General features: G+C 41.3%; 7 protein-coding genes across 7 annotated transcripts; 4 read left to right on the forward strand and 3 right to left on the reverse strand.

Moving 5' to 3' along the window:
- Positions 1-6,696: 6,696 nt before the first annotated feature.
- LOC119737830 lies at positions 6,697-13,519 on the forward strand. Its single transcript, XM_038212445.1, has 4 exons — positions 6,697-6,857; positions 7,626-7,719; positions 11,853-11,936; positions 12,669-13,519. Exons 1-4 carry the CDS (start codon positions 6,762-6,764, stop codon positions 12,884-12,886), a joined length of 492 nt encoding a protein of 163 aa, XP_038068373.1. The 5' UTR covers positions 6,697-6,761; the 3' UTR covers positions 12,887-13,519.
- Positions 13,520-19,726: 6,207 nt separating this feature from the next.
- LOC119737193 lies at positions 19,727-21,721 on the reverse strand. The gene is made up of 4 exons (XM_038211369.1): positions 21,621-21,721; positions 21,175-21,268; positions 20,508-20,591; positions 19,727-20,055 (listed from the first exon to the last, which is right to left on the reverse strand). Exons 1-4 carry the CDS (start codon positions 21,711-21,713, stop codon positions 19,838-19,840), a joined length of 489 nt encoding a protein of 162 aa, XP_038067297.1. The 5' UTR covers positions 21,714-21,721; the 3' UTR covers positions 19,727-19,837.
- A 2,029-nt stretch (positions 21,722-23,750) lies between these two features.
- LOC119737194 (collagen alpha-2(I) chain-like) lies at positions 23,751-28,924 on the reverse strand. The gene is made up of 7 exons (XM_038211372.1): positions 28,815-28,924; positions 28,028-28,081; positions 27,099-27,152; positions 26,638-26,745; positions 26,203-26,310; positions 25,713-25,796; positions 23,751-24,728 (listed from the first exon to the last, which is right to left on the reverse strand). Exons 1-7 carry the CDS (start codon positions 28,905-28,907, stop codon positions 24,696-24,698), a joined length of 534 nt encoding a protein of 177 aa, XP_038067300.1. The 5' UTR covers positions 28,908-28,924; the 3' UTR covers positions 23,751-24,695.
- A 5,050-nt stretch (positions 28,925-33,974) lies between these two features.
- On the reverse strand, positions 33,975-42,393 carry LOC119736886 (hyalin-like). The gene is made up of 9 exons (XM_038210902.1): positions 42,294-42,393; positions 41,827-41,933; positions 40,728-40,838; positions 40,170-40,400; positions 39,174-39,509; positions 37,972-38,205; positions 36,869-37,129; positions 36,050-36,198; positions 33,975-35,370 (listed from the first exon to the last, which is right to left on the reverse strand). Exons 2-9 carry the CDS (start codon positions 41,909-41,911, stop codon positions 35,356-35,358), a joined length of 1,422 nt encoding a protein of 473 aa, XP_038066830.1. The 5' UTR covers positions 41,912-41,933; positions 42,294-42,393; the 3' UTR covers positions 33,975-35,355.
- Positions 42,394-45,476: 3,083 nt separating this feature from the next.
- On the forward strand, positions 45,477-64,908 carry LOC119736613 (tyrosine-protein kinase receptor Tie-1-like). The gene is made up of 20 exons (XM_038210628.1): positions 45,477-45,783; positions 46,193-46,462; positions 46,723-46,857; positions 52,708-52,860; positions 55,453-55,581; positions 56,130-56,267; positions 56,912-57,076; positions 58,245-58,526; positions 59,228-59,283; positions 59,726-59,960; positions 60,524-60,702; positions 60,982-61,262; positions 62,495-62,607; positions 62,894-63,060; positions 63,375-63,488; positions 63,642-63,712; positions 63,836-63,876; positions 64,075-64,171; positions 64,429-64,534; positions 64,819-64,908. Exons 1-20 carry the CDS (start codon positions 45,477-45,479, stop codon positions 64,891-64,893), a joined length of 3,114 nt encoding a protein of 1,037 aa, XP_038066556.1. The 3' UTR covers positions 64,894-64,908.
- A 6,205-nt stretch (positions 64,909-71,113) lies between these two features.
- LOC119736614 (tyrosine-protein kinase receptor Tie-1-like) lies at positions 71,114-86,194 on the forward strand. The gene is made up of 13 exons (XM_038210629.1): positions 71,114-71,249; positions 76,244-76,408; positions 81,625-82,068; positions 82,893-83,056; positions 83,266-83,551; positions 83,752-83,862; positions 84,226-84,392; positions 84,740-84,853; positions 84,969-85,039; positions 85,150-85,190; positions 85,432-85,528; positions 85,811-85,916; positions 86,117-86,194. The coding sequence occupies exons 1-13, from the start codon at positions 71,114-71,116 to the stop codon at positions 86,189-86,191; spliced, it is 1,977 nt and encodes a 658-aa protein (XP_038066557.1). The 3' UTR covers positions 86,192-86,194.
- Positions 86,195-117,790: 31,596 nt separating this feature from the next.
- LOC119736615 (tyrosine-protein kinase receptor Tie-1-like) lies at positions 117,791-136,607 on the forward strand. Its single transcript, XM_038210630.1, has 18 exons — positions 117,791-118,102; positions 119,650-119,919; positions 120,506-120,640; positions 122,057-122,206; positions 122,742-122,879; positions 123,146-123,310; positions 125,222-125,491; positions 130,291-130,746; positions 132,900-133,078; positions 133,387-133,672; positions 133,847-133,957; positions 134,321-134,487; positions 135,147-135,260; positions 135,457-135,527; positions 135,639-135,679; positions 135,908-136,004; positions 136,284-136,389; positions 136,499-136,607. Exons 1-18 carry the CDS (start codon positions 117,802-117,804, stop codon positions 136,571-136,573), a joined length of 3,132 nt encoding a protein of 1,043 aa, XP_038066558.1. The 5' UTR covers positions 117,791-117,801; the 3' UTR covers positions 136,574-136,607.
- Positions 136,608-144,179: the final 7,572 nt, after the last annotated feature.

Below are 144,179 nucleotides of genomic sequence, written 5' to 3' on the forward strand. Positions count from 1 at the left end.
GAAGGAAAATAGTCTGGCTCCTTTTTGCACAAAAATATTACCAGTCAGTACCGTTATTGAATACAGGACCTGGGAACATGACTGAAATATGGCAGCAGCATAAAGGTATATCCGGGAAGGATGTGGTGGGCTGGTCGGAAAACCCGAGATCCTAGAAGATATAGGAAGTCTGCGATATAATAGTTTCATGAAGTTGAATTCTAAATTCGACTCCTGAATGTCTGGTCAACATTCCTGCTTACTATGACCTGTGATGATTTGATTACAACCATGCAAACTAGGGCAGACAGAGTAGCATCTGCTGGCCGCGCACTTTGTCATCGTAATGATGACTGTCATAAGTTACGACGGCAAGCGGCTTAGCGCATCCTTCGGGTATCGAAATATCATCAAAGGAGTTTTCGAAGCAAGTCGTGTATCTCCTCGATTCGTCGTAGTCCCAACTCGCTTCAGAGTCGACGGATTCGCACCATCGATACTTCCCATCACAGTCGTCTGGGAATTAGAGACAGAAAGAAAAAGGGAAGAAGACTCTAAGCCGACAATGATGCAGGGTGGCGGTTCGGTTTCTCATGCATCTTCTGATTTATAGTCCATATACTAATGCCTTGCTGCCGAAAACACAAACCATAAGCTTTACAAAAGTGGTTTCCTTCCAAAATCATGAAGATAAATTAAGAAGTGTAGCCCTCATTGGCCTTATTCGCGAGTCGGCCATGTTGAATTGAAAGTGAGGTAAAATCTTCATTTTTGGAACTTGCGAAGTGAAATGAAAGCAAGTACATAAATAATTGAAGTCTACTTAAATGAATAATTTAAAATCTGTTATTTAATATTCCCTAATGTTTTAAGACAGATTGTTTAAAAAAAAATGAAAGTAAAATAAGGCTGCATAAATGGTCTGGCGCCATCCCATTCAACAGATAACAATTTGTGAAATGCATTCAGGGAACACGACAAAAATGCCTAACTCGTGAATAAGGTCCATTGGGATTAAATCTGGGGTCAATAATTAATACTATCGGAAGTCGCGTTTATATCAACCAGTCCAGGCCTTTTGACAAGACGCAAGCGTGACTTTGGAATTCAAAATCGACTGCCGAAAGGTCAGGTGAATGATCGGACTATACACAGTGTAACTGGGTGATATGACGGCACAAAATTGAGACAAAATTCGAGGCTGCTCTTTTAACAAAGACACTCTCAGTCAGGCAGTGGCGTAGCCACCGGGGGGGGGGGGGCGACCGCCCCCCCCCATGAAACCTTGTGGCCCCCCCCCCCCCCCCCCCCCACTGAGATTTTGAGTTTCTAAAAAAAATTATCATTGATCTAAATCTAAATAGTTGCGAATGATCCACATGATGACCACTGAGAAACGACCCTTCGACCGGCGACCGCGGACCAGTAAGCTGACAACCGGCGTGACATAGCACATAATGATAATCTAAAATGCGTATTAACACCCACTGCACTGCTCGCTCACACCACGGAACACGTATTTTAGATAGGTGGTCCGTGGGTCACACAGTTTCAGTCAGCGATATCATAAAAGCTAAAATAATAATAATAGACCAATTAAAATTCCCTGAAATCAGTGGCGTAGCCACGGGGGGGGGGGGGGGGGGGGGGGGGGCTGGGGGGGGGGGGCCTGGGGGGGCTACAGCCCCCCCCCATGAAACTTTGTCGCCCCCCCCCCCCCGTCGCGCCCCCCCCCCCCCCCCCCACTGAGATTTTGAGTTTCTAAAAAAATTATCCTTGATCTACATGACGCCATGGGCGTCAATCCTGGGTGGACAGGGGGACTGTGGGGGGGGGGGGGGGGGGGTTGAAGGGTGGGGGACACAATATCAAATGTCCCCCCCCCCCCCAGATTTTTGAACTCGTGTCTCATTTACAGGGCCCTATTATGTACTACAATGTATCTTTTGCTTAGAAAATTTTGGTTAAAGTGGTCAGAAATTGCCTCAGATAGCACCATAGAGCATTTAGAATCCAAAATTTTTCGGGGCCCTTAAAGGGCCCCCGAACCCCACGTCTATAGCTCAGAATTCTGGTAGCAAATTCAATGACTCCAACCTCGAAAACAATGTTCCAAAAATTTCGTATGCCTTTAGCTGGGAAAACTTCGAAAATTATGTTTAAATTATTATCTTTTGTGCTAAGATAATTATTGGTTAAAGTGGTAAGAAATTGCCTCAGATCACACCACAGAGTATCGAGAATCCAAAACTTTTTTCGGGGCCCTTAAGCGGGCCCCGAACCCCACGCCTATAGCTCAGAATACCGATAGCTGATTCAATGACTCCAACCTCGAAAACGATGTTCAAATAATTATCTTTTGCTAAGAAAATATTAGTTAAAGCATGGAGGAAAGTGGTAAGAAATTGCTTCAGATCACACCACAGAACATCTAGAATCCATTTTTTTTCGGGGCCCTTAAGCGGGCCCCGAACCCCCACGCCGTAAGGGCTTCGCGCTTCGCGCTTCGCGCTTCGCGCTTCGCGCTTCGCGCTCGCATCAGTTCTGATCAAGGTATGTCCCCCCCCACTTTTGAGAAGCGATTGACGCCCCTACATGACGCCCCCCCATGAAATGTCCCCCCCCCCCCTGAAAAATTCCTGGCTACGCCACTGCAGTCAGGTCGTTACAGTTGAGGTTGCACAGGTCTTTTTTTGTGATCCATCCAAATACATCCTGCCACGCAGGCCTGTCTTTTAGCAAAGTCAATGTAAAGGAACCAATCTGCACTTACCCTGAAAAAATCTCCAGTCTCTGCTTTGTATCCCTTCTCGAACACCGACCTGGAGTTTGTAAGGGTTCTTCGTGTATTCGAAAGCTGCAAATGATAATCGCAGTATGTACATGCGTGAGCTTAACGTTAAACAATAATAATGCACAAGGGCGTTTTGAGAGCTTGTTGGCGGTTTATACATTTAGATCTTTCACGTATTAGCCATAGGCACATTTGACTTCATATTGTTCACACCACAATCGCTTATCCCTTTGAACCTAGGCGTCATTTTGTTACTTACTTGTCAAGCTGGAATATGATCATTCACCAGCTCAATAATTATTTAATCAATTTGATGGCCAATTTAAAATGGCAAAGACACAGCTTTAAACAAAAATGGTTATTGAAATGTGGTCATTCTTAAAGTAAATGGCAATGAAACAGCACGCTTGAACAATTACGGTTAGTAACATCGCCACCGTTGGTCACATCTTGATCACGGCAGTATAGCTTAGGTTAATTTCGTCTCAAAGCCTGTTACCGATCCAACAATTCACAGTATCAAACCCATGGACAGATTTCCCGTTGCCCTATCAGGTCTAATGCATACCATATTTGAGCATCAGTGTTACTTACCTGCTAAGGCCTTGTGACTATAGAGGGGCAGATTAAAATAGTGTTGACACAAATCCATAGCGTCGTTGCATGTCATGTTGATGAGACTGAATCCCTGATTTGAGGAGAGAAACAAAAGTATATGAGATGTAACTTTCTTCAAGTTATAGACCTATTTCAAGTTAAACTAGGTACCACTCTAGAATAGTTACCAGATTTGCACCAGATTGGTTACTGTTTTTAGCTTCCCAGTTACTCTCCACTCGACTGATCAGCATCAGACATGAAAACAGGATTCGGAGCATTTTGGCGACTGATCAGTAGATAACAAGTCTGGCCATATGAAAACTGAGCACCTAACACCGATGTGTACCGTATAAATGCTGGGCCAGCTTGAATTTTTTATAAAGAATTACTGGCATTAATTATTTGTGATTTAAGGGCTATATCAGCGTAGCTTGTCCGTGAATACCCTGTGTTAATCTGGAAGTTACTTGTACATTCTAATACAATAATTGAATGGAAATTGCATAATTCACTGCGATAATTATACAGAGTTATGAATTTGTTTCCTAGTCCATTGTACTTTATTGGGTTTTTTTAAAGCAAATTACCATAATCTTATTCAAAAGATTTAGTATTGCAATGATTTAGTGATTCATATCGTGGATAGCTAAACATACATGCCAATAAGAGTCTTTCGGTAAAGAAAACCCAAGGTCAGGAACATATATAAGTTACAGAATTTTAACACTGTTTTAAACTTCTGTCCATGCACGGATCACAAAAAAAGGTAAGTGTTCTTTCAGCAAAACGAAAACAATTCACACACATCCCTATGTGATTTTTTTCGTTTTGCTGATGAAAGAACATTTACCTTTTTGTGATCCTTGGAAATAACCTTAAAACGGTTTTTGTGTTCAACATTCCGTATATAACATGAAAGGTACACATACGTGTTTTGAATGATTCTTGTACTAAACGAAAGCTTATTGATTGGGCTTTGATATCCTACATTTAGAAAGTGCTACATGCAGAACTTAATTAAATAATTGGTCCTGCCATTTGTGTTTCATTTTTAATACTCACACTGTACTTGCACTGCGACAAAACAGTACGCGTGTAGGCACATTATTGTTTATGTCCCATTGGGAAATAGACCGCTCCCTCAGTCAAGCCACGCCCATGATGTTTTGCAGGCCCGGATTATCCAATAGACACAGAGTAGGCACTGTGTCTAGGGCCTACGAAAATATCCGGGGCCTACGAAAAATTCGGGAGCCTTAGAAAATACCGCAATGTGCCATAAAATTAATTATAGGCCTATATATACCCGCACCCACGCTTACACAGGCATAGAAGTGGGGTACTTCCTTTGTTCTCGTGTACTAAAATTTTGAAATGTCGCACACTAATTTCAAAATGCTCTTATTTTAACCAGAATTAATTTCCTGGGCTGAAATTCGGACTTAATATCCCTTTTCTAAAACTCTTCCATTAGCGACCAATCAACCCACCTTGGAAATTCCTAGTTTTTGAGTAAAATCCATATATCTATTTCGTGAAAAACTTGTGGGTACCAAAATGGTACCCCGCAAGTCGGTGGGCATTCCTTGTGGGGTACCTTCCATTGTTCCGGTACCCCATATAAGGCAGTGTTTATACGTTCACACACACCCACACCCACAGTTTTAAAAAACGATTTCACCAACTGGCGCGGCGCCGTAAAATGTACATCTCGTAAGCATACATGACCTACGTATACAATGTACGTGTAAAGTCTGTGCTTCTGAAGCACGGTGCCAACCATGGGCGTCGATTGGTGGGGGACGGAGGGGCATGTCGTCGTCTTCAAGCTATTTTCGTCCCCGAATAAAACATTGTAAACTTCATATTTTGATTCTATAGCTCAGAACAGCTGGTTTTAAGTACTCCAAACTCGAAAATGATGATGTTCTTTTGCTAAACAAAAGTTGGTTAAAGTGGTCATAATTGTCTCAGATGTCACCACAGAGTGTCTAGAATCCAAGGGTTTTTCAGGGCTCTTAAGCGGGCCCCCAACCCCACGCCGTTTAGGCTTCGCACTCGCATTAGTTCTGATCAAGAGACAGTGCCACCTCCACTTTTGAGAAGCAATTGACGCCCTTGGTGCCAACAGGCTTTTAGAGCTAGGACCCGGGTCCTGGCCTGATTTGTACAGTGCGTTGTACCTTGAATTTGGTGCCGGTGGCTAGAGCGGAGTAGGGCCTACGGAACACTGGTGCCTAGAGCCTACGAAACACCTAATCCGGGCCTGATGTTTTGACCAATCACGGTTCTGATTGCAGCACTCACTAATATAATAATAATATCCTACAGAAGTTTGCCCTACATGCACGCTTGTAAATGGTGTGCTAGTTCACTGACTTTGTCAGTAGGTTTATAAATCATTTTATTAATAATTATTACTCGGTCATATTTTTACGCCAGTGTGGAAATTGAAGACCGGGACATTTCAGACCGGGTAATTTCAAACACTGTAATATAATTTCGGGTAAGTAAATATTCTGAATCCTATAGAGAAAAAAAAACTGAAGTCACAATTTGTGCAGTACAGCTAGGTTATTCCACTGGAAACATGATGGACAATATGCATCTCACACGGAGATCGCGTGTGGGGCTATTGTGAAATGTAATCGGCAACTTTTTTTTCTGACATTAGGAAGGGCTGATGCCGCTTCACAGAATCTTGTGTAGGAAGTACGCATGGCATTATGGGTATCTCATCAGCAGCGCTGCATGCTACGTCACAGGTCACGCAAAATCTATCCCATGAGAGCTCGAAGAAATCAGCCCTTCCCAGCGTCCTGTTTGCAGGAGGGGGGGGGGGGGGGTACGAGCGAAGGCGCCCGACATCTGACAGCGCTTAATTGTATGACAAACTTTAATATGTAGGATATTCTGGTGTAGTATGTTTCTCGGTTCGAGTATATGCCCACCGCTGCACCTCTTGCACTTTGGGTGGCATGGGTGGCTAATTGTGCGATGTGGCCGGCAGCCATAGGCGCCTTTACGTGCCAGCGGCCCGACCACGTTGTAGCATACCAGCATAATTCAGCATACCAGCTGCGAGTAAGGATGATTAGCCTCCCAAATTATTATTATATTAACATAAAACAGTACATTGGAACTGAAGAACAAAGTACCTCGCATTTGAAGATGTTTTACCTTGAATGGCATTTAATTACTCGAAAGCTATTGCTTATTCGACAAATATAATAAAAGACGTTTACATTTGCATATTAATGCAAAAACAAAACCGACTCATAAATTATTGAGTTATTAATAAACAGCATATATACGGTACACATCGGTGCATGGTCCTCAGTTTTCACGTACAATTTGGCCAGAGCTGTTAAACTGATCAGTCGCCAAAATGCTCCGAATCCTGCTTGCATGTCTGATGCTTGTCGTCAGTAGAGTGGAGAGTAACTGGAATGCCGAAGAAAGCGATTCATCAAAAGCAAAAATGGTAACTACAGGGTGAGTCAAAAAAAGCGGAAACCAAACCCCCAAAACTATATTTCATATTTAAAAGAAAAATATGTAGCACCGAAAATAATACTGACTGGAAAGCCAATTTCATAAGCTACTTTTAGATGAAAAATGACTGAAATTGCTCAATCCGTTCAAAGAATATCACCATTTAAACACAATGACCCTTAAACCTTTTTCGTCAAAAAAAGCGATTTCTAGAATCGTCGTCCAAATTGTCTTCAAACATCACCAGCGATAAAACCTCAGTTGAAAAGTAAAAAAATATTACACAGAGTCTTTTTGAAGGCCCGTCTTTTAATAAAGTGGATTTTAAAAATAATATGTTTTGCCTAACAAGGGTCATTAATAAAGATATTGTGTACTACAGTTGTTGACAGTTGTTGAAACAAGTTTTCTTTGTTGTTCCAAATAGTCAGAATACACAATAAATTGCTCCTTTTTTTGGGACGAAACAGGTTTTAGGTTTATTGCGTTTAAATGGTGATATTATTTGAACGGATTAAATAATTTCAGTATTTTTTTCATCTAAAAGTAGCTTATGAAATTGGCTTTTCAGTCATTACTATTTTTGGTGCTTCATTTTTTTTTTTTTTTTAATATGAAACATATTTTGGGGGGTTTGGGTTCCTCTGTTTTTGACTCACCCTGTACATGTATTCTCCTGCCGCATATTGTCTAACGTATAAAGTCCCAACAAAAGAAAGTTACATTCCCTTTCTTTGATTTTCCCACCGCCAATCAGGGATTCAGTCGCATCAATATGACATGCAACGACGCTGAGGATGTGTGTCAACACTGTGTCATAATTCCCCTCTTTGGACAGGAATTCTTAACAGGTACGTAACTCATAGAGACGTTAATCCAGCCTCGGGCAACATAAATCTGTCCGTGTAACGGGTGAGTACAACAAAATGAAACCAAAATGGCAGAACCAATTTTTGAATGAAGTTCAAGTTGCCTGTAGCACATTCAAAATCTAGGATATGAAAACCCAATCAATAAGCTTTCATTTAAAAAAAGAATCATTGAAATCACTCGTGTAATTTTTCGAGGTTTTTTTTTCAAGAGTTTTGAATACAAACACCGTTTAAAAGTTCTGTCCATGGATCACAAAAAAAAGGTAACACCGGTGTTCTTTCAGCAAACGAACACAATTTTTACAGGGATGCATGTGAATTGTTTTGGTTTTGCTGGAAGAATGCTTAACTTTTTTGTGATCCGTGGACAGAACTTTAAAACGGTGTTTGTGTTCCGAATTCTGTAACGTGAAAAGTACATGAGATTTTAATTATTCTTGTACTAACAGAAAGTTTATTGATTGGGCTTTCATATCCTAGATTTTAAAAGTGCTACAAGCAAAACTGCATTAAAAAATTGGTCCTGCCATTTGGGTTTCGTTTTTTTTCTAGTCACCCTGTAGAGTGATTTTAAAAAAATGCACTAAAGGTAACAGGCCAGAACAAAGTATGCGCAAAGGTACTAAGCATGAACATGCAGTTGTGCGATAATGAAATAAACAATATTTTAGCTGGATTGAATTTTGTATTTTCGAGCAATTTTAAACATTAATTTCGAACGATTACAGTACAAGCTCTCAATATAACAAATTGATCATTCTTGCAATATTGTCCTCCGAAAGAAAGGAAATAAAATAAAACAAAAAGTTATGTGGCGATGGCCAAGTCTTCAGGAGTCGGACTTCCATATAGAACTCTTCCGGGACTCGGTACACCACACCTCCTTCCCTGTCCATCCATGTACCTCGAAAGTCAGGCACCATAAAGGGGGGAAACGAGGTGGCACCCTAAGCCTTGCTGCCGAGTCAGCAAAAGAACCCCGTACCTATACGCAGATGCCAACCTGGACTTCGCAGACAGTCCCAACTTGTGAGTCAGCTTACCGACCGACCGAGCTAACTGCAGTTGGTAAATGACGACGGGAAATTAACACTCTTAAATGACAGAACCGCGGGCATCGAAAACCAAAAAAATGACACCAAGCAGGTTCGAACCCCTAACCCTGGGTCCGTTGTCTGACAGCTTAACAACTAGGCTGTTTCAGTAAGTACTTTTCTCTTTGCGTATAAAAACATAATCGTTATTTCCGCAGTGGGAGGGTTACTTTGTGTTTCATAGCTGCACGAAAGATGCATCGGCATCGTGCTATATACATGAATGCTGTTACGTAACTCTTTTCTGCAATCATTCTTATGTACCGAGCAGTTGACTATTCAGTCACTACGAGCAATTAACCTTACCAAGCTCGTTCTTATTCTGTCTCATCAATTATTATTTCGCGTCGCGTGTCTTTTGGCTGGCACTGACATGTCACTATGATTGAGAGAAATTCTAGCAAGTTTCCCCAACCTAATTATATTTATATCAAACTACTAACCCGTTTACAAATTTTTACAAGGGATTTTTGGTAGTCTGATTCTATTTCAGTCCCTTAGCTAGCTTGGGAAACTTCATCTTTTCTTGTACTTACGCTTAGTCTAGGGAATGATGCCTTTATAATACAATGTCACATTAACGTCAGTCGGTGGCATGATTAATCGTGACCACGCGGGGGCAATGACGGCCAGTGGCGTATATCTGTGCTTGCGAGTGGTGGGGGGTGGGGGATGACCAAAATCATAACATTCGGGCTATTCACAACGCAATGCGCCACCAAATGTTTGCCATGGAGAGTCAGTTTTTGGAATTACGGTCGACAAAACAAAGCCGATTTGAATGAGTGTCATATAAGGCCAAAAAAGTATCCGGTTTCTGGTATAGAGCTTGCCCAAAAAGTGGTGCGGCGACGCGGCTTTTTTACCTGATTTTTTTTTGCTTCAAATGTCGGTTGATGACTGCAAAATGGTGCCCGACTAAACTTAGTGCAAATGGGAGTCCAGAGAGGCCACATTAAGCTTATTCTCTATCGTAACCCCATCTAAAAACACGTTAAAATTGTGCAGCAGCAGGATTCCAGTCAAACCAGTGAGTTTGGCGGTTTTGAGACATCATCTTTCATTGAAAAAAAAAGTTTTCATTTTGCCGACGCGCATGGCTACGGCGACGTGCGTGCATACCAGAAACTGGAGACCTTTTTTTGGCCTTAAGTTACTTAAGCTAAGTGGTTATAAATTCGGGTATAGCGTTCTGCCGCCTTACTAAAAACACCATATTGGTACATAAGAAAAAAAAGGCAAATTTATACTTGAATCATACGCTTACAAAACTACTGACCGGAAAAACTAATAATTTCAAATGTCCCGCGCTGCGAATTTGTCGACCATCTCCCACACCCACAATGCACTAGGAAAAACTAACTTTCCGTGGCAAACTCTTGGTGGCACATGAAACGCCCGAATTGCCCGGCCGTGAGCTTTCGAAAGGGGGGGGGGGCTGGACACCACATTATACTGGGATGCTCGTTATCAATTATGTATACTCGCGCTTACATTTTTGAAAGCTTTTTGTACTTTGTTTCTCCACTTTCCAGTACTATTGAATACATTTTAGTTGCTTGGACGTGCGGAAAATACCTCAAAATCCTCATTGTTTCCTCATCAGGAAAAAAGTGGGGAATGATTCAATAGCCCATCCCCGCGGTCAAAAAGTGTGGGGGTATCACCCCACCCACACCCCGGGAATTACGCCCCTGATGATGGCGCACTGAGCCAATTCAACGAGCCTGCCACTCGCATGGTCTTTTTTTCGTGTCCGGGTTGCCATACGCCCTTGACTCAAGTCTATGGTCATAAAAAGGCATTTGAGATGAAACAAAGCAAATCCATGAACCTTTGGCGACTGAACGATCTAAATTGGGATCGCATTGTGTGCTTAACAAGCGAGTATAATTTTTACTAACACCTGTGTTTTCGAGGGATGGTTTTCCATCTCGAGAAGATTCACAATCTTGTTAATGCGCGAACCGGAAAATGTCCCTGTCTCAAAAACTACATAATAAAAATATGTGGCTATAGATATTGGGAGTGGGGGTACAAAGACGGATCCAGAGCGCGCTTTTGTTGGGGGGGGGGGGGGCTGTATAATTCAAACAAGCCAGGCCAAACTGGTATTGGTCCTAGCTCTAAAAGCCTGTTGGCTCCAATTCTCGAGGGCGTCATATGTTTTTCAAAGTGGGGGTGGTACATAAAACATGTGTATCTTGATCGGTACTACCCTGCAAAAACTATGGTGTTAAATTTACACCATTAGTATCTATATAGGACCATCTGGTGTTAAATTTTACTGGTGTTGTCACATATAAATACCGAATGGTGTTAAATTAACACTACAGTTTTTGCTGAGTAATTGTTCGAGTGAGAAGCCTAAACGGCGCGGGGTTCGGGGCCCGCTTAAGGGCCCCTGAAAAAAATGGATTCTAGGCGCCCTGTGGTGCGATCCGAGGCAATTTCTGACGACTGCATTTTGGCACAAGATCATCATTTAAACATCTTTTTCGAGTTTGGAGTCATTAAATCAGCTGTTCCGAGCTATAGAATCAAATTTAGGTTACATATTTGTATTCAGGGACGCAAATCGTTGGGGAACGATATCAGTCACCCCGTTCCCCACCGATTGACGCCCATGGTTGGCACCGTGCTTCTGAACGACAGCCTTTACACGTACATTTTATACGTAGGGCCAACGCATACATGCTGTACAGCGTCAGTTGGTGAAATCGAAAATTCGAAGAGAGACCCTTAAACTTTCTTAAAACTTGTATCTGCGCGTGTGGGTGTGTGTGGGAAGGCCTATATGTTTTATGGCACACTGCGGTATTTTCGTAGGCCCTCCCCAAATTTTTCGTAGGCCCCCAAATTTTTCGTAGGCCCTATGCTATGCACAGTGCCTACTGTGCCTGTTAAGTAATCCGGGCCTGGTAACCAGGATATTATTGCCACCAACGTTTACAGAAGCCGTATTGCAAGATTTCTGTAAAATAAAGCCCATGTAAATATTGCGGTTGTTCTTTGCAGTTGTCGAATACACGAAGGACCCTTACCAACTCGAGGTCAGTGTCCAAGAAGGAAGACAATCCAGAGACTGGACCTTTTCTCAAGGTAAGTGCGCATTGGTTCCTTTACACTGGGTTTATTGGGGAATCGATGTGTTAGCAAGTTCGCGGCTACCGGAAGGACCCATTGCTTTGCAAACACAACAGCCTCGTTTTTATTTCAACTGGGCGGTATCCTTATACATGTATTACATTTTTTGGATTGCTTTTGGTCTGGTTCCTCCCCCTCAACCTTAATGCCTAGGGAGGCCCTGCCAGTAGAACTTAGACTTCCGACGACACCGCTCTTTGGATTGGGTCGTATAGTCCGACGCCTCATATAGGTCCGACGCCTCATAAGTCCGAAATTTCGGACTTGTGAGGCATAAATTCCGCTCATAGGTCCGACGCCTCATAAGTCCGACAATGGACAAACGCTGTTTCGGACTTATGAGGCGTCGGAGCTATGAGGCGTCAGACCTATGAGGCGGAATAAATAAATTGTTTGCCTCATAAGTCCGACGATTCATGAGTCCGAAATTTCGGACTTATGAGGCGTCGGACCTATGAGGCGTTGGACTTAGTATGTATGAGCGGACCCCTTTGCATCCAGGGGACACACAAACCCTTCCAGAATGACAAAGTTGCAATCCTCAGAAGAATTGGAATATGGACTACTTAGAAAATGAAACTGGAATCGCTCTAGGAAAAATCGCGCCCATGCATTATGGGCATACTATTGACATTAATTCGCTGGCTAATTGTTAACCAACTTCTTTCTTTTCTCTGTAATCTCCAGACGACCTAGCTGGAAAGTATCGGTGGTGCGAATCCGCCTACTCCGAAGCCAGTTGGGACTACGACCACTCATGGAGATACACCATTTGCTACGAAAACATCTTTGATGATATCTCCGTACCCGAAGATTGCGCCAAGCCTCTTGCCGTCGTAACGCATGAAAGTCACTATTACGACGACGAAGTACGCGGCCAGCAGATGCTGTTTTGCCTGCCGTAGTTTGCATGGTTGTAATCAATGATTAAGTCATCACAAGTCATAGCAAGCAATTGTGCGGTAGACAAAACATACTGGAGTCGAATTTATTAATTCAACTTGAAATTATTGCCGACTTCCGTGGGACCCTTTTTTGTTTTTGGGTTTCCCGGCTCACACAAATTCTACCATTGCCGATTGTCTGTTCACCTAACCCGAAGGCCACAACATAGGCGACACATATTATATATAAGCCTTGGCAAGGGCGGGGGCCCAAACAAAACAATTTTTTTAAAGTGGCGTCGCATCAAAGGCAGGCACTGCGTACACCACCATCTATTCCTCCTAAAGATTTAGTTAAAGTGGTTAGAAATAGCCTCAGATTACACCACAGAGCATCTAGAATCCAATTTTTTTCTTGGCCCTTAATAAGCGGGCCCCGAAACCCACGCCGCCTTTTTTTCGAGACACTTTTTGGAAGACCAACATTTGTTTGGCGCCCCCCCCCCCAAAAAAAAATTGTGTTCTGGATCCGCCCTTGAGCGTTGGTTGCTAAGATCAGCAAAAATCAGCCCCGTTCCCTATAAGGCCAAAAAAGTCTCCGGTTTCTTGTATGGAGCTTGCCCAAAAAGTGGTGCGGCGATGCGGCTTTTTTTCACCTATTTTTTTTCTGCTTCTAATGTCGGTTGATGCTGCAAAATGGTGCCCGACTAAACTTAGTGCAAATATATGGGAGTCCAGTCAGTCCACAGAGGCCACATAAAGCTTATTCTCTATCATAACCCCATCTAAAAAACACGTTAAAATTGTGCTGCAGCAGGATTCCAGTCAAACCAGTGAGTTTGGCGGTTTTGAGACATCATCATTTATCGAAGACGTTAACCTGGACTTTGCAGATAGTCGATTCCAAACTGGCCAAACTTATTTTCAACCCTTGAGTTTGATAAAGCATAGCGTTTGTTTCAAAGATCATTTTAAAATATTCCAAAAACTCACCTGCAATATACCTTTATTAATTTGTTTTCGACTGATAGGCTTTTTTTGTGGGACAAGCAGTATGTAGAGCTTACCGATCACGCTAAATTACTGTGGGTCAGATATTATCAAAAACTTCCGTTTACTAATAACCGAACAGGCTGTCTGCGACTTGTGATTTGACTTGTGATCGGCTTGTGACTGGATTACGACTCTGCTCGTTTGACATATTCGGCCCCATCAGGGTCATATTTGGCGAATTATAAAGGGGCCATACTTTTATTACTATTGCTTAAGTGGGATAGTTTGGGGAATTAAAGTGCAAATTATAGGCTACGTTATGAAACAATAATGTGATACCAATTTTCGTGCTGCATAGGTATGGGATATTTAACAAACGTTTGCTTTTTTGTCTTTTGTTTCATGTAGTTATTTCGATACTCATTTCCACTTAATGGAGATAATCCGCATATTGGATGGATTCAGAGATGTTCATTACAGCATATACACTGGCGCACTTAGGCGGCGGAAAAGGGGGGGTCATGGGGGCATTTGCCCCCCCCCCCCCGATTTTCCCAGGCCAACAAAAGTCTTACGGTTACAAATGTGCCCCCTCGAAATGAAAACAGAACTGCCCCTCAAACGCACAGGTATAAGCATATGATCGCGTTTCAAATGCATTTGTCTTCTCTCTTGTTATGCAAAACTTTCCCTCAAAACAGAAGTACCCCTCTCGCATTAACAAGATTGTGCACCTAGCTCTAGATGGAAAACTACCCCTCGAAAGCACAAATACCGCTCTCGGAATAATAAACTTGTGCCCCTCTCGAGAAGGAAAATGTACCATCAAAAACAATAGTGCTCCTGTCGCTATAACTTCTCGAGATGGAAAACTGCCATTCGAAAGCATAGTGCCCCGCTCGCGACATTAAAATTGTGGCCCCTCTCAAGATTGAAAACTGGCCCCTAAAAACAGTACTGCTCTTCACGTGAAGAAAATTGTCACTAAACTGGCCATCAAAAGCAGCAGTGCCCCTCTCGCGAAAAAAAATGATCTCATAATTAGGTAAATAAAAACACAAAGGAAAACAACAAAAATTAAACCAGCACATACCGATATATAGAATTAGAGTAGATAAGATACATATTGTGATTAATAATTTATACTTATTGGGTACTAATTTTAAAGCAACGTCCTTAAGAGAAATTTTTCAATTTTTTTCTTCTTTATTGAAGCATAATCACGATGGACGTCTTTCTTTCACATCGTCATTGGTGTTTCCCATCATGTTGCTTGGTTGTATTCTATTTAAAATATTAAATTTAATATTTAATTTCAAACTTATTCATCAAATTAAAACGAACTCACCATTTAAAATTAATAAACTTTTATTAATACATACAAATTATACTTTGGTGGAGGTCAAACTTGATGTGCACCAAAATGTTAAATAAATATTGGTGTTCTCTAACTCGTCCGTCAGAGTATCCATCATTTTGTCATTCTTAAAGTTTCAGTCACATAGAATGTGCCGCTATTTTTACATTCACATATAGTGTGTCTCTCGTTAATGTGGCCCCTGTTGAAGCGAAATGCATTTACCTGAATTGTGCTATACATTAAAATAATTAGGAACGTGAAGAACGTCCTAAAAATAACCCGTTTTACTGCATTATCTGACAGAACGGTTAATCATAGGAGAGTTTGTATGACAACCCAATGAATATTGAAAGTAAATTAGCAGCGACTACGGTTTAAATCATGATTGGTATGTGTGGGGACAGCTTCCTTCGGAAACCCCCATTTTTGTACCGCGCCAAATATGTGCATTTAACATGAGCAGACCTGGAATGTTCTCAAAGGGGTTCAGCTGCCGGTCTGCTTAAGGAAACACTAGTCTAAGAAAATCTAGAAAATATGTATAGTTTTTGTTTGTGGAGCAAACAGGATCGCGCACGGCAGCCTTGGTAATGGGAACCAACATGGCGCACAGCGAGATCGTACCCATGGGGAACGAAGTTGCCACAGACCTTGAGGCTCTAGGGGTGATGCCTGGTCCAGTCCTAACAAATTAATAGCTCGTTGTTGGATCCTATCAAGAAGATCCTGCAAAATGGTAATAACGTTTACCACTATATAACGTGAAGTTTGTGTGGTGATGATGAGCTTCGATTTTCACTGAATTCGAAGGCATCACAGCACTTATCAAAAAACACGATCAAGGCGCCTACACCAAGCACAGACAAATAGTTCGTGGTCTGAGTGAAAGAACTAGTGAAGTTAACGGGATTTCAACTCTCTTTTCAAGATGTCCAGGGATATTATTTAACGACAGACTAGTCACGACAAGGAGCCTTTATTCAAAAGCCTTTATACAAGCCTTTATACTGAACTGAAGGATACTGTACATTAAAATTCAATAATTAAAAATCAACTGCATAATCCACTTCGATGATTATGCAGATAAGTGCATAATTACATGAATTTGTTGCCTTACGAGGAGGCCCCGCAGTTAATTTAACACAAATTATCATACTTTTTCTCAATATACTTATTATTGAATAGTTAAGTGATCCATATTGTGTTTCGCTGACTACAGGTCAATAGGCCTGAGACCTAATGACGTCACGCTTTGTTTACATGTGCGCTTTCCTATGTGTCAGACGGTCCCTACTTTGTCTGGCGTCCCGACTTCGCTCCCATAGGAAATTAAGCGCATATGCAAACAAAGCCATAACGTCATTAGGACTTGGTCTATTAACCGATAGGTTTAGGTTAAGTCAGAGGTAACTGCTTGATAGTCGAATTCAATACGAAATCGTTTTTTAACATCACAAATACTAAATCTAAACGTCTTTTATTTGTCGAACAAGCAATGACTGTCTTGAGTACCACTTAAATGCATCGTGCAAGGTATAGAGGCATAAATATTCAAATGCCAAAGAGTAATTAGTGTTTATACCTGGAATGCACTTTTGATGTTAAGTTCATGAAGTGCAGCGATTTGAGGTATAACAAAACACAGTATGTCAGAACGTATACTTAAAGTTAGACAAAATGCCGCACGAGAGTAGTTACCATTTTTGCTTTCGATGGATCGCTGTTTTCAGCATTTCAGTTACTCTCCATTCAACTGATAAGCATCGGACATAAAAGCAGATTTCAGGGCATTGTGGCGACTGGTCAGTTTGCAGTATGTCTGGCTATGAAATTGAGCACGAACACCGATGTGTACCGTATAGTTAACGCGGTGCCACCTTGATTTTGGTAAGTGGTTTTAGGGCTTTATCGTTGGAATTCCTCGGTTTCCCTGTGTCAATCTGGAGGCTACTGGACATTCTAAAGTAATAATTAAAGGTCAATTGCATAATTTCACTACAATAATTATGCAGACTTGTTAATTTCATTTCCACACGAGTACTGTCAAGTTACCTAACTTTATTCAAAGGATTTATCATTGAAATGATTAAAGTGAACCATACTTGAACGAAAGGTTGGTCTTGAAGAGATCACTAATTTCATAGTAAGGTTACAATTGATTTGCAAGCCATATATAATACCAAAGGTTGGACTTTAAAACGCTGAGGGCTCGAAACAAATCACAACTCGCCTCATCTTCCATTTTACAATCAACAATAATAAATCTTCTAATAATTAACTCGAAGAAGTAAGTCCTTTGACCGCATACACTCTGGGTATTGAATGTTATATTCCACTGATGGTGTTCTTCCCTTTGAGCAAAGTGTACACAGGTGCTGAAGTATTATCCGGCAGCGGTTTGGATATAACATGGATATATTATACAAATATTGAATGCTTCGAGTGGTGTAGTAAAACTAGCCTCCCGAGGTGATCCATGGACCAGTCTATTTTCCCGAGGCGAAGCCGAGGGAAAATAGAATGCTCCATGGATCACCGAGGGAGACTAGTTTTACTTCACCACGAGATAAAGCATTCAATATTTGTTTTCTAACTCTTCACCCACAGATTCTGCTTGATTTTAATATTTTAAATTATTTTAATCTGAACACAGTTGAAATAAACTTCAATTTCAATACAAAATTGATGGAAAATGTATTTCTCTCTTAAAAGCTACCCCTTCAAGAAATGTTTGAACCCAAGTCTGCGGCGCGATCTCTTTGGAATAATACGCGCTACGCACAACGCGCAACACGCACACCAGCCTGCATTTTCACACAAAATCCGCGCCATGGAAATAGTACTTTGGTTGCTAATGGTATAGTATTTTGGTTGCTATGCGCATAGTACTTTTGGCCGTGCACAGAAAGATAGCAAAATTCGAAAGTAACATGTGACTCGCTCTCTGCCAATCAAGACGCAGAATCTATGGGTGAGGTGTTATAATAATAACTCCACGATATATATGTTTTTTAACGATGACTGAACGCTAACATTATAACATTACGCCAAAGAAAGAAACGGAAGACCAAACTTCCTTTAAAAATGAACACTACGTATAGGCTAACATGCATAATCGTTTAAAAAAACCGTGAAAAAACTCACAGTCAAATATGATTGGTGCAAATATCCAAACTTAACGGTGAGTGGGTAATTAAGGCATTAAATTGGATACAAAAGTGCATTCTAAGGATTCTATAAAAATTCTACTACATGAGCCAAGGCTATAGATTCATGAAAAGTATTTTGCAAATAAACAAACTTTTGGGCGAATATCCATTTTTCCGAATTGTATGCAAATAATAAGAAAAACCTGTTGGATTTCCAACGTATTACATTTTCCAATTTCAATATTTATATTCCAGCGCCTTGAGTACCTAATTGTTGGTGGATACGTGCGCTATATAAGACTCCGGTATTATTATATATATGTTCATGCTGTTTCCAGAAAACTAAGGGAGTTGCTGATGTCATGTCACACTCAACAATTGTTTAATTTCCTATTTCAATGTAGCTCGCTGAAGGTATGTTTGCAAAAAGTTTGGTCGTGGTCAGTCTCGGACTGGCCATGTTTATACTAGAATCAAAGAAACACTGAAACAAAAGCTAAGTAAGTGACCACAGCATACAACGATAAAATTCTGGCAACATGTTGTTGTTTAAGCAGCTGAAACACAAGCGTTTACCTAATATGGCGTCACTGCTTTACTAATGAATATCAGGATAAAATTTTAAAAAGAAATCTGAAACGCATCAGAATTGGTTTTCGGAAGATTAACAATGTATAGCTAAATTGAACGCTAAAAGGTGTATTTAGATGATTCCCTTTAGAAAAACATATTTTACATCGACCCTACTATGGTTTCTTTAATGAACCCAAACTATCCAACTGATGCAATTATAAGATGTGTGTGATATAATGTGTACGAAAACAGCTCCAATTGTCACGGTTTTGACATCCCCACTATAGCAACTGCTAAAACTATTGTTATGGAATGCCCAACTATGGCCACAAAGTACGTTTGCCCAACAATAGACCTTTCCTCTGCTATGTCACGGCTGTTCTTTATATTTTTCAAACCAGTGGCTAGTATAAGTATGGTTGGCAATCATTGCAAAACGAAATACCAGTTTACAAACATTTCATACAACTATTAAGAAGGCTGATTTATCAAACGACACAAACAAAAGCCACACACCTTCCCTTGAGCAACAAGACTTTGCAATTTTTGGCAAAGTTGTTGCCAACTAGGATGTGGATGCCCGTGAAAAAAAATGGTCTAAAAGCTTGTAAAATGAAAACCATTGTAACCCCTTGCGTACGGGAAGCGGTCATGGCCGCGGCCGCTAATCCTCATTACAATGCAGTTGCCAGCTGTGGTATGCCGTGGCACACGGCTAGTGGGTAGTTCCACAGCTGCTGCTTTTGTGCAGTCCCTCTACCACACAAAGGCTGTGCAGTCATGCGGGCCACTTGCTCTATGTGTGGAGGAATGCCCCCATTACTTAAGCATTGTGTCGCCACAGCTCGGCATGCCCAAACTGTACTACTGGGTTGTAACATTGATAGAGATTCAAAACTAGGTCAGGCAAAAGAGCACTTGCTCGCCGTGCAGTTCTTCATCGCTATAGTGGATGTCATACGTCAGTACTGCCAGAGGTTTCGCGCAGCCGGCAGGTACCGCAATACCAGAAAAGATGTTTTCGATGCAGTATGTGTATCCCCATGGTTTGTCGTATTCCCAACTGGCCTCGGAATCAAAGGAGTCGCACCACCGGTACTTTTCTTCCGGTTCGTCTGGGAATTCGAAAAATAAAACAAAATGATATATAGTAAAAGAAAGGAACCATTATAAACCACCAACCGTTTGTCCGTTGGCGCTGAATGTAATTTTTCGTATGTTGAGGGGCAGTTTGGCATGGGCGCCGCCAGACCAATGCACTCTGGGTGTGTGGCGGAAGGGGGGGGGGGCTGAGGATACTTTGAAAAAAAAAATATTGAACGACTGCAACAAGCATCATAAATTGGGTTGGTTCATTCGCATGAAGGGACTGGCGTAGACCTAGCCAATAAGGGCCCTATGGAACATTCCGTAATTCAGAAGTTAAAGCAAAGTGTACAAGTTAAGGAAGGTGAAGTCTGTACAAGAATCCATCTTTGGGCATGACAAGTGGATGATGAACGCGGAGAAAAGTCGTAAGGCCCTTGTAACGTGACACGGGGTTCATCAGGGGACTAGGCACACCCACCTTGCGAAAAGAACCAGTCCCTGCTTTGCCTCCCTTCACTCACTTTGGCCTCGAATTTGTATGGTTCCTTCGTATATTCCTGAACTGTAAACAAAAAATACTCAGCATTAGGCAAAAGAAAAAAATCGGTCTCTCGTCAGACCAAAGTTCCGGAATTGACGCGGCGACGCGGCTTTTTTTTTTTTTTTTTTTTTTTTGCTTTTTCTTCTTCTTCAAGCTTGGATTGTACAGACAAGGTGGGGTACTATTCTGCTTTTTTTGGTGTCCTCATGTACATTGGTGTCCTCCATAACTTGCCTTGGTGCTTTCGATCATTTGCCTTGGTGCAATTTCCCATTCCTTGGTGCTCTTTGGTAAAACAAAAAATGAGGAGGTGCGTCAATAGAGGGCGCTGTTGGAGTTACCGCGGAACATTTTGGAAAAAAGAAAGATTGACGCACATGATTAAAATCGACGCGCGCGCTGACTAGAGACCGACCTTCTTCTTTTTTTTTGCCTTACCTTACCTTAGAACAAAAATAACTGAAATAGGTATTAATAAAACAGTTTTAAGCCGATTTCTCCTTTTTTTTTCAAATTTTACACTTCCACCTTAGGGACTCGTTTCGCATCAGGGTGCCATGATGATGCCTACTTGTCATATATATGTAATGGTATACATATGTACCTGCTAGGAACACTTGTCCAAAGAGGCGCGTAACTAAGCAGTTCTGACACACGTCTCCAGCCTCGTTACATGTCATATTGATATAGCTGAATCCCTGCATGGTGGTGGAAAAGAACATTTGAAACTTCATCAATTCAACATAATCTGTTTGAGGACGAGCAAGATGGATCTCTTGTCATGCAACAGATTAACCCCAAAAGAAATCTCTTTTCACGACAACCACAGTTTATCTTACAAGTAACTTAATTGACACAGTGAACAGTAATTTTGTTGTGTCAACGTGGTCAAAATTCTTTTCTTTTTTTCCTTCTTTTGGTCGGTTTTTGTGGAACGTCTCAACCTCATCTGTTGCTGTTTTATCGCGGTGGCTTCATTTTTGGTGTCTTTTATCAGATAAAGCACGACTGAAGATAAACACAATACTAACTTGAGAATGGGATATTTACCATAACTCCATCTGAAGGGTCGCGGTTCTTGGTGCCCCATGTACCTTCTACGCGACTGACCAGCATCAAACACAGAATCAGGACTGGAAACATTATGACGACTGATTAGTAGCAGAGCCAGCTTTGACAATGTGCAATAACGCCAATGTCTATCGTTATATACAAGTGCGCCACTTTGATTTAAAACCGCGATGAATATCAATAGAGCCTGCCAATTTGGTACGGTTATAAATATTTTGCATAGTCTGGTATTTGATTGCTCTTACTAAATGGGTTTGATTAATTCATCTGGAGGTTTTGTACCTTTTTTATTGCGACAATTGAAAGGGCATCCATTGTAATGCAATTTTATTACCGTTCCCAGTTGCAATTGTATTTAATAGATTCAATACTTTAATTAGCGGCAGTTCCATAGAATTACGATAAACCACAGCAATAGGTTTGTACCCACCTTGCAATAAGCCAGATTGTCAAACGGTTTAGCTTCAGTCTAACACAAGGGACCTCGAAAACATGAAAACTTGAACATTAATCAAATCTGAACACTAAGACAATTGTATTACACCATTCCACCTGTTCAATGCTCTCTAAATGATTTCCATTCGAAAATTATGCTGTAAATGTTAGCAAACCACCATTTTTTTCTGTTAATATACTGCTACAGTTTGATTTAAACATGCAGGTAAATAAACAGTTACTTTTTGACATGAAATTGAACTGCGTTCAGTTCTGTTTTGTGTCATCAATATCATTCATCTTAATACAATAATACCGAGAAAGATTTTAAACAAGAAGTTTTTCAAGAAGCCCACATTTCCCTAAAAATGCCTTAAATCGTACATGTATTTGACCATGCCTAAATCTACCGATTAAACCCAATTAACTTTATGCATGTGCACCCCTCCCCTTGCTTTTCATGTTAAATTTGGGGCGGAAAACGTTTAGACCCAATTTTTCGGGAACAATATAAAATATTGTGCCCTGTATCTGGCTTTGAAATAGACTGCAAGTCCTGCAACACTAAAACCATGATATCATACGGACGTCTGGTGTGTGTGTGTGTGCACTTACATGTAAGTATGATGCTCGCGCAAGGCTTGACCACAATAATTATGGAACATTACCAATGGACGCGAGTACGGGGTATGCGCGTGCCTCAAAAAAAACCCAAAAAAAACAGGTGCCTAAAAAACAGGTTGCAGATTATTTCACGAGGACCAGCGATCTACATGTAAGATGCACATTGCCCATAATTGTTTCTCACGTTATAACTACAAAAAAATGGTTTTCTGCATATAGTGCAGATATGGCTCAATTAATTTGTTCAGTTAGATAAAATCATGATAATCTCATTTCAATAAACAAGACTGGAGTAAAAGAAAAAGCCCCAGGCATCACAATACGGAAAAAACTTCAATAGCTTCTTTCAGATTTTTTTAACAAAAATGAGAACCGTGCAAATTCAGTACGAAAATCTCCGCACTGCTGCTCAATCACTAATAATTGATGAAACACTGCAACAAAAGCTAGGAAGTGACCACAACAAACAACGCTGAAATTCTGACATTTTTGCTGTTTAAGCAGCTCAAACACAAGTTTTTACCTTATATGACGTCACTGCTTAACTCATGAATATAGAACTGGTCAGAAGGATAGCAATTGGTCAGAAATGGTTTTAATTAAGAAGATTAAACATGTAGGTAAATGGAACGATAAAAGGTGCATTTACAGGACTCTTATACATCGAACTACTATGGCTACTTCAACAAACCCAAACTATCAAACGTACACAATTACAAGATGTGTGTTATAATCTGGACGACAAGCGCTCCAATTTTCACGGCTTTTACATCCCCACTATAGCAACTGCCAAACATATAGGCCTAGTTGGGGTATGCCCAACTGCAGCTACACAGTGGGCCAGTAGCGCAGCCAAGGGGGGGGGGGGGGGGGGCTGGGGGGACTTGAGTAGTACATTAAGGGTGTAAGTGGCGCCACCAACGTCAAAATAGGCCGCCCTTAAACAAAAACACAATTTTTTTCTGCGGCCAAAAATTGTGGCCAATTTTTGTTTGAACAAAAATTCAACTTTCAACAAATTTGTAAGAAAAGTTTTTGGAGCCCCCCCCCAAAAAAAAAACCCAAATCCTGGGTGCGCCACTGCAGTGGGCGTGCCGTAGACCTTTCCTTTGCTTTGTCACGGCTGTTCTTTTTTTTTCTTCAAACCAGTGGCTAGTATAAATATGGTTGGCATTCATTGCAAAACGAAATACTAGTTTACAAACATTTCATACCCCTATAAAAGAGCTGAGTTTTCAAACGCCAAAACCAAAATAACAGAGACAAAACACATTCCTTTAATTAACTAGATTTGCAGGGGTTTTTTTTGGGGGGGGGGGTTGTTGCCAACTAGGATTGTTATTTATGCAAAAAATGGCTGCGCATGAAAAATAATGGTCAGAGTTTGTAAAGTGAAAACTATTGTTAATCATGCTCAACTGTGTTGCCTCAGTTCGGTATACCCAAACTGTAGTATGGGCCTTATACATGAGTTGGCCATTTTTGTCGAGTTCCCTCGACATTTCATTAATTGTTAATTGTTGAATGAGATGGCGCCAGACAATTTAATGTAGGCATAATGCAGCCTTATTTTGCTGACATGTTTTTTCTGGCTTTAAACATTAGGGAATGTTTAATTAAAGATTTTAAATGTCATTGAAGCAGAGTGGAATTAATTAGGAATTAACTTGCTTTCATTTCTCTACGCAAGTTCCAAACATTAAGACTTAAGCTCACTTTCAAGTCAATATGGCCGACACGTGCATAGGGCCCATACGGACTGCCCTAGTTTGGCAGTTGCTACTTTGTTGGGGTGTAACGTTGCTAAAGATTCAAAACTAGGGCAGGCAAAAGAGCACTTGCTCGCCATGCAGTTCTTCATCGCTATAGTGGATGTCATACGTCAGTACTGCGATTGGTTTTGCGCAGCCGGCAGGTACGGTAACACCAGAAAAGATGTTTTCGACGCAGTATGTGTATCCCCATGGCTTGTCGTTTTCCCTGCCAGGCTGGGAATTAAAGGAGTCGCACCACCTGTACTTGGCTCGTCTGGAAATTCGATAAATCAAACAAAATAATAATAAGGAAAGGGAGAATTAGAAACCATCAAACGTTTGTTGGTCACTGAATGTAGGGTGAGGGGCAGTGTGGCACAGGCCCAGACTGCTGGCGTTTGTTTTTATGGTGTAAATCGAGGACACACGCATGCAACATCACGGTGAGAGCTATTGCAAAAAAGTTGCAAACAAATGTAAAGGGAAGGGCAACAAAAGAAATCCTCGATTTACACCATAAACAAACGTGGGTGTGTTCTGGTTCGTGTGTGCGGAAGGGGGGGGGTGGTTGGGGCTTGAGGATACTTTATAATAAAAAGGGGTTGGAGGACCGCGTTCACCGATCACATTATTTTGAAAGACTGCAACTAGCATCATAAATTGTGCCGGTTCATTCGCATTAAGGTACTGGCGTATGCCTAGCCGATAGGGGTCCGCGCCCGATAGTCCGAAGGTTCGATAGTCCGAACACACACATTTCTCATATTAACCGGGGGTTCATTAGTTCGAAACTCGTAACGAATCTTCAACAAAATGTTTGCAACGTCATCGAGATATAACAGGAATGATGCTGCTTGCAAAGCGGTTTCTGTAGCACTTGACGAGATAGAAGATTCCATGATATTGTGTGTCAAGAAAGACCGAGAACTGTCTGTATAGACATGTCTTACTAACTTGACTTGCTTTTGGCTGTGAGACATGGACCTAGCTATACAGAAATCCTCCGTTCGTTGTTCACTGACTAAATATGTATGCATGAGTAATTTTACAAACTGACACGGTCACCAGCTTAAGAACATCCCAATACTCGGGGAATTCTGTAAGCTATAGCAAAGTGTACAAGTTTAATAGGGAAGGTGAAGTCTTTACAAATACAAGAATCCCTCTTTGCGAATGAAAAGTGGACGACAAAGGCGGAGAAAAGTCTAAAGACATGTTTACGGGAAACGGGATTCATCGGGGGACTAGGTATACCCACCTTGCGAAAAGAAAAAGTCCCAGTCTTGCCTCCCTGCACTTTCTCTGACCTCGGATTTGTATGGTTCCTTTGTATATTCTTGAACTGCAAAAAAATTACTGAACATTACCTTACTAGAACTAAAATAAAAGAAGTAGTTGATACAAGACTTGTTTTTCTAATTTTTGCCCTTTACCGTCGTATAAACACTGTAAACTCAGTGTGTTACCGCCAGAGTGAACGTTGGAAAAAAATCACTCAGGTGGGACTCGAATCCCCGACCTCCTGCTTTCTAGTGCAGACGTCTTACAACTCGACGACCGACAAGACAAATTTACAAGATACATGACTTTCTCTACACTCTGATTGTCTCAATTAGAATCCCCTTGCAATATATGACTTACACTAGTGGTTACATTTGTAGGCTGCACATATTTAGTGCTGAAAACTTTAAGAGACAAAACAAGGGAGTATAGTTTCCTTTTTGTCAAAGTTTGGGGGTAAATCTTACAGGCATTCCAGCGGTTCCAGCAGGTCCTGGAGGTCCTGGAGGTCCCTTGTCACCTTGAGATCCAGTGGAACCCTTGGCACCAGTGGCTCCATCAGAACCATCTCTTCCCTGTGTGACGTTAAAAAAAAATCACCATCTCAAGTGATTTCACTTTAAACCGTAAACTCTAAACTGTAAGATCTAAAAACAAAATTTTAACTGACTCAGTCAGTCAGTGACTCGGGGAGTCAGTCAGTCAATCAGTCGGGGAGTCAGTCATTGACTCAGGAAGGGGGGAGGGGGGGAGTCAAGTCAGTCAGTCAGGAGGGGAGGGAGTCAGTCAGTCCATCAGTCAGTTGGTCAGTCACTGGTTTAGTTAGAAGACTGGGTTTGCCCTTGGGTCCATGCAAACTGCACGATGTTAGGAAAGGAATATCAATACTGGAGGATACTCACATCAGATCCGGTTGGTCCGCGTGGTCCCTTAACACCCCGGGCTCCCTGACGTCCTACCGACCCGTCCTCGCCAGGAGATCCACGTCTACCTGGGGGTCCGTCGCTACCCTGTTCAGGAAAATTTCAAAAAGATAATAAAATGAATAAACCAATATCATAATTATACATGCTTGCCATTTTTAAAAATTTATGTGGCCATCCTGAATAATATTTTTTGTCACGAGGAGGCAACTCACGACTGCTCAAAGAACAACTGATAAACCTTTGAGCTGGCTTTGCAAAAAGAACAAATGGAACAAAGATTCAGAACAGAACATACACAAATAACAAGAAAAATTCGACCATAGAGCAAAACCAAGAAAGTTCACATCCCACGTGGAAGTACCCCTTGTTTAAATGCTCCACTCTTTAAACAAATATGTAACCGATAAGAAAAGTAGCAACTGGGATATAATACTTACAGGTCTGCCAGCAGGGCCAATGGGTCCAGGGGCTCCCATTGCTCCCCTGACACCCTGGGGGAGAGAGAAACCACAAGAAATTAATACCTTATGATATGAATTTCGTCAAGATAAAGAACCAAATTGGATAAGTTAAGATCATATGAAGAAATATGAGGTACAGACATGCAATTGAGGTATTGAGAAAAATAAAGGGGAAAGAAGTTATGCGCATCTTTTTCTTCATTTTTTTTCGAAAATGGAAATCAGCATTCTGGTAATTAAGCTTAAAATTCAGCTTCAACCCTGATTAATATGAAACATGTAAATATATACTTTAAGTTCTCTCACAAGTATTTCATGAGATTTTATTGGGGTGCTGTGGTCCAATGGTTACGGTGTTCGTTTCGTATGCCGTGGTACATGGGTTCGATTCCTGACCGTGTGAACATGGTGCTTGTGCTCTTGAGCAAGGCACTTTACCATTATTGCTTCGTCCTTTGGATGGGATGTAAAGCCGTAGGTCCCGTGTGTTGTGTAATGCACGTTAACGAACGCAGTAACACTTATTGATAAGAGAAGGGGTTTGCCCCGGTGTTTCTGGCAGTGGCTGCAATATGCGCCGCAGCACCTTGTAAATCCTTATAAAGGTGTTACATAATGGGTCTTATAGTTCTCATTATAAACTTGAGGGCCTCCATGGAAAGCAGTGCCTTGCACTGATTGGAGTTTACCCTCATTAAAGATGACGTTTAAAAAAAAAAAAAAAAAAAAAAGATCCTGGCCGGAAAACATACTGTGAAAAGTAGCCCTTCACAAAGTCAGTTAGAAGTATTTGTTGTATCAAACAAAAGCAGGAGCTAAAGTATATGGATGTTAGCTGTGTTTTTCAATAATTCCAAGAAACTAATAAAAACAGCCTATAAAGACAAACACAGCAAGGTACTCACAAGTTCTACGATCACTCTAGATGGACCAGCTGGTCCAGCAGGGCCGGCAGGTCCCTGGAACAAAAAAATAATTTAAACCAATCTAAAAAAAAGCAAAGACCATCGACCAGTTAGCATAGGAAAGTAGCTTCACTGAGTGCACGAGGGCGGATCCAGAGGGGAGGGCCAACGGGGGCCACGCCCCCCCCTCCGAAAAAAGAAAGAAAACGAACCCAATTTAATTAAGTGACGTCGCAGGTAGGCACTGCGTACACAACCATCTTTTCTTCAAAAAGATTTGGTTAAAGTGGTCAGAAACTGCTTCAGATCGCACCACAGAGCATCTAGATCCAATTTTTTTCCACCAACCCCAAGCCGTCATTTTTGGGACCCAACATTTTGGGGGACCAACATTTTCTAAGCCCCCCTCCCCCCACCAGAAAAAAATTAAATGTGTTCTGGATCCGCACTTGACTCATCATAATCTGTTTGAGGACACATACAAGATGGATCGCTTGCCATATAGATTAACCAATCAAACAAATCCAGTTGTTAACAAAATTAAATGACAAAACTCTTTGCACGACTACCACAGTTTACATGTATCTTAATTGACAGAGTGATGGTGAAATTTTGTTCTGTCAATGCGGTCAACCTGGGCTTTTCGTTTTCTTTTGGTCGGTTTTGTGGAACGTCTCAAATTCATACTGTTACCGTTTTGTCGAGGTGGCTTTATCTTTGGTGTCTTCTTTCAGTTATAGCACGACTAAAGATAAACACAGAACTAACTTGAGAATGGGATATTTACCATAACTCCGTCTGAAGGGTCGCGGTTCTTGGTGCCCCATGTACCCTCTACGCCGCTGACCAGCATCAAACACAGAATCAGGACTGGAAACATTATGACGACTGATTATAGCAGGGCCAGTTTTCACAATGTGCAATAACGCCGATGTCCATCGTTATAATACAAATGGTGCCACTTTCATTTAAACCGCGATGAATATCAATAGAGCCTGCCAATTTGGTAATAAATCAGTATTCTCATAATTTGGTATCGAATTGCTTATATTATTAGTTTATCTATCTAAAGGTTTGTACCAATTTTATTGCGACAATTGAAAGGGCATCCATTGTAATGCAATTTTATAACCGTTCCCGGTTGCAATTGTATTTATAGATTCAATACTTTAATTAGTGGCAGTTCCATAGAATTTCGATAAACCACAGCAATAGGTTTGTACCTACCTTGCAATAAGCCAAATTGTCAAAAGGTTTAGCTGCAGTCTAACACAAGGGACCTCGAAAACATAATCAAATCTGAACACTTAGACAATTGTATTACACTATTCCACCTGTTCAATGCTCTCTAAATGATTTCCATTCAAAAAGTACTTGTTAAACGAAAATTATGCTGTAAATGTTAGCAAACCACCATTTTATTTCTGTTAATATAGGCCTACTGCTACAGTTTGATTTAAACATGTATGAAAATAAACAGTTACTTTTTGACATGAAATTGAACTGCGTTCAGTTCTGTTTTGTGTCATCAATATCATTCATCTTTTAAGATACAATAATACCGAGAAAGATTTTAAACAAGAAGTATTTCAAGAAGCCCACATTTCCTTAAACATGCCTTAAATCGTACATGTATTTGACCATGCCTAAATCTACCGATTAAACCCAATTAACTTTATGCATGTGCACCCCTCCTCTTGCTTTTCATGTTAAATTTGGGGCGGAAAACGTTTAGACCCAATTTTTCGGGAACAATGTAAAATTTGGGGCCCCCAAAAAATATTGTGCCCTGTATCTGTAGACTGCAAGTCCTGCAACACTAAAACCATGATATCATACGGACGTTTGGTGTGTGTGTGTGCGCGCCCTGCTTGACCACAATATGGAACATTACCAATGGACGCGATTCGCTCGTACCCCCCCCCCCCCCGCCCCCGCCCTGCAAACAGGACGCTGGGATACTCTGATGAGCTTTATAGAATCTTGTGAAGGAAGTGGCCTATGGCCTATGTATAAAGCATCTGGGTGCAGCTGTTCAAGACCGCAGTTAGACAATGTGCGCAAATGCTATCCAAAAACTTCCCATAGAAATCCACACGTTCCATACCGGATGTGATTTCTGCTTCATTGCGGACCATGTGGACAAAATTTTGAGCGTCGCATAATGCAATCCGACCGTTCGTGATTCGAAACGGAGCCTGAGCAAGTGACGGGAATTGTAAATTTACAACACAGATAAGTTTTACAGAATTTCCTACATTATTACGCTTTTCAACGAATAAAAAAAACATCTCGAAACTTGAATAAAAGAATAACGAACCAGTCTTAACGGCCGTTTCAAACCTTGCAGAGTCATGACCGTGATGACGCGCAGGTCACAGGTCACGCAAAATCCAACCAATCAGAGCGTAAATTCATCAGAGTATCCCAGCGTCCTGTTTGCAGGGCAGGGGGTACGAGCGAATGGACGCGAGTACGGGGTATGCACGTGCCTCCAAAAAAAAAAAAAAAAAAGGTGCCTAAAACACAGGTTGCCGATTGCAGTACAATTTTGTAAGATTATTTCACGAGGACCAGCGATCTACATGTAAGATGCACATTGCCCATAATTTGTTTCTCACGTTATAAGTACAAAAAATGGTTTTCTGCATATAGTGCAGATATAATATACGTCAAATACGTCTTGCCAAAGATGGCTCAATTAATTTGTTCAGTTAGATAATATCATGATAATCTCATTTCAATAAACAAAACTAGAGTTGAGTAGTACAATAGGGGCGTAAGTGGCGCCACCAACGTCAAAATAGGCCGCCCCTAAAAAAAAAACACAATTTTTTTCTGCAGCCAAAAATTTTGGCTTATTTTTGTTTGAAAAAAATTCAACTTTCAACAAATTTGTAAGAAAAGTTTTTGGAGCCCCCCCCCCCCAAAAAAAACCCCCAAATCCTGGGTGCGCCACTGCAGTGGGCGTGCCGTAGACCCTTCCTTTGCTTGGTCACGGCTGTTCTTTTTTTTTTTTCAAACCAGTGGCTAGTATAAATATGGTTGGCAATCATTGCAAAACGAAATACTAGTTTACAAACATTTCATACCCCTATAAAAGAGCTGAGTTTTCAAACGCCAAAACCAAAATAACAGAGACAAAACACATTCCCTTAATTAACTAGATTTGCAGGGGTTTTTTTTTTTGGGGGGGGGGTTGTTGCCAACTAGGATTGTTATTTATGCAAAAAATGGCTGCGCATGAAAAATAATGGTCAGAGTTTGTAAAGTGAAAACTATTGTTAATCATGCTCAACTGTGTTGCCTCAGTTCGGCATACCCAAACTGTAGTGTGGGCCTTATACATGAGTTGGCCATTTTTGTCGAGTTCCCTGAATGCATTTCATTAATTGTTAATTGTTGAATGAGATGGCGCCAGACCATTTATGTAGGCATAATGTAACCTTATTTTACTGTCATTTTTGTCTGGCTTTAAACTTTAGGAAATGTTTAATTGAAATTTTAAATTATTCATTGAAGCAGAGTATAATTAATTAGTAATGAACTTGCTTTCATTTCTCTTCGCAAGTTCCAAACATTAAGACTTAAGCTCACTTTCAAGTCAATATGGCCGACTCGTGCACAGGGCCCATACGGACTGCCCTAGTTTGGCAGTTGCTACTTTGTTGGGGTGTAACGTTGCTAAAGATTCAAAACTAGGGCAGGCAAAAGAGCACTTGCTCGCCGTGCAGTTCTTCATCGCTATAGTGGATGTCATACGTCAGTACTGTCAGAGGCTTCGCGCAGCCGGCAGGTACCGCAATACCAGAAAAGATGTTTTCGACGCAGTATGTGTATCCCCATGGCTTGTCGAATTCCCTGCCAGGCTGGGAATTAAAGGAGTCGCACCACCTGTACTTGGCTTCTGGTTCGTCTGGAAATTCGATAAATCAAACAAAATAATATAAAAGAAAGGAAGAATTAAAAACCATCAAACGTTTGTCGGCCACTGAATGTCGGGTGAGGGGCATTGTGGCACAGGCCCAGACTGCTGGCGTTTGTTTTTATGGTGTAAATCGAGGACACACGCATACAATATCACGGTGAATCGACTCGGACAGGAACCAAATCGAGAACGACCTCGCTTAGAAAACGTGTACAAAACCAATGAGAGATGTTGCGAAAAAATACAAACAAGGGGAAAGGGAAGAGGAACAAAAGAAAGAAAGTATGCATGAGTAATTTTACAAACCCACACGGCCACCAAGGTGTATCAGTTTCATAGGGAAGGTGAAGTCTTCACAAATACAAGAATCCCTCTTTGGGAATGAAAAGTAGATGATGCGGAGAAAAGTCTTAGGACATGTTTACGGGACACGGGGACGGGGGACTAGGTATACCTACCCTGCGAAAAGAAAAAGTCCCAGCCTTCCCTCCCTGCACTTTCTCTGACTTCGAATTTGTATGGTTCCTTCGTATATTCTTGAACTGCAAAAAAAAAAATTACTGAACATTACCTTACTAGAACTAAAAAATAACAGAAGTAGTTGATACAATACTTTTGTTTTCGTCATTTTCGCCATTTACTGTCGTATAAACACTGTAAACTCAGTGTGTTACCGCCCGAGTGAATGTTGGAAAAAAATCACTCAGGGAGGACTCGAATCCTCGACCTCCTGCTTTCTAGTGCAGACGTCTTACAACTCGACGACCGAGTTTGTGGGATCGATTGGCTGGTTCTTTCTGTTTTCCTATCAAACAACTCGATCTTAGTGACTCGTGTTGCAGCAGGGTGCTGATACCTTTGTCATAATATGACAAGTTTATTTAATATATTATTTCAATGGTACATACCTGCTAAGAACAATTGTCCAAGGAGGTGCGTAACTAAGCAGTTCTGACACACGTCTCCAGCGTCGTTGCATGTCAAATTGATATAACTGAATCCCTGAGTGGTGGCGGAAAAAAGAGCATTCGAAATTTTACAAACTAATCCCGAGGATGGATCCAGAGGGGAGGGCCAACGGGGGCCACGCCCCCCCCCCCCAAAAGAAAACGAACCAAATTTTTTCCTTTTTTTTAAAGTGACGTCGCAATAAAGGGAGGCACTGCGTACACGACCATCTTTTCTTCAAAAAGATTTGGTCAATGTGGTCAGAAATTGCCTCAGATTGCACCACAGAGCATCTACATCCAATTTTTTTTCCACCAACCCCACGCCGTCATTTTTGTGGACCCACGTTTTTGGGGACCAACATTTTCTAAGCCCCCCGCCAAAAAAAATAAATAAAATGTGTTCTGGATCCGCACTTGACTCATCATATAATCTGTTTGAGGACTATAAAAGATGGATCGCTTGGCATATAGATTAACCAAACAAACAAATCAAGTTGTAAACACAATTAAGTGACAAATCTCTTTGCACGACTACCACAGTTTACATGTAACTTAATTGACAGAGTGATGGTGAAATTTTTTTCTGTCAATGCGGTCAACCTGGGTTTTTTGTTTTCCTTTGGTCGGTTTTGTGGAACGTCTCAAATTTATATTGTTACCGTTTTGGGTGGCTTTATCTTTGGTGTCTTCTTTGAATTATAGCACGACTAAAGATACACACAATACTAACTTGAGAATGAAAAATTTACCATAACTCCGTCTGAAGGGTCGCGGTTCTTGGTGCCCCATGTACCCTCTACGCCACTAACCAGCATCAAACACAGAATCAGGACTGGAAACATTACGACTGATTATAGCAGGGCCAGTTTTCACAATATGCAATAACGCCGATGTCCATCGTTATAATACAAACTGTGCCACTTTCATTTAAAACCGCGATGAATATCAACAGAGCCTGCCAATTTGGTAATAAATCAGTATTCTCATAATTTGGTATCGAATTGCTTATATTATTAGTTTATCTATCTAAAGGTTTGGTACCAATTTTATTGCGACAATTAAAAGGGCATCCATTATAATGCAATTTTATTACCGTTTCCAGTTGCAATTGTATTTAATAGATTTTAAACTTTAATAAGCAGCAGTTAGAATAATGATAAACCACAGCAATAGGTTTGCACCCACCTTGAAATAAGCCAGATTGTCAAAAGGTTTAGCTTCAGTCTAAAAAAGGGACATCGAAAACATGAAAACTTGAACATTAAGCTAATCTGAACACTAAGACAACTGTACTACCCCCTTCCACCTGTAAAATACTCTCTAAATGATTTAATTTTAGCAAACCACCATTTTTTTCTGTAGGCCCTAAATATACTGCTACAGATTGATTTAAACATGTACATTAAAGCATATAAGATGAAAAGAAACGATACTTTCTGACATGAAATGTAACTGCATTCAGTTCTGCTTCGTGTCGTCAATATTCTTTTTAAAACAATAATACCGAGAAAGATTTTAAACAAGAACTATTTCAAGAAGCCCACATTCCCCCAAAAATGTACCTTAAAATTGTACATGTGTTTGACCTTGCCTAAATCTACCGATTAAACGCAATTAACTTCATGCATTTGCACCCTCTTCTTGATTTTCATATTAAATTTGGAGCGGAAAATGTTTGGACCCAAATGTAACAAGACGTATTTGTAACAAGAAGTTTTTAAAGAAGCACAGATTCCCAAAAAATACCTTAAATCGTACATTGTGTTTGACCATGCCTAAATCTACCAATTAAACGCAAATCACTTTATTTCGTGCACAAATAATGTGCATGTGAATCTTTACAGAAATTTTACTTATTGGTAAAATATTACAATAGGAGTGGATTTTCATTGTCCAATTATCCAAAACTAAATGCCATGTGTTTCTGTTGAAACTACAAAGGGTAGCTGGTAGATGGGCCAATATGCATATGAGATCACAGTACACTCAGAAGCGATCCAGTATAATGGCAGAAACAATGTGACAGGTGCTATCCAGTCCATTGCTCGAGCTATGTGCGCGAAACCATATGTAACTGTCACCGTATGTCACTACTTAAACGCTTCGGTCGATGTATACAGTGATCTCATGCAAGGCCATACTGGTTACAGCACATCTCTTATAAAATAACAATGTAATAAACCAAATATGGATATTAATACCTGAAGTAGTTGTATAGGTACCAGCATTTACAAAATTGCTGAAATGGAACAGTTGAAAATCTTCTGCTTTATACTACAAGCAAAGAGCATAATTACTACCGACAAGGATACCTCGCAAGACCCACAACCTCGGTTAAACTGACAAAGCTGTTACAAGCATCATCCGTACTGCAGCTGACCTTTCAGATCTTCTGCTACTCTGCAAACAGCTCGAAGAATTCTCGTTGTCTCAAACTTGATGACGGTGACTTAATCGATTTCAGCCTGTAAAAAGCGTTAAACAATATGCTTGAGTGTAAGAACCATAATAACCGCACTAAACCAATTCTTACATCTTATCACAGAAAGCTGCAATAAGCTTCTTGGTATTACTGAGCTGCCGCCTGCTCCACCATATTGTATTGCTGAACACCTCATCTTTGACTAAATGGTTTTCACTGAACACGATCTTGTCCTTTTTTCGGTAGCTCCGTACCTTAAATGGCATTGAGCCTTGCAGTTGGGCAACTTTAATAAAAACAAAATAGTGTTTTAAAATCTGTTTTAAATTTAGGAGCTGTACATGTTAAAAAACGAGATTTTTTTCGAAACAAATCAACGCTTAATATATTTAAATTCCTTGTTCTTCAGTGTTATTTTTATTAGTTAGTATGGGCGTCACTAGGATAGGGCAAGGGGTGCCCCTCCCCCTCCGCCAGAAAGCCAAAAACGGGAAAAGAATAGGAGAGATTCGAAGTGAATATGTTTATGTCACGTCCCCCTCCCTTCTTCGATTTTGCCGCAACCGGCGAATTGTTTAACGCTTACGGCAAGAGTTTTGCCCCTCTAGAAAAAATCCGGGTGATGGTGTTACGTTATCCGTTGGATACATCATCAGTTGTAACAGGCCTCCCCGAGTGTACAGTGATATAACAAGCTGGCATTGGTCTATACTACGACTCACCATCTCCCGATTTCCATCGCTTGCCTGCGAGTACTTTGCATGACGTCGGCGACGCTTCATGTATAGTATGACGGCACAGACAACAACAATCAGAACAGCGACTATCACACAGACAATGGCAATTATTACTGCTCGATCGCTGCTCCCACCTAAACAAAAAAACACGATCGTTAAAACATTAAAACAAGACGCACTTGAATAAAACAGGATAAGAACAAGATTGGCAACTGAAAAAACTTCATTTCAAGCTGTAAAGTAATTTCGTGGAATCGTGGAAATGCACTTTGCGCTCACTTGATCGTCGGTCATTTTATTGCCAACTTCGAAAGGTGTTTCCGGGTTTTGGGTTTAGGGCTAGTCTACTTCGTTATCAAAGGTAGGATGTCCAGTCGTCTTTAGCAGAAACTTCATTGCTATGGCTTCTTGAGCATGAACACACTCACACAAATGTTAGATTTTTTATTTGCATTAATTAATCAATGTGTGATCGTTAATTATGTACTTGAAAGACAGTCAAGGAACAAAACTAATGCACAAACGTTAAACTTAGCTCCACTTTAGGTGTTATCTGTACAGTGGGGGTCTAACGTACTACCCACCAACACCGTCATTCGGTGTAGGGAAATAGCATGGATGTCTAAAATAAATAGGTGGGTTTTTGCGTTATATTTATGTCAAAACTGTGGAATTTTTTTCACGGTCCTTTTAAAGCCGGTCGCAACACTCGTAAATGAAAACAATTGATCGGTTGCAACTATTGATATAAAAAATTGCATTATGCATTTTATCGTAATCCACAAGAATCAAAACGCATTTTACCTGCGTTCTTTCTGACGTCGACTTTGACGATGAAAGTGCAAGTGGCGCTGTTGCCGCTGGCGTCTGTCGCTACAAACTCCACGACAGTTTCACCGACAGGGAAGCGAGTCACCATGGACGTTGCGTTGGCCACAGGCACAATGGGTAACCCAGAGTTGTCTGAGACAGTGGCGATGGGAAACTTTATCTTGCCTGTTGATAAACCTGGATCCGTCACGCCGGTTGCAGTTGCAGGACAGGTTATCATCGGTGGTACGTCATCTGTATTTATACACAAATAAAATAGTTCACTTTGAAATTCGAGCCCATGATGCATGACAGATGATTCGTTGTGCGTGTCTTGCTATTTTGGACACGATAACAAGTTGATGTTCTACATTTTATGTTAGATACTGGACGAATGGAGAAAGGCTACATTTTCCAATACCAGAAATATAAATCAAGCGAAAACATCAAACCTTTTAATTGACGAAACTATCCCCTAAACCACGATATTGTCCACAAACTAAAATAGACGTTCTTCACAAAATATATGCCTCTCATACCTGTTTGTCTTCCTGATCTGCCTTAAGAAAGTTTTCTTATCGATATCAAAGGTTGACCAACTATCGACCTCACACTTAGCAATAAGTGTTCCAATTCGGCTGTTTCACGATGCAGTGAGCCACGAAAAGTTTGCCACGGAGAGCGCATTTTTCCCAGTGCATTTGTGGGAGATGGTCGACAAATTTGCAGCTCGGGACAATTGAAATTGTTAGTTTTTCCGGTCAGTAGTTTCGTACGCCGGGTATGATTCGAGTATTTGTTTGCCCTTTTCTTTTCTTTTTATCAATATGGTGTTTTTTGTTAGGCAACAGAATGCTATGCCCCAATCTATATAGCTTAATTTGTCTACTGATACGTATTCCGTTTTGTGCCATGTTTTGTCGACAGTCACCTTGGAAAATTGACTCTCCAAGCAAACTCTTGGTGGCGCGCACTGCAATGTGAGTCGCCCAAATTGAACAGGTTTCAGCCATCGCTTGGTAAGATAGTACATGTACTACATATTTTCTCATCGTGAAAAAGACGAGTAATTTCGAAATAGATCTGCAGACACTCACCTGGGGTAACGGTAATATTAAAAATGCACGATGCCGCATTTCCAGAACTGTCTTCGGCAGTGTAGGTGAAGAGATGGCTTCCGATGCTCAGAACCAGAGGCGGCGAATAGGTATTGGTTGTGACCACTCCCGAATTGTCGGTGCCGGCTGGCTCCGTCCAGACAGCGGTGCCGTTCAGGCCCTTAGCGGTGACATTCAGGTCAGCTGGACAGGTAATTATTGGTGGTATCGAATCTGTTGGATAGAAGAGCAATTGTTTTTTTATAATGTTGCTGTCTAAATCAAATGAGCGTCTTAAAGGGTTTTGGGATTTATTGGAAATATCCAACAATTAGGGGATTCACTTCTGGTTAGTGGTTACTGCAGAGCGTTGTTGTCTGAAATAAAAAGCTGAAATTTGTCACTCCAGGATGGGACATTTTGATCGTTACTTTGCCCTTCGGGTCCACCCAACATATTTTGTACTGCTAAGATGGTCGTATGCCCGGAAGGGCTTGGTGTTTATCCTCTCAATGTGATTTGCTTCGAAATGTAATTGTCAGTCTTTTTCCTTTTTTTTTTACACAAGACTCTACCTTTTGACCTAAATCGATTATAGAAAGTTTATCAAAGACAAGTCGGCATGCACACCGTATGACATAATATGGGGGGGGGGGGGGTGTTACCTTGGGCCAAAAAATAGTTCTGCTTCCGATTACATGGCATTCCAAAATAGGGTAGGTTGGTAGGGATTTTTTTTTGTGGGTACGATCATATGGAGGCGTCTGTGTGTAGTCAAGGGTAAAAGGTAGAAATTGATAGTTTGGGGTGTTTTTTTTCTCATTTTTTTACCATAAACTAATTAGGCTAGGGGCTGTCAGAATAGGGTATGTAGGGAAACCGGAAGCAGAACTGTTTTGGCCTTATATGACAAGACGGAGTTTTTTTTTCATCAAAAAGTTCAGAAACATTAAAACAAAATTAACAACTGCTGCTGTGTTTTTAAATTAATGTGAATGCAAATGAAGCACACGCATGTTTATAATTCACCGGTACATTCAATCATATCTCATGCACTTCAATGTACTTTAAATTTGTTGTATGATAGAAGGCTTATAACCGACTTAATAATGGTATTTAGGGTTTCCCTCTTGCGCAATTCCATCTGTGTTTTACAAAATTCCCTCTTTCGCGTTACCACCAATCAGAAAAGGTACACTTACCAAGAACGCGCACGTAGAATTCACAGTTGTGTTCCACCCGTGTCGGGGTCAGTTGAGTAGCAACTGTGTACTGCACCTTAATCCTTCTGTTGTATTGATCGGAAGCATTCAACGTATAGGTGATGGGGAAGGCGCCTCCATTCCTACATTCACTGCTAGGCGGCTGTCCTGCAGGGAAGCACCTGTACGACGTTTCCAGCGCCGGTTGAAATGTAGAGAACTCGGCCCAGCTGATGACGGCAGTAGCTTTATCGCTGGTGACATTGGCCTCAATAACTGCTTCTCCGTTTGACTCTATCACAGCTTCTTGAGGTGGGCACGTTCCTGTAAATATGTCTACGGAAAGCAAAGAAATAACCACAGACAAACTAACACCCCGAAATATATTGGATCATCCAAACCATTGTTTCGCCATGGCTTCGTCTTTGGTAGATTTCAGTTCCACTCGAAGAACTAGACAGTTATTTAAAATGAGGCTAAAGTTTACTGGCGTTGTCCTATATCAATACCAAATGGTGTTAAATTGACACCATGTTTGCCGTGTTTGGAGTGTTTCCATTGGTTTACATTTGCTGTATCTTTAACATATAATTACTCGTTTTATGTAGATCTACAAGGGAGGCACACCGTAACAGAGGGGCGGTTTTGTTAATCAGAAGTAAACTTGTTGAACAAAATCGTCGGAAAATTATAATTTTTGACATGTTCTGACTGTTTCACCGAAAAAAAGGTAATGATGAATGGGAAAAAATGTGTGGTTGGCCGGTATTAAACACGTCCAGACTTCAATTAAACCGGTCTTAAATATAGTGTTCAAAACCGGTCAAGCACACATTTATTCCCTTATTAAACGACTGCGATAGTCGATCTTACACCAGTTGTCGTTCCCATTAATTATTTCAAACATCGAACTGAAGTATCCTCCTATAGGAATAATTTAAATGGCGCAACTCTACAAAGGAGTGAGTAAAACAAACCAATTGTTGAATTTCTTACTGTCATTGTCGGTGATGCAGATTTGAGCATTTGTCCCGAGGGTGCCACTGGGATTTGGATTCGTCAAGGTCAAGGTGAAGCAATGTATCCCAGATCCGTTACTGGCCATGACGTTATCTATGACTTGAACATCAACGGTGACTCTGTTGTTTGTCATTTGGAAGTTTAGAGTGGTTGATACAGCTACATAGTCTCTTCCGATCACAGCTGTGCCGTCAGAACTCGAAACATCTGCAACCAAAAACAGAGAAACAATTTTCATGTAACACCCATACAGGTGGATTTCTAATACATTCAATAAGGCACGGTTTATGTGCATATGGTAGTGTATCTGGTTCGTAAGTGTGACGTTATTTCAACTTAAACCACGCCCACTGCACACGGAGTAGCCTTGGAACCACTGGAATCGAAAGAAGTACAAAGTGACGTGTTTAGCCAATGGGAGCTAGTAATCAGTGGTGCGTGCGCGTGTATAACTCAGTCACTTACGAACCGGATAGTAGCATCCCCCCCCCCCATAATATGTGAGACAGTGACATTGTTTTACAAAGTGCTCACCGACAGTTGAACTCGCAGCGTCGTGTGGTCCAGTCCGTTTTACGTAGACCGTTGCCGGACCAGCATCTTCAGCTACGGTGTAGACGGCTTTCTCAAATGAGTACACATCGGCTGAAATTTGTCGTATTTGTATATTAGTTAAAAAGCTGAATTATAAGAGTAAACACAACCTTCAGCATCCATACGCCTTATTCACGGGATTAAGAAGCCATTTTGATCGGATTCCCTGGATGTATTTTATAAATAATCGACTGTTGAAATGGAGGCTAACCTATTTATTTCCTTTAAAGCCATTTCTCCCTGTGGAAACTTAAGTAAGTTTCCACAGGGAGAAATGGCTTTAAAGGAAATAAATAAGTTATCAGGAGAATCCCTGCACAAGGTCGAGAACATCATAAAGTGTATCGAAATGGAGGCTGCCCGACTACATTGTATTTATGCGTTCCAAGCCTCAGTTTCAATGTTTTATTAAAATGTGGCTTTAAGAATTAGGGTATGATTATTAATCACATATTTGTAATTATTCATCAGAGCACACTCAGTCTTGCACTAAGTTAACTTTTGGGCCTATGTCATTGATTTGATTTCTATGCAAGTTCCAACAATGAAGAACTCGCCTTGCTTTCAATTTAATTTGGCCGACACGTGAATAAAGCCCATTACCTTATCAAGTATAACGATAGAACGACTTTGCCTTTGGCTCGGAGAATACACTCGGTGAGTGAGTGGTCAGAATTAATATATATTACTGAGGTTCCTTTCTTAGAGCAAACCAACTGTAATCATTCGTGGTATGTTTTGTATGACGTCAGCATTATATTAACCAACTATTAAAATTTGAGGTAGAGGTTTTTTTAAATTTGTCATCAGCAGTGACGAGACGTGTCAATTCATGACAATTTTCGTGACGTCGCGCCTGATTTGAATATAAGATACATGCACGATGGATCAGCCCAGTGTCATATATTTCGGTACCCGGAATATAAGATTAATGGATAACTTTGTGGCCGAGGTGTGCACACACTAAAACCTTTCTGTGTTAGCTTGTAGCTTGTGTTTGTCTGCTTATAACGAATAGGTTTGTATGGGTGTTCCTTACCTGCATTGGTTAATGTAGTTTGCATCTGTAGAATCAGACACGCAGTGGCGATTGCCAGTAACGCCAAAGAGGCCATCACCATCATTCACTGCAGAACCTTTCAGAAGCTGCGTTGAAAGCAAACTATACATTTGAGGTTTCAAGATATGCATGAGTGAAGTCAGCAATAATTTCGAGACGAATTTGTCGTCTTTCTGCTGACTGTCAATTATAAGAGTATTCAGACGACGTCACGACGGCCCCAGCATATGATGTCCTGAACGGTGAGTTTCAAACGCGGGTTCCTCTCGTCTCGATCGGGCCCACAAACCCCCAAAGCAGTTTGGTTTCACAAGGTTTTAAAAAAGCACATACATGTACTTACAACATAAATGCATCAAAATAACCTAAACCAGGGTGACAAAACGTGTCGTCGATAAATAACGAATGCCATATATTATGCTGAACTTTGTTAAATAGGCCTATACCTTGTAGTACGACAGGTTGTTGAAGCGCTGTAAACTATGCTCTCTGACTCTGTGTGGGTTGGTCACAACGCGGATGCCTACGTACGTTTATACTTCACCTTCAAACGCTCACTGCATACTACGGTAACTAAGACAACACAGATACAACCCAGATGTACTTGAATTTGTACGTGTGATTGACTACGACCGCGAAACACATACATTCACGTAGGCCATGGAATCATTCAACCGTTTCCACACGCGACCTCGTACTGACCTCGGATTGCCATATTAATTTAATGAATATAGACCACTTTATGTCCTCTCGCTTTCTAGCGGTTTCGTCAGACACGTTGTCCACATTAACAGACGATAAGATCACTAGCTTCGTGTCATTTGAGGAATGAATCTCTTACTTATAGAATGCATGCGTACAGAAGCAATCTCCTACTTGTACGGAATACAGAATAGCATGTATAGCCTACCTTTATAATTGAGCTGTCAGCCTGAACCTGAACACATTGCAAAAATATATCACTCGCCATGAATGTCCGTGACTGGGTGTCGATTAGAATATAATCCTGTGCCTGTTTCAACATCGCATCCGGGTCAGTGGACTAGCCCAGAAGGCCTGGCCAGCCTGTATAATTTGTGCCTGTCTGACTGATGGTCACTTATGACTTAGACTGGTTACCTATCTCACTGATTGACTGTCGCTTGTGACTCGCACTGGTTACTTATCCCACTGACTGACTGTCACTTGTGACTCACACTGGTTACCTATCCCACTGACTCCCCGTCACTTGTGACTCGCACTGGTTACCTATCCCACTGACTCCCCGTCACTTGTGACTCGCACTGGTTACCTATCCCACTGACTCCCCGTCACTTGTGACTCGCACTGGTTACCTATCCCACTGACTGACTGTCACTTGTGAATCGCACTAGTTACCTATCCCACTGACTCCCCGTCACTTTGTGACTCGCACTGGTTACTTATCCCACTGACTTACTGTCACTTGTGACTGGCACTGGTTACTTATCCCACTGACTGACTGTCACTTGAGACTCGCACTGGTCACCTATCCCACTGACTGACTGTCACTTGTGATTCGCACTGGTTACTTATCCCACTGACTGACTGTCACTTGTGACTCGCACTGGTTACTTATCCCACTGACTCGCACTGGTTACCTATCCCACTGACTGACTGTTACTCGCAACTTAGATTGGTTATCAATCTTACCAACTGACCTTTAGAACTTGTATCTCGATCAAGACTGGTCTGGAAGCATAGTCCTGTTTTCAGAAAGCTCGAGGCAAATATATATGAGCCAACTACCACACATCCGTAACAAACAGTGCATGCGATATCCAAAATGTACTAAATTTGGCGGAAGTGTATCCCATTGAGTAACCTTGCAACTTGTCAGTGACATTTTGTAACTGAGTTGAATTCTGTTACGTTTGTGCCCTTGGACGTTTTTAGGAATGACCAAAAAATACCAATTTATTGTCCACCGGTGGAAATTTCAAAAGCGGGCTGAATGGGGGGAGGGGGGCTGAACAACACATGACAGTAGGGGCTCTGCTCATAATACAAATGTAATGTTCATCTAAATGCGCTGTATTTTTAGTGCACTGAATAGCGAGGATATGCCGCCGACGATATGCCGCCGATTGTTAACCGCCTACGGGCGAATAATGACGAACGCCTTCACCAAGGCAACCGTTATGGGTGCTTTTTTTGTTAAATGTATCGCCCTAAATTAAAGCACCAAACATTGTCCGTTAGTGTGCATAATTGTCGGTTTTTAACAACGCCCCACGATGGTATAATTATTGATGGTATAATTATTGCATTATCATGTATACATTTTGTATTCTACCTTTGTTCATACTTTTTTTTTGACCTACACGTTTGACATCAAGCCACACTGATCTGACTGGCGTGCCAGTGGAATATTACCCAACTACATGTTTAGTTTTGGCCTGGTCATGCTGGTGCTGAATTTGAACGCATTCAGGTTCAATATCCGGTTCCTTTTGTCAGAGCGCTATTGTATATCCAAGGCCGAAAGAAGTGTAGAATGGTAGGTCCGGTACCCGTCAGCATTAGTGGTTGTAATTAGGACCTAAAAGTTACACTCACGACACCAGTCTAGGCAGTACGAGAGAGTCACGCATCGGTAGGTACTGGCTACGTGCAGGATGACAAAGAAACTTGCACAGTCATCACGTCTATCCATTACACGATTTGCTATTTTCAGGTTGTCACTCCTCCCCCCCCCCTTTTTTTTACCTTGCCCTTCGAGTTAAGACCGTTGGCTAAGAGGAAGTTACCTTATTAGCCGCTATGGTTGCATCATTTCGTATATATGAATCTTTCAGGCACTGACTTATTTTCATTCTGTGACAGAAAACGCCAAAAAAAGATTCCATAAAACATATTTTGGATAAAAAAGCAGTGTCCAGTAATATAGTCCAGAGGACGGAGATTTTGGACAGAATGACCCTTAAGGTCCTGGTTCACGGTGCGCTTGCGACGGTCGAGTTTGCTGTCATATCACTGCTCACATTGCCCTGCTCTTCCTACGTGTCAGGCAAGTTACAATCGGTGTAGTATAAATCTCGCTTTTCTTATGATTTCTTACATTATTCCTTCTCGTTTTAACTGTAGATGAAAGGTCTCGGTTTTTAAATACAAGATGTACGTTGACTTTTAAGTCGTTCAAAAGTTTTTGTTAATAGACAACGAAGTCCATTCGTGATGTTTTACTTCCCCCGGCCGTTTAACGCATCAAAAACAAGATACATGATCTCAAAGTTATTTCCATCTTGCCAATTTCGCGCAGATAATATCTTAACAACTTCACATCGATATCACATAGGATTTCATGCCGAATCGTTTACAAGTTATGTTTTAACTGATATGATAATTGCTCGTTATTTTACCTATATTTTTTCAAAGGAGAAATCTGCGATGGCCGTATAGCCAAATATTTTTTTTTAAAGACATGCTCTGACTGTGTGTCAAATGCCATGCTTGTATCATCAAAGGCACAATTCCCCCAAATATTTCCCCTACCTGCCCTACAACAATTGTGGGTATTCAATGGGATGAATGATGCAAATACTTATAGGAAATTAAAAACACATATTCCTGTTTGGTGCTTGTTTAAAGGTGATACAGTGCGCCTAACAATGGTCACGCCCACACCTTATGGGGCGGGGATTTCGCAGTCCTCAGCTAGCATCAGCTGTTTCCGTAGCAGTCCTGATGCAGACGCCGCACTAAGCTTCGGCAGGCCATTCCGGATAGCTGTGCCAGAATCCACCATATACGCATCTACTACCCTCCCTGCTGGCAGTAGGGAAATAGTGAATGCCTCAGTAGGAGCGATCACACAGGATCTGACCTCTAGTGTTGATGCCACTGGGTTGTTTTATTGTGAAGGTTCCAATAGAGGGCTAACAACGCGGGTATACAGCATCATCCACAGTGTTCACAGTAAGTGCACAATACTGTTGAAGTAAATAGCGAGCTTCAAAATGTATAGGATATGCCATATCACCATAAAATATACATCACCCATTTAAAAAAGCACTGGGAAAGATTCCCATATCTGGCCATCACTAATTTTTCCCTTCAGTGACCTATCAACCATCAGAAAGTGATAATATGTCCTAAAAAGTCAAATTTAGCAGGGACAATATTGAAGAATATACTGAGAAAACACTTAGAAATTTTCAGACCAGTCTCATAGGGTTTGTGCACAGGGTGACAAGTGATGGCCAGATATGGGAATCTTTCCAAGCATTGTGCCCACTGATGGATTTTTACCAAAGAAAAAGGTGACCGCCAGTTATATCTCTAAAATGTTCGTAACTTCGAAACGTATGTCTGTTTTTGCCTGCAGGGAGGTTGGAAACTGTTGATGGACTGGTGACAAAGACGGTCAACAAAGGAGAAAATGTGACCCTCACGGTCACCCAAGTTGGTTCAGGTGGCCTTCCTCTCTGGCGACGAACACGGAACGGAGTCCTAAACTACACATACCCCGACGCTCGTCAGAGCAGTATCAAGGTGCCACCTCGGGAAACTGTGGATGGGGATTTGTACACAGCCGTCGCGGATCCGTTCGATGTCAGTGACAATCATTTCAGTATGACTAGACTCATAGTCAGAGGTACACACACTCTCAAACCTCACAAATCAGATTGACCTGTGAGCTGGGACCCTTTCCCTGGTACAAAGTGACACATGTCTTTGTCAAAAAGACCTGACTTTTGTTAGTTTTGTCCCAGGAAAATTTCGTTTTGTATCACATCGTTGCAAAATATAACTTCATTTTGTCAAAGGAGCCAGATGATTTGCCACATTTTATACAGTTTATCGGAGAGTAAATTGTTAATCATAAACTTTGTGTTATTCATTTTAATTTAACAGGCTGTGTGGCAGGCAAGTGGGGTCCCCCAGGATGTGAAAAGATATGCAATCTGTGTTTCAATGGAGGAGTGTGTGATGATGAGACAGGAGATTGCATCTGCCCACCAGGATTCAGTGGACCAAACTGCCTCACAGGTAAGCTCATTGCCTGGTCTGTCTGTCGGGCGGGCTGTCGGTCTGAGTGTGTGATCTGTGCTACAATGGAGGAGTGTGTGATGATGAGACAGGAGATTGTATCTGCCCACCAGGATTCAGTGGACCAAACTGCCTCACAGGTAAGCTCATTGCCTGGTCCGTCCGTCGGGCGGGCTGTCGGTCTGAGCGTGTGATTTATGTGCTTCAATGGAGGAGTGTGTGATGATAAGACAGTTGATTGCATCTGCCCATCAGGATTCATGGGACCTCAGAAAGCCCGTTGCCTGGTCTGGCTTTCTGTGTATTGGGCTGATGGGCTGGGCAGAATGGTTTTCATTCTGTCCGGTGTGTGATATGTCTGTACATCGGTCTTTTGGGCTACCCTTGCTTCAATAAGGAGTGTGTGGTGGTGAGACAGGAGACTGTATCTGCGCACCAGATCACACATAAACGTATAAGCTGTCGAGCTGTAGATGACTGCATTGGCATGGGCGTCGCGAGGCGGGGGGCAAGGGGGGGCACTTGCCCCCCCCCCCCGGAAAAGCAAAAAAAAAAAAAAAAAAAAGGAAGAAAAAAAAAGAAAGAAAGAAAGAAAGAAAGTGGTGTAAATTTAATGAGTTGGGGGGGAGCAAAATGTCCCTGCCCCCCTCTAAAACTGATAAATCGAGAATGTGTTGAGAAATACAAGCATTTTTTGGCCAATTTTTTTTTTGCCCCCCTCTAGAAAAAATCCTGGCGACGCCCATGTGCATTGGCGTGGTTGGGAAGGGTGGAGTCTGTCACCTCCATATACATGTAGTCGGTTTGTCATCAAAGTCGTATTAATATGCTGAGGGGATGGTGAAGTCTGACAAACAGATTAACTGATTTTGACGCATGCAGGCACAAGTGACTCGGAGTTTTGACCAATAGTGACACTCTTCTTGCTCCTTCCGGTAGCAGAGAATATAAGGCGTATTGAAAGAACCTATTCGCTTCTTCTCTTGCGCTCTAGGTTTTAGTTACTGTTTAGTTTAGAATGATTGTGCTAACGGATTCTCTACAGTATAAGACTGGAAATACTGCTTGAAATGCCAAAATTCTTTGTACTAGTTAACAGTATCATACATGATATGACATCTTGAATGGTAACTTTGCTAAACAAAATACTTCTCAGCTTAGCTGAAATCAGTGCTTATCATTTCAACACCATTCTACACAATAAACAATCAAATCATCCTGATTTTGGTATTTGTGCTTGCAGCAGCAACCGGGTACGCCGACCCAATGTTTTAATTACATCTTTCAATAATTCGAACCTTTTAATAAAGACTTGATAGTATTTACAGAACTATCATCTGTTATCTAGGCGTAAGAGCCTTTCATTATAGACACATTTAAGTTATCAATTAATTATACAGAATTATACCTGAGACGTACAACACTCGTTTTTACAATTGTTATGATTATTTCTAATTATTCGTACCCCATTTGATATTATGTTTAGTGTCATTGCTGTGCATGATGACTACCAGGTACGACAGTGTTTTAATTCATCATTCAATAATTTGAACCTTAAAGACGTCTTGATGGAGACAATATTTACAGAACTAGGGTCTATCATTTAGGCGTAAGAGCCTTTCATTTAGCATATTTGCGTAATCAATAATAGAATTAACCTTGAGACTTCTCTCCTCTTTACAAGTGTTATGGTTATTTCTGAATATTCGTACCACATTTGATATTATATTAAGGCAAGCTTTTCAGAACTATCTTTTTTGGTTTTGTACAATACCAAATACCTTCCGCTGGGGATAAATCACGCATACTATGGTGCAAGTCTATTCAGACTTGTTTGCGTTCTGAACGCATTAGATCGCTAGAACAATTCCAGCATCTCATCTAGTAGATCTGATCTTTATGAATCTTACTGCCAACCTGCAATTCTCGTTTTATACCTCCGTCAGAGACTACTTCGACCATACCTTGATTGCCACTTGTTACGGTGGATTTCATTTGAACCTTTCAGCTTTACAAAACTTTCCTTTAGGCTTCAGAGCCTTTAGCTATACTTATAATTGAATAATCGCAAGATACCACTCGTCTATTACATTATGGCTGTTTCTGGATTTGTACCCCATCTAACATTGCTGTGTTGACTGCCAGATACGAAAAACCAAAACCATATTTGGAAAAATGGAAACGTACACCTGAACTATGCAAGACAACTCCTTCAGGCAAGGGTAGCAATGTTCGTCTCTTATAAATACTGTTTGAGACATTGAACAACTATGAAATTACAACCAGACTTAACAACTGTGTTAAAAATTGTGTGTTGTCGTTGCTGCTCGCAAGCGTGAAGTGATCTACCTTCAATCCAACCACGCACACATTCCTGTGCCACTCCCTATTCAAATTACCCGCCCTTAACCACTCTACCGTGTCTCATTTACATATCAATGATAAAGCAGATTTATTCTAATTCGTCCCGGTACTCAACCGAATAAATCAATATTTATCATTTCAACACCATTCTACACAATAAACAATCAAATCATCCTGATTTTGGTATTTGTGCTTGCAGCAGCAACCGGTATGAACTATAAAGAACGGGTCTGTAATGCTGAATCCCCAAAAGGATTTAGATATTTAACATCGTATTGCAATCACTCTCTTGGATATATTAAAGTATCCTTCGCTGTCTCTGATATAGCGTCCATGACGCTTGAACAGCCTGTTGGATATCTGCTTTGATAGCCGCTAAGACTCCAACAGCAGCATGGGGCTGCTCTAGGAAAACTCGAACCTTCCCTCTCAAACTCTCGAGTACTTCATCGGTTTATACCTCTGTGAAATCACTTTATACTCTTCTTTAAAATTTGTTTAAGTTTCTGAACACAAAAGAAGGTCTTTATCTGAAGGGAAGACTTTGACTCACTTGACATACAATTCCAACATTGCAACTGTACATGTTGACAATAATTACCTCTCAATAATAACTGAATTCACATTGCCGAGTGCATGAGATAACACGTAAATACGTAAATTAAAGTGCGGCTAACTCACTGAGTCAATTAGACCCGGTAAGACCCGGTATATGAAATAAGGGCCTTGACCATGATTCTTATATGAAATAAGATGTGTACTGAACGGTTTTTACCCTATTTTGGCACCATCTCAGAAAGAATATCTGGTGTAATTGGATCTTTCTTTGGCTTAACCAGTGTTCTTGTCAGACCTTTAGCGCGGTGTATGACACGAGAGGGTCTTTGGTTGTATCATGGTCCCCAACTAGCCATGAGATGAACCCATGATATGGCAGATAAAGAGTTTGTGACTGTAGGTGCATGGTGATGTTGCAGAGTTCCAATATGGATCAGGTATAAGGCTACCGTGTAAGGATCTGCGGGTAGGGATGTTATTCCGTGCAACTCTGCCTATTGTCGCCATCTCGTGAAGGATGATCTGTACTGCGAGACTGTTGATGGGGCTTGTGACTCGAGTAGCATGGAAGGCAGTTGACTGGCGAGACTATATCCAGCTCTTGACTTTTGGCTGATGGAGGAATCCGCTGCCTCCAATTATCGCTGTTGAAGATGAGCTTCCAGAAAGGAAAATAACAATGATTGTTACTTTAACGAGATTAAAATCATGCGTCAACTTATTAAACACTTTCTTTATTAAGTGCATTTAATTAAAAGCGCATTTCCCACTGCTTATTGCTATAACTATACTCTGAATACAAATAAAAGCTTATTTGCCAAATCTGAATCAACATCCGCTGGGGAGATCAATTGTAACTTTTACAATACCAAACATCCGCTGAGGATATCACCATATTTTGGTGTAAGTCTGCTGAGACTGTCTTGTTGGCGTTCTGAACGCATCTCGTTTTATACTTCTGTCAGAAACGACTCTGACCCTAACTTTATTGCCACGTAAACCACTAAACTCTTGTATGGTGATACTCGTGGCTTTCATATTAAACCAATGTGGTTATCTTGGCCAAGACTAGGCCAAGTAATAAACTACGCTGACCATGCATGTTTCCATAGAAGGGTTAACTTGAGGCCAATTTCACTGTCTTCGATTCTCTCCGAGTCGAGCTTCGAGTCATCTCGCTATCTGACCGATGCCCAAATATTCTATTGAATCCCTTTTGTACTGCCAGTGCGTCCAGCGTCGGTGGAACAGTTTTGAAACTGAAGGAACTTTACTCCGAACAAGACTAGTGAACTTTGTTGAGAAACAGATGTAAATACATCAGTGAAACGGGATTCTAAATACCTTTGGACTTACGAATCTCAAGTTAAGCCTACTAGAACTAAATCTTCTCCCTGGTTTTGAAGGAACTGGCAAACTCAATCATCGTCTAAAAGACATCTTGTATTTCTACACTTCTCCGCCTTCGCACTAGACAAAAACACTTTGCTAATCCAAATACATTCTCCGCCTAAGTTGAACATGTGCTCTCTGACTTTCTGAAAGCAATTGTTATAAAATGGAATAAGATGGCAAAATCTCTAAACCATCGTTAAGCAAGTCATCTATACATGACATGTATGCATAATTCTGCATTTCTGACCTTCTGAACCAACTTCCTCAACACTTCAACCCCGTTTTGCGCATTTTTAGAACCAACCACTTTTGGTTTGAGCACTGTGCTCTCTAGTCTATGGCTTTCTGAAGGAAACTGGAGTGTTCCAAGCCGTCCTCTAAGACCACTATCCTTGTTCTTGCAATTGCCCCCTTTTCCAGCGGTCGTACTATTTTGGTACACTCAATTTAAAGACACATATGATGGTAGGAATTGGAACAATTGGAAAAACCAATTTCTGTGAAACCCAGGAAAACCTGATTGGTCAAACGCTCACAAGGTGATATTAAGATTTTCAGATCAAACTTCAACGTGAATCAATGCGTTGTCAAGGAACAAAGAAATATGGGCGTATCACCAAATTTGATGCCAGGGTTTTTTTTTTTGATGCCATAGTGATGCCAGGGCTATCTACTCCCTTTTCGGACGACATTCAAATGTTGTCACTGAATTGAAACTTACAAAGGATTAATGATAAACGGCTTTATTATGGGTTTCCAACAACTTATATGGCAGAACATCGATTCAATCTAGGGCCTATATTTCGTCTCAAACAAGTAGAGTGTGGGTTTTCAGAAATTGACCATTTTCTGGGACTGGTTACATCTTATAACAAAAGAACTAGTGTAAAAGTCCCCACAATTCACGGTGGGAAAGCAAATCTCCAGAACCCTCTTCGTTCGGAACCAGAATTCTCTCCGTTCTCAAAAGAAATCTTCTGTGAATTTCAACATCTGCAACTACATTTTTGCAAATTAAAAAGACTGTAATTTAACTTAGCTTCGTAAACTGGCTTTCTGCTTTCTGCTTTCCGATCTTCGGTCCCTCTGCTATTGGCGACTGTCTTCTCTTGATTGATACCGATGTAGGGGCGAGCTCTGTTGTCAGTAGCCATTAATGTAATGTAGCTTCTTAAAATGAGATGTCGAATTGACTTTAGGAGAGCAAAACTGCCGTCTCTCCCATTTGCTGATATAACGCAATGGAAGTACAGCGCCACAAAAATTGTGTGTTGTCGTTGCTGCTCGCAAGCGTGAAGTGATCTACCTTCAATCCTACCACGCACACATTCCTGTGCCACTCCCTATTCAAATTACCCGCCCTTAACCACTCTACCGTGTCTCATTTACATATCAATGATAAAGCAGATTTATTCTAATTCGTCCCGGTACTCAACCGAATAAATCAATATGTATTGAGTTCCTTGAATTAACACAAGATCTTTTCACTGCAGTAACGAATACACAAATATGTTGGATTGCTGCTTTCTACAGCTTGTGGTAGACACAGATTCGGGTGGCATTGTGAACATGAGTGCGGCGGCCCAAACGACGTCATTCAGAGTTGTTCAGGGAGCCAGTTTGGTCTGCCGGACCCTTACGGGAACAGCTGCATCTCAGGATACTCGGGTAGATACTGTGATACAGGTAAGAACTAATTTGCACAAGTCGGTTGTCAGAGGTACCATACAGTCCCCAAAAAAAGGTGTCCGGCGTCTGACTATTTTTAAAGTATAATTCAGTGTTGGAGCAAAGGCTTAAACCTTCAAGGCCAAGGCCAAGGCCAAGGCTTTGACCCTCAAGGCCAAGGCCAAGGCCAAGGCTTAGACCTTCAAGCCTCGAGGCCAAGGCCAAGGCTTAACCCTCAAGGCCAAGGCCCTGTTTTATAAAATGACCACTGATATAGAACTAATTATAGTCACATGACTCATCATCACGAATCGCCCATTAAAGGGAATATACATCATTTGCTTTTGCTGTAATTTTCAGAAATGGATGGAATTGGGGGGTTGGAAATATAAAGCAAATATAGTTACACTAACTTTTTGGAGGTTTTTGGTTCGAAAATGCTATAAAAACCAAGAAAAACGATCATTTTCCTGTAGTCTGGTTCCCTGACTCCATATAAGAAGAAACAGAGCAGTTTACATACTTTGGGGGAATTGTAAGGTCAGGGAACCAGTCTAGCTGGCTCGTACCCGTTTATAGGTTTGTAATCGATTGCAAACAAGTGCAATGGTCAATTGGGGCTAGTATTTGAAAAAAAGCCAGTTGTTTCCAACGCTGATCGGCCGATCAGCGTTGGAAATTGATACAAAAATACCACTTTTCTTGAAAATGACAGTATACCAGGTGCCATAATTTTACAGGATGCTTTATACTGTCATTTACCAACATCCTGTTAAGGTATTTCGCAAAAACTTGGTAGTTTTATTTTTCGATGTTTGCAAGTGTTGTATATTCCCTTTAAGAAGAACAACATGTCTTAAATTGCAATCAACATGCTCGCATACACCGTTTTATGACTGCATTAGATCTAGTGCAGGTCTTCAATGTGGTTTAACTAAAACAAAATAAAGATTTACTTCTATATTGACGCACAATTCTCCCAAGTGTAACAAAAGGGGGATCCTAGAAACTGATTGGGAAATGTTTATTTGCTGTGCCAACATGGTCAGAAATATCAGCATTTTCTAAAACAGATACATGCAAATCTTTATCAGGGAGACATACAACCAATCAGATCTGGGTCATTCCACCGGGTTGGGAAGCAGTGCATGTTACATCCATATATTTGGTTATATTATTAAAAATATCAATGCATTATAAACAATTGCTTAATATAATATTTGTCTTAGGGTGTTTCAATATTTGAGAAAGTTTGAAATCATTTGAAAGTACTTTGACAAAAATATGAGCAAAAATGTATTAATTCGGATGTAACATAATTGACACTGTTTCAATGTTACATCCAAAAATTCTTTTTTTTGCCATATTCTACACGTGTATGTAAAATGTTACCCAAACTGACATTGCATATTTACAACTGGACACCTAAGCACCAAGACAAACTTTTGTTTTGGTATAGTCAGGGTTCAAATATGGCAGAAACAATACCTCAAGTGTGGATGTAACGGTGTAAAAATCACTCAATGGAAGTGTGACATTTGGGGTTTACACCGTGTAAATGTTACATCCACACAAACAAGCTATCATTTCTGCTCCATTTGATGTCTGACTACCATAACAAAAGCTTCTCTTATTGTGTTGCATCTATAGTAAGAAGTACGCGAAGTAAATTTGGGTAATATTTCGAAGAAATTTTAAAAAAAAAGATAACAAATGTCATATTTGGACGTAACACTGACACGGTGTCAATGTTACATCCAAAATTACATTTTTTGCTCATAATTTTGGCAAAATACATTGAAATGATTTCAAACTTTCTGCAGTCGTGAAACACCCAACAACAAATATTATGTAGAGCAACTGCTAGCAAGGCATTCATGCTTTTCTTAATATGGTCATATGTCACACTTTGTTCCCCAACCCGGTGGAATGACCAATCTATTCCATAATTGTATGCAATTTAAGTGATCATCTCATTAGCCCCACAAGTGTACAGAATATTTTTGCAGCAAATCTACTACAATGGTAACAACATGTGATGCTATAAAAGTGGAAGTGTGCCCAACACACAAATCTACAAGGGGTTTCCCTCCTCCATGGTAATACGATTAAAATGGTAACAGCAAAATTTCGAACAGATTTATCTGGAAAATGCAAAAATCTATGGGCCTTGAAGGGCCTTGACTCAAAATTGCAAGGCTGTGATCCCTCAAGGCCAAGGCCAAGGCCAAGGCTTTTGCCCTCAAGCCTCAAGGCCAAGGCCAAGGCCCCAAAATCCAGCCTTAAGGCAGCCTTAAGGCCAAGGCCCAGCATCAAGGCACTACATCACTGGTATAATTTTGACCCGGAAAAGTTTAATTATGACCGGAAAAGATTAATATTGACGCGGAAAAGTCAAATATTGACCCAAAAAGTTTAATTTTGAACCGGAAAAGTATAATTTTACCTGGAAAAGTTTAATTTTTCACCTGGAAAAGTATCATGTCAAATATCAACCGAATTCCGGGCCAAATCTGATCCGGCAATTTTAGATTTTATCTGAAAAAACCCTTAATTTCACGCCCAATTTGAAAGATCGTACCGTTCTAATGTGTTGTTATGTCTGTTTAGTATGCACTTCAGGGTCATTTGGTGCTGGATGTACGCAGACCTGTCATTGTCAGTCTGGAGACTGTGATCCGTACACGGGCGAGTGTACGAATGGATGTGAATTCGGGTGGTCGGGCACGAGTTGTCAAAGTAAGTTGATTTGGATACAATTTTTGATACATTATTGTAAAGCACTCCCACCTATGCAGCATAGTCAGTGTGGTAGTCAAAGTTGAAATACGTAAAAGTGTGACCTCACTATACTTCTTTCACTGGCGAGGATAACACAACAATTTCGATTCTTTGGAGAACAATGAAACGCGAAAAACAAGATTCTTTTGCCAATCGAGAGACGAGCTTCTGGAAAAACTGAAACATGGGTACATTACGTACCTTGAGTTTTCCTCTTCGTTAATAATTTGTGATGAACCTTTGGCCAAAATAAAGTTTTATTAGCCTGTGATAACACGCAGATATCCAACCTAAAGAGGCATTTACTGGTATTTCGAACCCCATTTCAAATAACCGTATTCAAAATTTGGATGTTCGCATTTCCCTCACATAATATGTTATGTTGTGGCTAGTTCTTACATGTATCCTTACACCCTTTATTGTCTGTCATTTATGAGGATGAAACAAACGAAGTTATTTTTTTTAGTGTTTCAATGTATTTTTATTTGGTTCGCTAACCCATGAAGTTCCAGGTGACTGCCCAGTCGGTTACTATGGTGTACAGTGCCTGAGCAAGTGTCATTGTTTCGATGATGAACCCTGTAGTAGAGACAGTGGTCTTTGCAGTAATGGTGCGTGTGCTTTAGGATTGCATTGTGTGTCAGGTAAGTAACCAAAATATGATTGATATGAAGATATGATGATTCTAAATAAGAGTATTTCACATATTCGTTTTCTTTTATTATCAGGTCAGTAAAATAAATAAATGAGTGAAGCTCAAAATATTCTTCAACTAGAACTGGTACTCTCTTCACCAGAGTGTTTTAATATGAAAGTCTCTCGTTAGTACAAACTCAGCTAAACCTAGCCAATTTCTTTTTTGTTATATCAGAATTATGTATTAAGCGGAATGCCGTTCCAAAACATTCTGCACATAAATGCACAGTCACTACCAAGTCCTTATGTTTGCTATAAGCAGAATTTGTATTAACATTGTTTGTATAAATGAGAGTCATCATTTTAAAAACATGTTTTGGTTTGGTTTGTGATATTGAAGAGTATAATTTATATATCGTCAGTCTAGTTCAATGCCCTCCTCCTCGTAAGCATATTTACATTGTTTATGTGAACTTAATTTTTACACAGTTAAATCGACTGCGATTAAATTCTCAGGTACATTTGATTGTATTCAATGATTCGTTGACTGCGAGAAAAAAAAGTTAATGAGATGAAATTGCGAAGAAAAATTACAAGAAAGATTAAACAAAATCACATTTTGACGTGCTTTCTTTAAATGTTGGACTTGAAGTACCAGAAGCCTGTCCTGCAGGATTTTTCGGAGCAAACTGCGTCAGGGCCTGTCACTGTCTGAATACTGCAGCATGTAACGAGAACTCGCAGTACTGTGTTGGATCAGACGGCGAATGTGAACCTGGCTTCCAGTCAGATGTCCACATTAACAACTGTTTGTTTGGTAAGAGACGTGTTCACTGACGCTATATTTCGACACCAAACAAATAGATAATATTTAATTCTACGGGTAATGCAACATCTACTTCGTAATGCTTAATAGAATAACTGTGAGAAGAGTTCGGAACAATCAAGGGCTAAAGGGAAAATACTTTTTAAAAAAAAGATAAAACGTTTGACAGGTTGGGGAAAAAGCTGAACATTCATCCATTGGCAAACGTTAATTTACTCAAAAGAGAAAGTGTAATAATTTTCCCGAAATTTAAATCATGCATGTATTATGCAATGTAACATATTTCTTTTTAATTTTATTTTGCATAACGCAAAATCTGACGTCACCTCTGACGTCTAATATGCCTTTAATATCTACGACATAATAATGCGATGGATCTAAGACAATGACGTCACGCTTTGTTTGCATGTGTGCTTTCCTATGAGATCCACGGATTGGCTGGCGTCCCCAACTGCCTCACATAGAAAAGCGCACATGTAAACAAAGCGTGATTTTATCATGCCTAAGGTATGATGCTATTGGAGGAAAAAATCATATTTCAATATAATTTCTAGATTCTATCACACAAAAAAATCGAATTCTATTCTTATTAAATCTGACAACCAAAGCTTATAGGTATAAAGGCCGAGTTTGCGAATGAATTGTGCACATTTTGTAAATGGGTTTGCTATTTATTTTGCTGGACTGGACCTGTCATCATCCCTAAAATATCTTTCTGTTCGGTGTTCTGTTGCTTTTCTCAGCCTGTTCTATAGATACTATCATGGTGTGTGCATAGAAGGTCTCTCACTTGTTGACCCCTCTGATCGTACCTTCACTCGCAGCACACGTTTTGCAATCTCCTCTCATCCCTTCACTGTATATGTTCAAAATGCTAGTACTATAAGATATCCTTTCAGCTTTTGATCTCGTACTCATGCACTTGGAACTCCTTACCCGAATCCTGTTTTCCACCAACGTATCTATTCCTGTTCAAAAGAAAATGTGAATATATATCTTCTCTCTCCGTAACGTTTTTCCTCCATACTTTCTTTTGTAGCCCGCACCTTGAGCTGCCTTCTTGCCTGGTGATGGGCGAGTCCCATGTTTTTTAAAATCTTACAGGGACGTCAAAGTAATATCAAATCTGTTTGTTTTCTTTTCCTCAATGATTCCCAAGGCATAACCGAGTTCAAGGTAGTAGCAAAGACCAATCCAGGTCAGAATGTTGACTTCAGATGTGCAGCATCCTCGTTCGATACCCTCCCAGCCTCTTCCATCACCCTATCAACCTCCCCTAATGGGAATGGAGATACTTTTCGCATCACAAGTTCTGCAACTGTCAATTGGGTGCTGGTCAACACATATTCTGTACCCGGACTACGGACCAATGAAAGCATTTACTGTATTCTGAACTACAACATGATAACTACAAGCATGTCCTTGCACGTAGATTTTTATGGTAAGTCACCTGAACAGCGTTGTCGTACCCAGATAGTTCACATCACAGAATATGAATATTAAGGCTGAACAAACTAATATGCATTTTACTTTTAATACAAACCACTTCCTTGCATTAGGCCTACAGCAGAGAACCAACACTCGCTTTCTTATTTCATTATTGTTTTGCAGTGCAGTTTGCTAGAATGTTATATCAGAAACAGATAATCAAAATGTAAAGATCTGGTGGCTGTGTTGAGAAATGAATAGGAGTATAAGCCGCAAAAAATCGTACAATTTAATATACGCCGAACAGGAATCTGTACAACTTGGAAATTTATTAGGATATTTTTTATTCATATTTCATTATTGAAGTGTTTGTCATTAATGACGAATTATATTTAATACGATCTCTTGTCCCCCTCCGTGATACATATATACATATATACGGTGAATATTATATAAAACTGTTTCTTCGGAGGAACATGACACCGTTTACAGATATAAAGCACGAACACAAGAACGATTTCCATCAATTGTGTATTATTCATTTCTAGCCAGCCGTCCCAGGCAGCAGTGAACAACAATCATCTGAGCAAGGTTTGTTTGAAGAGCGTTTCGGTTGAAACAATAATTTGCAATGCGGGGAAAAATCCTCTGAACGGATTCAATCAAATCTCTCTCAGTCTTTAAACCTCTAACGGAATAGTTCATTTATTTTAGCATTACCTCAGCTGAGTCTGCCACCCAGTGTGACAGTTGCATCTACATCAGCCACGGTCAGCTGACAGGCATGGGATTCCGATGTGGATGCAGGATATGGACCGGTCATTGCATACACAGTCTACTACTCCGTTGCATCCCCCATATCATGGATTGCTGCTGATGCTGTGCTAGTGACAAACCCACCTGAGACTACGTACAAGGGGGGGGGGCCAAAGGGGGCCATGCCCCCCCCCCAAAAAAAAAAACCAATTTTTTTTTTTTATGTGACGTCGCAATAAAGGCAGGCAATGAGTACACCACCATCTTTTCCTCAAAAAAACATTGGTTAAAGTGGTCAGAAATTGCGTCAGATCGCACCACAGAGCATCTAGAATCCAAAAAAATTTAGGGGCCCTTAAGCGGGCCCCGAACTCCACGCCGTAATTTTTGACCCATTTTTTGGGGGGACAGCTCCACTGTTCAACCATTAAACCCAAATACTGAATACATGTTCAGTGTGGCTGCAGCGAGAGAGAGGGGCCAGGAGGAGAAGGACCAATGTGTCCTGCAACTCAGTTTACATTGACCCTACCTGAGTTACCACCAACACTAACCACCGGCGGTCCTGCAGCCATGGAATCGGCCACGCCATCCACTCAATCAACCATGGAATCAGCCACATCATCCACTGAATCAACTACACGTGTAAAGAACCTACCTCCGATAGCATATACAACCTCAAATATCAAAGGTCATACATTACAATGAAACATTTTAGAGATGCTTCAAAACGCGCAGTGTGTTTGAGGGATTCCGTTATGTCTATAAAATTTCGAATCCAAGGACGACCGTTTAAGGGAAACATGCCATTTGTTTATTGTCAGTCTAGTTCAATACCCTCGTCCTCGTGAGCATATTTACATATGTGAACAAAATTTATTCAAACAATTTAAGAGGAGATTCGTTTTGATGCACTTCAGAAACTGCGTCTAACACATCTCTACATAAAACAAAAAATTATACCATCGGTGCGCCTGTAATGTCAATACCACCGGTGTTAAATCGAAAACCACTGTTTTTGAAGTCTGACAATAATAACATGATTTCTCATACCCTGCAAGAGTCCGCTGGCCTGACTCTTGTCATGTTCCGTTAACTAAAGGTGACATCAAAGATGACCTGCAAAAGCACTAACATGTTGTTTCAGTCTGACTGTTGGTGAAAGAGAGAAAAACGTATTCACACATCACGGATCAATAATAATACAATATTTTTAATCAAGGCTACTTTTTCCCATTATTTTTTGTTCCTCAGCGCCAACTCCCCCACAACCAACCCCATCTGGCTCATCAAGCATAGTCCTGATTGTTGTCATTGTCGTCGTCGTGATTGTCGTGATTGTCGTGACTGTGGTTTCAGGCATTTGTTTCCTGCGTCATCGAAGAAGTAGAAGAAAGTCCGCAAAAACACAATCAACGGGAGGGCAGGAATTGGTGAGTATAAGTGTCAATAAATGATATATAAATGGAGAAACTAGTTTGCACTTTGACTTGGGCATGCAGGGCATAATTATTCTCCCTGTCACCTGGATTAGCCTATGGTTGATTTTCAAGGCTTTTTGTTAATAATTGCTTTCAAATACAACGCTCCAAGCCCATTTAGACAATGATCTTCTAGGTTTACTTTTACTTTGCTCGGCTCATACTCACTCTGTTTTATTTTTTCTTCAAAAATTGGGATTTGAGGATGTCAACTCCTTTCTTGTCTTATAGGTGACATATGAGAATGAAATGTTTCAGCCCAATGACACCAGTGTGACAGACTACGAGAGGGTCGGCCATGCTCGGCCAGTATCATACGATGACGTGAGTGTCGCTCCATCGCCAACTTATGAAGATCCAGGCCTGCCGTCCTGGGCCCAGAGCTGGAGTATCCCATTGAAGAATATGATCATCGGCGAAAAGATCCTGGGCAAGGGAAATTTTGGAGAAGTTCGCGACGGAGCAGTGATGGTTGGAGGAGATATCTCAAAAGCAGCCATAAAGACACTAAAGGGGAAAACTTTAAATGTCTCAGATAGACCATTATTATGTTGGTGCCATCTTGATTTTTTCCCATTCTAATCAACGTGACCAAAGTGAGACTGGAAGGAAAAAATAGTCTGGTTCCTATTTGCACCAAAAAGTTATTATTCAGTACTGTTATTGGATACAGGGAACATGACTGAAATGGTGGCAGCATGATAAAGGTATATTGATCGTTCGCGCTGAGGCCAACTTTGAGATGTTTGTGATGCTGTTCAACACATATGGGTAGACCCCTTTGTGTACCCATTGTCAGTTAAATCACAAAGCAAAGCACACTTCAAAGAAGACTGCTGATGTCAATCAATCTTTTGACCATTGCTTTAATTCCAATTTGATCTTTTAAGTGAAGACGATTATTAATGGTGCGTAAAACAAGTAAGTTCCATATGAAATTCCAGTGGCGTAGCCAACCAAGGGGTGTATTTATCCCCCTCCCCCAACATTTCGTAAAGATTGCCCTTTTGTTATCCAAGTGTCCTTTTTTTTCACCCGCGTTCCCCACCTCCTCAATATTTGTTAAGATTGCCCTTTTGTTTTTAAACAAGTGCCCTTTTTATCAAGCGGCCTTTTAGAAGTGCCCTTTTTTGAATTTCGAGTGACCGTCGGCAATGTACCCTTCTGAAAAAAGGCACCTATTATCTGATAGTGTCAATGATCATCCAGCGCCCCCATTGCAAGCTACCAGCACCCCCCCCCCCACCCCCACCAAGTGTCCGGAGAAAAATAGCTGTGATTTCAGCACAGATGTGCAAGTGCCCCTTTTCAATACATTTTTAACCATCCAAACAAAAATTACCTTGTTACGCCTCTGAATCCAGTGAAATGTCATGGCCGAGCAGTTAAGAAGTGCTCTTAAGAGCACCGGACTCAAGCTCTGGTGTTTCAGAGGCAGCAGAGTGTGGGTTCGAGTCCCGGTCTTGACACTTGTGTCTTTAAGCAAGACACTTAACCATTATTGCTTCGTCCTTCGGATGGGACGTAAAGCCGTAGGTCCCGCGTGTTGTGTAATGCACGTTAAAGAACCCAATAACGCTTATCGCTAAGAGAAGAGGTTTGCCCCGGTGTTTCTTGCAGTTGCTCCGGTTATAACTCCTCTATGGAGGAGAACCTATACCAAAAAGAACCAAGAAGTTCATTCTGTGTTATCTTTATAACAATTTATAATCAAGTAAAGTAATCTTATTCTTCAAATTGTCACAGCGAATGCATCAGCAAATGACAGGCTGAATTTCATGGAGAAATTTCGGACTCTAACAACAGTTGGACAGCATCCAAACGTGGTCAGTATTCTTGGAGCTTGTCAACATGAAGGTACGTGAAATCGTTAAATAATTCCATCAGAAGTCGAATGATATAATTCTGCAATTAGAATTTTCATTGCAACTTCATATTCCGGAAATAAACCGGCTGATTTGTTAACAAGTGTCTACTCGAGAAACAGATACTTCACTTTGGTTTAAAAGTTTTCATTTTTCCTCGAGAAACAAATCATGATACAGGAATGTAGTCTTGATATCCCAAAGTTAGACTCTCGAAAACTCCACAGATAGGGCCTATATCTTCAGTTTTATGAGGACAGCAAATTTCTTTCTACCAGACAATCTGTACGTTGCATTTGAGTTCATGCCAAATGGTGATCTGCGCACCTACCTGAGAAATGCCCGATCCCTGGGGGACGATGATCAGTCAACTCTGTCTTCTGAGAAGCTGATTCAGTTTGCTTTGGATGTTGCCAAAGGAATGCAACACCTTGCTGCACTGGGGGTAAGTATCACGTTTGCTATATAGGCCTAAGGACTCATAAAGAGCATTTATTTCTTGCCCGTTTATGAAACCGAAGATTTTCAAAAAGCTGCGGTCATAACTATGCTTACAAATAAGAAAAAGCTGTCTAAATGTCACTTGTATCTAGAGGAAACCAAGCGGTTTAGCAGTTTTTTAAATGGTCGCCTACAAATTCGGTCGTGTATCATGCAAGACATCCGCAAGTTGACATCCAGTTTGTGACCAATAATATATAAAGTAACGGGATTTTTGTTTCGAAGATTTTCAATTATTAAGCACGTATCTCACTGCAGATAATCCATCGTGATTTGGCGGCAAGGAACATCCTCCTTGGCAGTCAACTAGTTGCCAAGGTTTCTGATTTTGGCTTGTCTCGAGGAGAGGATATCTACGTCCAAACTTCGAGGGTTAGTATTTTTTATAGAAAAAGGAAATAGTAACTTTTTTTATGTCATTGCATTGTCATGGTAAACGGCTCTACTCATAAACATTTTCATAACCTTTCATTTTGTATACTTTTTGAGAAAGAACTTACGTCCTTCTTTGATATCTCCTTGCAGACTCCGGTTCCTACTCGCTGGCTGTCTCTGGAGTCGTTGACTTCCAAGATTAACACATTGAAGAGTGACGTGTAAGTATTTCTAAGAATGCATTTGTGAGTATAGAGAATATTAAGAACTAAAGACAACTCGAACATCGTCATTGCAATCAGTGGTTGCATTCCTTGTGTCTTTGTTTTCTTCTAATTTCCTAGATGGTCCTTCGGAATCCTCCTGTGGGAAATTGCAACCTTAGGTAATGTATTGTGTTTTTTTAATTGTTATTATCCTGTTGTTTTTTTATCGATGTCATTGGTCACTTAATGTGCTTGAAAAAAGTACCTACCCGGAATTTGGCTGAGGTGTTTATGTTCAACATTTGAAACAAGTGCACATGCAAAATTCATCATTTCTTCCACCTCTCAATTTTGTTTTTGTTTGTTTTCCTTTTCAGGTGCAACTCCTTACGAAGACATTAAATCTAAGAATCTTTTGTCGAGGTTGGAGAATGGATACCGCATGTCCAGACCAAGCAACTGTGATGATGAAATGTACGACATGCTTGTTGAGAGTTTTTGTATAGGCCTACTTACGATGGTTGTCTTCTGAATGCATTTTACACTTCACAAATAAGACTATAGTATTGAACTTGTAAAGGTTCTTTGCTTTTTCCTGTGGCATAATTATAGTCTATCATTTAATTTTACTACTTTTAGTGTTTTTCTTTTCTTTTTTAGATAAATGCAAAAACACACTTCGGTACTGCAGTACACTGTTGTAACTAACAACTAAACCTGATTTGTTTCAGCTACAACTTGATGCTACTGTGCTGGCAGGACGACCCGGCCAACCGACCTCATTTCAAGAAACTGGTGACTCGCCTGACAAGTATGGCCGACAGCCAAAATGAACATGTGAGTGTTTTGAAATAAGGTCGATTTAAATGAAATTGCTGGGGAAGAAAAAAACTGTTTAAAATCTCTGAAACATTATAACTAATTGTTTTATTTTATTGTTATTCGTTGTGTATGAAAATAAACAAATGCAATGCAACATTTTTGCGATTTTGGATAGTCAGTGGCCAGTTTTCGCTTAGCACATAATTTTTTCTCGTCAAAATGTATTATATATGCATTGGATAGCTCTGCCTGAATAAATGGATCAAACATCTTTGCACAATACTATTCTCATCTTACAGATGTATATGCGACTTCTACCGAAGGCCGAAAATTATATGTACTTGATGATTCGCCCTGAGCTGGACGACAACTGACGGTAAAGAGACATAGCACCGACGTTGAAGTATGAGTGACGGTTTAACAGTGGCGGATGGGAGGGGGGTGGGGGTTGCAACCCCCTTCAGTAGCCGATTTCAGTATAGCCGATGTAATGACACGAGTATAGAAAAGGGCCAAAAACAATATAGGAATGCAAAACTTCATAAATGTATTCTCATATTTACTTAGAATGTAGGAGAATGCATCGTAGATTTCAAAATTGTTCGGAGGGCATGTTGAAAATTGATTGGGGGTTGTTTCACTTAACCCCCCCCCCCCATTACCACCACCCCACCCCCGTATCCTGAAAGTTAGATCCGCCCCAAATACTAATAAATCTTCCGAAATATAAAGGTAAGGGATAAACGCACGGTTTGGTTAAATAATATCCATGCCAAAGTTATAGCCTAATTGAACTCTCTTGATAAGGAAATATTTGTTAGTGTTTGTTCGTAATCAAAGACTTGATGAATTTTGACGAAATGCACTCCAATGGATTAGAATCTTATATTCATGTAGTGGTAGCAAACTATTATCATGTATAAATTTATTTGATATTTTCTTACTTTTTTGGTGCACCTAATTATTATATATGTATATATCCCAGACTACTCTTACATATGTATAAGTTTTCAACATTTTTCAACATTTAAAATTTCGTAGACTTACTCAGTGTTCCGTATAAATAGGCCTATTTGCGTATCAATTTTTTTTTAAAGTTACCTACAACTTAGTCTTTACTCGCGATTGTATCTAAGCGTTTTCGTCAAATGCACATTGTTACCATTTAGGAGGGTATTAATAATACTCGCCTCTCTGTAATTAGATGGAATGAGTGGTTTGATAAAAGTGTTATATATTCCCGTACAAACGAGATGTAGATATTATTCTGTAAGATTTATAGTTCTAATTTGACATCGTATATTAAATCTTAAATAAAACTGATTTTGATAGACATTTCGAAAGCATATACTTTATTGGCAGTACATGTACTTGACATGAAATGGGTGTATATATTTCCTTATAATCAGTTGGTAAATGTAGTCCGTAGATAATACAGGCCAGTTGCTCTTTATTGAGGTCAGTGGATACTGAAACGAGACTCATGGTGTCATAAAGCATGCGCACAGTTCCTGTATAAGGAGAGACGTTACAAATTCAGCGGGGGAAAAGGCAGGCCAACTACCCTTTTCAAAACTTTGTCACATCCAAACGTGAACTTTTGTTGACGGTCATTTGACAGTTGTTTACAATTTTTGCATATTCGATTTTATATCAATTATATCTGTTCTGCTTCTTTACCAATCTTGCATTAGCTCATTGATATATTCAGAGTTGAGTTCATCCGAATAAATAAACACCTTTTGGGTGTAATATGCAAACTGGCCATTTACTTACTTTTGTATGGTTTATTTAAATGTGGCTTAAAACATTGTAGTATGTTTAATCACAAATGTTAGATTATTCATCAGAGCAGACTGGTATTAATTTGTAACGTCATTGTTGTCATTTCTCTACACAAATTCCACAAATGAAGATTTTACCTCACTCTCAATCCAATATGGCCGACTTGTGAATAAGGCCCATAGGGCCTGGTCCAAGAGTGGGTCAGTACGTGCCTCGATTCTTAAGGAAAATGCAAAAGTGGACTTCCGGACAGGTCAAGCAGGAAAGTGATGACGCTAAGGTACTTGAGACAGTCAAGGGCGGATCCAGAACACCATTTTGGGTCCAAAAAGTGGGTCCAAAAATTACGGCGTGGGGTTCGGGGCCCGCTTAAGGGCCCCGAAAAAAAATTTGGATTCTAGATGCTCTGTGGTGCGATCTGAGGCAATTTCTGACCACTTTAACCAATGTTTTTTTGAGGAAAAGATGGTGGTGTACTCATTGCCTGCCTTTATTGCGATGTCACATAAAAAGAAAAAAAAAATGGTTTCGTTTTGGTGGGGCTTTCCCCCCCCCCCCCGCCTGGATCCGCCCTTGGAGACAGTTATTTAAATCATAATAAGTGGCAGAAGGCGCAGGATGAATCTAACAAAGACGCCATTCGGGTTTGAACCCACGGAGTCGTAGCCAGCCAACGTAACCACTGTGCTATTTCAGCAGAAAGTACTTTATGTGCGTTTGCAACTCATGTTCATGTTGATAGATATGACCAGACCATCTTGAAGCAAACAAGGGCCTTTTGTTTGACTTCGTACGTCAGCAATTGAACGAGTTTAACGGAAGCCATGCATGAAAGAAAATTATATTACTTATGCCCCAAGAGATCGTCTTTCAAAAGTATCATTTTTGTTCTCTTTGCAAAGGAAGGCAAGCAATGCATGCGTTCACCATTGAGGAATACGCTTTTTGTTTGAGCGAAAATCGTTCAGCTAAAACAAACAAGCAAAAACAAGCAAAATTTCACCCAGAACTCGTCAATTCAAAACCCTGACTTACTGCTTACAACCTTAGTAGGTTACTGACATACCGACGAATTTTTAGGGTGATAGAAAAAGTGTGGTCACGTGCTATGACCTCAATCACAGGGCTTGCTTTCACCATTGCCTGCCTCAATATTGGCAGTCACGCATCACTGTCTAACAAGTGAATCTTTCGACAAGGTATGGAATAACAAGTGAATCTCGTGACAAGGTATGGAATAACAACCAGTGCACCATTGAGTTTCCAGTTGTTGTTCTGTTATGGCTTGCGATTTCCGTTCATGGAGGGGAAAAGAGAGCCATTTTGATCAGGTTTTTTTTTCAAGTTAATATTTGCGAATGTCTCACAAGCTGGGACATTGCCTACGGTATAGTGACTGGGAATAATTCAGAAGATTCATTAAAAAAGTTATAAGAAAGGGATCAACGTAATAACATGGCGCAGGGTACGGGCATTTTGCAAAGTTTGACCGCATACTTCCTGGTTCATAGAGGTCTTGCCATGGTGCATTTTGCTGTAATGCTTCTGCTTATATTGACTGGTTGTTCCGGAGTATCTGGCAAGTTAACAACAAAACTTTGTTTCATGTATCAACTTTGGAGACAATTTGAAAGAGATGGTCGATAAGGATTTTTAAATTAAAGACCACATTAACATACGTCATGTTAAAGGTGCACATTTTTAAAGTCCTATATGTGGAGTAGTTAGTCGTGTAGCTACGGTATGTTCTTGCATATGATTTACCCGACTATGGACAAAACAAAACACAAAGCCATAAAAAACAATGCGGGGTGTTTATCGAACAGACATAGTTCTAGTATTAAGGGGCCATTCATAATTTTCAATGTTTTAACATTTCGACTACTTTTCCAAATTGTGGGTGGGTGGGTCAAGCTAAATAATTGAAAATCGAAATTCACTTTTCATGGAAAAAAAGAGCCCCCCCCCAAAAAAAAATGATCTTTTGACTTGCCTGAACTACGCGCAAGCGTTCCGATATCGCGATGCGTGTTTCTTTTCCAACTTCGTCCCCTGTATGTTCTGTACATTTTTTTCCGAAAGGACACGCAACCCGCACAGGCTCGCCAGTGGGATGTAATGCATGTACATGTACAGGCACATTGTTTTTTGTGCCTAACAAATCAGTTTTTTATTAATCGGAATTAGGGGTGGGTGGGTGGGTCAAAATAATTTGGAAAAAAAGTCGAAATTTTAAAACATTGAAAATTCTGAATGGCCCCTTACCCTAATCCTTGCCCTCAACCAACCATATCCTTTAAATCGCGATTGCTAACCCTAACTCTGTAATACATGGGTTCATGGAACTTAATCCCCTGGCTCTCATGTTTGGCTCGACTGCTCTGTACAGTCTGACGGAGATATGGAATGGGCGTACGATGTGACGGCACTCCCTGGAAGTTGGGCATACAGCAGGCCATGAGATCTTGATGATGACTACGCGTAACGTACGATGATGATGATGATGATAAGGAACCCTAGCCCTAACCATAACCCTTACCCTAATTCTAACCCTAATCCTATGGGGCGTCGGACCAATGGGACTTGGGACCAATGGGACTTGGGACCAGTGGGACGCGGGACCAATGGGACTTGGGACCAGTGGGACGCGGGACCAATGGGACGTCCGACCAATGGGACGTCGGACCAATTGGACGTTATACCAATGAAACGTATAGAGCTGCGCAATGGGCCGTGGGACCAATGGGACGTCGGGCCAATGGTACTTCGGACTATAGAGACGTCCCCGATCCGGTGGCCCATCCCCCGGTCAAATAGTGGGGGGTACAATCCTCCCCACCCCCAGCCCCTGGCCCTTGCCAATACGGTGTTCTGTCAAAACTCCTCTGGGCAGTTTCAAGAATTTTGTGTGTATTTAAATATTGGATAAATCTATATCTCTTTCAATAAAATCATCAAATGTCTTAATTTAAAAATGAATGCCAAAAATTCACAAAGGCTACAACAAAGTAACTTCCTTTTAGTTGTGCAATTTTTTAATTGCAATTTCCTTTTCCAATTACCTTTAGATGCAAAATAGTCTGTGAAATTTACAAAGGCCTATTGAAAACACTTAGGATCTCAAATTTTAAGTTAAAAAAGTAAAAAAAAAAAAAAAAAGCGTAATTATTGAAAAAGATTTTAAAAAAACCAAATTAACACATCCTATTTTGTGGTCATATTTCCATTACAAGATTAGCCGAAAAAACATCCTGTTTAATCTTTAGTGGGTTCATGTTCCTCGTGAGCCTTTTAATAGGTTTGCAACTCGAGTAAAAACAATCCAATGACACCGAAGTCTTAGGGTCTGTTGCAGTATGGGGATTAACATGCAATTGCAGTGATATATATTACTAAGCGATTGTTCGTTCAGATCATTAATAAATTTTTTATTCGCATGTAGCATTATACGCAAAATCCCGTGGACGCCTTATATTCCCTAAAGCAAGTAGTTACAAGTTTGTGATCTAAATTAACGTTGAAGTAAAATACAAAGAGTAGAAATTTAAAGTTTGCATAATAGGTGCTCTTTCAAACTGTCGATTTTTTCCCGAAAGAAATTCAAAGGAAAATAATGCTTTGTATACAAATAAATGTGCTTGTTTCTTTTTGCAGGCCTGTATACAGTTTTATAAAGTGGTTTAATTGGCGCGCTCCATTTCAGAAATTGCGCACACTATTCAAAACGAATTAAAGGAGCGTCCCGCTCTTAGTTCAAAAGTTGAAATTAATTAATTGATTGCTTGTCATAGGCCGATTTTTTTTTCGTGCGATGTCTCATTGGAAAGCTCATAACTAATGTAATGCTAGAAAATTATCAATTCAATTCAAGGTTCCTAACCAAAAAGCACGTATACATGTACACAAACTTTAACAATTTTGTTTTTACTCGTTCGCTTTTTTTTCCTTCTTTTAAGGATCGTTTTAAAATCAAAGGATCAACTTTGGCTAAATGGTAGGGGCCGATCGTCGGTGGAATTTTTTTTTTATTAAATGCGTGCCTAGAATGACCTAGGTCAATTTACTTTTAATTTGTGTTTAAGTTTTTGCCAAAGTGAAATGTGGTCTGCTTGAGCAAAGCCATTTTGATCTCTTCGTATATACATGTAGTGTCAACTGGGGTAGTAAATACCTTTAGAAGCAAAGTTGAAATCGATTTGACTTGTTGCTCTTTATTGGGGTTGCGTCAGATACATTATAGTAATGATAATGCAACCAAAAAAAATAGGGGGGCACATAAAAGTGTTTTGCGTTGACCTAACCCGGTCCCATAAACGGCTAGCCTCCAAGTGAATGGCCTCGCAACTTCGCAAGGGAAAGTAAGCCATACACGAATCGCGTAATTCATGGCTACGGCTTCGTTTCTTGTCGTGTCTTCCGTATTGTGAGAATCCTAAGCCGTAGACAAAAAAAAATACAAGTTTCCTTGAATACGGCTAAAGTTATGATAAGTCTTGCACCTGTCTCGTTTCCGCATAGTGTGTGACGACAAAGTTTCGTGCACCAGTCTTGAATGACGGTCACGCATCAGTGACCACGATAGCAAGTTGACGTGTTGAGCATTTCGACTGCAATTGCAGTTGTTCCTTTCTAATGTTTTGGAAATTGTAAATGTTTTCTGTTCAAATTGTAGGATGTGAGTTACAGCCAGGTTCCGTTTCACGAAACTATTTCGGAGTTAAGTGACACAAACGCTGTTATTATCTTCTTCCAAACCTCTCGGAAACAAGTTGCGGAAGTTATCAACCCGTGCCTGTGGACATGGGCGCAATGGCGCAGTCGGCGTGTACATCGGGGAATTTGATGCCCGCTAATTTCCGGGTTCGTGGACATCTTGCTACGGAGTATTTTACTCGCTCGCTTCTGATTACCCTGTTCGTGGTATTCAGCGGTAACGTGGTAACAGGCAAGTTTAACAAGGCATTATTTACCAAATGTCTCAGTAGGCCATTGTAAAGGTGTCGGAGATTTTGATTTTTCTCAAGACACTGTGTGACTGTCGTCGTGTCGGTACAACATTGGAAATGTTTCTTACTTCCAGAATCTGGCACAATTGCAGAATACCCCGCCACTCACGTATCCCACCTCGTATCCGTATACGCAGATACGGAGTCACGCTTGGATGCTCAACCAAAACCACACGCGTGTGCCACCCCGTATCCCCGTAGCCGCGTATCCACTTCCCGGCACCTACTTTGGACTTGGACGTTTTTCCCCAAAACCACACGCGTGTGCCACCCTGTATCCCCGTATCCGCGAAGTTATTCTTCCTTCGTATTTTAATAGAAGCACTCACCTCATAAATAGTGAGATTGGACTTGAACAGAATTGGATACCAGGAATCCGATTTTCTCTGACCCAATTTTGTCCGGTAGACTCTGAAAGTTTGTTGTCATAGTATTTTGGCGTCCTATGAAATCTGATTTATTTCATCCTCTATTTTGGGCTTTAATCTCTCACCAGTGACTTTTCAATGTCATTATGTTTTGCACTCTATGATGGCATCTCTTCATAGAGTGCAATTGGCACACTGAGTGCAATTGCAACACTTATCGGAATCAGGACCCTGTTAATGTTATAAGGGCGATGTGTAAAAGTGAAAAAAAAATCCAGTGAAGTACCGCTCGAATGAGGGCGCCCTCTCTCCAGGGCGTGCCGAGGACTGCATTGACCAGAGGCGAGCTTTTTCTATACCGCAAAGTCGGTCCTACATGAATGATTGCCGCGTATGGGGCAATACATGTACATGCATTAATATAATGTATAAAACAACTCAGTGGAAGAAGTCAATGATGCAGTCTAGTGGATACTACGTGAACTGTCATTGCTTTTCTTTTCATTCATTATTTGTTTAATTTCGTTCCCTTAAATAGGTTTTTTAAAGCAATTTAGGGCATTTTTCTTTTGTAGTTTGGAAATGTGGTTTTGGGAATTTTGTTTCTCACAGGAAAACAAGTATTGATGAATGTAATCAATTTATCGCTTCAATAGTGCATAACAATGGTAAAGATCTGCCGATTTTTTGTTTAAACGGAAGGGCACAATTTTCAAAGTGAGGGGCCTAAAATTAGAGATAATCTTGGGAGATAAGAAAGATATAATACAAAAAAAATCACGTATTGTAAGGTTGTGCGTTTACATTTTTTTTATGGATGTGGGCTTATATCAGGAGTGTGGTTTCGTTACGGAATATACTGAGATGAAGGGAAACTATAGTGGCGAAAATGTGTAGGTACACGATGATCGTTTGGCTATTTTTGCCCTTCTGGTAGCTACTTCGGGGCAACCTTATGACCAAAAAAATAACGTGGACAGCCCCACTAAAAATATTGAAGCCATTGACGACTTTGGGTATACTGAATAATGATAACAGTAGTAAACTGTATTTTACGGAGCCCCTAAAAGGACATCCAAAATTATTTTTTTTTATCTCTTGCGCACGACATAATATCTCGTGCGCACGACATATATCTCGTGCGCCGACATAAATCTCGTGCGCACGACATAATTATCTCGTGCGCACGACATAATATCTCGTGCGCACGAGATAATTATCACGTGCGCACTACATATATCTCGTGTGCACGAGATAATTATCTCGTGCGCACGAGATAATTATAAGTATTAACGGAGCTTGCTGCACGTGCAGCGGACGAGTTTGTGTGTAACGAAAGCAGCGTGTCAGGCGCTTTACGCTATACATTGCAAGTCATATCAGTTAAAGGACGGGGATGTTTTTTTAGGGGGGCGCCACCGGTGATTAATTTTGTCAAGTTTTGCCTTTTTCTGAGAGAGAAGTGTTTTATGCAAAAAAGAACCGGTACGTGCTGGCAAAAATCAGGGAATTGGTGGACAATAACAAGAAAATTGCCGACGTGAATTAAAATTGATTTAAAGGGGAAGGAAATGAGGATTTGTTATCGGCATCAGCAGTTTGAATGGATGCGAGTCGGACAGTCTTACTCTCCCTCCCATTTTCAACGAAGTCTCATTATGAAGAATGAGTGGGAAGTAGCGAAGGATGGTCGACTTTGAAGGTCTCTAAGGGTGGGAATAAAGTTAAAGCCCCTGCCCAGAGCAATCAGTTCAATGATTGACAGCTTTTTAGCCTTCAGCAGTTATTTTCTTTGCCTCATTTTTACGTTTTTTTTCAAATTACAGGACTGGTCAGATCTTTCTCCGGCTGCTTTTGGTTGTCTTTTGTTGATTCTCCTCGCCATGCCCAAGCAGACTGCGATGGGTGTGTTTATAGTGGAGCTAGGTCCATTTTTTTGGCCCAATTCGTGTACTTTGTTTTAAAAGCATGGAATTTGGCACGTGGGGTCAAAATGGACTAGAAATCATTTTGAGGGTGCAACCTTGTATTAAAATTACCATAGACACCAATGCTAAATGCCCATACTTCAAAATTCTTATAAAAATACTCGGAACTCTCACACGTATATAGGCTGCACAGAAAAATGATGATGAACATGTCATCTTTCATTTTCTGTTCATTTTTTGGTGGGTTGACCGGTGACTTTTCGAGATATTCTAACCCAAAGAAGACGTCCCCTATTTTCCCCAAAGCGGAAAAGTAGCCATCTTGAAAAACGATCCCTCCACAACATGGCAAAATAGCGCCACTTTCGAGCCCAATTGCATCCAAAATGCTCAGAATTGGTTAAAATGGATTTGGAGACCTTTTCGAACGATTTTTTCACGACTTTTAGATCAGCTTTACCAGTATTTTTTCTTCATTGCATCTGATGAAGTAGTTGTTGCTACGAAAGCTTATGCACAAATTTTTCTTTAGTTAGTCATTAAAGAAATTCTAAACTGCATGTCTGTGAAAAAAAAATCGCCGTTATTGATGCCCAAAACGTCAATACTGGTCACTGGTAAAGCTGACCTAAAAGTCGTGGAAAAAATCGTTCGAAAAGGTCTCCAGAGATACTTATGCACGAGATAATTATGTCGTGCGCACGAGATATATGTCGTGCGCACGAGATATTATGTCGTGCGCACTAGATAAAAAAAATAATTTTGGATGTCCCTTTAGGGGCTCCGTAATATTTTGAATATTGATAAAAGTAATAATTCAACGCAATCGACACAATTTTAATTAAATCGGCTTTTTAATCCTTGCCAATAAGATTAAGAATAAATATACAAATCCTCCACTATTTCTTGTATTTTACATCTGGTTTAATCAGTACTTATCAGTACTTAAAATATTATTAAGTGAAAGGAGTTGGTTTATAAATAAAACCACAGTCATGATATGCACTTAATTTGATTTTGCTTAATTTGATTTGGCTTTAATTGTCAATTTCATTGGATTTTCTTTGATTTTTCTCTGCCAACGTTAACGGTAATTTTGTATCGGCTTTTCTGTTAAACCGTATACATTTTGTTAATCGCTTGATTTATGTTTTGAGTAAATATCTAACCAGTACATGATACAGCGATGATAATGTCGATGTTGATGATAACGATATTGATAGTGATAAATCAAGGGCGATAGCCAACTACAATAAGTATTAAAAGGCTTTTTAAATAATTTTAACTAAATTATGAGTTTTAACTACATAACAAGAACTACATATTAATCATGTAAATAACAAGAGATTGAAGTTTTAAAATGAAACTCAGAAACGTGAAAACACTTTAATATTAAACTGTGAACATTTTAACAGTGATGGAATTGTTCATTTGATGATAAAAGCAGAGAATTTGGCACCCAGTCAGCGTATGTCTTGAGAAAGATATTTGGTTATAGGGCCATTGCAGATTTGTACTGAAAAAATATATAGGTATAATAGCAAACAATGGCAGCCATTTTGTAAATTTAGAAATTACTTTTCTACCTTTAGTTTTTCAAATGCCAAATTCCATGCTTTTATGAACAATCTAATCATAATGTGCACCAATCTGCCAGACTTCAAAGTTCTTCCAAAGCAACATGGGAAACAATTCAGTTATCCCATCACTCCACTTGGATCAAAATTATGCAATTTGAACCATCCAAATCCAAGTGTACAAAAGAACACCATATTGATAAAAAGAAAAGAAAAGGGCAAACATAATAAAACTAACAATTTCAAATGTCCCGAGCTGCGAATTTGTCGACCATTTCCCACAAGGTTGAGAAAAATGAATTCTCCGTGGCAAACTATTGGTAGCTTACTGCATTGTGAATCGCCCGAATTAGCACCAAGGGGACATTTTCAGAATTTTCATGGCTATTTTCCGCGCGCACTCAAGTTACAATCCAAAGATAATTTAATAATGTCAGTACACAACCGAATGAATCCGGCGTAATCGACCATCTAAATACAATAGGTCGGACGTATCCCATCGTCGGACACAATGGGTCGGACATAATCGGCCGTCGGACACAATGGGTTGGACATAATCGGCTGTCGTACACAATGGGTCGGGCATAATCGGCCGTCGGACAATGGGTCGGACATATTCGGTTGGACATAATCGGCCGTCGGACACAATGGGTCGGACATAATCGGCCGTCGGACACAATTGGTCGGACATAATCGCCGTCGGCCATAATGGGTCGGCCATAATCGGCCGTCGGACACAATGGGTCGGACATAATCGCTGTTGGACACAATGGGTCGGACATAATCGGACGTCGGACACAATGAGTCGGACATAATCGGCCGTAGGACACAATGGGTCGGACATATCCGGCCGTTGGACATAATGAGTCGGACATAATCGGCCATTGCTCGTCAAAATCTGTTGTTTGAGGTAATCGACCAAACGGACATAATGGTCGTGAACATACGTTCTTTTTTGCACAACATCGAGCCCGTCGACTATAATACACAAAGAAAACAGGCTATGAAGAAATAGGGGGTGATGTCCATGCCATTCTTTTCCGTTCTTTTACCTGTACAGTGTCAGGTGCATGTACAACTGGCAAATTTGGACTGGATTGTTCTAGTGATTGCCACTGTTCTAACAACGCTGCCTGCGAGAGAGACAGTGGTTACTGCAATGGATCGAATGGAGTCTGTGCTGATGGATTCAAGTCAGATAGGAACACCAACAACTGTCAGACAGGTACAATTGATCTTATAACACCTCACCCACATATTCTGTGTCTTGATTGGCCGAGAGCGAGTCACATGTGACTTTCTAATTTTGCTATCTTTCTGTGCACGGCCAAAAAGTATTATATAACCGACATACAGATCCTTGTCATTTGATTGGTGGAACTCACATCACGTGATATTCGTTATTGCTCCCATTCATGCCGAGCCTCAAAAAGTACTATCCGCCCATGGGGAATGGGAAATATTATAACACCTCACCCACAGATTCTGTGTCTTGATTGGCCGAGAGCGAGTCACATGTTACTTTCTAATTTTGCTATCTTTCTGTGCACGGCCAAAAGTACTATGCGCATAGCAACCAAAGTACTATACCATTAGCAACCAAAGTACTATTTCCACGGCGCGGTATTTGTGTGCAAATGCATGCTGGTGTGCGCGTTGCGCGTTGTGCGTAGCGCGTATTATTCCAAAGAGAGCGCGCTGCAGACTTGGGTTCAAACATTTCGTGAAGGGTTAGTTTTTAAGAGAGAAATACATTTTCCACCAATTTTGTATTGAAATTGAAGTTTATTTCAACTGTGTTCAGATTTAAATAATGTAAAATACTAAAATCAAGCCGAATCTGTGGGAGAAGTGTTATAAAACAAATATTGAATGCTTTATCTCGTGGTGAAGTAAAACTAGCCTCCCTCGGTGATCCATGGACCATTCTATTTTCCCTCGGCTTCGCCTCGGGAAAATAGAATGGTCCATGGATCACCTCGGGAGGCTAGTTTTACTACACCACTCGAAGCATTCAATATTTGTATACTATTCAACAGTTAGGATCACGATGCGCCATTTGTGTGCAAATGCATGCTGCTGGTGTGCGCGTTGCGCGTAGCGCGTATAGACCGCTTGCAGACGCGATCGATAATTAACGCGCGAAGGTGCAAACGCCATGTTGTGGGACAAAATGTGCATGGATAGATATACGCTTGTCCCAAAACATGGCGTCGCGCGACTTCGCGCGTCGATTATCGAACGCGCCTGCAAGCGGTCTATTGTTCCAAAGAGCCAGCGCTACAGCGTTGGGTTCAAACATTTTCGTGAAGGGGTGGTTTGGAAGAGAGAAATGCATTTTCCTCTAGTTTTGTATTGGAAAAAAAAGTTCAAATATATCAAATGACAAGGATCTATATGTCAGTTATATAAAACAAATATTGAGTGGCTTTAAATTGTGAAATGGGAGGAATATTATCGCTCGGTAAATTCTGGACTTTTCCAGTTCACTCGGCTTCGCCTCGTGAAATGGAAAAGTCCAGATTTTACCTTGCGATAATATTCCTCCCATTCCACGCTGAGCCACTCAATATTTGTATACTATGCGCATAGCAACCAAAGTACTATACCATTAGCAACCAAAGTACTATTTCCACGGCGCGGTATTTGTGTGCAAATGCATGCTTGTGTGCGCGTTGCGCGTTGTGCGTAGCGCGTGCGTAGACTTGGGTTCAAACATTTCGTGAAGGGGTAGTTTTTAAGAGAGAAATACATTTTCCACCAATTTTGTATTGAAATTGAGGTTTATTTCAGCTATGTTCAGATTTAAATAATCTAAAATATTAAAATCAAGCAGAATATGTGGGTGAAGTGTTATTAAACAAATATTGAATGCTTTATCTCGTGGTAAAGTAAAACTAGCCTCCCTCTGTGATCCATGGATCATTCTATTTTCCCTTGTCTTCGCCTCGGGAAAATAGAATGTCCATGGATCAACTCGGGAGGTTAGTTTTACTACACCACTCGAAGCATTCAATATTTGTATACTAGAACTTGTAAGAAAAGAATCATTTCCATGGGCGTCGCGAGGGGTGGGCGCAAGTGGGGCGTTTGCCCTCCAAACCCCTGGAAAGCAACAACAAAAACAAAAATATGAGGGGCAAAGTCATATTGCTGTTAATTTAATGGGCATTTGACAACATGGTGGGTGGGCACATGTCCCCCGCCCACCCTCGAAAAAATTGATAAATTGAGACTATGCTTGAGAGCGTATAAGGATTTTCGGAAATAATGTGCTTTGCCCCCTTCTAGACAAACATTCCTGGCGACGCCCATGGTTATGTTCAGTAGGTGTCCAACAGCTGATATAGTTATGCACTGTATTCATGATCCATTCAACTAAACTTTGCACTGCCGAGCAATGTTATAAATATTTTAAATTATGTAGACAAGGATAATCATATCTTTAACAATGGCCGTTGATGCATGATTTCATATTAGTCACCAACATGCATGTGTAGCACCACAAATTATTATGTAAAATCTGTTTTCTTAATTTTATTGGTACATCAGGGTAAACTCAAAATTCTGCCACAGAAACAAAGATTTTAGTTACTTCAATATATGCAGTGTATTAACCTTTATAATTTGGACAATGACTGGCTCAGTAATGATCATGCCAAGTCAGTAAAATCGTACAGTTTCAATTTGTGAGCCACACCTTGCCACCCGAAAGTGAATATGTTGCATATGTCACAGACAACCTTCTTGATAATACTGGGCATTTTAATACACAATAAGGCACGTCAAGCTAAGAGAATTTCAAATACCATTCATACTTAAGAAATCGTTTCAACCCTGAATATATAATTTAAAAAAATATGCTCCTGTTTTGATGTACGCGGGGCCTATGTGGGCTCAGTACACAAGTACCCCTCAACAGTCGAACCGGGAGTGTTGGGGGAGGCCACTGGGAGTGACATTCGAACAAATTGTCGATTGCGCCTGACACAAAGATGTTCCCAGTTTGTGAACATTCAACCCCAAAAAATCAGTCGTGCGTTTGCCCAAACCAGCTCCTGTGGTGTCCCTCCCACTAGGGCTTTTGAAAGGGGTCACAAAGTGTCATCTGCTGTGCACGGAGTCCATAAAGTACTGTGGGCCCTCACTATTTTAAGCTCTGGCAACAGAGCTTCTACAAGTCATTTGGGTGTCGGTCGGTCGGTCCCCCAAAAAAATTGACCAAAAACGAACCCCCGTAACGCACCTATAAAACTGTAAGAACTAAATTGTAACTGTTATAAAAAGCAAACAAAATACATTAAAAACTGGACCAACATAGGTTGTAACTATTTGTGACATTGTCTATGAATTTTAGAGGTAAGATAATGTGTGGTAATGGTCACGTGGTATGCGCGAGCCATAACTTTAAGAGGCTAGGGGGCTTTTTTGTTAGTTCCCTAACATACCTTGGAAAGCACCTGTGCATTATGAATCACCTTAGCTCTGTCCTCGGGCCCTGTGTACTTTCATGTGCCACTTTTTGGGAGGCATGGGAGAATTGACTAAAAGTATGGTGTTCCATAAGTGCCGTCGGCGCTGCATTCTTCGGCATCACAATTTTCAGCTCTGACAGGGATCAGTTTGATCGTTTTCCTGCAAGACTTTCATGCAAAACTTCTTGCAACATGGCAAGAGCTTATTGTGCACTCACACTTGTTTCATTTACATGGGGCTATAGATATCTCGATTTTGTGGGAGTATTTCACTGAATTAATGCGCAACTTTGGACTTAGCGGATTCAGGAAGCTCCCTAACAAACGCGTCATGTTCTTGGACTTATGTTCAACTCACAGCTGAATGTGCAAAATTACTGTTCATTTTGTCTTATTGAATTCGTTTAGCAGTATTCAGTCACCAGACCATAACAAGTGTTTGTTTTAGTAACTATACTGACCAGGCAATATGCGCTTTCGGGCTTTGCAAAATTTCGCGCTTTGCAAAATTGACAATTTGCAGGAAATCAATCTGATACATTTTAGCAACATGTGGCGTCAAGCCCCGTATTAAAACGAACTAGTTGGAGTATACAATCCACAATTCACCAGGGTACCATATACTTATGTTTTGGATGTAGATTTAAAGCAATTAGGATTAGGCCAAAAAAAAAATAATACTCGGTCTCTCGTCAGCGCGCCCGTCGATTTTAATCATGCACGTCAACCTTTTTTTTCTTCAAATTAACACGGAAGCTACAACAGCGCCCTCTATTGCCTCTATTGCCTCCTCAAATGTTTGTACCAAGGAGCACCAAGGAATGGGGAAATTGCACCAAGGCAAATGATAAAGGGCACCAAGGCAAATTATGGAGGACACCAATGTATAATGAGGACACAAAAAAGCAAAATAGTACCCACCTTGTCTGTACAATTCAAGCTTGAAAAAAAAAAGCCACCAAAAAAAAAAACGCGTCGCCGCATCAATTCCGGAACTTCGGTCTGACCAGAGACCGACTATTTTTTTTTTTGGGGGGGGGGGCCTTAAGCTGATTCAGAATAATTATAAAGTGGTTTTTTTTTCTATAAAAAGGTATCATTGAATTTCAAATGTTGACGATGCCAAATCAAGGCCAAGATGCGACATTCAGTTGTGCAGCTACGTCAGGAGACGTTCTTTCGGCAGACTCAATTTTCGTGGTAGCCGGAAGCTCATCGTTCCCACGAACAGGGACTGCGACTGAAGGCATGGTGCTCAACAACACGTTCACAGCATCTGGACTGATTAACAACCAGATGGTCACCTGCCGTCTAACTCATAACGGTCAAAGTGTACCGTCAACTCTGATTGTGTTCCTTTTTGGTAATGCGTAAGCTTAAGGATCATTTTTTGTTTGTAAATTGTGCCGTCCTAAATTTGCTAATAGAAACGTGCTAAGTGCATCAATTGTTGTAGTATAAGACCAATTGCACAGAAAAATCACTTGCACATGCTTTGATTTTCACACTGTGTAGCCTATCAAAGAATGTCATTAAATTTATGATTTTATTTATTGAGCCGATGCATCTAACATACAGTATTAGGTTGGTTAAGAAAAGGGTTGTTACTGGCGCCAAAAGAGCAGAATGATGCATGAATTAATTGTATCGAAACACCTCAGGGCCCAGAAACATTCTCCACTTTGAACATACCTACCATATCAGAACATTTGTTTTTCTTTTTTCTGATGGGTTATGATTACTGACTTTGTCACAGATAGCCTCTTATAAGCCATATATTGTATATTAGTGCCAACAAAGTGTAGCCCGATTTGTAGAGTGATGTTTGGGAGGTCGCAGGTTCACATCCGACTCGGTTCAAAATCCCTCAACTTAATTTACATAGAGTGATCGGAGTATACTTATACATGTACGTGTAGAAAAAAAATTGTCATTTAAGTTACTTGTCTTTGTGGTTGTGTTACAGTTCTCCCATATCTAAGCCAGCCTCCTGCAGTCGTTGCTGGGCCAGAATCAGTGACTGTCAACTGGCAGGCATGGGACCCACACAACCAGGACTCTGGGGATGGACCAATCATCAGATACATCGTTTACTACAAGTATGCATCTATTGCATGGTCTGTAGGTGGTGAGATATCAGTCACAGACCAGTCCAAGGCTGCATATAGCCTTGTAGTCCAACCGCTGGAACCAAGCACTCAATACCAGTTCAGCGTGGCTACTGTAAGAGATGGACCAGGAGACCAAGGATCTTTAAGTCCCGCATCACAGTTGATTTATCCTCTAACAATGCCTCCTCCAGCTACTGCTACTGAAGGTGCTACCGTGGCAGAATCAACAACAGTTCCAGCACCATCCATCCCCACCTTACCTGCAAGCACTGCTCCGGTAGTTGTTACAGGAATTTCAAGTGAGCAGTAGGGTTTACATTTTATTTTAAGCCAGTGCATAATGCTTCATTTCATTGGAAATAATGAGCTAAAAGTTTTGTATTTAAACTGTAAATGCGCACATCAATACACAACGATTTTGACTTCGATATAGTTTTTCACGCAAAAAGCTGGTAGAGATATATTTAAACCTGAAGTTTAAATATAATTTTCACGCATAATATGCGCAGGCGCAGTTTAATTACTGAACTGACTGATTAATTTCTAAAGAAAGTTTTTCATAATTTTGATATTTTTGTCGTGACGAAAATGTGTCAAATGGAGCATTACAAGCGAGCGATTTGATGCAACGTTACTATTCTCTGTTGTACATTGCTAGGGATTGTATTTTGCGATTTTTTTACATCGCCAATGTGCAATGAGAATGCAAAGAGTCACGTTCTTCTTAAGACTTACGGTCAACTGAGGGATACTTTTAAATGGAAATGCAAGATTTTCTTTTCTATTCTTTTCATCAGGCGCGGTTCTAGGGGGAACTAAATTGTGGGGCTTTAGCACCGCCTCCCCCCGAAACTTTTGTTTAGCCCCCCCCCCCCAAGGGAAGTGGTAGTAGCAAATGTTAGAGGGTAACGTCACATGCGCACGGCCTAACCCCCCCCCCCCCCCCCAAAAAGGATAGTCGTGAAAAGGGGGCATTTGGACACTATAAAGTAATATATATTGTGCACCTATTTTCACCTATTTTCTCAAATCTCAAGAGCAGACTCGAGATAAGGCTCCTGTCCACTCTTGTCGTCAACAAATGGAACTTTGACATTAATGTTGTGTTCCTTTTTTCTATCAGCGGCAGCTACTCCACAACCCACCCCAGCAATTCTGATCGCTATCATTGTCGTCGTCGTTATCGTCATGATTGCCGTTGCTGCGGTCCTATACATTTACTTTCAGCGTCGTCGAAGAAGTAGAAGACAACAAGCAAAGACGCCACCAGCAGGAGGACAGGAAATGGTGAGTGTTATTAATTAGATGTGTCAAAACTTTGACTGAGACATGACTTGCACTATGTCTCCCCTTGTCACTGAACAGCATCTTCCCATTAACACTACAAACTATACCATCTTTTTAGTTTTAGAGTATCGAGGTTCCAATTTTTTGTATATGATGCCTGGTTTTTGCTAATTGGGTGTCGATATAATGTGTGTTTTTGCTGTTCGTAGACCGCGTATGAAAATCAAATATCTCCAGACAATGACACCGGGGTATCAGACTATGAGAGGGTTGGTCAGGATCGCCCAACATCGTATGAAGTAGTGGGTGTTAATATTTCACCACCAACCTTGGAGGATGTAGGCCTACCATCTTGGGCACAGGGATGGAGTGTTCCATTTAAGAATATGATCACCGGCGATAACATCTTAGGCAAGGGAAACTTTGGAGAAGTTCGCGACGGAGCAGTGAAGGTTGGAGGAGAAATTTCCAAGGCGGCTATAAAGACACTAAAGGGTACGTCGAATATGCACCATCTGCATGCAATAACTGTAAACGTTTGAACTTCGAACCTTATCTGATATGATCAGTAATAGAGTCAATGAGATATACTCAATAAATTAAATAATATCCGTTTTTCATTCAAATTCCGAGTTCATGAATAGCAACAAAGACTAACAATGTTTCGTTTTACTTCATTCAATAATTCATCACAGCAAACGCGTCCGAAAATGACCGGCAGAACTTCATGAAGGAATTTCAAACTCTGACCAAAGTTGGACGGCATTCGAACGTGGTCAGTATTCTTGGTGCTTGTCAACACGAAGGTGAGTGAAATACATGCAGTGAAATAGCTGGTTTTCATTTACTGATTGTTGCGTCGATTTGTGATCATGTGGTTGCGAAGAATGGTTTGACCATTTGTAATAATCGTTTCAGCAAAATGCATTTCGAAGGCAAACCGGTGGAGTCATTGACAGACGTTTACCTTTTTAATAGCATATTTTTCATACTTCATCTTTGTGTTACTAGAGATCATACATCTGGCAATATTTAAAAAAAAAAAACACCAATAATTTAACTCCAAGTGAATGAACTAAGTGAATTGGAGCATTTTCTGAAGAAAAAAACAGTCTCCTGAAACCGCCACATATTATGCAGACTATTTCATGTACATTTCCTTTTACCAGACATTCTGTACGTGGCTTTGGAGTTCATGCCCAATGGTGATCTGCGCACCTACCTGAGAAATGCCCGATCCCTGGGGGACGATGATCAGTCAACTCTGTCTTCTGAGAAGCTGATTCAGTTTGCTTTGGATGTTGCTAAAGCAATGCATCACCTGTCTGAAGTGGGGGTAGGTATACGTCCTTGTTTGTGGAGGCTAAGTTAAAACATTAAACTGTTAACAAAACCAAGGATAATTTATAAATGCTCGGCTACAGATCGATTTATGCCGATAATTTAAGCTGGTTGTTTTTATCTTAATTCAGTAACAGTGTATGCACAAGAGGTTTGCTCATGCTTATAAACCCTGTTGAAAAAAATCACACACCTAAAAACACGACTGCAGTGCAAAGAACGGATGACAAAGGGTGTGCTTGAACACAGATCAAACTTACGAGGTCGCCGACATCAAATTTAGTATACTTCAAAAGTTATAAAGAAAGAAGATTATTCCTAAAACACGTGAACCTTTTGCAGGTGATTCATCGTGATTTGGCGGCAAGAAACATCCTCCTTGACAGTCAACTGGTTGCCAAGGTTTCTGGTTTTGGGTTGTCGCGTGTAGAAGATATCTACGTTCAGATGTCAAGGGTAAGTAGCATCTGCTATTGCATAATTATATAAAGACAAAATGAATCATAAACCTGCCATACTGAACCCCACTTCATGAAGTATTTTAACATCCTTTTTGATATCTCCTTTGTAGACTCGCGTTCCTACTCGCTGGCTGTCTCTGGAGTCGTTGACTTCCAAGACTTACACATCAAAGAGTGACGTGTAAGTATACAAAACATAACTTATCAAATGTAAAGAATGTACAGAAATGAAAACACGTCACACATCATTGAGAGGGTGTCATTGGTCATTTTCTTCATTTCTTTTTATAGATGGTCCTTTGGAATCCTCCTGTGGGAAATTGCCACCCTGGGTAATGTATTTAGATCTTTCGATGATTATTTTTCATGTGCTCATTTTTTTTGTACAATTTGTTCGGATAATGTGTTCGAAAAGAACATGCTGACTGGAGTACTTTTTGTTGTCGCTGAAGTTGTCGTATTTCCATTTAAATTTCAAGCACGTGCAAAGTGCTCCCATTCTTAATTATGCAGTATACCTATGTATTATATCCTTTCACTAAGAGTAATGTATTTGTATAATTTTGTTGTAAGGCGCAACTCCTTACGAAGACATCAACATTAAGGACCTGTTGTCGAGGTTGCAGAGTGGATATCGGATGCCCAAACCAATCAACTGTGATAATGAGATGTAAGATGTGAACATTAAGAGGCTTAAGTCTAAAAAAAATTTGTCCGTCGATATGCCTACTTATCTTTTCATCTCAGATTTACGATTCACAATTTCCGAACTGCTGTTGAGCTTATGTCTTCTTGTTAAGTTTATACTATCGATATGTGGTTTGTACCTTTTCAATATTCACGGCGCTCCCACATGTGCATGTATTATTTTCCTACAATTTAAAATATTAAACGCAAAGATGCAGTAATACACTGTTCTATGTAAATGACAACCAAAAATGATGTTTTGCAGCTACACCCTGATGTTGATGTGCTGGCAGGAAGACCCGGCCAACCGACCTGATTTCAAGAAACTAGTGACTCGCCTGACAAGTATGGTTGACAACCCAAATGAGCATGTAAGTGTTGAATTGATAGCAGTAAATTGATCGGCCCTACGATTTATCATGTACTTGTAAGTGTATTTAAATAAGATAACAAACTGCGAGACTTTCTTTTAAGACAGTGCTGCAAAATTTTGTTCGGTGCAATCTGTCCAGGAGTAAAGGTGACACCTGATTCAAACGCATACCATTGTGAAATTATTCTCTCCTTGTAGACGTACATGCGACTGCTGCCAAAAGCTGACAACTACATGTACTTGATGATTCGCCCAGAGCTGGATGACAACTGAATGGAGAGACATATAGCATCGTAGCTGCTTGGACAAAACTCAGACACAAGCGGAGGGGGCATGCTTTTCATATGATATTTTTTTACTCTAGAATTTATGCCAGCTTTTATGTAAGACTGACTTAACTGTATATGTTATTGCATTTTAAATAATGCCAGGGTTTTAAGTAAGAATTGTTTCACGACAAGAGAATAATTGGGACCGTTTCAATTTGGTATAGGATTGTGGTTTGACCAAAAGGTGACAGAATTATATGTTGAAATATCCATTCGTATATACGCAAATATTTGATAAGCCCGGTTTTACAGTATACTTTATCGCATTTCAAATTACTTTTTGACAAGAAACTAATATGGAGTTTGAATTTTGTATTATGGTGTCTGTGCTTAAATGTTGTAAAAGAATATCAGCTTGTATACGCAGATGTCATTTTATTGTCATACTTTTATCGGTTGTAAAACTTTATGAGGTACAATACTTATGGAAACGGGGAGATTTATACACAATTGTTGACAGGTAGCGGCTGATTGCGGCAGAGGTATTTACTAATGCTTGTTTAGATTATAATGATGTGTAATATTTTTGTAACACTGGTAATTTGTTAATAAGCCTGCATTAGATTTTAATAAGCCTGGATGTGGAGAGCTTTATATATTTTTGACAGGTAGTGGTAGAGGTATATACGTCTGCTTTAGGCAGTTACTCATGTATTTATATTATGTAATGCAATATTTTTGTATCACTGTAATTTGTTGATAAGCCTGCTTTAAATTTGTTAATAAGCCTGCTTTAAAAGCATAATTTGTTGCATTTTAAATTGCTTCTTGACAAGAAGATAATTTGGAGTTTGAATTTTGTATATTCATTTTGTTCTTAAATGTTGTGGAAGCATATCAGCTCAAATACGCAGAGGTTATTTTATAGTGATGCTTGTATCGGTTGTAAACATGTATGAGGTACAATTAATTATGGAAACGGAGAGTTTGATACAATTGTTGACAGGTAGCGGCAGAGTTATTTACATCTGCTTCAGACAGTCACTCGACTTTGTTAATATTATGTTGTGTACATGTACTATTTTTGTATCACTGGTAATTTGTTTAAAGTTTCAAAAATGCTTGAGTGATGGATTTGTGGCAGCGGTTATTATAATAATTTGCATCGCTTTGTTCAATAGCGCTTTATTCATAATAACACTTTTACGGTATTAGGTTTTCTTCCAAGGTCTTTAAATGTCTAGGTTTATTATGGTTATGAAACTTTTAGGGTTTCCAGTGATTGGGTTTTTGTGTGACGGTTATGGCATTAATGGTTTTAGGGCAGTTTGGGGGTTGGGATTTTTATTTTTTTAATTGGTTTTGGTAGGATTTTTCAGGGGTTTTAATAACTTTTGGTAGGTTTTAGGGCTTCTAGGGTTTTATAACTTTGCCAAGAAAAGAGAAAATTGAAAACGGCTTTTCCGAGAATGGTTAACAAAAAGGTCTGGGTCATAAATATTATAACCAAACAAAATAGAAAATTCTGTAAGGACAATATTGACTTTACAAATTGACGTGAACCATTCCTCCACCTTTTTCCAAAAACATGAAACAAAGGGACAATCAAAAAATAAATGATCATTTTTCTCCAGAACGGTTTTACAAAAGGCACAAAAAGGGGTATCAGACATACCAATTTTGTGGAGAAAGTCTCTGGGCGTTCCCTGCCCATCACACTGTCCTCCCTGTCCATCCATAAACCTGAAGGATCAAGCACCATACAAGAGAGGAAACGAAGCGGAAGCCTGAAAGCCCTGGCCCCGAGTGGGTCAGTGCAAGCCTCGAGCATGTACGAAGATGCTAACCTGGACTCACTGTACACAGTGTCCTCTTCACATGATGTGGAAGAATTGATTTTCACTTTCATAAGCATGCATCGGACTATTGAAGTGACACCGTTACAGCGGATAAAAATAATTCGATATTCACTTAACTTGATATAATACAGGTGAATTACCGTCGGATCTATTTCGTGCATCTTCTCATTAACATGTCTGAAATTTGACGAGTTCAATGGCAGCCCAAAAACGAAAATTATATGACTAATTCTCGTAAACTAGTAAGTTCAAGATATCCATAATCTGTTTTCCGAAATCCGCCAGCGACCATCTTTCCAAACTGTCATTCTTGTCCTCTTTAAAAAGTCTGCAAACAAGGAATTACTCGTAACATATGTTTGCAGAGGAAGGCAGGCAACGCATGTGTTCACAGGTGAGGTATACGCTTTTTGTTTGAGCGAAAAAAAAGTTCATAAAAAAAATCGAGCAAATTCTATCTAACATTAAACCTAGAACTCGTCACCGTCGCCATGCTGCCGAATTTAGGGGGATAGAAAAAGTGTGGTAACGACCCATGACCTCAATCACAGGGCTTGCTTTCAACATTGCGTGTCTGAATAGTGGCGGTCACGCATCACTGACTAACTAGTGAATGCCTCGTCTGCATATGGAATAACAGCCAGTGCAACATTGAGCTTGAACTTTCCAGTTCAAATGCTGTTGTGACTTGCGATTCCCGTTCATGTAGGAAAAAAAGGAGCGTTTTTCATTTTCTTTAAAATCAATATTTGCGAGAGTCTCACAAGCTGGTACATGGGTACAGTATAGCGGCCGAGAATAAGTCAGGAGATTCAGTAAAACATTTTACGAAAGGGATCAACGTAATAGCATGGCGCAGAGTACGGAGATTTTGCAAAGTTTGACCGCAACCTTCCGGGTTCATGGAGGTCTTGCCATGGTGCATTTTGCTGTCATGCTTCTGCTTCTATTGACTGGCTGTTCCGGCGTATCAGGCAAGTTAGAACAACTTAATAACGTCATTTTTTATTTCTACTTTGGAGACATTTTTGTATGACATGCATGGTCAATATTGATTTTCAAATAATTGGCATTTATGATAGAGAAGTGCATGTATAGATGAATCATAGCAATGTCTTGAAGTTTAAAAACTTGCCCTTATATTCTTTGCTCTCAGTAGGTGATACAGTTCACCTGACAATGGTCACACCCACACCTTATGGGGCGGGGTCTTTACAGCCCTCTGCAAGCATCAGCTGTTTCAGAAGCACTCCTGATGCAGACGCCACACTGAGCTTCGGCAGACCATTCCAGATAGCTCTACCGGGAACTACATTGCAGACATCTACCACCCTTCCTGCCGGCAGTACGGAATCAGTGAATGGACAGATAGTCACACAGGATCTGACCACCAGTGTTAATGCCACTGGGTTGTTTTATTGTGAAGGTTCTAATAGAGGGTTAACAAACAGGGTATACAGCATCATCCACAGTGTGAATAGTAAGTGCATAATACATTTTTGACAGGGCAAGACAAGTCTCAAGGATATCCCTTACCTGATTTAGTAGGGATTTCTTGGAAAATAAGCAAAAAATTAAATGTGTTGAAAACTTGCAAACAGTGATCTAAGAATGCATTCGAGCTATGAACTGTCGGAGAAGTTTTGAATATATAATATCAACTGCAAAAGATATTTTAAAGTACCAACTACCAACATGTATGTTTAGATCGAGTAAGACTTGAAGGTTTGCTTGGTGGAACATAAACATTTGTGAGATGTGATAGCACCATGTTTTCATGTATTTTGTATATATGCCTCTGTATGGTATAAAAAAAGTTTAAACTTGCCTTTTTAGATTGAAATCTTTCAACGTGTGAAATTCATGACCAACATTTTATGTCTTTCTTATGTAGGGAGGTTTGAGCCTGTTGATGGCCTGGTTACAAATACGGTCAACAAAGGAGAGGATGTGACTCTCTCAGTCATCACAGTAAATTCCGGTGGCTCTCCTCTGTGGCGTCGTATTAGAAATGGAGCTGTTACTTCAAATTTCAATAATTTCGATCAGCCTAGTTTCACAGTGCCCTCTACTGATGCTGTTGATGGGGATCTGTATGCTGTCATCGGATCTGCTGTTCACCTCACTGACAATCATTTCAGTATGATTAGACTCATAGTCAGAGGTAAATTTTGTCATGCAGCATTTTTGTGGTTTATGTAAAGACAAGTTTGATGATTATATTGACACAATGATTTGGGAGATGCAGGACTTTGTGGAGAGCGGTGCAGTTATAGTTTTTGTTTGTATCTTCAGTAAAAATAGATGCCTTATTTGTATAGATCCCTGTCACCTAACATCAGTTATGATGGTCCGTCTTCGTTCGTTGGTGACAGGGATGCGTAACTAGTACCTCAATTGTTCTTCTTCCTCAACTGTGGCTTTAATTGTAAAGGGTGTATTGTTAGAAACATCTGCAATGTACCGAATAAACCTGTATCAAATGCCATAATTCTGCTGAATTTGGTATTAAATATACATTTAAGCCAGGTCAATGGTCAGTTTTTTGTTATGTTGTCATTAATATGAATGGGTGCATTAAAATCATTTCATATATATTAAAGTGTAAAAATGGTAAATATGAATATGCCTCTTGAATTTCAATCCATGTAGGCTGTGCTGCTGGCAAGTGGGGTCCTCCTGCCTGTGCAGGTGTGTGTGATCTGTGTTACAATGGAGGAGTGTGTGATGATGAGACAGGAGATTGTATCTGCCCACCAGGATTCAGCGGACCAAACTGCCTCACAGGTAAGCTCATTGCCTGGTCTGTCTGTCTGTCGGGCGGGCTGTCGGTCTGAGTGTGTGATCTGTGTTACAATGGAGGAGTGTGTGATGATGAGACAGGAGATTGCATCTGCCCACCAGGATTCAGTGGACCAAACTGCCTAACAGGTAAGCTCATTGCCTGATCTGTTTGTCTGTCGGGCGGGCTGTTGGTCTGAGTGTGTGATCTGTGCTGCAATGGAGGAGTGTGTGATGATGAGACAGGAGATTGCATCTGCCCAGCAGGATTCAGTGGACCAAACTGCCTCACAGGTAAGCTCATTGCTTGGTCTGTCTGTCTGTCTGTCGGGCGGGCTGTTGGTCTGAGTGTGTGATCTGTGCTGCAATGGAGGAGTGTGTGATGATGAGACAGGAGATTGCATCTGCCCAGCAGGATTCAGTGGACCAAACTGCCTCACAGGTAAGCTCATTGCCTGGTCTGTCTGTCTGTCTGTCGGGCGGGCTGTTGGTCTGAGTGTGTGATCTGTGCTGCAATGGAGGAGTGTGTGATGATGAGGTAGGAGATTGCATCTGTCCACCAGTATATTCATACGTATTCTAGCCCATGTACAAGTGTTGGCTGTTTCCTTCAGTTTGCTGAGGTGGCTCACGTAGCTGATGGCCCCGGTACCACTAGAAAATTTCCAGATAGATTGACAATGCTGCAGTAATTTGATCAATTTACAAACGATAGTGGGTGGGGTTTCTTAAATATACTTTAGGCCATATATATAACCAGCAAACATGTGAGAGTAATGAAAACGCACAATTTTGTTTTATTGAACGTTTTTGGAGGGAAATGTGTGGCTGGAATTATGACTAGCTCAATCTTTGAGAGTCAAAATTTTGATCCCGAAAGTCATTGTCGTTTTTAAGGTATGGCTGAGTTTGTTTCTGCATTCAATGGGGGACGTTGAACAGTAGAGGACAATAGGGTCCCCAATCTCCGAGAGGTCCCCAATTTGGATTCGTGAACAAAACATATGGGAGGTCTTCCTTAAAAGTTCCTAAAAAGTTCTTCCTAAAGAGTACAAACAAAAGAGGGACAATAGGGGGTCCCCGATTGCCGGCAAATACACCCTTATATGTGTGGACATAAATATTTTATTTTTAAGTGTTCTTTCCAACTAATATCATTTCATGAAAAACGCATTTTATAACCCAATTTGGCACTTCCCAGGACACAGTGTCCCTTTAAGGGTTATGGTCACAAGCCAAAGAAGGCAAATTAAGGATGGATTTGACTTTGTCTTTTTTAAACTGAACCATCTATTCCTGGCAAGTCTCACTTTGGGTCACCAGGGCTACCACCAGGATCACAGAATGCTTCTTGATTTTTGTTTACTTGTGAAAAAAACCAATAACTTAACAGATGATTCCTACACTGTAGTCTTACATGTAAATACTTGTTATATTTTAATTTTTCAGATTTGTTGAAAATGTGCATCATATTTCCTGTGAAATGCTTGAATAATCTCCTTTTCTTTTCTTTTCTTTTTTTACCATACCAACCTGTTGGTGATCACTTTATACAGCATGTGGCATGCACAGATTTGGCTGGAGTTGTGAGTTCCAGTGTGGACCTACTGGTAGTAACGTGATTCAGAGTTGTACAGGGAGCCAGTTTGGTCTGCCAGACCCTTACGGGAACAGCTGCATATCAGGATATAGAGGCAACTACTGCAACATACGTACGTAAAGAGGACGACATAAGTCATTGCCGCCATATGCTTCTTTGCTTGAAGGCCACACATGCACAATACTTTGTAAGCGTTCATACCTTTGTGTCTTGATTGACTTAAAACTATTTTTGGTTTTGTTTTTAAAGCCTGTACTATAGGAACGTTCGGTGCTGGTTGTAGCCAGTCATGTCACTGTCAATCAGGGATCTGTGATGTATTCACTGGTACATGTAGCTCTGGTTGTGCAGCAGGCTGGTCTGGAACAAACTGTCAAAGTAAGTGGCAGTTTCATTCTGTATACAAATCTTATCATACGATGTCCTGTTTGACTTTTATGTATTTTCACCTTGTATAGGATGTATATGTTTTTCAGTTACGCTTTTGTCTCCATAAGGAAGCCTTGGTATCAATATGTTCTGCCCCTCAGTCTAAACATAGGACTGGCCATTACAGCCTAATTTATAGAACTTCTACAGGCGCATAGGCCTAAATTACTTTTTCCATTGAGAGGTTTTTAGTAACTGTTCTTCAGAGTCAAAGTTTCAAAAGCAACTTTTTGTTTTTAAATGCAACATTGTGTTGGTTAACTGGGAATGTAAATTTACGCTAAATAATAGCTACATGTAATATTCAGAAATATGGTTCGAGCTGACAGATTTTAAAACAAATTTACTTTTTCATCTGACTTGCTTTTACCAGAATCTAGAAAGCGACAAAGTGCTTGTACTTACTGTACATATTGACTATTTTCCAATTTTAGTTCCAGACATATGTCCTGTTGGTTACTACGGAGTAAATTGTCACAGCCAATGCACATGCCCCGATAATGCAGCCTGTGACAAGAGCTCTGGTGTCTGTTTACCAAGTAAGGAGTAGCGTTAGTGTGCACTTATCTTACAGTTCATTCCATCAATGCTGGGTACACTTTTTTTCCTGCTCTGTAACATCTGTCATCTATGATTTTACCATTCTTGATGCACTTCTGTTGTATTTTTCCTCCAATGGTGCTTATGTGAAGCAAATGATCTACCTAACCAATTAAAATTAGTTACAAAGTTCAGAGGTAACAGGGACAGGAAAATGTCATAATTGGAACCTAAATTTGTAATAATCCATAACCTTTTCAGATTCAACATGGGTGTGCATGTATGTTGATTTCACTTTTTTTATAACGTAGGTCTTCTAATCAGCCCAATATGTAAACAAATACTGAAATAGTTTTATTTACAATCCAAGCATATTGTATATTTAGATTTTGTATCATATGCATGTCATAATATGTTTTATCAATTTGTCCTTGTCAGGTCCGTGTTCTGCATCAACATGTTCCTTTGGAGCAACTTGTCAGGATACTGGTTCATCATTTACTTGTCTGTGCCCAGATGGAAGATCTGGAATTACTTGTCAATATACAAGTGGTATGTGTGTAATAAATCAGCCAATTTACAATGCAGGCACTTGTCAGGTTCATGGTTCTTCATTCAATTGTCAGTGCTTAGATGGATTTTCTGGAATTATTTGTGAATATCGAAAATGGTAGTTAATCAGTTGGTGCTATGTATACTGGGCATCAAAATATGATTTTTTTTTGTTTTTGTTTTACTACATCAAGTTATTTAGTCATATAATTTTGTAATTTAAAGAGATTTTTCTATTGATTAATTCCTTTTTAAAGAAACAAGGGTCTTTTATGTCCCTTTCATACCATTCCCTCTCGATCCCTTATCTTCTCCCCCCCCCCTCCAGTATAATTCACCTTGCCCTTCCCTTTCCCATCTTCCAGTCTCCATCATGAAGCAGCTAGCATGATGGAACATTATTATATTTCTTATAACGATTTATCTTATCTCCAGAATCAACAAAATCGTTCAGAGGTGAAGAGAAGAACAAAATGAAAAATGAAAAATGAAAATAATTTGAATCTTTGTTATCTAGTGACATGTGGAAATTACAGATATATTTGTAATGTAATCAGTTTTGTGATGAAAATCTGGATGTAGTTATTACTCGCTGCACTGAAATACTTGTATAAGCCAAAACAAATGTTCATCTCCTTGTAGCAGTGGTGTAAATCTGTGCCGGCTAGTGGGGGGGGGGGGTGACCAAAATATAAAAATTGCTCGGACATGGAAATTTGAAAAGCATTACACTAGGGGGAACAGTTCATGATACAGGTGTACATCTCATGTATATAGTCTTTTCCAATGTGGCGCACTTTGACGTTTCCCACGAATTTCCTCATGCAGTGTTTCCTAACCTCTTTGTTGACAAACTTTTAATTCTTTCAGTTAAATATTGGTACTTTTACCTTAATAATGATTGGTATTGAACCTTTGGGAAAAATTTCAGTGTCATGAAACTGAGTCCGAAATATAAAACAAAAACGGTCGCGTCCGGAAATTGGTGACAAAATCGACTGAGTGTTCCCTTAGGAACTAACATTTGAAAATTTCTTTAAACTTGAAAAAGTAAGACAGACCACTATTATCTCCATTAACATACCCACCTAAAAGTTTGTCCAAAAAAAAACATTTTTGGGGGCGCATTTGTAAAGGGTTCACTGTGCACTTTATCTCTGCTAACTTTGTAATGGGTAGGTGAACTCAAGATTTATGATGGGGAATGTCTAAAGCCTGATGAAATTTCACTTGAAATTTCAGGTAAATTTTTCGCTCTAGCAATTAAGGCGCTAGTTGTGAAACATCAAAGTGCGCCACGTGAGAGGCCGCGCCACATATAACAGGGGAGATATCAATACTACATACGTGACTTATCAACCACTCAAAACGGTGCATCTTAAACTTTTGTTTTACTTTTCCCTCCATTTTTCATTGCTATTGAATATATTTTGGTTGTTGGAAAGTTTGAAACATACCTCAAAATCAGCATTTTTTCCCACCACGATAATGTGAATCAAACACGAGTTGACTAATGGTCATGAATCAAATTGCATTGATTACAGTGGCTGGCAAGACTAAGGTGCACATTACGTATCTGATGTGTATTTTATGCTTACAGACAATATTGCACTCTACAAACTAATCAAATCTTGATACTGTTGCAATAGTGTCAAGATTAGCTGAGTACGTTGCACTTTAAATCTTCATTCTAATGGTTTTGTGTATTTGTCTTTGTTGGCAGCATTTCCCATCGTTTGTATCAGTGGTGTTCATGTGATTGGCTCTCCTGGTTCCACTGTAGATGTGACAATACCAGAGCCAATTGTTGCTGATGGGATCAACGGTGACACATTCAGCATGAGGATTCCACCAGCTGCTAGTTTCTCAGCATTTCAAAGCCAACAGCAAATAGGCGTTCCATTGTCTGGGTCAGCTACTGTAGATATTGAAGTGTCTGCATATAGGCAGTCTACAAACCAATACTCCTTTTGTGCTATTCGTATCACAGTCACAGGTAAGAAAATTGTGAAGTTTATGCTGTCCCAGTCCCCCTGTACTCTGTCTTTTGTGTATTCAAGTCATGTGTATAGTTGACATTGACCCTTATGTGTTTTTTTTTGTTAAGTGGTTAATAGATTTCCAGGAGAGGAGCATGTTTATAAACCATGCTTTATTACCCAACTTGTTTGTAGATTCAGTAGCATCTCATATATTATAAGTTCCTTGATTTCACAAGAGAACCTTGCACAAATATTAGCTATTTTTCTATGGTTGTAATTCATGACCTTTGTTCCTGTATTCAATAGATTTTAACATGAAATCATAGATAAGCATCGCTACAATGACTTGAAGTTGGAAGTGAAATTGTGATGTAATTTTTGTTTAAAATATTTGTGATAACATGTTTACTTAAAATATTTCTACTGTGCAGGTATATGATTCATCAAACATTTAGCCCGATGGAGCCAGTGTCTTTTTTTAAAACTGGATGTAATTTTGCCTTCTGAAACATTTATTTTGATTCATTTTTGTAGTACAACATAAGAGTTTCTTAGTCAAGATGAGAAGTTGCCCGAATTACTATGCATAATACCCTTCATTGTTGTAGATTTACAAATGATGTGTGAGTTTATTCAATCTGTGTGACAAGATTTTGAGATGGGGGCAAGTCAATCATCTATTTTTTCATGGTTGGAATGGAACGGATGAAGAAAAGGGAATTACATCATGATATGTTTTATTATTGTATTATTTCTATTTCTTGTTTCTGCTTTGAAGCTTTCCAGATAACATGTGCCAGCAATGTTCCTGTGTTATATGGTACGCCCGGCTCTAATGTCTCAGTGACCTTACCACAACCAACCATTACTGAGGGAATCACTGATGTGGCATTCTACTTCATGGATCCACAAGACAACCAGCAAAAATCGATCAGTGACAACCAATACCAAGTAACAGCGCCTGTGTCTGGATTCCAGACTGTGAATGTCGACGTGGTCACAAATATACGTGGTCGCCAACAACACAGTTGCACTATTCCTATCACAGTCACTGGTAATTGTTCTCATTAGCTTTGCGTCTGATTTTGCTTTGCATTATAGTTGACTAGCCAAATGCTCTAGAAAGTTATCTGGGGCCTCTTTTGGTAATAAGTAAAATCCATCATTTATAGGATAACAAATGAACTATACATCTATGTGGACGTCACCAGTGATTTTGAATTGAAAGGGCATTTTCCAGGTGACGAAGGTCAAGTGGGGCAAGATCTCATAAAATGAATCTTAAGAACACATCGCCACTTGTTAGATTTCACATGCATCACACAAATGTGTATTTGTCTGCAATTGGGGACCCCCTATTGTCCCTCTTTTGTTCAACGTCCCCTATTGAATGCAGAAACCAACTCATAGGGAACAAATAATTTGTTATTCATTGTCAGATTGTTATTCATTGTCAGATTCCGACAAGTGACTAAGGATTTAAAATTTACACGATTTTACAAAAATCAAAATCCATTTACACATTTTTCAAATGTGTAAACAAAACCTGAATCATAAAAAGGGACCTACGTTCACGCAAAAGTTAAGATCTTAAAACCTATATAATTTACGAAACATTAGAAGTACCACTCTGAGTACTTGATTACATTCGGTGTAAATGTAGTTAGGTTTTTACTCTTCAGTGACTGCCAGCTATTTATTATTTCAATCATTGTTGATTTATGATGTCAATCATGCCGACTTGCAGATATAATGGGAACTCATTAGCCTTTATGAAAATGGTTAAACGTTTAAACGGTTCTTAAAATATTTGCTAAACATTTTCAAAATTAAACGCAAAGTTACATCCTTAGTCTAAAGTATAAAATTCCGTGTTGGCTGGCCCACTATATCAGATATTTCATTACGACAATAATGTTGAAACATTTCAAAGTGTTTATGCTTCACAACTATTCATAATTGGATTCGAATTCGTGATAAAAATATAAAAATTTTGACTTTCAAGAAAATGTTGTTGTACAGTAGATTTTGTCCTCAACTCTCCCTATGCTGTTGTGGTTTATTTTCTCCCATCAGCTTTTGAGATCACATGTGTCACTAATATTCCTGTGGTTGATACGCCTGGTTCTGATGTCTCTGTGCCCATACCACTACCAACCGTTTCTAATGGAGTCACTGATGTGACATTCAACTTCAGGGATCCTGAAAATAACAGTTTGAAGCCACTTACATCAAGCACCCAGTACCAAGCAACCATTCCTATGTCTGGATCAATTACTGTAGATATCCACGTGTTTGCCTATAGACCTTCAAGCCAACAACTAGCTTGCACTATTCCCATCACACTCAGAGGTATATTATTACACGTGTATCAGATCTTGTGATGCGTGATATAATATATAATGGTATCTATATATGTTTTGATAAGGAAGTAGAATTTGATTGGAAGTATGCATGTACCGTAGTTTTAGTAATTCCTGACACTGCTCAAAGCAAAGTTTATCAAGTGATAAAATTAGCAAAATTATAACTGAGTAATGTATGTAAGCTAACAGGCTTTTCTTATTGAAAAAATTCTAAATTCTGAGTATTTTCACATTGTACTTCTTTTTAGTCATTTTAAAACGCACTGGTGAGATGGCTTTTTGTCGGGATGTAACTGCATGTGTGCACAAGTGCACGGTGAAAAAGCCTTGTTACGGTTAGGTCAATCAAATGAGCTGTAAGACAGTTCTCTTAAAACCTAAGGCCGGTTCGTGTAAATGCAATTTATGACATCACGGCAAGGTAACAGGCCGTGAATGTTTAGGCCGTGAATTTGTACACTACGGTGAATTTTTGCAGTGAATTTTAAAAAAAAAATTCGCAGTTGTCTCTAACGTAAATTATTGGTGGTTAAACGCCATTGTTATTTTAATATCTTTTCATTTATTGTAGGTTGGCCATATTTAAGCCAGCCACCCAGTGTTACAGTTACACTTACATCAGCTACTGTCACCTGGCAGGCATGGGATAACAACGCTATGAACACAGGAGATGGCCCGGTCATTGCGTACAAAGTCTACTACTCCCCTACATCCTCCATATCATGGACTGTTGCTGAGATTGTGTCTGTGACAAACTCATCACAGGCTCTGTATAGCTCAACCATTCAACCATTAAACCCAAATACTGAATACATGTTCAGTGTGGCGGCCGTGTTACAGGAGCAAGGAGGAGAAGGGCCAATGAGTCCAGTAACAATTAAAGTGACTTCAAATGAACCTGAACCAACTACCCTGAGTCCTACAACCACAGCATCAACGATCGCTGAATCAGGCTCACCAGTAGAACCAACTTCACAATTTAACATGATACCGCCTACCACACAACCATCCAGAAAAACCACAGGTAAGTAGACAGAGCATCAGCAACACCTTAAACTTCACATCGATGGAGAACCTGGCAATTGAGCAATACTGTCTGTAGATGTTAGATGGTATTTCTCATCAAAACACCACTTTTCTCCGAATCTGGGACATTTTTCAAAGTTTCACACATGATTCCCTACTGCCCTGGCATATTTTCAAGTGCTTAGTGTCCATAAAAGGACCCCTGCCGAAACATAGTTAGTCTTTGTCCTGAGACCATTAAGTAGCAATACAATCCATTGAGGCAGAAATTCTCACAGCTTAAAATTCTTTGGTGGCCAGTCTTAGCAGTTCAAAAAGGAATTCATCACAGTCTGATTCCAAATTTCGGAGCGTTTCGATACTTACATTGTATACACAACAGTTGAGCGTAGCTGTACTTACTTCACGCTTATGTGAATTTCATTTTAACAGGCTAGACATCATCGATCCTTTCTGGTACGGCCACGCTTGCTTTAGTATTGTGGCGTCCGTGCCGGTCGGCCGCCAGATGGCACCAGCGCGGTTCCACGGTGGAGCCGCGCAGTGGAGCCCCTGGTGGCCAGCCGGGGAGACCCGTTCTTCCGGGCGGCGCATGCGCAGTAGTATTGTTGTTGCCTCGTTGCTGAAGAGAATAGTTGTGTTTTGCGGTGAACTTTTTTGTGAGGAATAAACAGCCTAGAGCCAGCAGAAACGAGTATACCTGTGTTGGAGTCCTTTTTGAGTGCGTGTGAGGAACCCCAGAATCGTTCTACGCTACATTGGTGGCAGCGGCGGCACGCAGAAGGCGCAAAAACCGGTATTTTTTCAGAGATTTTCTGCAATGAAATCAGGAGATCACGGAAGTCTGGCACCCAACTCGCCACACGGCGAGGAGGCAGGCTGGAGTGCGGGCTCACGGAGTGGGGGCCCGTCTAGTGGAGCGGCCGGTAGTGCTTTCGTCACGGTGGACGAGTTGGAATTCTTCTTGCGGGATAGTCCGGGGAGTTTTGGTGGGAAGAAAGGGGGAACAAAGGGGTTTCTGGGACAAGATTTGCTCGTGAGGGAGGATGTGGGGAATGGTAACGTGGAATTTCGGGACTTTGGTGGGGGGTTAAGTCATTGCAGTACGTCTACCCCTGCGGGGGGTGGGCATGCTCATTACCATAAATTATCAATGACTGGTACCCTGTCCCGTGAGGGGCCGCCCCGTGCTGTCGACGGCGGCGCAGCAGACGGTCTGTTCCATTCGGAGCGATCCCGATTTGTGCTGTCCGATGCAGCGAGGGCGGGGCTTCGTCGGGACATACCCCAGATATTCTGTAATAACAAAGTACAGGCCAGGTCCCACGAGGGGCCGCCCTGTGCTGTAGACGATGGCGCAACAGACGGTTCGTTCCACACGGAGCGATCCCGATTTGTGCTGTCCGATGCAGCGGGGGCGGGGCTTCGTCGGGACATACCCCAGTTTGCTGGTAATAACACAGTACATGCCAGGTCCCACGAGGGGTCGCCCCGTGCTGTAGACGATGGCGCAACAGACGGTTCGTTCCACTCGGAGCGAACCCGATTTGTGCTGTCCGATGCAGCGGGGGCGGGGCTTCGTCGGGACATACCCCAGTTTGCTGGTAATAACACAGTACATGCCAGGTCCCACGAGGAGTCGCCCCTTGCTGTAGACGATGGCGCAACAGACGGTTCGTTCCATTCGGAGCAATCCCAATTTGTGCTGTCCGATGCGGCGGGGTCGGGGCTTCGTCGGGACATACCCCAGTCTGTTGGTAATAAAGGGGCATATGCAAGGTCCCGCGAGGGGCCGCCCCCTGCTGTAGACGCTGGCGCAGCAGACGTCTCGTTCCATTCAGAGCGATTCCGAGCTGTGCTGGTTGATGCAGCGGGGGCGGGTTTTTGTCCTGGGGCAACCCACAACCCCTACGCTCATGAAAATAGTGCTAGGCCCCACATGGAAGCACAACTCGGTGCTTACATGGATACGACTGGTGCGGCCTCCCATTCGGGGTGCCCCCAGGCTGGATTTGCCCATATACCGGGGACGGGAAACCGTCCGAGCGCGCCCCAGGCGGCACGACCGGGAGTGGATCTCCCCCAGCAGTACGTTCGTCCCCACTATCGCAGTATGGCGAGTCCTGACCTCCACTCGGAGCAGGCTCGCACTGCACGACTCTATGGGACGGGACCAGTGGACTTGCTCCGCGCACGAGTCAATGGGGTGGAGCCCGTGGAGTTGCTTCGCACACGAGTCAATGGACGGGAGCCCGTAGAGTTGCTCCGCACACGATTCAGTGAGGTGGAGCCGACAGAGTTGCTCCACACGGGAATCTTTGGGGTGGAGCCGACAGAGTTGCTCCACACACGGGTCAATGGAGTGGAGCCCGTGGAGTTGCTCCGTGCACAAGTCAATGGACGGGAGCCTGTAGAGTTGCTCCGCACACGAGTCAATGGGGCGGAGCCGACGGAGTTGCTCGCACGGGAGTCTATGGGGCAGAGCTGACAGAGTTGCTCCGCGCACAAGTCAATGGAGTGGAGCCTGTGGAGTTACTCCGCACACAGGTCAATGGAGTGGAGCCCGTGGAGTTGCTCCGCGCACAAGTCAATGGACGGGAGTCTGTAGAATTGCTCCGCACACGAGTCAATGGGGCGGAGCCGACAGAGTTGCTCCGCACGGGAGTCTATGGGGCAGAGCCGACAGAGTTGCTCCGCGCACGAGTCAATGGAGTGGAGCCCGTGGAGTTGCTCCGCACACGAGTCAATGGACGGGAGCCCGCAGAGTTGCTCCGCACACAAGTCCAAGGACGGGAGCCCGTAGAGTTGCTCCACGCACAGATCAATGGAGCGGAGCCAGCAGGGGTGCTCTGCACGGACGTCTATGGCGCGGAGCCGACAGAGCTGCTCCGCACGGGAGTCTATGGCGCGGAGCCAGTGGAGTTGCTCCGCACATGAGTCAATGGGGCGGAGCCGGCAGAGTTGCTCCGCACGGGAGTCAATGGGGCAGAGCTGCTTCGCACACAAGCCAATGGGGCGGAGCCGGCAAGGTTGCTCTGCACACAAGCCAATGGGGCGGAGCCGGCAAGAATACTCCGCACGGACGTCTATGGCGCGGAGCCGGCAGGGTTGCTCCGCACACAAGCCAATGGGGCGGAACTGCTCCGCACACAAGCCAATGGGGCGGAGCCGGCAAGGTTGCTCCGCACGGACGTCTATGGCGCAGAGCCGATAGAGCTGCTCCGCACGGGAGTCAATGGGGCGGAGCCGGAAAGGTTGCTCCGCGCACAAACCAATGGGACGAGATTACTCTGCACGGGAGACAATGGAACCGAGTTGCTCCGCACACAAGCCAACGGAGGGGAACATTAACTGGCTGCTCGGCCGAACACCTCACTACCCAGTGCTCCCAGGGGGGACCGACCCAGTTTCTGCCGTTACGGGACGGCAGGCTGTAGGCGATGTTTGGGCGGCCCCTAAACAGACGGGGGAGAGCGTTACCCCAGTGCCAGTCAAGCAGGGAACTGCGATGCCTGATCACCTCGGGCCGGGGGGTCGGAGACCACTGATGCTCCCCAACAGGGTTGACGGGATTTCATCGTGGTCGGACTACTTGATCCATTTCGAGAGTGTGGCAGCAGTCAATCAGTGGAGTGAGGCGGAGATGTTCCTTGCATCTCACCTAAAGGGTGCGGCTCAGGAGGCATTGGCGGATATGACACCGGAGGCACAGAAGGAATATTCCTCCATCTTGGAAAACTTGGCGTGACAGATTCCGCTTCACCGGGCACAGCTGTCTATGCGTACGAGGGGCCGGGACAAGTCATTTGGTAGCCTAGGACAATCAATCCGACGATTGGTCTTGAAGAGCTTCCCGAAGTTGCCCACGCAGGCCCATGAGGATTTGGCGGTTGAGGCTTTCCGCAATGCCCTGGGAGAAGAACAGCTGCAGCGTCACATCTTCTCCAGGAAAGCGACGACTTTGACAGAGGCAGTCACCCTCGCGACCGAAATGGAAGCATTTCTGGAGTCGCAAGCGCAGAACAGATAAAGGAAACCGATGGATAGGGACGTGAGGTCGGTAGCCCAGCCTCCTCCAACCCCTGCCGAGGAACCCAAATCGGCCCCCCGGGCCTTGTATACACCAGGTGCGCGTGCCCAGGTGGAATGCTATGGGTGCCACGAATTTGGACACATCAGACGGTACTGCCCCCATCAGAAACAGCAGTCTGCCGCCTTCCAGCCACGACCACAGAAAGAGGAAACACCGAAACTTCCTGTGCCGGAGCCGGCTGTTCGGGCCAGACCGGCCTCGAGTGGGACGTCTAAGGCAAATTACATGGCGGGGAGGATCGCGAGGAAACCAGTGCGTTGCCTCCTAGACACCGGAGCAACAGTGAGTCTGATCTCGGAGCGAATCTACAACGCCTGGCCCGGTGCCAAGTGACCGAACCTCCTTCCGTCATCTCCAGCTCTGAGGATGGTGGACGGCAGCCCCATGCCGACGGGGGGGGGGGGGGGGCAACTTCGACCTACACGTGGGGGATCTGCGCGCAAACCACACCTGGTCTGGAAGAAGGATGGGTCTGTCCGGTTCTGCGTCAACTACGGGAAAGTCAATGAGGTGACGATGAAGGACGCCTACCCCATCCCCAGAATCGAGGACAACCTTGACGCTTTGAGCGGGGCGAAGTGGTTCAGCACCCTTGATCTGTCCAGTGGCTACTGGCAAGTCGGCATAGACCAGGGTGACCGGGAGAAGACGGCTTTTGGGATGCAGAACGGCCTGTACCAGTTCACCGTGATGCCCTTTGGCCTTTGCAACGCTCCTGCGACATTTGAGCGTCTGATGGAGCAAGTGTTGAGGGGGTTGTAGTGGCCTGGATGACGTGATCGTGTGGGGGGCAGACTTCAAGGAACACCACAAGCGGCTGACCATGGTCCTGGAGCGATTCCGAGCCACCGTCCTGAGCTCAAACCGAAGAAATGCGATCTCTTCAAGACAGAGGTGTCCTTCTTGGGTCACCTCATGTCGGCCGAGGGAGTAAGGACGGATCCGGAAAATGTCGTGGCCATCAGGAACTAGCCGCAACCAGCAAACCTGACTCAAGTACGGAGTTTCCTGGGCCTCTCGTCCTACTACAGGCGCTTCCTTGCGAACTTCGCCGATGTTTGCTCGCCCCTTCCATGCCCTTACCACCAAGAGCCAAAGGGCGTTCTCCTGGTCGAGTGCTTGCCAGTCAGCATTGGAGCACCTCAAGGACGCATTGACCACTGCACCTGTGTTGTGCTACCCGAATACGGAGTGCCGCTACGTTCTGGACACAGATGCCAGCTACTGCACCATCGGAGCGGTGCTGTCGCAGGAGGGGGACGATGGTGAACGAGTGGTCGCCTATCGCAGCCGTACCCTGTCTAAGGCCGAACGCAACTACTGTACCACTCAGAGAGGGTTGCTGGCCGTGGTCCATTTCGTTCACTATTTCAAACACTACTTTCTTGGTATACGGTTCCTGCTCCGAACGGATCACGGATCGCTGCGATGGCTGTTCAACTTCCGCGAACCCGAGGGGCAGACAGCCAGGTGGATTCAGAGGCTGGGGTGCTATGAGTTCGATGTGGAACATGGGGCGGGTAGGAAGCACACAAACGCATACGCCGTCTCTAGAATCCTGTGTGGCCAGTGTGGGCGATCAAAAGAAGCAAGTCAAGAATGCTTTACTAAAGAAAGCCCCCTTGCTCAGCGGGACGCTGACTTGAAGCCGAGCCAGTCGCGTGATGCCGGGAAGACGCAACCAGGGGAGGTGCAGGTGGAAGCCACCACAACGGAAGGGCTCCTGAAAGCCTGGGACCAGGAAGAACTCAAACAGGAGCAACTTAGTGACCCAGAGCTGGACAAGTTCGTGCGGTGGCTGGAAGACGGGGTCCCCAAACCCAGCTGGAGGGGCGTCTCGACGCTGGGCGAAGGCCCGAAGTACTGGTGGGCTAAGTGGGAGACGCTGCGGCTGTCCCAGGGCATATTGCAGGTGAAGTGGGAGCAGCCCAATGGCAAATCGCCGGTGTGGAAGGTCGTGGTACCACGGGTGAAAGTCGACGACGTCTTGCGACTTGCGCATGACAATAGGACTTCAGGACATTTGGGGATTACCCGGACGGTCGCACGGCTGAGACAGGCTCCGGTGTTCTGGAGGGGGATGCGACGCCAGGCAGAAGAGTGGTGTAAACAGTGCCACAAGTGCGGATCAAAGAAGTCACCTCCTCGACCCCTCAAGGCTCCACTTCAACAGTACCTGGTAGGGGCTCCGATGCCTCGCGATCGACCTCACGGGTCGATTTCCGAGGACGAGGACAGGGGATTCTAGCATCATGGTGGTGGCCGACTACTTAATGAAGTAGGTGGAGGCATTTCCGATCCCGGACCAGACGGCTCAGACGGTCCCCAGAGTCCTCGTCGAACAGGTCATCACTCGGTTTGGTGCTCCCCTTGTGATCCACACGGATCAGGGGAGGGAGTTCGAAGCCAAGCTCTTCCTGGGCACCTGTAAGCTGCTCGGCGTCCAAAAGACCCGCACCACGCCGTTCCACCCCCAGTCCGACGGGATGGTGGAGCGGTTCAACCGCACAGTCAAGACGATGCTGAGCCTGTTTGTCCACGAGAACCAGGACGATTGGGACGAACTGCTACCGTACATGATGATGGCGTACCGCTCCTCCCAGCATGACAGCACAAAGTTCACACCAAACATGCTGATGTTCGGCCGAGAGTCGCGACTTTCATTGGACCTGGTGGTGGGCCAGCCGGAGAAACCTAAGGCAGGCGCAGCGGAGCACGAATATGTGGAGGGGTTGAGGAGGGAGGTGGAGGCACGTAGCGCAGAACCTGCCAAAAGGGGGACCGCCACCAACCCAAGACCAGGAGGTGACGCTACCACCGAGTCCGTCCACTGACACTACCCGGGAGGACCCAGCGGCCGGGGTGGGTGGTCAGTTAGCCGAGGAGGGACCACTACCAGTTCAGACGGGGAAGGGGACACTGCCACCGGAGGCGACGGCGGCTGCCGCCCCAGAAGGACCGGGCAGCGAGGACGCCGGATCCGATGCGGAATTGGCCGAGCCCGAAGGGGCACAGCCGTCTTCACCACCATCGGCGCTGGCTCCTGGGAGAGTCACCCGGGGTGGCCGGAAGATAATCCGACCAAGCCGTTATTGCCAACAAATAACCAAATGCTCTTCTCTTTCTTCCCCTTGCAGGATGGACCCGGCCCCGATTCATTGCCCGCTCTGTGACAAGACGTTCGGGAGGAGGGGGAACTTGCGGAGGCACCTAAACACCGAGTGTGTGGTGCTCCACCTGGAGCGCCCATACCCCTGCCAGAGAGGGTGCGGAGTCCGGTTTTAATAGGTCCGATGTCCGCGCCAGACACCACCGTTTCTGCCAAGGGGACAGCGTGGCCGTGGTGATGGCGGAGGCCGATGCCCTGGAGGTGCATGCCAGTGACGACGACATGGGACAGGCCCCATCCCCGCCTCATCTCTCCCGGCAGGGGACCCCGGACCCACCTCCATTCAGACGGTGTGGTCCGGCAGGACGGTCCCCGTCGCCACCGCCACTAAGAAGACGGGTAAGTCCAGTGTCGTCAGGGGGGCCGGGGGGCCGCGACCACCCGGAGCGGTGCTTCCGGCCTTCCCGCCCTGAACAGGACAGGTTGCCCGGTCGGGCCGGGACCAGGCCGAGCGACCCTGCCAGCCACCACCCCTGCGGAGTCCCGACCGGCGGTTCCCCTGGAGCCGTGCCCGGGGCTGGCGTCCTCGCTTCAGCAGGGCAGCGAAAGCAAGCCCTGGTCGCCCCCAGCTGACACGGGCGGATGGCGGAACGCAGACGGAACCCCCGATGTCCCCCAAGGTTCCATTCCAACCGTGGCATGGCCAGCGGAGGGTTCTGCCGGCCGGGTCTCGGGTGAGTCTTCCAGACGGGACCGCCCTCCACCCGGACAACACCACCAGGGAGGCCACCACGCCCATGCTGGAACCCCTGTGCGAGCATGCGCGGGACGAATGGCGGCTAGAAAGGACAGTCCATGGAGCAGACGTGGTCGGCCACCGGCTGATGCAGACACGGGTTGTCCATACCTATGAAGTGCCTGGGCGTCTCCTGCAGACGTACCAGGGACAGCAGTACGGCCAGCACCTCGTAGATCCCTCCGTGTCCGCTCAACCTTCAATGGGAGGAGTGCTGCCCCCTGGAGCGCCTCCGCCCCCGCGCTACCCCGATGGCGTCCCCCAAGAGTTCTGGGAGCAGCTGTTCCGGCAAACGGAGTTCCAGCGCCGGCCGCCACGCACCAACTTAACCTTAGACTTTTTCTTTGATTTCTTGTTCTTTCTTTGCATTTTTTTTTTTTTTTTGAATGCTGTAGTAATTTTGTTGTGAATAGTTGTGTTTTGGGTGTACTTTTTTGTGAGAAATAAACAGCCTAGAGCCAGCAGAAACGAGTATACCTGTGTTGGAGTCCTTTTTGAGTGCGTGCGAGGAACCCAAGAATCGTTCTACGCTACAGTATTCAATTAATTGGACACGTTTAGCATATAGTCAACGGGATCCATGCGCATGATATACGTAAATTAGTAGAGCCAGAAAGTTAATTACTTGTGTCACACTTCCGGGACCCTCGATTGGGACAATTAACGTACCACAGTACACACAGTTGCAATTATTCGTGTTTCGTTAAGCTTTCAAAAAAATCCCCCATAGTACTCTCCCTATAATTTCTACCAAGTACCAAGTACCAAGAATTACTTCGACCTACCCACAGTTAAATAGACGCTTTCGGCTGTGGGTAGGTTATCTTCGCAAAAATGTACGTTCTGTTTCTTGATGTTTGTGGGGCGACACGAACGAATATTGGCTTGTGTACGATCGTAGCAATCAACATTAACAGCCATCACTAAATTGTAGGCCTATGATCGAAATTTGCACAGAGCGTACATTTTCGTACGCACTGGTACCATAATACTATACATGAATATAAACAATGTCATGCTTATTATCCTGGGGCCATTTTGATATGATGGGCACAAACATTTGCTGCAGAAAATACTTGCTGAGCCAGTTACCTGCCACATGTCATGCAATGAATATTGCGTTTGACTGGTTCACTGCAGCCTTTCGCTAAGCACATCAATTTTTACTCAGCTGCCTCATCAGCAGCTCCATTGTTTAATGTTCACAAGAACTTTTATTCAAAAAAATCAACACCTTGAATAGTTATATTCTCGTTTTGTTCTTTTTTTTTTGTTTTTCTCAGTGACGAATCCTCCAAACCAAAGCTTGTCGAGTTCAGCTCTGATCGCTGTCATTGTCGTCGTCGTAATCGTCGTGATTGTCGTGGGTGCGGTCATATGCATTTATTTTCTGCGTCGTCCAAAAAGTAGAAGACAACCAGCAAAGACTCCATCAGCAGGAGGACAGGAAATGGTGGGTGTTAAAACATTGCAATTCAATAGGCTACTACGTATAACATATGAAGAGTTTGAACTCTGACTAAGGTATGGCATGCCCTTTTCTTTAACGTAAACGTTCCCTTTGTCTTAAAGCAGCGTCTTCCCAATAACATTGAGTCATTTTATAACATCTTTTCAATACTGATGTTTCCAATGCTAAAGTTGAGCCTTCTCTGTTTTACATTTTTATTTCCTAAATTGTGATAATTGGTGTTGACGTCTTCGATTTGTACACATAGACCACGTATGAGAATCAGATATCTCCAGACAATGACACCAGGGCATCAGACTATGAGAGGGTCGGTCACGATCACCCAACATCGTATGAAGTAGTGGGTATTAATATGTCACCACCAACCTATGAGGATGTAGGCCTACCATCTTGGGCACATGGATGGAGTGTTCCATTTAAGAATATGATGATCGGCGATGACATCTTAGGCGAGGGAAACTTTGGAGAAGTTCGCGACGGAGCAGTGAAGGTTGGAGGAAAAATTTCCAAGGCGGCTATAAAGACACTGAAGGGTACGTCGAATATGCACCATCTGCAATTACTGTAAACGTTTGAACTTCGAATCTGATATGCACAGTAATAGAGTCAATGAGATATACTCAATAAATTAAATAATATCCGTTTTTCATTCAAGTTCCGAGTTCATGAATAGCAATAAAAACCAACAATGTTTCGTTTCATTTTATTCAATAATTCATCACAGCCAACGCGTCCGAAAATGACCGGCAGAACTTTATGGAGGAATTTCGAACTCTGACCAAAGTTGGACGGCACCCCAACGTGGTCAGTATTCTCGGTGCTTGTCAACATGAAGGTGAGCAAGGGCTGATCCAGGGGGGGGGCCAAAGGGGGCCATGCCCCCCCCCCCCAAAAAAAAACGAAACCAATTTTTTTTTTTTTATGTGACATCGCAATAAAGGCAGGCAATGAGTACACCACCATCTTTTCCTCAAAAAAACATTGGTTAAAGTGGTCAGAAATTGCCTCAGATCGCAACACAGAGCATCTAGAATCCAAAAATTTTTCGGGGCCCTTAAGCGGGCCCCGAACCCCACGCCGTAATTTTTTTTACCCACTTTTTTGAGGGACCATTTTTTTTTTGGCCCCCCCAAAAAAATTGTGTTCTGGATCCGCCCTTGAAGGTGAGTAAAATACATGCAGTGAAATAGCTGGTGTTCATTTACTGATTGTTGTGTCGATTTGTGACCATGTAGGCCTAGTTGAGAAGAATAGTTTGACCATTTGTAATATTCGCTTCAGCAGAATGCAGTTCGGAAGCAAACCGATGGAGTCATGGATAGATGTTACCCTTTTTAATGGCATTTTTTCCATCTTTGGATTCACAGAGATCATATATCTCGCAATAATTAAATAATGATTTAACTCCAAGTGAAATGAGCCACGGTCCGTGAATGAACGAAATGAATTTTGAGCATTTTTCTCAAAAACCGTTTCCCCAAAACAACCACAGAAGTTACCATTTAATGTCAATTTTCTTTTTACTAGACATTTTGTACGTGGCTTTGGCGTTCATGGCCAACGGTGATCTGCGCACCTACCTGAGAAATGCCCGATCCCCGGGGGACGATGATCAGCCAACTCTGTCTTCTGAGAAGCTGATTCGGTTTGCTTTGGATGTTGCTAAAGGAATGCAACACTTTGATGCAGTTGGAGTAAATATAAGTCCTTGTTTTTGGAGTTATAAGGAAGTTTTTTGGAAGTATAGACATTATACTGTTAACGAAACCAAGGATCACTGTAAAAGTGTCCGGCCATAGATCGATTGCCGATGATTTAAGCTGTGTTTGAATTTAGTTCATAACATTGGATACGCAAGAGGTCTACTCATGCTTATCCCTGTTGAATAAGAGCACATACACACCTCAAACATGGCTGCAATGCAAACGATCTATTGAAGATTACAAGTATAAGAAGTGATGAAATTCAGACTGAGCTTAAAAAGAGAGAAGAACGAATCGATGATGGGGCATGAACTAGCTTTGCAAATGTGGAACACATCTAAAGAGAGCTGACGAGTTCGCCGATATCAAATAAAGTGTACTATGAAATGTATAAAGAAAGACCATAAATCGTATTAAGCCTGAACTTTTTGCAGGTGATTCATCGTGATTTGGCGGCAAGGAACATCCTCCTTGACAGTCAACTGGTTGCCAAGGTTTCTGATTTTGGGTTATCACGTGGAGAAGATATATACGTTCAGATGTCAAGGGTAAGTAGAAGCAACTCTTGTTAACCCTTGATGCATTATCAAGACAACTGCTTCTAACTTTCTAAGACCTACTCATAAACCTGCGATACTGCACCCTCCCTCATGCTCAGCTTTTAAAAGATGTGTTTTCCTAGGAATAAAAGTATTTCAACATCCTTTTTGATATCTCCTTTCCAGACTCGGGTTCCTACTCGCTGGCTGTCTCTGGAGTCGTTGACTTCCAAGACATACACATCGAAGAGTGACGTGTACGTACGCAAAAGATAGCATTTGAATGTTTAGATCTGAAGACACATCACACATCATAGCGGGTATATCATTTGTCATGTTTTCATTTCTTTCTATAGATGGTCCTTCGGAATCCTTCTGTGGGAAATTGCCACCCTGGGTAATGTATTAAAATTTTCAATGATTGTTTTTTTCTTCCTGTACTCATTCGTTGGTACAATTTGTCCGAATAATGTGTTCGAAAAGTACATGCTGACTGGAGTACGTTATGTTTTCGCTTGAGTCGTCACTTTCCATTTACATTTCAAGCACGTGCGAATTGCTCCCATTCTTGATAATGCAGCGTACCTATGTCTTGTATATATTATAAGTTGTTTGCATAATATTGTTTCAAGGTGCCACTCCCTACGAAGACATCAAATCTAAGGGCCTGTTGTCGAGGTTGCAGAGTGGATACCGGATGCCCAAACCGAGCAACTGCGATGATGAATTGTAAGATGTGAACATTAACTAAAATTAACCAAAAATTAATTAAAGTAGTCGTTCGACTATAGGCCTGCTCATTTTTTCTTCTCGAATTTACACACTATTTTGGTACTGATGTCGAGCTTATATCCTTTTGTTTAGTTTTTACTATCGATATGTGGTTTGTCCCTATTCATTATTCACGTCGTATTATTTTCCTACAATTAAAAATATGAAGCACAAAGATACAGCAATACACTATTGTATGTAAATGACAACCAAAGATGTTGTTTTACAGCTACAACCTGATGCTGCTGTGCTGGCAGGAAGACCCGGCCCACCGACCTGATTTCAAGAAACTAGTGACTCGCCTGACAAGTATGGCTGACAACCAAAATGAACATGTGAGTGTTTGAGTTGATAGCAGTAAATTTGATCACCTTAAGATTCATCATGTGTTTATAGAATGTACTTGATTGAAATATTTTGTCACAAAATGATGGAATGGTGGCTTCATGGTGGAATTATTCTCTCGTTGTAGACGTACATGCGACTGCTGCCAAAAGCTGACAACTACATGTACTTGATGATTCGCCCAGAGCTGGATGACAACTGAATGGAGAGACATATAGCGTTGAGCCTGCTCAAGCCAGGGCTTAAATAAACCCACTTATTATGCATATCTCATGCATATTTATTGTGGGTTTTTCTGATTACAATGTATAAGAAAATCACTGTGACTCTATATTTGTATATATTATTCGGACTCGTATATTTTGTGGAAGACTGGTTACATGTATATCAGCATATATATATACACACAAACATGCGTATTTTTTATTTTGAAAATCATTTTTACACTTTATGAGTTACAATAAATATCTAATACTTTATTTTGAAAACGTTTAAGTTTTCACTACAATTTTTGGCAGCTGGTGGTGGAGCCCATATAGTTTTGCTTAAGTATATTACTCAGTTTGTAAATTATGTTGTGTATTACTTGTAAATTGATATTCCAGTTATTATTTGAAATTTTTGATTAATACGTTGGCGACAGTTGTAGAACTTGTGTTTATTACATTTTGGATTGTTTGTTTAATCCAGCTTAATTCAACAAATTGTGCTATAATTTTTTCTAAGATTTTATGTTATTAACTTTTTTTAACTGAATTGCACGATAGCTATATAGCGAAGTAAAGTGTCAGTCTGACGTTCGTCTTCAGAGGCAAAATGACAGAGGTTCAAGGAACAAACATGTAGGGACTTGCAGGCATGCAGGGGGGGAGGAGAAACACAAAAGGGATTAATTGGGGCACGCCAGTGTTGGTGATTTGCCTGAGGTTTTCGGAGCTTTAAATCCTGCATTAACAATTTGGATATTTTCAAGTTTTTATGTTATGAGCTTTTCTAATTTTTTTTCTTAAACTGAATTGCACGATTGTTTTTTTATTTCAAAACTCTAATGCTATGTCTATATAGCTATAGCAAAGTGAAGTGTCTGCCACCTTCATGTTTATGATAATCTATCACGAGACTGGGACGATTTATCAAAAAGGCATAACTCATTGGTTTGCGGAAACATCAAATAACGAACGGATTAATTAACAAATAATTCAGTTTAAAAACGAAGGATTCAATTTAATATGGTCAGACATTAGAAGAGCAATAATGATAGAAATAGAAATATTTTCCGTTGAAAAAAATCATGGGGAACTTGCCGTAGAAGAGTCTTTCGAAATTACATGTACTAAATTAAAACAAATTATGTTGTTCGCATCGCAAGGACCGAGTCTGAAGGACCAGTATTTCGACGTAATTACTTTTTTTCTCTCCCTCAAACCTTTGCCGGTTTGACTATTTGGGGTTTTTTTTCTAATTGCCGGCAAAGGGCAAAGCAAATTAGGTGGCGTTAACCATGCGAGCATTCAGGAGTCGAACCGAGGAAGTCAACTTAAATGAACCCATTACATATACTCAAAAAAAATCTGTCGATCTACTCAATAAAATTAAGTAGATCGAATCGAATTCGATTACGTCATTTCAACTTGTAATAATTTTAAGTTATCGCCACTTCAGTTTTTAAGTAAGTATTAATTAAATTTAATCATTTAGAATCTACTTAATACATTTAAGGCAACCCACTTGCCTTTCAGTAAATTCTGCTTATTATGATTTAAGTAATTGCAACTCACATGCAAAGGGAATCTAGTAATGAATAAAATGATGGAATTATCTGCTACGTGGTTAGATTTACCAAATGGTATAGTATTGATTCATACTTCAGGGAATCATCACTTATCACAACATAATCTCGGTACATATTATAACGAAGTTCCAAGTTGAATTTTCATATTAATATCGACAGCACTAGTGAAAGCACGTGTGCACTGTTTGCATTTACTCACTGCTGATGTTCTAAGAGACAAATCGTACTACTCCTGCTGGTTGGTTGGACGTAAATACAACACCCCCCCCCCCGAAAAAAAAAATATGTATGATGTTCGCACGAAAAAGCAATTTAATGTCAAATACATACAACCTAATATAACAATTTTTATTGAACATTAATGAATTTATCATTGAAGACTTAAAAACTTTAAGTTATACCCACTCTTTGTGATGTACGTGTTTATTACTCAAACTTGCTAATCAAATCTATGAATAATTAATGACTCTTTTGTCAATATTAGCTTTACTTAGCTTTGTTGTGTTTTTATGACATAAAACCTTCACGTTCCATCTGCAAGTTATAAATTTAAGTATTTAGCACTGAAATGAATTAAGTGCACGTGAGGAATCTGGTTTTTTTTGAGTAATATTAACCGAAGGGTTTATGTATATGATTGACTTCATTTTAAATGATGTTGTCTATTTCCTCATTTTCTTCATGTGGATGAAACTAAATAAATTAAGTATAATTCACTTTTAATATTTTATGATTTTTAAACTAAAAAAGCAACGTAAAAACAACTAAAATTTAGTTTTAAGTACTATTCAATCATTTAAATGGAAGATACAACATTTGCAAATATCAAAAAACGAAATGATCTAATTATCACGAAATATCTTACTGAATTGTTAGGGAATGACAGTCTAAGCATCCTGTAAAATCGTGGCTCCTGGTGTGCTGATATTTTGAAGAAAATTGTATTTTTCCAAAGCTGCATGGTCGGCCGACCAGCGTTGGAAACAAAACTGGCTTTTTTTCAAAAACTACTACCAATTTTTCATATTTAGTAATTCCGAAGTTTCTGTGCAGTTGATTACACACCTTTGAAGGGGTACAAACCTTCTAGACTATTTTTCTATACCTTTCAATTTCCCAAAGTCTATAAATTGCTTCGTTTCGTCTTAAGGGGTGTCAGGGAACCAGACAACAAGAACATAATTTATTTTCTTGGTATTTCCAAGAAGACAATCCATCTATTGGGCAGTGCTCAAACCGGACGATCGTGGGTACTATGCTTTTTTAGGTATAAGCTCGCGAATGTTTCGCTGATTGAACGTTTGCCCTTGTAAAATGAACTTAATCGAAGAATTTTGATTTTAAAAAGAAGTGAATATATTAGTATTGAGTGGATCATTATTCTGACTTAGGTCTTAAAGACCACAACAGAGGGTGCCGGCTTGAAACTTCGCTTGGAAATTTATAAAGGCCTATTAAAAACATTTAGGAACTCAACTTTTCAATAAAAAAAACGTAACTTATTGAAAACAAAATAAACATACACATCCGAGTTGTGGTCATATTTCCATTAAAATTGCAGTTATATGTAAATATTATTAAGCGAATGTGCGTTCATCATATAATTTTTAAAGTCCCACAAAACATTGTACGCAAAATCGCGCTATATTCCTAAAATCTAGTATAGTTATACGTTTGTGCTCTAAATTAACGCGAAGTAAAATACAAGAAGTATAGAAATTTAACCCCTGTCAAACTCATTCGTTTTTTTTTCTCCTTTATCGTTTTAAAATCAAGACACCAATTTGGCTTAATGATACAGGCCCAATTCGTCACCGACAGTAGAAAAGAAAATGGGGGGAGGGGGAGGTAAATGCGTACCCATAATGACTGAAGGACGATTTATTTGTTTTTAATTTGTTTAAGGGTTTGCCAAAGTGAAATGTTGTCTGCTTGAGTAATGCCATTTCGATCTCTTTATACTGGGGTAGAAAGAAAATACCTTTGGAAGCAAAGGTGAAATCGATTTGACTTGCTTTTCTTTATTGGGGTTGCGCCAGATTCGTGGTTATAATGATATTAACGCAACAAAAAAAATCTGGGGGTACATTATAGCGGGTCCACTAGAAGCACGGTGAACTGAATACGCCCCGAGTACATTATTTTTTAGAACGCACGGTGAATGGCCTCGCAAGGGAAAGTAAGGCTGCATCCGAATCAGTTGTCTAGAGCTAGGTCTAGGTCTGCGCCAATTGAAAATACGCGGGGACGCGCTGACAATAGACGTAGCCGTAGCTCTGGAAGCCCGTTTCGGACACGGCCTAAGCCTATTTGTCATTTTTCGTTATTGTGAGAATCCGTAGCCGTAGACCAAAATGCCAGTCTCGCATCTGTCTCGCTCACAGCGCCTAGTGCGTAACGACAAAGTTTCGTGCACCAGTCTGGATTGACGTTCACGCATCAGTGACCACAACTGCTAGCGGTAGGTACTGGTTGATGCGTTGAGCACCACTGAAACTGACATTGTTCATTTGCAATATTTTGGGAAATTTAAGGGTTTTCTGTTCGATTTGTAAGATGTGAGTTACATATCAGATCCCGTTTCACGAAACTATCCTGCTGTTGGGTGACAAAATCGCGGCTATCTTCTTCCAAACCTCTCGGAAACAAAGTTGCGGAAGTTGTCAACCGGTGCTTGTAGACGTGGGCGCAATGGCGCAGTCGGCGTGTACATCGGGGAATTTGATGCCCGCTAACTTCCGGGTTCGTGGACATCTTGCCATGGAGGATTTTATTTACTCGCTTCTGATTGTCCTGTCCGTGGTATTCGGTGTAAAAGGCAAGTTTAACAAGGCATCATTTACAAAAAGGCTTATTATTGTCGAGATCTGGATTTTGCTCAAGGTACTGTCGTCGTGTCGGTTCAAAATTGGAAGTGTTTCCACTCCCAAATTCATGTCTTTTCAGCATTTCTGCAATGACTAACCTCCATTAAGATAATAATGATGAGAAAAGTGGCGTCAGGATGCAACATTCTTTCCCCAGAGCGTCGTAACTCAGTAACTGCCAAATTAGCATTTTATGTATTTTTATCATTAATATCAAGATTTATCCAAAGATTGTTACAGGAGAATTTTCATTTAAAAAATATTGCGTCATTAGGACGTAATTAATTAAAGTCATGTGGTCGTATTGCGATTACGATCCTGAACAAAAGGTGATGACAAAAGTCATCGAAACTCATATTCTTGTAGTGATGTGACATCATTGTTTATTTTTCCATTTTCTATAAACCAAATGATCATCAGAAAATATAATGAAAAAGTAAGTGGAAAATATTATGAGAATAAAAAAGGAAAAAAAAAGTTGCAACCTGACGCCACTTCCATCATTGTGTACAAAGTGTATGGAGAGTCAAGAACATTTCAATTTTTACCATTTCAACACATCACAAGTTAGGCCTATTGCATTGCATGTTAACTGTTGATGTGGTATTTGCACTCTTAGAGAAATGTTTACACTTCAATTCAGTTTTATATGAATTGTCTTTTCATTGTTCACTTTTCTAAAACTTAACAAGTTTAATGATACATGAGTTTAATGATAAAGTGCACCAATTAAAAAACCCTTTATGCTTGCATTCGGGTATATTCATCCAGCAAATTGTGGATCAGATTTCCGTATTTGTTTCATGCGCCCAATACGATTAACAACAAGTTTCAAATTAAAGCCAGATATTCAAATGAATACACACAGAATGTGACTGTTTTGTATCTGTAAGTATGTGTTACAACTTAAGTAAAAGACAACTTAGTACTAGACACCCAATATAAGTGAAGTGTCTTGTTTTCACTTCAACAGGTGATACATTGCACCTGACAATGGTCACGCCCACACCTTATGGGGCGGGGTCTGCACAATCCTCAGCAAGCATCAGCTGTTTCCGTAGCAGTCCTGATGCAGACGTCACACTGAGCTTTGGCAGGCCATTCCAGATCGGTCTGGGAGGATCTACAATACAAACATCTACCACCCTCCCTACTGGCAGTACACCATCAGTAAATGGACAAATAGTCACACAGGATCTGACCACCAGTATTGATGCCACTGGGCTGTTTTATTGTGAAGGTTCCAATAGAGGGCTAACAACCAGGGTATACAGCATCATCCACAGTGTGAACAGTGAGTTGGGTTTTTTTTACAGGGCAAGACAAAAGTCTCAAGGACTCCCTTACTTAACTGTTTAGTGATTTCTTAGAATATAAGAAAACAAAATGAATGTGTTCAAAACTTGCAAACAGTGGACTAAGAATGCATTATGAACTGCCAGAGAAGTTTTGAATATAGAATATTGTGGCAGTTTTCCCTCAGTGAATGAACCCCTGACTCATCGGAACTGTTTAACCCAGAAGCTGCGTCGCTCGTGTGAAAATACGGCCAGGGACGGGAACCGTTTGGATGGAAATATAACTCCCGTTACACTGAGAACAAAGACTTCTGATAAACGGCACAACACAGAGAATTATTCTATTTCTACTTATGGTTAGCTAATTTATTTGACTCCACTTCCACTTCCGCTTTTGAGCGAAAATTACATTTTCTCACTAACTACAATAGATAACATGACACATCAACAGTAACTCTGAACTCAGGTTACACTGGTGCATCGGTTGCATGCACAACGTCGTACTCACATTAATTATCCTCCACCCCCCCCCCCCGGCACCTGTACGGCTATACACAATGCCTGACTCCTCAACAACCCAGCTCCTCAACTACAGTAGCCCCCCGACCACTGGGCTCTGCCTTTTATACCCAGTCTCAGTTTCTGTTATTTTCGAATAAGCTACCGGTCAGCCGGTACTTGCACAAGGCAATATGGACTCCACCCCAACCCCTGTTTTGAAAGTCCCTACCAACATATTTTGGTCACAAAACAATGGTCTCACTATAAAACAATGGCCTCACTATAACCATTGCTTTCCATTCCGCTAAGATTAATTAAATCCATGGCAGTTGCCAAAAGTGCATAATACATACATGTAGTTAAGTTTTTTTCACAAACCATTTTACGCTGTCCACAACATCATCTCAAAACACCCTGTCAGCCCACTAACAGCTACATGTAATTCTTAACTTATTCCCTATGTCTTGATGCGCTTGACATCCCTTGGGTTTCCAAACTTTCAGTTTCTCACGAAGGATTTCCCAAACACCAATGTTGCACACCTTGTACCATTACCAGGCATTCACGCTTCCATCTCTCCTTGGTTCACAAGCCAACCGGACCCATTTCCCTACAATATTAACTGTCAAAGATGTTTTAACCCTAGCAGAACTCAATCCATTAAACCCCAACGGTTTGTTTTAATGGAATCTGTCAGGATGGGTACAGTACCACCTAAACTGACAGTCTTTTACATTGGATTGGCACACCTCCAGAATCAAAGTCAGAAATATGTGTGTGCAGTTTCCCATATGGTGTTGGAATTTGCCAGGATGGGTATGGTTCATAGTAAATTATGCTGGGGTGTTAGGGTTAAAGTACCGGGTATGTACCTACATGTTTGTACATCAAGTCTTGAAGGTTTGCCTGGTGGAAAGTTAAAACGTTTTAATTTCTTTTGTATGGTTTGAAAAAGAACCAGAGTTGGTAATGTGACTTTTTAAATTGAAATTTTGTTAAGACCTGTGAAATTCATATAACATTGTATTCCTTTCTCCTGTAGGGAGGTTTGAGCCTGTTGATGGCCTGGTGACAAAGACGATCAACAAAGAAGAGGATGTGACTCTCTCAGTCATCACAGTAAATTCCGGTGGCTCTCCTCTGTGGCATCGTATAAGAAATGGAACTGTTACTTCAAATTTCCCAAATTTCAATCAGGCTAGTTTCACACTGCCTTCTACTGACGCTGTTGATGGGGATCTGTATACTGTGGTCGGATCTGTTGTTACTCTCACTGACAATCATTTCAGTATGATCAGACTCATCGTCAGAGGTACAGTAGGTCATGCTGCATATTTGTGTCTCTCTACAATCTAGTTTTAAAGTGACAAACTATTTTGTACTTTAAAGAGATAGATGCAAAACTGTTTTATTCCAAGCAGTGCATTGATATTTTTGGTTTGTATCTTCAGTATGTCATGTAATATAAAATATATATGCATACCGGTACCTTATTTGTGAGGACCCCCTGCATCTGATGTCACTTCTGATGGTACACGTAGGTATTGGTTTCTCTGTGAGGGGTATATGATTAATTTAAAAAATGTACTTTTACCTTCATTTTTATTTGATCTCAGCAGTGGTTAGCAATGTAAGTGGACTAATGTTAGAAACATAATTATGTAATGTACCAAATAAAAAAAAAATCACAGGTTTTACAACATACATGTAGTTCAAATACCTCTACATTAGTAATTTTCCTGCTTCATCTGGTAATTTACATTTCAAACAGTGTGAGCGCCAGTTTTAAATCATTCACAGCTATGCGTGCATTGGACGCATTTTTTTATAACTCATACATTCAAATGGTAAACACGACAGCCTCTTGAATTCCATTCCATGTACATAATAATTTAAAGGCTGTGCTGCTGGCAAGTGGGGTCCTCCTGACTGTGCAGGGGTGTGTGATTTGTGCTACATTGGAGGAGTGTGTAATGATGAGACAGGAGATTGCATCTGCCCACCAGGATTCAGTGGACCAAACTGCCTCACAGGTAAGCTCATTGCTTCTTCTGTCTGTCTGTTGGGCGGGCTGTAGGTCTGAGTGTGCGATCTGTGCTACAATAGAGGAGTGTGCGATGATGAGACAGGAGATTGCATCTGCCCACCAGGATTCAGTGGACAAAACTGCCTCACAGGTAAGCTCATTGCTTCTTCTGTCTGTCTGTTGGGCGGGCTGTAGGTCTGAGTGTGCGATCTGTGCTACAATAGAGGAGTGTGCGATGATGAGACAGGAGATTGCATCTGCCCACCAGGATTCAGTGGACCAAACTGCCTCACAGGTAAGCTCATTGCCTGGTATGTCTGTCTGTCGGGCGGGCTGTCGGTCTGAGTGTGCGATCTGTGCTACAATGGAGGAGTGTGTGATGATGAGACAGGAGATTGCATCTGCCCACCAGGATTCAGTGGACCAAAGTGCCTCACAGGTAAGCTCATTGCCTGGTATGTCTGTCTGTCGGGCGGGCTGTCGGTCTGAGTGTGCGATCTGTGCTACAATGGAGGAGTGTGTGATGATGAGACAGGAGATTCCATCTGCCCACCAGGATTCAGTGGACAAACTGCCTCACAGGTAAGCTCATTGCCTGGTATGTCTGTCTGTCGGGCGGGCTGTCGGTCTGAGTGTGTGATATGTGCTACAATGCAGGAGTGTGTGATGATGAGACAGGAGATTGCATCTGCCCACCAGGATAAACTTGGACCAAACTGCCTCACAGGTAAGCTCATTGCCTGGTATGTCTGTCTGTCGGGCGGGCTGTCGGTCTGAGTGTGCGATCTGTGCTACAATGGAGGAGTGTGTGATGATGAGACAGGAAATTGCATCTGCCCAACAGGATTCAGTGGACCAAACTGCCTCACAGGTAAGCTCATTGCCTGGTCTGTCTGTCTGTCGAGTAGGCTGTGTGAGTGTGCACACCCCCCCCCCCCCATTCTCTGACACAAGACAAAAGGATGACAATTATAGTAATAATATTTACCGATATGTCAGCCTTTCTGCAACACTCGGACTTAGCAGCATAGCCAGCCCCCCCCCCCCCCCCCCATCCCTCTAGTCCACTTTTTTTATTTTACTGAGACCAAGTGTCCGGAGGAACAAAAAAGCTGTCAATCAGATTTTAGCACTGATTTGCTGATAACAAACAATCTGTCGGGCCATACCACCCACCTACAAAATTTTCCTGGATCCTCCTGGACATACAAGATTGTTTTTCCAGGAATTGAATAACGGATTGTAGGTTGACATGTTCTTGGTAACACGAAAATGTGCCAACCCAAGAAGTGTCAACATTATTAGTAAATCTTGAAGAAACATTATTTCAAGGGAAAAATCATGTTTTATTTCTTCTCGGGTCTAAAAAGGATCGTAGTATGGCATTTCTTTCTTTTTTCAATTGACATATACTTTATTGCAGCCTGTGGTATGCACAGATTTGGCTGGGAATGCGAGTTTCAGTGTGGACCAGGTAACTCCATCCAGAGTTGTGTAGGGAGCCAGTTTGGTCTGCCAGACCCGTACGGGAACAGCTGCATCTCGGGATACTGTGGCAGAGACTGCAATGTCGGTAAGTATTGACTGGAAATTCATCTCTCAGCCAAGAACTTTCCAACAGAAATATGTTGTGGTATAGTACGTTATGTGGTTTTGAGTTTTATAAGTGCAGCATTCCGTTTCAGCAATCAGTCCTTCGAATTTGGACTTCTACTGATGTCATTATCACTTTAGCTTCCATTGTTAGCCTCAAGAAATAAGGACTGAATGTATTCCTTTTCAGGGGTACAAAAAAAACATTCCTGACGAAATGTTACATTCATATATTTAAGCAGCTTTGTATTCATAAAAGCCGGACTGTGTCATTTTGAGATATGTTGGTGTACTCTACAAGTTACAACATTTCGATATTTAATATCGTTCATATCAGTAGGCCTAGTCTGTTCAAGAATATAATTAGATCTGGACATCAAAACCAATTTTGAGCAGATGGAGTCTGGGTTACTGAAATCAGTTCAATGATCCTCATAAATATAACAAACATAATGTATAGGGTTTCTGGTCTTTTAAACTTTATATGTTGTACTCCGGTGTACTCTTGATTACAGTTTGTCCCTCCGGAACATTTGGTGCTGGATGTACCCAGACCTGCCGCTGTCAGGCAGTAGGTGCCGCTTGTGATAGATTCACTGGAGCATGTACACCAAGTGGATGTCAAGCTGGTTGGTCTGGCACAAGCTGCCAAAGTAAGTACCAGATGTTTTTGCCTTCCTCGCATCGCTATGAGTAGGCTGTGCTTCCTACAGCTATATATTTTTCTTACTGTGAAAAAAGATATGGCAAATACTTCGTTAGTTTTTCCTCATACCTTTTGTGGACCCAATGCCAAACACTTTACGTTCTTTTTGCACCACATTGAGTCCGTGGAGTATAATACACAACTGAAACATGATATGAAGAAATAGGGAGTGATGTCCATGTCATTCTTTCCCATTCTTTTTTACCCCTGCAGTATCAGGTACATGTCCGCCTGGCAAGTTTGGACTAGACTGTCTTAGCGATTGTCACTGTGCTAACAACGCTGCCTGCGAGAGAGACAGTGGTTACTGCAGTGAATCGAATGGAGTCTGTGCTGATGGATTCAAGTCAGATATGAATGCCAACAACTGCCAGACAGGTACAATTGATCCTAGAATTTGTAACGGGCGTCGCGGGGGGCCAATGGGGCCCTTGCCCCCGGAAAAGCAGCAGCAACAACAACAACAGTAAGATTAAGGGAAAAGTCTTATTGATGTTAATTTAATGCACATTTATGTATGCGAGTTTGCGTGGATGTCAATAGGGTGGGGTGGGCAAATCCCCTTCCCCCCGTCCGCCCTCGAAAAACAACGTACAAGGATTTTGGGAACAAAATCCTGGCGACGCCCATGATAATGTTCAGTATGTGTCCAACAGCTGATATAGTTATGCACTATATTCATGATCCATTTAACTAAACTATGCACTGCTGAGCAATGTCATGAATATTTTTAATAATGTGGAGGAGGATATTCACAGCTTTAGCAATGACCGTTGATACATGATTTCATATTGGTCACAAAACAGTCATTTATTCACATGCATGTGTAGCATCAGAAACTATTACATAAAATCTGTTGTCTTAATCTGTTGTCTCAACTCAAAATTCTGTCACAGAAACAAATGTGTGAGTTACTTCAATATGCAGTGTATTAACCTTTATAAGTTGGGCAATAGACTGGCCTAACAATGGTCATGCCATCTGTAAAATCGTACATTTTCAATTTGTGAGCCACGCCTTTTCCCACCCGAAGTGAAACTGTTGCATAAGTCACAGAAACCCTTCGGATAATACTGGGCATTTTAATACACAATAAGGCACGTCGAGTGAAGAGAAATTCAAATACCATTCATATTAAAGAAATCGTTTCAATCCTGAATATTATTATTAAAAACATATGCTCCTACTAATTGTACTATATGATGTACAAAGGGTCTATGTGGGCTCGGTGCACAAGTACCCCTCAACAGTCACAACATTAGAGTAGGGAATGCCACCGGGAGGGACATTCGAACGCATTGTCAATTGCACCTGACACAAAGATGTTAACAGTTTGCGAACAACCCAAAAAAATCAGTCGTGCGTTCACGGCGTATTAAATTGTAACAATTTCTAACATTGTTGATGACATTTTTTTTGATAGACGCAAGATAATTATGTGATAATGTAATAGTCACGTGGTATAAATGGGTTGGTTCCCTAACAGACCTTGGAAAGTACCTGTGCGCTATATGAATCAACTTGGCTTCGCCTCGGAGATTGGAGATTGACAAAAATTAAGGTGTTCCATATGTGCCATCGGCATTGCAGTTTGCAGCTCTTACAGGGATCGTTTTGATCGAATTTATGCAAGACTTTCATGCAAGGTTTCTTGTAACACGGCCTGAGCTTATTGTGCACTCGCACTTGTTCATTATGGGGCTATAGTTTTTGTGCGAGTACAATTGTATTTCACTGGACTAGTGCACAACGTTGGACTAGGCGGATTCCAGGAAGCTTCCTGGCAAACATGCCATGTGGTTGGATTATCAAACGAATTGCACTAGGCTCCACATTATTAGTTTGTTCAAGCGTATGGTATGTTTAATGCCCTGGGAAGGTTTTAGCTCAAAAGGTTATGAAGGTTGTTTGAAATCTGATAAAAGTACTCAAAGCTTTACTTCCTGCATTTAGAGCATTCATTAGTATTCACTTCAATTTTATTTGTTATCAGCTCACAGCGAAATTTGCTTAATTGCATAGTTCATTGTGTCTTTTTTAATTGGTTTAGCAGCATTCACATGACCATGATAAGTAATCGATTAGTGACTCATCTGACCGGGCAATATGCGATTTCGGACTTGCGCTTTGCAAAATTGACAATCATGCAGGAAACCAATCATATACACTTTGTATTTAACCAACATGTGGAAATCAAGCCCGATATTTATATGTACTGGTAGAAGTGCACAATCCAGAATTCACCAAAGTACATCAAATAAAAACGAAGTGTGCATTTTCTGTTAACAGGTATCATTGAATTTCAAATGTTGGCGATGCCCAACCAAGGCCAAGATGTGGCATTCAGTTGTGCAGCTACATCAGGGGACACTCTTTCGGCAGACTCAATCGTCGTAGCATCAGGAAGCTCATCGTTCCCACGAACAGGGACTGTGACTGAAGGCATGGTGCTGAACAACACGTTCACTGGATCTGGACTGATTAACAACCAGTTGGTCGTCTGCTATCTTACTCATAACAGCCAAAGTGTGTTGACCACTTTGAGTGCATCCTTTTTTGGTAAGCAAGCTGAAAGTCAGTTTGTGTTTGTTAAAGGGAATATACATCATTTGCTTTTGCTGTAATATTCAGAAATATATAGCAAATATTGTTACATTGATTTTTTTGACGTTTTGGGTTCGTAGATGCTATAAAACCAAGAAAAACAATCATTTTCCTGTAGTCTGGTTCCCTGACTCCATTTTAAGATGAAACGGAACAATTTATAGACATAGGGGAATTGTAAGGCCAGGGAACCAGTCTAGCTGGCAGAAAATTACAGTATAACTGAAAATTACAGTATACCAGGTGCCATGACTTTACAGGATGCTTTAGCCTGTCATTCACTAACAGTCCAGCAAGGTATTTCATAATAATTTGGTAGTTTTATTGTTTGATGCTTGAAAATGTTGTATTTCCATTTAATAGTGCTGCACTAAATTCGGTAGTAGAAACGTGCCAAGTAACTCAATCGTTTAAGTACCGGGTATTAATCTAGTGCCATAGAGAAATCGTTTGCACATGCATTGATCTTCGCCCTAACAAAGAATTTCATTAAATTGATGCTTTGATTTATGGACATTTTAACAGAACATTTAAGTCAGCTGTTAGATTTAAGCCTTAAATTGAGGCGATGCATTTTAAGCCTGCCGCTCACGAGAGCTTTCGAAGTCGTTTGCTCAGCACGTAGCGCACAAAATATCACTCTGTGTTGTCAATTTGTACTGCACACGGTGATATTTTGGTTACAGCCCGATAGTCCGAAGGTTCGATAGTCCGAAGGTTCTTTGGTCCGAAGGGTCATCAGTCCGAAGGTTCGTTTGTCCGAAGGTTCAATAATCCGAAGGTTCGATAGTCCGAAGGGCCCATTAGTCCGAAAATAGAATAAGGTTCATTAATCCGAAGGTTCTATAGTCCGAATAGACGATAGGGTTCGATGAATCGACAATAAGGTTCGATAGTCCGAATAGATGATAAGGTTCGATAGTCCGAATAGACGATAGGGTTCGATAGTCCAAATTGACAATAAGGTTCGATAGTCCGAATTGAGAATTAGGTTCGATATTCCGAATGGGCAATACGGTTTGTCATTATGACACTTCGGACTATCGGACCTTACCGTTGATTCGGACTATCGGACCTTATTGCCGATTCGGACTATCGGACCTGATAGTCTTTTCGGACTATCGGACCTGATAGTCTTTTCGGACTTTCGAACCTTATTGTCAATTCGGAATAATATACCTCCGGACTATTGAACCTTATTTTTCGTTTCGGAATATTGAACGTTCGGACTGATTGACCTTATCTTAAATTCGGACTATCGAACCTTCGGATAAATGAACCTTCGAACTAATGAACCTTCGGATTAATGAACCTTCGGACTATTGCATCAAATGTTCGGATTAACGAACCTAATTTCATTTTCGGACTAACGAAACCCCTCTTATGGAAATTTTGTGCATTCGGACTATCGGACCTTCGGACTAAAGAACCTTCGGACTATCGGACCTTCGGACTATCGGGCGGCCCCCGATATTTTGTGGGCTACGTGCTGAACACACGGCTTCGTATGACTTTTGCTCACCACGTAGCTCCCGTGTGCGGCGGGCTTAAAGGGGTACAAAGTCCTGAAACCCCGGAAATTTCATGTTTTTGGATTGTTTACTTATCCTATTTCAAACATCTGGTTGAAAGGAAACCAACCTAATGTCTATACCGGTCCCGAGAAAAGACGGGGGAAAACCCGTTGTTTACATCGGACACGACCGAGCGCAAATACGTTTTTCCTGTAGTTCCCTAATTGTACGATATACATGTTTGTCTCGGGAGCAGCGGTGACGAATCACTAATGCGCACAATTAATGTTCTTCCGCGTCCGCAAAAGGCGAACATTTAACGAATGAAATCACAACTAGCAACCGAACAGCTCGACTTTTTAGGGTCGCAAAAATGGACCCCGAAATTTGTTCTCGCACGCATAATACATGAATAACACAAAAACGCCAAGTTTTTAAAGTATAGTTGTGTGGATGTTTATATCCTACTTTTAAAATGTTCTATCCGATAAACATAATTTCGTTCATAGCGCGTTTTGTAGCCCAATTAGGCTGTTCCAGGACCCAGTGTCCCTTTAACACACATCATAGTATTTTGGTTGGTTGTGGATAGGGTTGGTGCCGCAAACATTACAAGATCCTGAAATATTTACCATTTTGGTGAGTCTGATTACCTACCGCATTAGAACAATAATGTTCTTTAGCCGATACCTGAAGATGTATAATTTTGTCACAGATAGCCTCTCATAAGCAATATGATTTGTTTTTACATGCATATATGGGTTTATTCATTGCAAGTTCCAACAAAGGACTGAATAGCTCGATTTGTAGAGTAATGTACGGGAGGTTGCAGGTTCACATCCCACTCTGTCAAAATCTCTTAACATTTACATGTATAGTGCCCGAACTACTGTGGAGTATTTGAGAACGTACTTGTACGGAGTGGAGTGATGTGGCCTCGTGGTCTGGAGGAGCATTGAATTCGTGGTTGTCACCACTCCAGAATTTGGCTAACTTATATACCACTTATTATCATCATACATCCATAATTAAAATAGTACATCTATATACAATCAACTGTTGGTGTTCCTTCTAGTACGATTTTAATTTACAAATTTCCCGGACAAGCCCCCAAAATATGTCACCACTCAGAATTTGGCTAACTTATATCTTTAATATATGAGAGGAATGGCGACCCCGGATCCTATGGACACACCAACAGACAGAATAAAAGACGGGAATAAAACAACTTCTAACTTTCTTCAATTATATTTAAAAAACAAACAACCAAAACTTCACAACTTCTTCTTTACATATATACAGCAAATATCTTACAATTCAATTTCTCTAATTTAACTTGAAGTCGATAAAACTCTTATCTTCACTTTAGGTCACTTCAACTCGAAATTATTATTTCCAACAATTATCAAATGGTTAAATGCTTGGTTTCTCTCCGGTGTATTCTTATTCGTTCCCAAACTAATTTCAATTATATTAAGAACTTGCTTTCTGTGGTACGTCAAGTTTTCCAAACTAAACCAGTTGTACTTAATTCTTGTGCTTCACAGATTCAATAAAGCTTATTTTAGATACTCTCCAAACCGATGTTGAAGCCTCAAGTTGCCCACTAGGTTGCAGGACTGGTCTGCATACACGCTACATCAGTACCATGCTTCAACGCCTTGTCTATAGGTTGCTTGTCAATGGTAGACTCCTTTCCAGTCGGTGTTACTGCCGACGGATCACTCAATACCAAATAAAGAGGCCATCTAAAATAAATATAAGATCCAAAACCTTTCGAGTTTTCTCGTATAATACTAAACATCCCATATCATCTCTACATGATCTGGTTTGCTTTCCAAATCCTCAAGAAGTATCTTATGTATACTAAAATCATTACTTCGAAATTCTCAATCATAATAGCTGACTTTTCTGTTATCAAACTCTTCAATCAAAATTCTCATGCTCAAAGTAATTCTCAACGTCAAATTCAAGATTTGCTGTTAATGATAAAAAATTCTACATTTCTACGATCTTTGACTTCTCTTGGTCGTTTCAAAATCATGCTGGTAAATAAAAACTTCTAAAGATCAATCCAATCTTCATTTCAAAATCAACTTAGTCTCCATCAATCTTAAAGATCACTCCAGTAATAAAGATTTATACAAAACTCCATAAATCAACACTTACGGTAATTTAGCTGGGCGAATACCTGGGGAGGTGAACGGTTGCTATGTGATGTCAAGATGACCGGGACGCTATGACGCTAGAATTTGGCCTGGATTTGCCAAATTCTGGGAAACGGAACTGAACTTTCCGTGTTCCCGCAGGATCAAACTGATCCAAAAGCTAAATCTGCTGTCACCAGATTTCAGGTGCAGGGCAAGCTGAAACCGGTCTGGCAAACATGATCACTCTCTCTCCCACCTTCACTCTAGATCGTCTCTCGATCAGGTCTAAAATGACTTCTCTCTCTCAACAAAATTCACTCACTTCACAACATGGGAAAAAAGTCCTAAACGCTGCGTTTGGTTCAATACAATACGATCTGTTGTCTACTAATTGGTGCGGTTTTGTTCAACGATTAAGATGCGCTTTCTATAACAATTACCATGGCCTATGTACAAAACGTTCTTACGTAAGATGGGATGGGGTTTTTTGCGACTCGACTACGCCTAGGTTGTAAGTGGCTGCGGAAAGTCTACGCGGGAATTGAATAATCCGTTATTGGTTAAAAACTTTAAGACGGATCCATTCGATGCGGGGTGTAACCATATACCTTTGGTATCTCATTAAAAAACATACAACTCACACGGCACAATAAACACACGGAACGCGTTAAAATAATCTAGGTTTCTCGGTTGCAATGTAACAGTGGTCTGTGGGTAATTCCGCGGGTTGTGGGTTCGAGTCCAACCTGTGGCTACGGTGCGTACGTGTGCCCTTGGGCAAGGCACTTTGTCACTCATTGCTTCTCTCCACCCAGTAGTAAATGGGTATCTGTGAGAGTAAAGATGGTTATTGTGATTGTTTTTAGCTGCTTTGCGCCAAAATGGCAACATCGAGTTGTATACTCCCCCAGGGAGCTGAGATGGTATTTGGAATGTTTTATTGGCCCAATGAGCAGGGTAATAATAAGTGCCTTATATCCTTTGGCAATTTGGCGCTCTGTAAGTCCAGTTATTATTATTTATATTATTTTACATGTTGAAAATAAGTTGGCATTTAAGTTACTGACTTTCCTTTGTGGTTGTGTTACAGTTCCCCCATCCCTCAGCCAGTCTCCTGCAGTAGTTGCTGGGCCAGGATCAGTGACTGTCAGCTGGCAGGCATGGGACTCACACATGAATGACTTCGGAGATGGACCAATCATCAGATACATCATTAACTACATGAGTTCAACTAGTGCATCATGGACAATGGCTGATGAGATACCAGTCACAGACCAGTCACAGGCTGCATATAGCTTTGTAGTCCAACCGCTGGAACCAAGCACTCAATACCAGTTCAGCGTGGCTGCTGTAAGAGATGGACCAGGAGGTCAAGGGCCTTTCAGTCCTGCATCACAGTCGATTTATCCTCTAACACCGCCTCCTCCAACAACGCCTCCTCCAACTACTGAAGGCCCCACAGTCGCAGAATCTTCAACACTTCCAGCACCACCCATCACCACCTTACCTGCACCCACTGCTTCAGTAGTAGTTACAGGAAGTTCATGTGAGCATTAGAGTGTACATTAAGCGAGTACATATGATGTGTCATCGCCTTCTTTGTAAATAATGAGCTAGTTTTATATTCAAACTGTACATGATGTACACATCAAGACACAACGATTTTGACTTTAGGGTATAAAACTTAAAATAATAGGTTAATGGTTCTCACGCATAGGGTTGGATTGAGCAGGTCCAGTTTGATTACCGAACCGACTGATTAATTTTTGATAATTGATATTTTTTTGTCCGAAATAAAATGGGTCAAATAGAACATTTCAAGTGAGTGCTTTGATACAACGTTACTGTTCTATGTTGTACACTGCTAGGAATCGTTCTTGCAATTTTTTACATCGCCATTGTGCAGTGCGAATGCAAAGAAGTCACATTCTTTTCACGACTCACGGTCAACTGAGGGATACTTTTAAGTGAAAATGTATAAGATTTTGTTCACATTTGTTTTCTGTGTATTCACTCTAAAAACTGTGTTTAGCAATTAAACACAATCTTGCTATCACTTTGTAAACATGTTTAGAAGCTAAACATTACGTGTCCAATTCCTAAACATCAATGTTCAATTGCAAAACACAATCCATCCTTACTCTAAACATGTTTAGTATTTAAACATGTTTACAAACTGATAGCAAGAAAGTGTTAAGAACAATGTTTAATTGTTAAACACAGTTTTTTGGCAGTGTTGGCTTATTTCAGTAATCCAAAGAAGGTGGGGTGACAAATCGTATAGTCATTAACCCTTCTGACACAAACTTGTAAAAAAATATATTAGTGAAAACACACTTTCAACTATTTCTGAAATCTCAAGAGCTGACTCATGACTAGGCTCCAGTGTTGGAGCAAAGGCTTTGACCCTCAAGGCCAAGGCCAAGGCCAAGGCTTTGACCCTCAAGGCCAAGGCCAAGGCCAAGGCTTTGACCCACAAGCCTCGAGGCCAAGGCCAAGGCTTAACCCTCAAGGCCAAGGCCAAGGCCAAGGCCAAGGCCCTGTTTTATGAAATGACCACAGATGTAGAACTAATTATAGTCACATGAGTGACATATCATCACGCAAGGGCGGATCCAGAACACAATTTTTGGGGGGGGGGGCAAAAGAAATTTTGGTCCCCCCAAAAAGTGGGTCAGAAAATTACGGCTTGGGCTTCGGGGCCCGCTGAAGGGCCCCGAAAATTTTTGGATTCGAGATGCACTATGGTGCGATTTGAGGCAATTTCTGACCATTTTAACCGATGTTTTTTTAGGAAAAGATGGTGGTGTACTCATTGCCTGCCTTTATTACGACGTCACATAAAAAAAAATGGTTTCGTTTTTTTTTTGGGGGGGGGCATGGCCCCTTTTGGCCCCCCTGGATCCGCCCTTATCATCACGAATTGCTCGTTACGAAGAACAACATTTCTTTAATTGCAATCAACATGCTCGCATAGGCCTACACCGTTTTATGACTGCACTGTATCTATTAAAGTATAAGTTCAGGTCTTCAATATGGTTTAACTAAACAAAATAATGATTTACTTCTATATTGACACACAATTCTCCCAAGTGTAACAAAAGGGGGATCCAAGAAACTGATTTGGGAAATTTTTATTTGCTGGCCCAACATGGTCAGAAATATCAGCATTATCTAAAACAGATACATGCAAATCTTTAGCACTTATCAGGGAGACAAATACAACCAATCAGATCTGTTCCATAGTTATATGCAATTAAAGTGATCATCTCATTAGCATTAGCCCCACAAGTGTACGGAATATTGTTGCAGCAAATCTACTACATTGGTAACAAAATGTGATGCTACAAAAGTGGAAGTGTGCCCGACACACAAATCTATAGGGTGCTTCCCTCCTCCATGGTAATACGATTAAAATGGTAACAGCAACATTTCGAACAGATTTATCTGGAAATGCAAAAATCTATGGGCCTTGAAGAGCCTTGACTCAAAATTGCAAGGCCCTGGACCCTCAAGGCCAAGGCCAAGGCCAAGGCTTTTGCCCTCAAGCCTCGAGGCCAAGGCCCTAAAATCCAGCCTTAAGGCAGCCTTAAGGCCAAGGCCCAGCATCAAGCCACTACATCACTGCTAGGCTCCTGTCTACTCCTGTCGTCAACAAATGGAACGTTGATATTAATATTGTGTCCATTTTTCCTTCAGCGACAATTACTCCACAACCCACCCCAGCTGATGAGTCAAACACAGTTCTGATCGCTGTCATTGTCGTTGCCGTAATCGTCGTGATTGTCGTTGCTGTGGTCCTGTGCATTTATTGTATGCGTCGTCGAAGAAGTAGAAGACAACCAGCAAAGCCAACATCAGCAGGAGTACAGGAAATGGTGGGTATTGTCAATTATATGTTTAAGTAATTAAATTACTTTTTCATTTCTGTCATGAAGAGGAAATAAATGTGATTTGATTTTTTTTTTTGATAGGCTACATTATATAATATGTCAGAACTGTGACGGAGACATGACATAAACTATGTTTCCCCTTGTCACGGAACAGCGACTTCCCATTAACACAACAATCTCAAACTGTAACATCTTTTTAGTTTTCGAGTAGGGTCCACCCTTTTTCATACGTTGCCTGTTTCCTGATTTTTGATAATTGGGTGTCGATATATGTGTGTTTTTGCTTTTCGTAGACCGCGTATGAGAATCAGATATCCCCAGACAATGGCACCGGGGCATCAGATTATGAGAGGGTTGGTCACGATCACCCAACATCGTATGAAGTAGTGGGTATTAATATGTCACCACCAACCTATGAGGACGTAGGCTTACCATCTTGGACACAGCGATGGAGTGTTCCATGGGAGGAAATGATGGTTGGCAAGAAGGTCTTGGGCGAAGGAAACTTTGGGGAAGTCCGAGACGGAGCAGTGTTGGTTGGGGAAGACATCTCCAAAGCTGCTATAAAGACACTGAAAGGTACCTTTGATATCTGTAGCTGTGCACTTCAAAACATTTGAATGTATAACAGCAATAAAGTCAATGAGATATACTCTATAGATTAAGTCATTGCCGTTTTTCATTCAATTTTGAGTTTATCAATAAAAATAACCCCACATGTTACATTTCGTTTCACCGGAAAATTCTTCACAGCAAATGCCTCTGAAAATGATCGGCAGAACTTCATGGAGGAATTTCGAACTCTGACCAAAGTTGGACGGCACCCGAACGTGGTCAGTATTCTTGGTGCTTGTCAACACGAAGGTGAGTACATGCAGTGAAATAGCTGGTGTTCATTTACTGATTGTTGTGTCGATTTGTGACCGTGTCGGCCTAGTTGAGAAGAATAGTTTGACCATTTGTAATATTCGTTTCAGCAGAATGCAGTTCGGAAGCAAACCGATGGAGTCATATAGACAGATGTTACCCTTTTTATGGCATTTTTTCCATCTTTGGATTAACAGATATCATATATCTCGCAAAAATTAAATAATCAATGATTTAACTCCAAGTGAAATGAGCCACGGTCCTTGAATGAACGAAATGAAGTTTGAGCATTTTTCTCAAAAACCGTCTCCCAAAACAACCACAGAAATTGCCATTTAATGTCAATTTTCTTTTTCCTAGACATTTTGTACGTGGCTTTGGAGTTCATGCCCAACGGTGATCTGCGCACCTACCTGAGAAATGCCCGATCCCTGGGAGACGATGATCAGTCAACTGTGTCTCCTGAGAAGCTGATTCAGTTTGCTTTGGATGTTGCCAAAGGAATGCAACACCTTGATGCAGTGGGAGTAAGTATATTGTCTTAGTTTTTTATACTTAGTGGAAACATTGTACTGGTAACGAAACCAAGGATTGTTTAAAAGTGTCCGGCTATAGATCGATTGCCGATGATTTGAGCTGTAACAATATATGTACAAGACGTCTACTCATGCGTACCATAGTTGAATAAAAGCACACACCTCAAAGATGATTGCAGTGCAAACGATCTATTAAAGCTTACAAACATAAGAACGGATGATATACAGACTTCATGGGCTTAAAAACAGAGCTGACCGGATCCATGATGGAGTATGGTCCAGTGTTGCAAAGGTGGAACACAGGGAAAGCTCATGAGCATGGACGTCGCGAGGGGGGGGGGGGGCAAGGGGGTGCTTGCCCCCCCCCCCCCGTAAAGCAAAAAAGAAGAAGAAGAAATAAAAAGAGAAAAAAACGCAAAGAAAATGAGGTGCAAAGTCATAGTGGTGAAATTCTAATGGGTGGGGCGAAATGTCCCTGCCCCCTCTAAAAGTGATAATTCGAGAAAATGTAGAGAAATACAGGATTTTGGGGGTAAAAATATGTTTTGCCCCCATCTAGAAAAAATCCAGGCGACGGCCATGCTCATGAGTTTGCAGAAATCAAATTTTGCATACTTTAAAAGTAATAAATAAAGGAACATTCTTTGCAGGTGATCCATCGTGATTTGGCGGCAAGGAACATCCTCCTTGACAGTCAACTGGTTGCTAAGGTTTCTGATTTTGGCTTGTCTGGAGGAGAAGATATCTATGTTCAGATGTCACGGGTAAATATTAACAGCTCTCATTATCTCCTGTTTCATTATTTCTTTTTATTTTCATTATTACAATTTTTTCTTGGGCCTACTCATAAACCTGCCATACTCATTACTCTACCCTCCCTCATACCGAGCTTTTGTAGAAGTACGTGTTTTATTAGAAATACAAGTATTTTAACGTCCTTTTTGATATCTCCTTTTGCAGACTCGGGTTCCTACTCGCTGGCTGTCTCTGGAGTCGTTGACTTCCAAGACTTACACATCAAAGAGTGACGTGTAAGCATAAAAAAGATAACATTAAGAATGTCCATTTACACAACTGAAACACATCACACATGCAGCATTGAACGAGACTCATTCGTCTTTGTTTTTCGTTTCTTGTTATAGATGGTCCTTCGGAATCCTTCTGTGGGAAATTGCCACCCTGGGTAAAGTATTTCGTTCTTTCAATAATTATTAGTTTCCTTTGTTCACGTGTTTGTATAATTTGTCTGGATAATGTGTTCGAAAAGTACATTCTGACTGGAATACGTCGTTTTGTTTTCGCTTGAGTCGTCATTTTCCCATTTAAATTTTAAGCACGTGCGAATTGATCCCATTCTAATCAATGCAATATATCCTTTCGCTAAGAGTTGAGTTTGTTTATTTTTTTCAAGGTGCCACTCCTTATGAAGACACCAAATCTAAGGACCTTTTGTCGAGGTTGAAGAGTGGATACCGGATGCCCAAACCTAGCAGCTGTGATGATAAATTGTAAGATGTGAACATTAAGAGGCTTAAGTCTGAAAATGTTCTTCCGTCGATAGGCTGACTTATCTCTTTATCTATGATTTACATTTTACTATTTCGGAACTGATGTTGAGCCATATCCTTTTGTTTAGTTTTTTTCTCGATATGTGGTTTGTCCTGATTCATTATTCACGTTGCTCCCACATGTGCACGTATTATTATCCTACAATTAAAATACTAAACGCAATGATACGGTAATATACTGTTGTATGTAAATGACAACCAAAATGTGTTGTTTTGCAGCTACAACCTGATGCTGCTGTGCTGGCAGGAAGACCCGGCCCACCGACCTCATTTCAAGAAACTAGTGACTCGTCTGACAAGTATGGGCGACAGCCAAAATGAACATGTGAGTGTTATTCATCATGTGTTTATAGAATGTACTTGATTGTAATATTTCGTCACAAAATGGTGGAATGGTGGAATCATGGTGGAATTATTCTCTCCTTGCTATGTAGACGTACATGCGACTGCTGCCAAAAGCTGACAACTACATGTACTTGATGATTCGCCCTGAGCTGGATGACAACTGAAGGGAGAGACACATAGCGTTGAGTCTGCTCCAGCCAGGACTTTAAAAAAAACCACTTATTATATCGTGGGTTTTTCTCATTACAATGTATCAGAAAATCATTGTGTTTCTATGTTTGTATATTATTATTATTCGGACTCATATATTTTGTGGAAGAGTTACATGTATATCAGCCTATATATACACGCAAATATGCGTATTTGTTTTAAATTAAAATTCATTTTTGACACTTTATGATGAGTTACAATAAATATCTAACTTTACGTTTTCACTCCAATTTTTGGCAGCTGGTGGTGGGGCTTATATATTTTTTACTTAAGTCTATTACTCAGTTTGTATATTGTAATATTATTTGTATTTTGGTATTCAAGTTATAATTTGAAATTTTGGAGTAATAGGCCCTATGTTGGTGACAGTTGTAGAACTTGTGTTTATAACAATCTTGACTGATTGTTTAATCAACAAAATATTTATCATATTTTAAGGTTTTTATGTTATGAGGTTTTTTACTTTTTACTAATTGAAATGCAAGAGTGTTTTTTTTATTTGAAGACTGTAATGATATGTCTATAGCCATAGCGAAGTGAATTATTAACCACCTTCATATTTGTGATAATCTATCAAGAGACCGGGAGGATCTTCAAGAAAGCATAACTCTGGTTTGCGAAAACATCAAATAACGAAAAGATTAATTAAGTAAGAATTCAATTGAATAACGAAGAATTTAATTTAATATGGTTGAACATTAAAAGATCAATAATGATAGAAATAGAAATATTCTCCGTTGAAGAATCATGGAGAATTTGCCGTATAGAAGAGTCTGTCTAAAGTACATGTATCACTGAAAAATTGCCTGGGTTAATTTCACCCAAGCAAGGGTGTAAACTGCAACTACCCGAAATTGTGGTATGTTATTACCCAATTGCTTGGGTTATAACTTCTGTTAAATTCAACCAAAACTTGTGGTCATACAAAATTAAATTTAATTTGATCTTGTATGACCACAAGTTTTGGTTGAATTTAACAGAAATTATACTAAATTGAAACAATTTCCTTTTTCCAACGGACAGAGTCTGAAGGAGTGTACCGATGTAAATATTTGTTTTTCTCTCTCTCTTTCTCTCAGACCTTTGCCGGTCTGACTATTTGGGCATGTTTTTTTAGGTGAAATTGCCGGTAAAAGGATCATCAACTGCTTTATTTTTGATGCTTTATTTTAGAACTGTCTTATTATATTAAAACAAGATGTTTAAAATGAATTTTAAAAAAGGACGGTCATATCCAAGCATTCAGGAGTCGAACCCAGGAAATGAACTTGAACCCATTACCTCCTTCCATGTTGGACTCTTCTGGGATCTTAGCGTCCCTAATCACACATCCTTCCCTATCCATCACGTAACAGCGCGGGAGGAAACAAGCCAGCCGGGCGGCCCCCTAGCCCTGGCCCCGAGTGGGTCAGTATACGTGCCTCAAACTTTTACGAAGGATACCAGTAGACCTTGCGGACAGTCCTGTCCCAGTAGCAGAGCTATATACCGATGCTGGTGTTGGTCAGCAATATGTGCATTGTTTCTTACCAGATTACGTTTGTAAGATAATGTATTGTCCTTGTAATCAGTTTGTCCATGTAATCAGTTTGTTTATCTCATCTGTCAATTTGGTCATTCTGTATATCTGTTGCGGGTGTGATTTGTGTAAGTCTCATCATTTCACTAAGTATTTCTTTAATTGCATGTAGTTATTATTTAAAGCATCTATATATATAAAAGCTTGGCTTCCAGAATATGCCTCCGTACCTCGACACTTTAACTTACAATGTCGCATTTGTTTTTGTAACCTTACCCTAATCCTTGCCCTCAACCAACCATATCCTTTAAATCACGATAGCTAACCCTAACTCTATATACATAGGTTCTCGAAACTTACTCCCCTGGCTCCCATGTGTGGCTCGACTGCTCTGTACAGTCAGAGGGAGATATTTGATGGGCGTACGATATATCGGGGTGCAGACCAGTAAATCGGTCCGAAATTGCCTGCGCCGGCCAAATCGCGATTTGCATGCCCTCAAAATCTTCGGTATTTGAGCATGCTGTGGGCCATGAACTTGAGGGTTTGTAAAAAATATGGGTGGAAGAGAAGCGAATATGGGTGGAAGGGAAGCGAAACAGGACTGGGAGCTTGCAGTTCTGTGTAATTTGGATGTAATTTGCACCCTAAAAGCGCTCTATTTTGCAATGGAGTGTAGGCATCGTTTTTCAAAATGGCGATGGGCTTCAGGACTATTTTCAGGGGTGATCGTCTTCAGATGGAAATTTCTCCTAAAAGTCATCAGCTGACCCCCCGTAAAGTGAACAGAAAATGAAAGATGATGAAATAAGCTTTAATTTGATGTGTGTCTCGAACACCTTGGAGAGTTGTGAGTATTTTTCCCGAATTTTTGAAGTGGGAGCATTTACCATTGGGGTCTATGGAAGTTTATTTACTGGTCTGCTACCATCGGCACTCCCTGGGAGTTGGGCATACAGCGGCCATGAGATCTTGATGATGACGACGCGTAACGTACGGGGAGGAGGAGGAGGAGGAGGAGGAGGAGGAGGAGGAGGAGGAGGAGGAGGAGGAGGAGGAGGAGGAGGAGGAGGAGGAGGAGGAGGAGGAGGAGGAGGAGGAGGAGGAGGAGGAGGAGGAGGAGGAGGAGGAGGAGGAGGAGGAGGAGGAGGAGGAGGAGGAGGAGGAGGAGGAGGAGGAGGAGGGAGGAGGAGGAGGAGGAGGATAACTGCGTAGCAATGGCGGGGCAGTTGAGCGGGAATAAGTGGATCTCTCTTTACTGTGATTTCTTGGCCCTCCCCTGTGCCGGATACCTGCTTCGGACGATCACACAGACTGTGATTTTTGATCCACCAGACCTGCCGAGGCCGCTTGACCTCTCCGTGCTTCGCCGGTCACATCATCAAAGAGTTCTCGGCCAAGGGTCCACGTCATCGCGTGCAGCCGCTAGCTCGGCGTGCCGGAATGACTCTCAACGCCGATCCTTCGATCTGCGACAAAGCGGCCTCGGACGCGTAAGAACAATTGGTTAAATGAACAACATTCCCAGATTCAGTGGCGTAGCGTGTCATTTTCATTTGTTGGATAGTCGCTAGCTCATCCGTGCTAAAAGTGGGATTTTTTTTCCACCTGTCATCCGGCCTCTGTAAAATCAAGAAGTGGGGTGGGCCGGGTGGGGGTGGAGGGGGCTGAAACCGTCTTCTTATGGGGCGCTGCATAAGCCGGACGATAATAAGCACTATTAAAAATATGGTTATCAAAAGCTGCCTCTTGTCTTACAAAAAGGAGGAAGAATCGCCAGCGTCTCCATGAAGGCAACTCTCAAGCATTTGAACTGCAGGTTTAAAATGCTCAACAGTATATGCCCCTCTCTTTATTGGTATTTACCAGAAACACTTTCGATTTCAGCAAAAAATCGAAGCTTATCAACGCCGAAATTACCATTCGCGGTCTATTGCCATTTTACAATAGTCTGGTTGCGCGCAAACGTTGTGACTTTTGAATTCAGGAGGCGAGATTCAGACCTAAGCAGATCTAAACATAATGTTTTGTTTGTAGAAATAATGGCCTATGATTATACGCTTAGTTTGTTAACGTTATATTTTCTGAAAATTGCGCTGTTTAGATGGACTAAGCCTGCGAACGCTTTACAAATTGAACTGTTATCCTTGTAAAGGAATCTAAGACTTTGAAATTGATTTTTAAAAGTAGTGAACGTATTATTAGTTAGCTGCACGATTCTCACGATCGAGGGTCTTGGAAACCTCACTTTACAGTTACAACAAAATTAATGAGTATCGTCGGAAGTCGATGTCTTGTTGATGAAGATGAAAGAATGATTTTTTTCAGTGACTAGAAAATTCAAACCTTTACATTTGTTTCAATTTTTTTCATTTAAGGTAAACCCTGGTTCATCTTTGGTAGTGCTCCGCTACTGAGTATTGTGATGCTTTTTTTCAGCCAAGCTGCACGCTCACATCAATAATGTCATAGCACTGCGCAAGGGAAGATACCCTTTTCGCTCATATTCCTCTGTAGCACACGATTGTCAACAATACACGAAAACTATCTTTACTGAAATAAAGGCAATTTCAGTTCGGTAAATAAGTCAATACCGGCTGATAATCTTGTCATAAATTGTGTTCAGTAAAATCTTGAACCTTCGAGACATATGCCATTGGGGGCGCTGTCTATGATTCAAATTGATGTACATATATCAAACGGTGCATTTAAAGCTTTTATGCTGTTCGTTCTTTGTTTTTTAGTGCTATATTTGGGCTGTTGGACAGTTGTAAAATTACCTTCAAATTTTTGTTTATTACAACTAAGATGGGAGGGGGTGATCCAATGGGACCTCGGGCCAATGGGACTTCGGACCAATGGGGACTTCGGACCAATGGGACTTCGGACCAATGGGGACTTCGGACCAATGGGACTTCGGACCAATGGGGACTTTGGACCAATGGGGACTTCGGACTAATGGGACTTCGGACCAATGGGGACTTCGGACCAATGGGACTTCGGACCAATGGGACTTCGGACCAATGGGACTTCGGACCAATGGGGACTTCGGACCAATGGGACGTCCGACCAATGGGACATCCGAACAATTGGACGTTATACCAATGGAGAGCAATGGGACGTCGGACCAATGCATACTTCGGACTATAGAGACGTCCCCGATCCCGGGTGGTCCATTCCCTGGTCAAATAGTGGGGGGATAAATCCTCCCCATCCCCTAGCCCCGGGCTTTACGCTTTTGTCAGTGCGGTGTTCTGTCAAAACTCTTCTGTGCAGTTTCAAGAATTTGTGTGCATTTAAATATTGGATAAATCTATATCTTTCCAATAAAATCATAAAATGTCGTAATTTTAAAATAAAATGCCAACAATTATTCACAAAGGCTTCAACAAAGTAACTTCCTTTTAGTTGTTTAAATTTTAAACTGCACTTTCCTTTTTAAAATTACCTTTAGGTGCCAAATAGTCTGTGAAATTTACAAAGGCCTATTGAAAACACTTAGGATCTCAATTTCTAAGTTAAAAAAAGTAAAAAAAAAACACCCGTAATTATTGAAAAAGAAAAGAAATATAAACTTCCTATTTTGTGGTCTATTTCCATTACAAGATTAGCCTAAAAACATCCTGTTTAATCTTTAAGGGTTCCTGTTCCTCGTGAGCCTTTTAATAGGTTTGCAGCTAGAGTAAAAAAACAATCCAATGACACCGAAGTCTTAGGGTCTGTTGCAGTATGGGGATTAACTTGCAATTGCAGTGATATTACTGAGCGAATGTGCGTTCAGATCATTAATAATTTTTTAATTCGCATGTCATATTATACGCCAAATCCAGTGGACGCCTTATATTCCCTAAAGCAAGTAGTTACAAGTTTGTGATCTAAATTAACGTTGAAGTAAAATACAAAGAGTAGAAATTTAAAGTTGGTATATAGGCCTAGGTACTCTTTCAACTTTCGATTTTCTTTTCCGAAAGAAATTAAAGGAATATAATGCCCTGTATACAAATAAATTTGCTTTTTTTTTTTGCAGGCCTGTGTACAGTTTTATTAATCAGAAATTGCGCACACTATTCAGAACGAATTAAAGGAGCGTCCCGCTCTTAATTCTAAAGTTGAAATTAATTAATTGATTGCTTGTCACAGGCCGATTTTTGTTCGTGCGATGTCATTGGAAAGCTCATAACTAATGTAATGCTAGAAAATTATCAATTCAAGGTTCCTAACCAAAAAGCACGTATACACAAACTTTAACAATTTTGTTTTTACTCGTTCGTTTTTTTTTTTCTTTTCAAGATCGTTTTAAAATCAAAGGACCAACTTTGGCTAAATGGTAGGGGCCTATTCGTCGGTGGAAGATTTAAATGCGTGCCTAGAATGACTAAGGTCAATTTGTTTTTAATTTGTGTTTAAGTTTTTGCCAAAGTGAAATGTGGTCTGCTAAAGCAAAGCCATTTTGATCTCTTCATAGTGTCAACTGGGGTAGAAAATGCCTTTAGAAGCAAAGCTGAAATCAATTTGACTTGTTTTTCTTTATTGGGGTTGCGTCAGATTCTTTATAACAATGATAGTGCAGCAAAAAAAATATGGGGGACACATAAAAGTGTTTTGCGTTGACCTACCCCGGTCCCGAATAAGCACGAAACGGCTGGCCTCCAAGTGAATGGCCTCGCAACTTCGCAAGGGAAAGTAAGCCATGTACGAATCGCATAATTCATGGCTACGGCTTCGTTTCTTGTAGTGTCTTCCGTATTGTGAGAATCCGAAGCCGCAGACGAAAAATACAAGTTTCATTGAATACGGCTAAAGTTATGATCAGTCTTGCACCTGTCTCGTTTCCGCATAGTGTGTGACGACAATGTTTCGTGCACCAGTCCTGAATGACGGTCACACATCAGTGACCACGACTAGCAAGTTGACGTGTTGAACATTTCGACTGCAATTGCAGTTGTTCCTTTCTAATGTTTTGGAAATTGTAAGGGTTTTCTGTTCAAATTGTAGGATGTGAGTTACAGCCAGGTTCCGTTTCACGAAACTGTATCGCTGTTGGGTGACACAATCGCCTTATCTTCTTCCAAACCTCTCGGAAACAAGTTGCGGTCTTGCGGAAGTTGTCAACCGGTGCTTGTGGACGTGGGCGCAATGGCGCAGTCGGCGGGTCCATCGGGGAATTTCATGCCCGCTAACTTCCGGGTTCGAGGACATCTTGCCACAGAGTATTTTACTCGCTCGCTTCTGATTATCCTGTCTGTGGTATTCGGCGTATCAGGCAAGTTTAATAATAAGGCATAATTTACAATACGAAAAGTCTCAGTATTGTATTGAGGAAAGATTCCGATCTTGCCATCACTTGTCACCCACCCTGTGCACAAACCGTATCGAGACTAGCTGGAGTTAACGCAGCCCTATATTTTATCGTTGGGTTGTGATATAGGACAACCCAACGATGAAATATACAGGCATGCAACTTTTCCTCGGATCCGCTGATTTCCTCGTTTTTTACTTCTCATGAATGCCATTACAAAGTGAAAAACACTGTACAAAGTCTTGTGTGGTTTGGAATTTCCTCGGTTTTTCTAAATTCCCAGTTGCATACCTGAATATAGGGCTGAGCATGGAGGAGTAACTCCAGCTAGGTCACTATTAAAGGGAAAAATGAGTGATGGCCAGATATGGGAATCTTTTCAATCTGGATTGTGCTCAAGACACTGTCGTCGTGTTGTAAAATTGGAAATGTTTCTCAATCCCAGATTCATGTCTTTTTAACATTTTTGCAATGACTGACCTTCACTGAGATAATGAGGAAAAAAGTGGCGTCGGGATGCAACATTTTTTCCCCAAAACATCCTAGCCCGAATGCGTCTGGCCGTACAGTACTATCGCAAGCTCTGTAGTACGGCCAGACGCTCAATGCTTCCAAAAAAAAATTTCACCGCTGATGTAGCGATTTTGCTACAGATTTTGATCGAGATTATCTTTTCATCCAGGACACAAATTTCCAAAGTTAAGGTTCTTAGTCGTAGAGCAACTCATACCTTTTCGAAAAA

The sequence above is a fragment of the Patiria miniata genome, unplaced genomic scaffold (assembly GCF_015706575.1).
Source record: "Patiria miniata isolate m_02_andy unplaced genomic scaffold, ASM1570657v1 HiC_scaffold_3, whole genome shotgun sequence".
NCBI classification, from domain to species: domain Eukaryota; kingdom Metazoa; phylum Echinodermata; class Asteroidea; order Valvatida; family Asterinidae; genus Patiria; species Patiria miniata.

Bases quoted from the DNA above. Each gene is read 5' to 3' on its own strand.
- LOC119737830 (XM_038212445.1), top strand. From the start codon at position 6,762: ATGCTCCGAATCCTGCTTGCATGTCTGATGCTTGTCGTCAGTAGAGTG. The intron at 6,858-7,625 runs GTAACTACAGGG...ACCGCCAATCAG, and splicing joins ATTCATCAAAAGCAAAAATG to GGATTCAGTCGCATCAATAT. The intron at 11,937-12,668 runs GTAAGTGCGCAT...TGTAATCTCCAG, and splicing joins AGACTGGACCTTTTCTCAAG to ACGACCTAGCTGGAAAGTAT.
- LOC119737193 (XM_038211369.1), bottom strand. From the start codon at position 21,713: ATGTTTCCAGTCCTGATTCTGTGTTTGATGCTGGTCAGTCGCGTAGAA. The intron at 20,592-21,174 runs GTACATATGTAT...TTTTGTTTACAG, and splicing joins TGGACAAGTGTTCCTAGCAG to TTCAGGAATATACGAAGGAA. The intron at 20,056-20,507 runs GTGGGTGTGCCT...TCGAATTCCCAG, and splicing joins GGACTGGTTCTTTTCGCAAG to ACGAACCGGAAGAAAAGTAC.
- LOC119737194 (XM_038211372.1), bottom strand. From the start codon at position 28,907: ATGTTTCCAGTCCTGATTCTGTGTTTGATGCTGGTCAGCGGCGTAGAG. The intron at 26,311-26,637 runs GTGAGTATCCTC...AACGTCACACAG, and splicing joins GCGGACCAACCGGATCTGAT to GGAAGAGATGGTTCTGATGG. The intron at 25,797-26,202 runs GTAAGATTTACC...ATTTTTTTGCAG, and splicing joins CTGGAACCGCTGGAATGCCT to TTCAAGAATATACAAAGGAA.
- LOC119736886 (XM_038210902.1), bottom strand. From the start codon at position 41,911: ATGATGGTGATGGCCTCTTTGGCGTTACTGGCAATCGCCACTGCGTGT. The intron at 40,839-41,826 runs GTAAGGAACACC...GACAAATTTCAG, and splicing joins AACTACATTAACCAATGCAG to CCGATGTGTACTCATTTGAG. The intron at 39,510-40,169 runs GTAAGAAATTCA...TGCTTTCCGTAG, and splicing joins CTGCATCACCGACAATGACA to ACATATTTACAGGAACGTGC.
- LOC119736613 (XM_038210628.1), top strand. From the start codon at position 45,477: ATGGTCACGCCCACACCTTATGGGGCGGGGATTTCGCAGTCCTCAGCT. The intron at 52,861-55,452 runs GTAAGAACTAAT...ATGTCTGTTTAG, and splicing joins GGGTAGATACTGTGATACAG to TATGCACTTCAGGGTCATTT. The intron at 60,703-60,981 runs GTGAGTATAAGT...CTTGTCTTATAG, and splicing joins CAACGGGAGGGCAGGAATTG to GTGACATATGAGAATGAAAT.
- LOC119736614 (XM_038210629.1), top strand. From the start codon at position 71,114: ATGGCGCAGTCGGCGTGTACATCGGGGAATTTGATGCCCGCTAATTTC. The intron at 71,250-76,243 runs GCAAGTTTAACA...TTACCTGTACAG, and splicing joins CAGCGGTAACGTGGTAACAG to TGTCAGGTGCATGTACAACT. The intron at 84,393-84,739 runs GTAGGTATACGT...AACCTTTTGCAG, and splicing joins ATCACCTGTCTGAAGTGGGG to GTGATTCATCGTGATTTGGC.
- LOC119736615 (XM_038210630.1), top strand. From the start codon at position 117,802: ATGGTCACGCCCACACCTTATGGGGCGGGGTCTGCACAATCCTCAGCA. The intron at 133,079-133,386 runs GTGGGTATTGTC...TGCTTTTCGTAG, and splicing joins CAGCAGGAGTACAGGAAATG to ACCGCGTATGAGAATCAGAT. The intron at 136,390-136,498 runs GTGAGTGTTATT...CTTGCTATGTAG, and splicing joins GCGACAGCCAAAATGAACAT to ACGTACATGCGACTGCTGCC.